Source organism: Xiphophorus couchianus, chromosome 17 (genome assembly GCF_001444195.1).
Source record: "Xiphophorus couchianus chromosome 17, X_couchianus-1.0, whole genome shotgun sequence".
Classification (NCBI taxonomy): Eukaryota; Metazoa; Chordata; class Actinopteri; order Cyprinodontiformes; family Poeciliidae; genus Xiphophorus; species Xiphophorus couchianus.
Window position 1 is genome coordinate 18,277,783 of NC_040244.1, and position 119,921 is coordinate 18,397,703.

The 119,921-nt window shown below is 40.2% G+C and overlaps 4 protein-coding genes and 1 long non-coding RNA gene across 9 annotated transcripts in view; 4 read left to right on the forward strand and 1 right to left on the reverse strand.

Moving 5' to 3' along the window:
• Nucleotides 1-17,858: 17,858 nt before the first annotated feature.
• mrps33 (mitochondrial ribosomal protein S33) lies at nucleotides 17,859-32,181 on the forward strand. Of its 2 annotated transcripts, none has more exons than XM_028044026.1 (3): nucleotides 17,859-18,000; nucleotides 19,195-19,411; nucleotides 31,687-32,181. In XM_028044026.1, exons 2-3 carry the CDS (start codon nucleotides 19,197-19,199, stop codon nucleotides 31,799-31,801), a joined length of 330 nt encoding a protein of 109 aa, XP_027899827.1. In that variant the 5' UTR covers nucleotides 17,859-18,000; nucleotides 19,195-19,196; the 3' UTR covers nucleotides 31,802-32,181. The 2 variants fall into 2 exon arrangements, with proteins under 2 accessions (XP_027899827.1, XP_027899826.1); XM_028044025.1 differs by having other exon boundaries at nucleotides 17,904-18,066.
• Nucleotides 20,697-25,397, forward strand: LOC114161015 (uncharacterized). Its single transcript, XM_028044024.1, has 2 exons — nucleotides 20,697-21,335; nucleotides 21,625-25,397. Exons 1-2 carry the CDS (start codon nucleotides 20,927-20,929, stop codon nucleotides 22,248-22,250), a joined length of 1,035 nt encoding a protein of 344 aa, XP_027899825.1. The 5' UTR covers nucleotides 20,697-20,926; the 3' UTR covers nucleotides 22,251-25,397.
• Nucleotides 31,894-34,538, reverse strand: LOC114161017 (uncharacterized). Of its 2 annotated transcripts, XR_003598923.1 has the most exons (4): nucleotides 33,835-34,538; nucleotides 33,573-33,710; nucleotides 33,372-33,441; nucleotides 31,894-33,282 (listed from the first exon to the last, which is right to left on the reverse strand). It is a non-coding gene; the product is annotated as an uncharacterized LOC114161017 (long non-coding RNA). The 2 variants fall into 2 exon arrangements; XR_003598922.1 differs by lacking the exon at nucleotides 33,835-34,538 and having other exon boundaries at nucleotides 33,573-33,805.
• Nucleotides 34,539-34,967: 429 nt separating this feature from the next.
• Nucleotides 34,968-91,561, forward strand: braf (B-Raf proto-oncogene, serine/threonine kinase). 2 transcript variants are annotated; one of them, XM_028044023.1, is made up of 19 exons: nucleotides 34,968-35,254; nucleotides 53,095-53,196; nucleotides 53,387-53,674; nucleotides 57,924-58,027; nucleotides 63,876-63,978; nucleotides 67,328-67,476; nucleotides 69,676-69,795; nucleotides 70,171-70,330; nucleotides 73,210-73,249; nucleotides 73,711-73,847; nucleotides 73,927-74,044; nucleotides 77,399-77,483; nucleotides 80,590-80,766; nucleotides 80,871-80,887; nucleotides 81,003-81,121; nucleotides 81,208-81,339; nucleotides 83,941-84,075; nucleotides 84,441-84,594; nucleotides 86,194-91,561. In XM_028044023.1, the coding sequence occupies exons 1-19, from the start codon at nucleotides 35,099-35,101 to the stop codon at nucleotides 86,214-86,216; spliced, it is 2,319 nt and encodes a 772-aa protein (XP_027899824.1). In that variant the 5' UTR covers nucleotides 34,968-35,098; the 3' UTR covers nucleotides 86,217-91,561. The 2 variants fall into 2 exon arrangements, with proteins under 2 accessions (XP_027899824.1, XP_027899823.1); XM_028044022.1 differs by having other exon boundaries at nucleotides 34,970-35,254; nucleotides 80,841-80,887.
• Nucleotides 91,562-95,893: 4,332 nt separating this feature from the next.
• large1 (LARGE xylosyl- and glucuronyltransferase 1) overlaps nucleotides 95,894-119,921 on the forward strand; it is an 80,648-nt gene continuing 56,620 nt past the window's right edge. The window contains exons 1-7 of one of the 2 annotated variants that reach the window (XM_028043935.1): nucleotides 95,894-97,150; nucleotides 98,534-98,739; nucleotides 99,709-100,007; nucleotides 108,395-108,477; nucleotides 108,995-109,118; nucleotides 109,294-109,465; nucleotides 119,526-119,630. In XM_028043935.1, coding sequence (XP_027899736.1) covers nucleotides 98,634-98,739; nucleotides 99,709-100,007; nucleotides 108,395-108,477; nucleotides 108,995-109,118; nucleotides 109,294-109,465; nucleotides 119,526-119,630 — 889 coding nt within the window. In that variant the 5' untranslated portion in view covers nucleotides 95,894-97,150; nucleotides 98,534-98,633. The remainder of the gene's footprint in view (nucleotides 97,151-98,533; nucleotides 98,740-99,708; nucleotides 100,008-108,394; nucleotides 108,478-108,994; nucleotides 109,119-109,293; nucleotides 109,466-119,525; nucleotides 119,631-119,921) is intronic. The other variant, XM_028043934.1, reaches the window with a different exon arrangement.

Here is a 119,921-nt window from a genome sequence, read left to right on the forward strand (position 1 = left end):
TCGTTAAGTAACTTCTTTTTATAAGTATAAAAATAACAGAAATATTCTCCGAGTTGACTTACAAAATTTTTTAATATATACGTTAATTGGTGGTAGAAAAACTGTTTCACTCCTCGCTCCATCACCAAACAATCAGATCAACCTCAGCAGCTACTTCTGCTTGTTAATCACAGCAGGAGGCTACTTACAAGGAGGGTCTAAGTAAAACAAATAAATGAATAAACAACAATAGATCTATTATTCACATAACCTTAGATCTGTAACAATAATAATTTAGCAAAAAATAAATTCATGTAATTCTTAATAAGCTCCAATAAACAGTAATTAATGTTATGCTCGGTCAATTAACCTCAGCCCCCTCTCTCAGACTTAAATCTAATTTTAAACAGTTAGTGATGCTGATGTTCTTAGTGAGAATGGGGAGGCAGCTAAATCACATTCTGAATCTGCAGAATTTTTCTTTAGCAGTTGAAGTTCTGCAGTAACTTATTCAGAGCAGCTCACTTCCAGCCCAGATCCCGTCAGCAGCAGTGCGAACCCGCCTGGTAGTAACGTTAGGTTAAGGTGAAGCAGAGAGCAAACAGTGAGCAGGCCATACCAGGGTGTTGAGGTGCGTCACAGTGAAGTGATGCCGTTTCTTTGTCAGCATGTCTGATTCTGACCAACAACAGCATTTCCTAAATACCTTGTGAAAAAGCCTTTCTTATAAGTACTTCAAAATATTCTGTATTTAGAGTTAGTCACTTGGATTGCTCAGGCATGAGTTTGAACAATTCTATCTTAAAATCTGTCTTCAATTTTTGAAGGCTCTGGGGGTTCATACATTCTGATTTTTGTTTTTTTCATAGACTTACAATTCAAGCCGGGTGACCAAGTGGGCAATTTTTGCACTTTACTTTCTTACCAGTTAGGAATTCCTTAGCCTTTGTTTTCAGCATATTGTCCTGCTTGGAAATCCACACTTATTTCAACTTCTGATTCTTGCCAAGAATGTCCTGCTAGATTTCTCCACTCATCCTTTTAACAAGTACATCTCAGAAAATTGAAATATTTGGAAAGAGTTCTGTTTTTCACTCATGTCAGAAAGTCAAACTCAAATACTTTTACACACAGAGTGAAATACTTCAAGCTTACATTGTAATTTTGAATATTATTATTAAAAATGAGACTTCAGAATTTAATGTCTGACACCCTGTCCTTTACAGGCAGTTGATTCAATTTTAAAAATTTTGAATTAGGACAAAAATCTATTAGCAAGAAATTACTATCGATTTGGGTGGCATGTTAATAACCACACCATCCAAATCTGCCTTTAATTATTGTCTTAAACAGCATGCATTTTCAAAGGAAGTGTGACATAACTCCTGTTCTGATTGCTGAGTATACTAGTAGACTAAGTTTGTTTCTATTTTTCAATTGAGCCTAAAAAAGTTTGAAAAATCTTCCTTTTGATCAGACAAACACCTACATTCATTTTCTACAAATCATCTGACTACTTTCATAGGCCAAGTAGTTTTTTTTTTAATTGGTCCCAGAACAAGTACGAAAAAAAAACATAGCTATTACAGCATAAAAAAAGCTTCAAAAAGGTGATATGAAGATACCTCCATAGATCATTCAGTTTCTCAAATAAAAGTAACAATCGTGAGTGGACAAATATAGAGGATGCATAATGAGAAGCTCCATTATCACATCTTTCTAAATGATGGGGAAACACCAGACAGTGATGTGTGTTGGAGGAGTCAGACATATGACAGAGTAGATCAAGATGAGACGGTTTTCTATTATTTCTATTGAGCCTACAGCGATTAAATAGAAAATTGCGATATAGGACGAGGGAAACCTCCTGTCCACTAGATGGCGGTAATTGCATTCAAAATTTGATGTACTAAGCAACATCAGAGGAGATCTTGAAGAGATTGTCAAAAACAATAAATGGAGGAAAAGTAGGAAGTTTGTCAATCCTCAATGAATTTGAAGAAAAAGAGTTGCCACAAATCAAAATAGGTTATCTCAGTTTCAGGTCAGACCTTATATCTGACCTGGGAAGCAGCAGAGAAATACTAGCTAGCATGGATTTGGTGAGGTTCAGTGTTCGACTTTTTTTTTTTTTCACCCTCAAAAAGAAGAGACCAATTTGAGTGGATGGAGATTGCTATTCTATTAAATCCCCACGGTCAGGTTTTACTAGCGAACAACTTTCTTTATCTTCACTTTATTGGTGAAGATAAACAACTTCACCACTTAGTTGTTTCAAATGTCAAAGGTATGGACACATAGTTTGTAAAGGGAAGCAGAGATATCCAAAATGTGGTGAAGATCACAAGTTAGAAGAATGTAAAGAATAAGTACAAGAAAAATGTTGTAGCTTGCAACAGAGCAAAATTAGCCGGAACCCAAAACGCAGCCAAAAACAAGTGTACGGTTCACCAAACGTTTTATTACAAAAATGATGTTGTAGAAGGGGCTTTACAGGGTGTGGTCACACTGGTAGGGTCAGGAATGAGGGATCCACAGGAGTCAGGAATCCAGCCTGGGGAGGGTAGGGTGAATGGACAGTGGGAGGCCTTGGGGGACAAACAGACGGCAGGGACAAAATCCACCAACCAGAGGCTGAGTCGTTGAATCCATCCAGGGTCATGCACGGGAGGGTCTCAGGCAATAAAAATCCAGTGTAGCCCAATTATACCGCTCTAACGTGGGTAAGGGCCCCTGAGTTCCTTAAACTCATTAAGTTACAAATAATAACTATTACACTCTCGTGTTTAAACCTATGTTGAGTTTCACTCACCTTAGAGTAATGATATAATAGTATTGTTCTTCCCTTCTCACCAAATAATATAGATTTGAATAGGAATAATACACTCCAAATACAGTTCTGAATAAATCAAACACACACCTGTATGAGAGTTGAACATATATTAAACACAATAACAAATGCACAAAATGCAAAATGTTTCACTCTTTTGATTTTAGAACCTATATTAATCAATGTGGGCCCACACTTTAATGTTCAGCTAAGCCGGCAATAACTAACTAAAATATAGTCCCAAAAAAAAAAAAACCCTTGCAGGCCTGATGTGTCGATGAAACGTGGAACTGGGCGCCCCACTCCAAGTGAAGACCCGAACCCTCTCGGCACCTCACCCGTCCTCAGTCCCAGCCAGCAAGATGTCCTCAGGTCCCCAACCAGTCCGGTCGTCCTGAGGATCCAGGAACACCAGAGAAGTCCAACGCAGATCCAGTTCTCCAGCCCCGCCACAAACTCTCTGCATAAGCACAGCTCGCTGGTCCAAGCTCAACTGTAAAGCTTCCACGACGGAAACCTTAGCTGAATTGTCTGTTAGCTGAGTTAGCTACAGTACTCAAAGTCGTTCATTGTGTTAATGAACGTCGATGCGTCAGCGAGCGGTACACCTACGGTACAGTCGGCTCCGGTCTGGAACCGTCACAGCAGTGGCAAAACAGTAAGCAGTGTTAACACACATCAACAAAACTGTCGAGTTGAAAGTCAAATTATGTGCAAAACACTTGTTCTCTAAAACTCCGCCACGTTTCTATTCTTTTGGCGCGGTTCATCCCTCTCTTTTCTGTCTCTTTTTTTCCTCTCCTTCCTGACCCTCAGCCAACCACGGACCAGTCAAGTTCCTTTGCTCTACCCCACTTCCTCTTACAAACATGAGCCCTTTCAAAATAAAATATGGTTAACACTTAATAACAATTTTAACATATTTAAGCAAACATGCTTGATACATTCTAAATTATCACTCCTTCTATGAACTGAACTCATTACAAACACCTTTAGTTTGGACTGGGTTACACCCTCCCCCCTCTAAATGTCTGGTGTCCTCAACAGACTTGGTTAACACCTGACTAACTGAACAATGGGAAGGGCAGTTTAAACTACATTTTAGCTCTGTATTTTAATGACAACACCCCTGTGAACAATAGTGAGGGGTTGATCACTAGATTTGCCAGGTTCATCATAAGTAAGTCTCACTACTGGTTTAATGGTACGTTTTGGTCTGGAATGTGCATGACTCATCCATCTGTTAGAACTACTTGGACATGGCCTGTCATCTTCACTAGAGACGGGTTCAGGTTCCGACTCAGATGCTGTGTCATCACAGGTTAACCTCTCCACAATATGGTCGGCTTCTTGTGAGGGTTCCTCGTCCATTGCAATATGAACCTTAGGCCCTTTTGGTTCACATCTATTGTTGTGTTTTTGGAGTATTCCCTCCAGATAAGTCCGGTGTGGTCGGTGTGGTAACTCCCACTCAAAGTCAGATGACTCAGTTGACTCCCCAGATGCCACCTGTACTGAATGATCATTGTTGTATCTCTTAGACTTAGTTCCTCTTTGTGCTCTTGTTGGTAACTTTGGGTGAACTTCTGGAAGATTATCCACTATGGGCATACGCACATAGTCTCCTATAGGCAAAAGGTTGTCTCTGTGCATAGTTTTGATCTTCCCTTTTCCATTCTGTGGCTTCACCTTATACACAGGCAGATTTGGCATCTTCTCCACAACAACATAGGGAATATCACACCAGCGGTTCTCAAGCTTATGTTTCCCCTTTAATCCAAGATTCTTCATCAGAACTTTGTCACCAGGTTCCAGATGATGATACCCAAGTCTCCTGTCATAGGCTTTTTTGTTACGCAGATGTAGTTTGTTGGCTGCTTCAGTTGCCATCTCATAAGCCCTTTGCAGGTTATCTTTTAACTTTGCAACATAAGAGGAATGCTGATAGTCCCCATCTCCATCCAGAGATGTCCCAAAGCACACATCCACTGGGAGTTTTGCTTCTCGCCCGAACATTAGAAAATATGGAGAAAATCCAGTAGCATCACATTTGGTGCTATTATAAGCGTGCACCAAGTGAACAACATGCTGGCTCCATTGTCTTTTCTTTTCTTGATTCAACGTTCCCAGCATGGATAGCAAAGTCCTATTAAATCTCTCTGGCTGCGGATCACCTTGTGGGTGATACGGGGTTGTCCGAGATTTTTTAATGCCCAACAGCATCAACAGTTCCTTGATGAGTCGAGACTCAAAGTCCCTCCCCTGATCGGAGTGAATACGTGTTGGAAGTCCATAATGCACAAAATACTTCTCCACTAAAATCTTAGCAACTGTGAGAGCCTTTTGATTTTTAGCAGGAAAAGCTTGAGCATATCTGGTGAAATGGTCTGTGATGACTAACACATTGCTGATGCCTTTGGAATCTGGCTCCATGGAAAGGAAATCGATACAAACCAGATCCAATGGACCAGTACTAATCATTTGGTTTAAAGGTGCAACTTTTGAACATGGAGTTTTCCTCAAAATGCACTCTCCACAGTTTTTAATGTACTGCTCCACATCAGTGGACATCTTAGGCCAGAAGAATCTACTTCGGAGCATATCAGTAGTTCTTTCAACTCCTAGATGACCTAAATCATCATGAAGAAATTTCAGCACAGTTGCTCTGAACTGGGCAGGCAAAACCAGTTGGTGAGTTTCGTGTGATGACTGAGTTTTACTCACACGATGCAACAGTCCATTTTTCATGTGTAACTTTCCAATCTCTCTCTTCATAGCCACCATCTCTGGATTAGCTTTGAGGTCATCAGGCCATTTTCCATCGCTCAGCATTTTGATGGTTGGTCCTATGACAGAGTCGTCACTTTGAGCTGTAATAAGTTCTTGTCTTGACATTTGTTCTAGTGAGTTTAGTTGCAATCGTGTAGGATAAGCATACACATCAGGGATGCACTCGGGAGAGATTCCAAGCTGTTCTGCATAATTAGGAGAATCTGTAGGAGAATCATTGGTGCCAACTCTCTGACATATCGACTTTACTCCCGCTTGTGATATACTTTGCCACTCAGAATCTTTCCCTCCAGGTTCCCTCCGTCACAATAAATCTGCATCAATGTTGTTCTTTCCCCGTCTGTAGATTATGTCAAAATCGTAGACTGATAAGTCTGACAGCCAACGATGCCCAGTAGCATTAAGCTTTGCTGAGGTGAGAACATAAGTCAGGGGATTGTTGTCCGTTCGTACAGTGAAGCGTGCTCCATAGAGATAATCGTGGAATTTCTCCACAACCGCCCACTTAAGAGACAGAAACTCCAACTGATGAATGGCATAATTCCTTTCTGACGAGCTTAGTTTGCGGCTGGCAAAGGCCACTGGTCGCAGTCCCTCCGGATACTCTTGATAAAGGACAGCGCCTAGTCCGTTCAGACTGGTGTCTACATGCAAGACGTAAGCTTTGCTGGGGTCAGCGAAAGCCAGGACAGGGGCATTGGTAAGGTAGTGTTTCACTTCCTCAAATGCATCAGTACATGACTGATCCCACCTCTCTCGGAATGGCTCCCACTCATCCAAATAAACTTTAGCTTCATCCTTTTTGAGCTTTCTCCCACGCTGCGTGGGTCCATATCCTTTAGTTAGGTCAGTCAATGGGCAAACTATGGAGGAATAATTCTGAATGAACCTCCGGTAGTACCCACAAAATCCTAAGAATGACCGCAGTGTCTTCAGATTAGTAGGCATTGGCCATGTGGTAACAGCTTCAATTTTTGTTGGATCAGCTGAGACCCCTTCTGCAGACACTATGTGACCTACATATTTCACCTTTGTCTGACAGAACTGACATTTATCCAGGAAAATCTTGAGCCCTACTTCTTGGAGTCTGTCAAGAACCTTTAGGAGTCTCTCCTCATGTTCTTCCAGAGTCTTTCCAAAAATAATAAGGTCATCAAGGTACACAAGTACTTGGAGGAGGTTCATGTCACCTACTGCTTTTTCCATCAAACGTTGGAAAGTTGCAGGGGCTCCTGTGATACCCTGTGGCATCCTCTCAAACTGATAAAATCCTAGAGGGCAAATAAAAGCTGTTTTTTCTTTGTCCTCCTCTTTCATAGCTATCTGATAATAGCCACTCCTCAAGTCTAAGACTGAAAACCACTGACTACCAGAGAGGCAGTCAAGAGCTTCATCAATACGGGGCGTGGTGTATTGGTCGGGCACAGTTCGACTGTTAAGTGTCCGATAATCAACACACATCCGTACATCTCCATTCTTTTTTCTCACAATTACAATGGGAGACGCATATGGGCTTTTAGACTCTTTAATGGTGCCTGCAGCTAGCAGTTTCTGTATATGACCGCGTACATCATTAATATCTGCAGGAGCGATGCGTCTTGAGCGCTCTCGAAATGGGCGGGGATCTGATAGCCTAATTGTGTGCTCCACCTCTTTAGCGAGTCCCACATCCAGCTCATCCAGAGAAAAGACAGATGCTTGTTCAGATAGCTTCTGACAAAGTCTTTGCTTCCATTGTTCTGGAACGGGTGACTCTCCAAAATTTATCAGACCTGCATCGAATCCTGAATTTATAGTGTTTTGTTTGGAAACTGTGGTGACAACATCAGTGACACACAGACATCCCACAACAGTGCCAGCTGGTACTGTTATGTCTCTCATGGATTCATTCTGGAACAATAAGTTCAGCTGGTTCACATCCACAGCATTACTTGGAATAACCATGGCTTGTAGCAGCACACCAGCAGGAAGGGGATTTACGGTTGAAGACTCCACTACCAAGATGTCATCAGGGAGAGGCTTCCCCACATCCACTCTGCAAGATGCTTTACATTCACTCCCAGCAGGAAATGTCAGGTCTCCAGGACCCTCCCATTTTATACATCCAACCTCTTCATTCTCTTCTTTTGAATCCAAATTTCTTCCTGCATCTCCAAGCAGAAGACTGTGTATTCCTAATGTCTGAACATGTGCCTCAGATGTTTCCTCACACAGCTGAGCCAAGCGTTTTGGAAGATTGGCCTTTGCATTGGTGCCAATGATGACAGGGGTTTGGTCTGGACCAGGTGGATCCGGACAAATCAGAGCTAGGACTGACAAAGTAGCTGGAGCTCCAGTCACTTTCTTAGGAAACTCCATATCTACTATCACATAGCCGAGATATGGGTAGCTTGACTCACTCAAACCCCATATGTCCAGTTTACTGACAGGGTGAATGGGTGTGCCAGACAGGTACCTCCTGTACCAGGATTCAAAGATGATGCTAACCCGGGAACCACTGTCTAATAGGGCATCACATAACTGTCCATTAATTTTTAAAGGTTCCAAGGACGGTGGTCCTATTAGTCCTTCTGGCAGCCCGACCGGTTGTAGGTTAGCTACTGCACCCTTTCTCACTGTAGCACTTTGCTCAACACTTTCATCAGTATGAGGCTGAGTATTTGAGGTTTTAGCTTTTTTGAGTGCTTGGATAAGCCTCTGAATGACTTTATTTTGATTTTCAGGACTTCTGCATTTACTTGCTATGTGTCCACTTTCACCACAGCGATAGCAAAAACGTTCATCCATGTCAGGATGTCTATTTGGAGTGTGCACTGCCATGACAGCTGGTGTTGTTTCAACCTGATGTGACACTCTCGACTTGACTTTTTGCTGCAGCTGTTTAACTTGTTTCTTTAAAGCAACAACATCAGCATCCAGACTTGGTTCTTTAAGTCTCTCTCTGTCAGTTGAACATTTGTCTTGCTTGTCTGCTGTATCTTGAAGGGATTTTGAAGACAACGCAGCGAACATTGACTTCACCTCTTTTATCTCAGCTCTTAGACTCTGAATTTCACACTGATTGTGGTCCAACTGAGGTTTTGGGTGGACTGCACGTACTGATGGAGACAATTTAGCTCTAGATGCTTCATACTCCTCTTCAGCACGAATTTCATGCAATAGTTCAAGAAAGGTCGGAGGGTTCCCTCTTCTCTCCCTCAACCTGAGCTGAATTAGCATTAAGTCTGAACCCACTGCGCCCTTAAGCAGCTGTTCAATCCGAGCTTTGTTCATGCTTGAGGCAGGAAGGCCATCTCTTTGAACTACTTTCGACAAACTGCGCTCTAGTCTTCGTAGGAAATCTGACAGCTTTTCCCCAGACTGTTGCTGCATCAGTCTGAAAGCAAAGTATAAATCATCTCCTGACTCTGCCATCCCAAATGCACTATCAAGAGCTTCTAGACACTCTTCAGGACTGACATCTAGATCAGAAAGGCGAACTGCTTTGATGACTTCTAATGCAGGACCCTTTAGGCTCTCCATTATTCTCCTTCGTTTTTCTTTGGGTGAACATTCACTCACTTCCACCATCATGTAAGCTTGCTCCAACCAATGATCAAATTGTTCCTCACCTGCAGGAGTAGGTAGTATGCCAGAGAAAGTGCGCAGGCGGCGAAAACTTCCAGTTTCCATTGCAGGTTTAGCTGCTTTGTCCAGTAGATCACTCACAGCACGAATGAGGGACTCTGTGGGTGAGGGTACAGGTTCTGACCCAGTTAGAAGAGCATGCGCATCCTCTGCAGTCTTCCCTTCTGCTTGTAACAGAGTATTTAGTTTGACACTAAAATCTTCATCTGCACTTGAAGATTCTGCAACAATGAATATAGGCCATACTGTAGATTCATCTAAAGTCAACACCTCATTTGGTATGTCTGCATTTATAAGTTTCTCCCTGCACTCACAAAGCACTAATATTTGATCTGTTGATTCATCCAACATTCTCCCCTCACCTACCCAAGACACTTTATAGTCTGCAATGTCTCTTCTACTTGTGCAACTTCTGTATTTTGAGGAACTATTGTCAACAATGCATGGCTCTCATTTATGCCCTCCCCTAAACACCAGTTCTTCAGTTTAGTCACCATAACCTCAGTTTGCTCCATTTTCTCTTAACTTTCTCCTTAACAATAACGATCAGAAAAGTACTTTGAACTAATATATCAATAAACTCAAACAAAGGATCCCAGCGGTGCCTCCATTTATGTAGCCCAATTATACCGCTCTAACGTGGGTAAGGGTCCCTGAGTTCCTTAAACTCATTAAGTTACAAATAATAACTATTACACTCTCGTGTTTAAACCTATGTTGAGTTTCACTCACCTTAGAGTAATGATATATTAGTATTGTTCTTCCCTTCTCACCAAATAATATAGATTTGAATAGGAATAATACACTCCAAATACAGTTCTGAATAAATCAAACACACACCTGTATGAGAGTTGAACATATATTAAACACAATAACAAATGCACAAAATGCAAAATGTTTCACTCTTTTGATTTTAGAACCTATATTAATCAATGTGGGCCCACACTTTAATGTTCAGCTAAGCCGGCAATAACTAACTAAAATATAGTCCCAAAAAAAAAAACCCCTTGCAGGCCTGATGTGTCGATGAAACGTGGAACTGGGCGCCCCACTCCAAGTGAAGACCCGAACCCTCTCGGCACCTCACCCGTCCTCAGTCCCAGCCAGCAAGATGTCCTCAGGTCCCCAACCAGTCCGGTCGTCCTGAGGATCCAGGAACACCAGAGAAGTCCAACGCAGATCCAGTTCTCCAGCCCCGCCACAAACTCTCTGCATAAGCACAGCTCGCTGGTCCAAGCTCAACTGTAAAGCTTCCACGACGGAAACCTTAGCTGAATTGTCTGTTAGCTGAGTTAGCTACAGTACTCAAAGTCGTTCATTGTGTTAATGAACGTCGATGCGTCAGCGAGCGGTACACCTACGGTACAGTCGGCTCCGGTCTGGAACCGTCACAGCAGTGGCAAAACAGTAAGCAGTGTTAACACACATCAACAAAACTGTCGAGTTGAAAGTCAAATTATGTGCAAAACACTTGTTCTCTAAAACTCCGCCACGTTTCTATTCTTTTGGCGCGGTTCATCCCTCTCTTTTCTGTCTCTCTTTTTTTCCTCTCCTTCCTGACCCTCAGCCAACCACGGACCAGTCAAGTTCCTTTGCTCTACCCCACTTCCTCTTACAAACATGAGCCCTTTCAAAATAAAATATGGTTAACACTTAATAACAATTTTAACATATTTAAGCAAACATGCTTGATACATTCTAAATTATCACTCCTTCTATGAACTGAACTCATTACAAACACCTTTAGTTTGGACTGGGTTACATCCAGTAATCAGAAGACTGGAGGCAGGGTCAGAGACAGGCAGGGTTCAGCAACAAGAGGTCAGAACTCTTCCTACAGCAGAAGGACTAGGCAAAAATCTGTGGTCAAAAAAACAGGAAGGATCAGAAAACTCTTAAGAACATGAAACAAGGCTTGAAAGCCGTGACAGTGGCAACAGACAATATCGCACTGAGCTGGTGAGGAGCAGCTGTTTAAATAGGGAGCAGCACAGTGCAGGTGAGGGTAATGAGTAATTAGCACAGTCAAGGTAGAGCTGAAGGCCTGAACTCATGACATAGCTGTGGAGGCAACATAGAGTTACTGTAGAGGGGTGAAAAACAAGTTAGCAAACAAAACCAAGAAGCAAGAAAATAGGCAAAAAGTGAATAATTTATTAAGATGTCTCTCAGGACAGGAATGGGGAGCTTCAAGAAGTGCACTGTTGGGAGTTTATCAGGCGCTCATGAAATCTATTATGGATTATGGGGGTATAGCATATATGGCAGCTGCTGACAGTCATTTGAGAAAACTTGATAGTGAGCAAACACAAGCATTGAGGATTTGTTGTGGAGCTTTCAGAACATCGTCTTTAGCTGCTTTACAAGTGGAAACTGGTGAGCTTCCTTTAAGATTAAGAAGGTTGAAATTAATGTACATGTACTGGGTGAACTTACAAGGACATAAGTGTGATCATCCAACTAAGATGGTGCTGAAGGAATGTTGGGAACATCATAAATTAAATTGTAATAGTTTTGGATGGATTGGGGAAATAAAGGCAAAACAGCTTGGTTTAAATATGCTCCAGTATAGTGATACAGTTCCTCAATCTGAAATTCCTCCATGGTTATTTCTAACTCCAGAAGTTGATCTTCAATTAAATGAAATTCTTAAAAAGGGAAAGACTCCAGAATGGGTTGTAGTTAATAGATATTTTGAAAGATATAAAGACAACATAATTATATATACAGATGGATCTAAAGATCCAAATAGTGGTAGAACTGGGGCAGCAGTGAATATCCCACACCATAAAGTCTTGATTAAGAGGAGAACAGCTGACCATTTAGCTGTTTTTACAGTTGAATTATCAGCCATCATATTGGCCTTAGAATGGTTGCTTGGTAATGATACTAGGGAAGTAAGTACATTTATCATAGCATCAGATAGTCAAGCAGCATTATTAAGTATTAAATCTGGTAAATCTAGCAGATTAGATTTGATATTAAGAATATATAAATTATTAGTTCATCTTTATAACAATAAATGCTTGGTTCAATTTGTCTGGATTCCTGCTCATGTAGGTATAGAAGGAAATGAGGAAGTAGATATTCTAGCTAAGCAGGCCTTGAAATCAGATATTGTTCATCTGAATATTCCTTTGAGTAAAAATGAGGGTAAATCTATTATTCAAAAAGAAATTATTAAGATTTGGCAGGAGCTATGGGATAACCATGATAATGGAAGACAACTATATACAATTCAAAAGAGTGTGGGAGATAGTAATTATATGAGTGGAAGGCGGAAAGAGGAAGTAGTTATGTCTCGACTTAGAATTGGACAGTCTGGACTTAATAGTTTGCTCTTTAAAATAGGAAAGCATGAGAATGGGGCTTGTAATTATTGCAATCAGGTGGAAACAGTGGAGCATGTCTTGTTAGAATGTGATAAATACTCAGAGGAACGCCAGATTTTAAAGTCGTTACTAAGTAGAAAGAATATAGGACTGTCTATGATTAGTCTATTAGATAATAAATCAAGTTATGTTAGAAATCTCTTATTTAGGTTCTTAAATAACACTGGGTTAATGAGTCGTATTTAGGATATGAACAAGTATTTGTGTGTATGCCAGTGCATGCTCATGCATTAATTCAGGTATTAATGAGTGTGTTAGGATGTGAATTTGCACATCCTACACATCATTGAGGTGGATTTAATTCCCTCTGAGATCTCTGATGACCACACTCCAGTCTGGTAGGTGGCGGTAAATGCACCTTAAGTTGGATGCCAGCCGCCAATAAAAAACGAAAGAAGAAGAAGAAATCTTCCTATTGAAGTTAAAAAGAGCTCAACGTGTGTGTCTCGTCTTTCTCATACTACAGGTCAGTAGAAATATGGTTTTATGTACATATATCAGTACTCTTGAAGAGTCGAAAAGGTTCTTACATCGAATGTCAACTAATGTGTCACGTAGTTCGTTTTGTGATTGTTATTGTGTACGAAAACGGGACTTGTTCTGAATGCTAATTGAAACTAATGCTAGTGGACTTCTACATGTGAGCTACCGGAGGAGCTAGCTGAAGAACTGTGGAGTTCTTTTGAACTTGTGTTTTGCACTTTTTGAGACAGTTCTCACTCAAAGGACATTATTTTCGTTTCTTTATTTTATTTTATTTGATGCTTCTTTATGGGTTTGTTGCAAAAAACAGATAAGCCATATATTTAGGGTATTGGATTTAAAGCACTAACTACAAAGTTAATATGGTTTAGAGAAGTAAAAGCCATTTGTGAATTAATTTGGTCATTTTATGGAATTCATAATGCTAAATGGAGCATGTTAAAAATAATGATTGTTTGGTTTAAAGGAATATTACATCCATTTCTGATGTAATGAAGCTAATGATTCTCTGCTGAAGTATGTGATACCTGAAATATGTTGTCTATGAAGTGTGTTTATAACACAGAAGAAGAATAAATCTTCCTATTGAAGTTTAAAAGAGCTCAACGTGTGTCTGTCTTTCTCATACTACAGCATCACACGTTGAGGGAAGATCACCTACTACATTACCCTCAGCCATCCGAGGTTGCAGGGTAACATTACCTATGGATAGGCCTATCGCGATAAACGATAAATCAATTAATACCATAATACCATAAATTAAAACTATCGACGTCATTTTAATTATCGGCATTATCGTCTCTTCCGACCTCTTTCTCTTTCAGCTAATGAGACGGAATGAAAAAGGGCTCAACTCCGGTGCTCTCCACTGACCCTCCCTTCCTGATTTCCTTAGTGTAAAGCCCAGCGCGCACTACACGATCTTAGAGCTGCCAGCCGATTGTCGGCCCATTTTCAAAACCTGACAGGTCACACATTAGCCGACAGAAATCCTAGATATAAGGGTTCGATCCGGTTCGTTCCTGCCGTGAGGTGTCCAACAATGGGCACAAAATAATGGCTACAAGTCCAGTTAACTAATTTTAAAACCAGGCATTAATCAATGCTTTACTACAATCTACCTGCAATGCATGTGGCTAGTGTCAGCGTAAAGTCCTGACTGAATGAAAATCATTAGAACCTGTTTATGTCACGTTAACGAAGAACAGCTGAAAAGTTACCGGGTTTATCAACTGCGGTAGCAATTTCGCTCCAAGTCCTCCTCTTGTCATTTCTATATTCTTTGCATGTTAAATGAACATTAATGTTGTTTCCACGTATCATCTCCAATGTCCGCTGGACTTCGGGTTGCGCTGTGTCAGCTGTTTGGGATTCCCCGACGTAATTTCCCCTCAGAAAACTCGGAGGAGAATCCAGGCTTTCTGATTGGCTGCCTGTCACATTCAACAGGCTGCGTTAAGCTCCCAGTGGGGAAAACCCCTGATTTAGATCGGAGCGGCAATGACGATCTACCGTAACACACCACACAATCTTAGAAAGACCAACGTTTTAAGATTGTTGTAAGGGGAAAAATAGGAGCAAAAAATCTGTAGTGTGAACTATTGCATCATGTAGTTGGATAGGGTTCTCTATTTAAATCTAATTATTACTGAAGGGCAACATAATATACAGACTTCATAATCTGCACTCTTTTGGTTGAATGCAGTATTTATTTCCACTTTGGCTTTATGTTATTTGTTGTTTTTTTCCAGTACGTTTTTTGTTAATGGAGACTGAGAATCCATTTTATTTTTGTTTTTGGTTGTTTTGTTTATTTTGTTTATCAGCTCAAGTGTTAAGTGTTCTTTTGAAAATAAAGTGTATCTATCTTTGGCAAGAAATTGCATGCATTATTACATCATTTCTATTAAATCAGTGTAAAAAGATCTTCAAACAATATTATCGTTTATCACAATAATTTTTGAGACAATTAATCGCTCAGCAAAATTTGCTATCGTGACAGGCCTACGTATGGAGGATGTGAAGTAAGAAAGTAGGCAAAAGAAATCATACAGATTAAAATGACTAAAAACATAAGCTATGCAGAAGCATTAAAAAATGTGAAGGAACAGAAAACAAGAAAGAGTGAACAAACAGCAAGTCAAATTCCACAGTAAGGCAAAGTACAGTCAGGAGAAAATATCACAATATCAGTAGAAAAACTAATATTATTCGTAGCATATGTTATCAAGTGCACTGACCAAGCCAAGCATAAAACTGAGAAGATTAAAATAATAGTGAGAGGAGCTGAAAAAGTTTGGGGGTTTAAAAAGGGATCATGGGAGAACATAAACAAAAAGTTGGAGGTAGATGAGAGACCAGGACCATCAGGTGAAAGTAGTTCATGTTAATATTACAATGGAATGCAAGAAGTTTAATTGCTAACAGACAGGAGCTTAAAGGTTATATTGATAGTCTTGAAGAACAACCAGAAATTATTTGTGTTCAGGAATCATGGTTAAAAACAACATTAGATTCTGTGATCAAAGGATATGATGGTGTAAGAAGAGATCGACAGGAAGGAGGTGGAGGAGGATGTGGAATATGTATAAAGCAAGGGATACAATATCAGGTATTAGGGAAAGAGAAAGAACTTGAATATATAGTAATTGAGATATGGGAACAAGAAGGTACATTTAAAATAATTTTTATAATCAATGTAAAACATTATCAATTGAAATAATGGAAGAGTTAACTGAATATTTTAAAGGGAAAGTAATTTGGTTTGGGGATTTTAATGCAAATAGTACATAGTGATAAAAATGGACAAGTTATAGAAGAAGTAATGGAAATGAAAAATCTTGTATGTATTAATGATGAACAAGAATCAATATAAGAACAAGGATGGAATCAGTTATTGATTTAACAATTGTCTCAAATGTTTTAGCTGGTATTTGTGAGTGGTTCATTGATAAAAATTCAACAATAGGTAGTGATCATTATCCCATAATAAGAATAGTAGGATTATATTTAAATAATAAGAATATAAAGGTCAATAAAAAACTGAATAGGGTAAGGCAGACTGGATTAAATTTAGATATTTGAGTCAAATACACTTTGACTCGGAAAAGTAGATATGAGAATGGATATAAGTGATGTAAATTTAAAGATTTGTAAGGTAATCATGGAAGCAGCAGACAATTCTATAAAGAAAGCAGGGTGTAAAAATGATTTTTTAAAAATGGTTCCATGGTGGACAAATGAATGTAAAGAAGCAATAAAGTTAAGAAATAAAGCATTTAAAGTACTAAAACGTAATCCAATTTCTAAGAATTTAATTCATTATAAAAGAAAGCAAGCAGTAAAGAGAACTATTAAGAATGCAAAAAGAGAATATTGGAGAAATTTTGGTAGCACAATAGGGAAAGAAACAAAAATAGAAAATAATTTTGAAAATAATTAAAAGAATGAATGGCATAAAGAGAGAGTTTGAATATCCTATATTAAAAATAGATAATAAATAGAATAAAAGATGTAGATAAAGTTGAAATATTGGCAAGAACATTTAGTAAATTTCACAGTTCAAATAATATTAGTGAAGAGGGAAGACAAGGAAGAGAAAATACAAAATATAAAAATTTATTAGAGAGTGCTGAAGAAACAAATAATTTGTTGAATGTTGAGTTTACAAAAGCTGAATTGAATTATGCACTTAAGACAAAAAATACAACACCAGATAAAGATCAAATTTGGTATAGAATGATAAGACAACTCAGTGAAAAATCGAAAGATATAATATTGCAATTATATAATCAAATTCGGGAGGAGGGAAAATTACCGTTGAACTGGAAGGAATCAATTATAGTACCAACAGCTAAACCAGGAAAAGACAACTCAAACCCAGAAAACTACAGACCAATAGCTTTAACATCAAATCTATGTAAAATAATGGAAAAAATTATTAATAATAGACTAGTATATTATTTAAATAATAAAGGATATATGTCAAAATATCAAAGTGGTTTTTGAAAAGGGAGTAGTCCTAATGATCCAACGCTATGTCTAGAGCATGAAATTAGAAGACCGACCACAAGTAAATAAAGGAAGTGTAGTGGCATTTTCTTTTGATATAGAAAAAGCGTATGATATGATGTTGGTTGAGGGATTATTAATTAAATTATACACGGGCAGTATAGGGAAAATATTTAAATGGATTAAAGACTTTTTAACAAATAGGAAAATACAAGTTAGAATTGGTGAGGTGATCTCAGGAAAATATATAGTAGAAAATGGAACTCCGCAAGGGAGTATTATAAGTCCTTTAATGTTCTCAATTATGATAAATGATGTATTTAAAGATATTGGAAAAGAAATGGGTTGTTCACTTTTTGCAGATGATGGAGCTGTTTGGAAAAGAGGAAAAAATGTAGATTTCATTGTAAAGAAATTACAAGAGGGTATTATTGAAATAGAGAAATGGGCGTTGCAATGGGGATTTAAGTTTTCAGTTGAAAAAACAAAAGTAATGATATTTAATCAGAATAAAATAAACAAGGAAATAAAATTAAAATTATTTAACCATGAATTAGAGCAAGTAAAGTGTCTAAAAGTTTTATAATTTATAATCTATCTATCTATCTATCTATCTATCTATCTATCTATCTATCTATCTATCTATCTATCTATCTATCTATCTATCTATCTATCTATCTATCTATCTATCTATCTATCTATCTATCTATCGAGAGAGAGAGAGAGAGAGAGAGACCATCACGAACCACACTCCATACCAGTAAGTGGCGGTAATGCTACTAAAAGTTTGTTGCCAACCGCCAGTAAATCCAACAAGAAGACGAAGAAGAACATCAAAGGAGGAAGTATGATGCGGTGGAGCTTGTTGTGAAGGTTGAAACAGTCAAAGTAAGCTAACAGAGTTAAGATAATGAGACCGTAGGGTTTTACCAGCCTCACCCGCCACAGGTTCAGGTAGGTAAGGTTTAACAGCTGATTAAAAACTGTAGAAGTTGTTACAGTCTTTAAACAAAGAGCGTAACGGAAACATGACTGCGTATCAATAAGCTAGCACATGTGACACATGAGAGACACGTAAACTGTGTCGTAGTGCAGCTCAGTCAGCTATAAATTATCCGGGGAGTCGGATGGTATTTATCAGGCGGTGTTTGAGATCCACTGTTGTCAGATCAGCTAACAGCGGGGACTTATCGGGACCCCTTTTCAATATCAGCAAAACAAACGAAAACTAAAACAAAATAAATTTCCATTTGCTAAATCCCAAAATAATGACAAAAAGAATATGGCACACATTTATTTATTAATACAGAGCGATATTATCACATGAAAGAATGTTTGACCCAAGTAATATAGTTTAAAGGCGATTCTACCAAATACATAGGAAATGTATATAAACTTATGATTCTGAAGACATTAACAAATCTTTGACATATTCTCTCATTGTTGCTTTCAGCAAATGCAAATATGTGATTCTAACAACAATCACGAACCACACCCCATACCAGTAAGTGGCGGTAATGCTTCTAAAAGTTTGTTGCCAACCGCCAGTAAATCCAACAAGAAGATTTACTATAAAACAGTTTTGTTGTTTTGTCTGGCTTAACTTCAGACAGTGAGAAAAATGTGGATGTGTCTTTCTGTAAATGTCTGGTTTCAACTGTATTGTACAGCTCTAATATGCTATTTATTTGTACAACAAATTTTATCTTCCTCACAGCATAAATTCCTGTAGATTTAGCAGGATAGCTCATCACCTCAGTTTTCATTGTAAAGTCAGCCTTTTGTTATTTTCTTCTGTAATGTTGAGGTTTTTGATAAACCCTAAGCCATGGGAATCAGTATCAATGTTTTCAAGTGTTAGCATCTGTTAAGTTAGTGAATAGAGATGGCAGATTCGGTTTTATTTCTCACTGCTGACTGACATGTAGTTTTTGGGGGTTCTGCTTTTATACAGACTGCTGACTTGTGAAAAGTCAGAACATTTGTTTTTATTTTCTGCTCAGTGTTAAATTTAATTTTAACCTAAAACCATGGATGTACAGTTAACATATTTGGTAAATTTGTCCTACTTTGTTCTCCTAGTTATGGCCGGTTTCTCCAGCTACGCGGTGCGCATGGCAAGACTGAGCTCCAGAATCTTTGGAGAGGTTGTCCGCCCCACAGACTCTAAATCAATGAAGGTGGTCCAGCTGTTCCAAGAACCTCCACTGGCCAAGAGGAAGGAGGTGTATGAATGGTATCCTCATCACAAGGTTTACTACGCCATGACCCAGAAGCTCCGGTTCATGGGACTGTTCAGGTAGTCAATTCAATTCAAAAATACTTTATTGATCCCAAATGAAAAATGATGTTGTTTTAACTCATATTAATTCTAATTTTTCAAAGAGTTATTGTAGATGGTGATGGCTGTTGGCAGGAAAGATCTGAAATACGGTAGATCTAGAATGTGAACAATTTGGTGCTCGATATTATCTGTGTTTTTTGTTGGGTTTGAATCATCTGTTGCTCTTGGTAGTGATGAGTTAAATCACAGATCAGACCTGCCTTTGAGTGTGACAGCATACCATACTTAACAGGAAATGTGAAAAAAGTGGTTTGTTCGAAAAATGTGGATAAAAACAGTGGTGTGTTCTAACAATACAGGCACTGAATCCTTGCAGTGAGACTCGGACTTCGTTCACACAGCAAGTCTTGATGCTCAATTCTGATTTTTATTCACTTTTTTATTTTTTGCATTCTACTGAATGATTCAACCGCAACAATTGTGCGAAGATAAAGATTGTAACTCTCTTAGTCAACGTTGTTGACAATAAGCTTCTAGTAAAGTGCAAAAAAGAATTAATGTTGCAAAATAATAAATCAAAAAAATTTACAAAGGAAAAGACGAGAGAAGTTACCGCAACAGGCTGCATACACATTGGCGCATGCGCACTCTATCGCTTATTAATGATCACAAAATAAACATCAAGCCTAAAAACATAATGTTGCAACTGACCGAATGTTCTGTTCTTTCTGTGGGAAATGTGTGAGTGTTTTTAGTGTTGAATCCTGAAACGTATAGTGGCATTGTTTTTTTCATATAGTGGCATTGTTGTCACTTGCTATGGCAACAAGTCTGTTGCTATGACAACAGACTCATAGCCGACTCAGAAAGTGAGAATGATAATGAATTTTCTCTGTTATTTTTCGTTTTGATGTGGTGAATAGCACTAAATAATACCTACATCTCCAAGTTTCATTTAGTTAACAGAATTGTTTTACCTCAGCAGCACAGCTATCCATGGCATGTAAAAGATTAATCTTTTTCCTTCCAGCATTGTGTGCATAGAGGGAAAATGAATAACCGCAGCCTCTCTGGTGGGGAGAGGCCACGGTTCAATGATCAACTTTGTTGTCATCTCATTGGATCTCCAGCCACATGTCTTGGACACTTGGGTGAATAAAGGTGCAGAGCTGTCAACTGACCACTACTTGGTGGTGAGTTGGCTCCGGCCCAAGGCAAAGCAAACTAAGCAGCCGCTTAGGGCCCCAGGGCCACTTTTACTTTGAAAAAGTAACTTTATTCAGATTACTGATTACTCCTTGGAAAAGTAACTTAGTTAGATTACTGATTACTTGATTTGGAAAGTAACTAAGTTACTTAAAAATTAAAAGTAACTTTTTAGTTACTTTCGGCAGCTGCTAACAACAACGCTCCACCACCTGTTAAATTACGTTTTACCAATAGACCTTTTTCACGCTTCCGGGTTTTAAAGCGAATGTGGGGTTCGACAACTTCCGGTGGCTATAGCGTTAGCATTAAAAGGCTAGGAAAATGGCTCAGTCTCAGCGCAGTTGTTTTTGTTCAGTCCCTGGTTGTTCATGTGGGGCAAGAAAACAGCCGTATCTGTCCTATCATGCGTTCCTGACGGACCCAGACCAACGGAGGCAGTGGATCCACGCGATCCGAAGAGATGAAGGTCCCGACTTTTGCATAAAGACAGGGAGCACTTTCGTATGTAGCCGCCACTTCACACTGGAGGATTTTGTTAGCGGATCGACAACCAGCCGCCTTAGAAGTGGAGCTGTTCCTTCCCTTTTTGCCTGGAATAACTTCACTGTACCAACAACCAAAGAGTCTGCTTTCGAGAGGGCTAAGAAACGGCAGTTTTTCCTCTCTCAGAAAGCTAGCCAAGCTGAAGATGCTACTGCGGACCATGATTATGGGGCACATCCACCCGCAGGTAAACGTCAACTTAAGATAGTACATTGTATACATTTGCCATGTAAGATCATTTCAGTCAAATATAACTATTACTTTAATAATTTGTTTATTATTATGTTCACATAATAATGAAATCATTTTTATGAGATTATGTGGTAGTTATGTATCACAATTTTGTGGAGAGATTATGTATATACATACAGTACATGCTCCAACTCACAACATCTTCACAGAAGTAATGTTACATTTATATAATTAAAACTTCTTGCTAACTGTATGTTATGCTATTTTATTTTGTGGTTTTACAGGTGCACTTGATGAAGCTCTAGGTTATATCAAGGAGTTGGAGGCTAGACTTCAAAAAGTGGATTTGTCTGCCACACTTTTTAGCCGCTACTGTGCCTCTGATGACCAGATTCAATTCTTCACCAAATTTCCATCTGAGAGTGTGTTCCGGATCTTCTGGGAGTCCTTTGCACCCTCTGCATCACGCCTTGTGTACTGGACCAGAGCACAGAAATGCTTGCTCTCTCTCCACATGCTTCCTCTCCCAGGAGAGGAAGCATGTGCTGAAGCCAGCCCTGCCCGCTGCGTACCTCTGATTGATGAGTTCCTTATGTACTCATTCAGGGTAGCAGTGGGCATGAAGGAGCAGCTCATTGCTGACATGTTTCAAGTCAGCATAGCTACTGTCAGCCGAGTGACCAGCACTTGGGCCCACTACCTCTTCATTGTGTTCTCTTCCATCAACCTGTGGATTAGTCGTGAGAAGGTAAAAGCCAGTATGCCTCAGAGATTTCTGAAGTTCTCTCCAAATGTCCGTGTCTTCTTGGACTGCACAGAAGTTGCTCTGGAAACGCCATCATCCCTCACCTTACAGTCTGAAACATTCTCTGCCTACAAGAACCGCACCACTCTGAAAGGGCTGAAATAAGAAATAACAAAGGTCAGTGGAATCCTTCCTCTGCTTGAGCTGGGAGATGAAGTCATTTCAGATAATGGCAAGACCTCCTTCATGAAGTTGGAGCCAAACTCATCATTCCTCCATTTAGGCATACTGGCCAGTTCAGCAAGAAAGAGACAGAGGAGACCCAGACCATTGCTCGACTGCGGATCATTGTAGAGCGAGCAATTGCTAGAGTAAAGTGCTACCACATCTGGGATTTGCCGGTGCCTCTCACTTTAATAGGAACTGTCAATCAAATCTAGCACAACTGTTGTGTTTTGGCAAATTATCAAGGCCCATTTTGTGTTGCAGACTAAATTATTTCTGTATGTTAATTGTTGTAGTGCTATGTAAAAAGTTATTTAAATGTCTAGACTTTAAAAAAAAAAATTCAATTAAAACACACTTGAGCAGCATACTATACTATTCATTTTGTATTTTCTTGTTTGAGTTGAATTGCAAGGAAAACAAATCAAGTACAATTTACAATATCTAATAAAAACAAAAAACCCTTAACTATTTCATATCTTATAATTGTACACTATACACTGATTTAAATCATGCTGCAAATTACTATATATCAAATCTAAACAACAATAGTTGCAAATACTTAAGAAGAAGCATTTTTTAAACACAGGTTACAAGACAACTGCAGTGAAGAAAACAAATTTTCGTAAATTATGCAACTTCCTTTTAAAGAAATTTGCACATCTGTATACGTTTCATGAGTAACAACTATTTACACACAGCTTGAGATTGGATATTTGAAATACAAAGAAACAAAAGGGTAAGTTATAATTAGGTTTATAATTCTTATTACATTGACATGAACACATCAATGAAGGTGTTGAAATAAAATAAGTCCAGTTTAGATTTCATTTGATCAATGAAAGACTCATCATGCCACACCCGCTCAACAGTTATTGTTGTTAGCATGTCCGTGACAAAGTGGCACCATTCCAATCCGCTGATTGCCAGCTGACCCTGCCTCAAAACAGCATGGCCATCCTGAACCTTGAGGTAAGCACCCTGAGACACATCATTCTTCATTCTGCTTTTTACCTCAACCAGTCCAAACGGGGGGGATTCTGATGGGTCATGCACCTTGCCATCTGGAGTTGCACCAAGATATGATGTGTCAGGACGAACAATGAATCCCACAGGGAGCACGTTGACCCTCAACATCTCAGCATAGTTTTCGAGCACCTCAGACTCCATCTGCAGACCACACTTTATGGTGGCAGTTTGACCCCCTGATCATCTGAGATGCCAGTGCCGTGGCAGCAGACTTCTTCTGCAATCATCATGGAAACGGCTAGTAGTGAGTCTTGGTTTTCGAAGTTGTACCCATGCAGGACATCTGGACTGCTCTCTTGTTCTGGCCTCTATTTCATAAGACATTTCCAGTGAAACTTGCAGAGGCTGAAGATGCATAAGTTGACTGAGTGTGGGCACAAAACACATATTCGGAAGACTATGCAGCATCAAAAGAAGAGAAGGGAAGTCTGGAGCCATGTGGTGCAAAATGATGCTGCCAGAGGACTAACCCAAACTAAAGAACAAATAAAGGGATGGGTGAGCAATTTGTTAGGACATAATGGGACTGATTTGGCACAGTTTAGATTTTTACCCAACTTGCAAATAAAACTAATTGACAGCAGTTGAGCCTGTATTTTTTTTACTGCCTACAAAAAAGACATTTTCCAAACAAATTATGAGAAAAATTATATTTGACACAAGTAATATTGAGATTACAACATATTTTATACGGCAATTATAAAATACAAGTGGGAAAGGAACCTAAATGGCTGCGCGACACAATCAAAGGAGGAATAAATTGTGTACATAGCTATAGTACTGTTATTTTAAGATCATGTATATGACAGTATATGTAATTTAGTATATGTAGTATATTTAGTATATGGTAGGATATCACATACCATAGGACAAAGTGTTCCACTCTTTTTTCTTACCTGTGTTCTTGGTCTGTGCCATCTTTATAAATCACTTGTGCAGGAGGAACAGTTGGCAGCTGGAGTTGGGAGGAGTGTGCAGTCTGGTAAAGAAGTGCAACTACATGATTGCAAAAACCTTTACCAGCTGCACAGCTACAGGAATAATTCAGCCTTTTCTTTTCCAACACCCAGTGATATTTAAAATAGACAAGTGTTTTAGCAACACATATATACATCAATACGTATAGCATGTTTAGCTTTAAACAAGTAGTAGATTCTAGTTTGAAGGTAAGTTTCAACAACAGTAGAAAAAAAATACAGACAGTTTCAACCGCAACAGAAACAGAAAACAAATAGTAACCTCTGAATAAGAAGATATTAGAATAAGCTCTGAGTTATCCAGAAGTCGTACGTGAAAGTTCTTCAGCTGTCAAATACGAACAGGAACTCGAACTAAAGAACAAGAGCCAACCGGCTTTCTGACTGTTTCAAACCTGCAGCTTGTGCGGTTCCTCATTTTTCTTCATGGATCTGAAGCATCGAGCTCTGACAACTACCTGTCCCTCGACAATATTTGACACTACGGGCATGCAGAAGTAAAGCATAGTTTCAGCATCAAGCTTCATCTAGTATCTCATAGCTAAGTTCTAGCATGCTGTTTTTCACAAACTGGCAAATACATTTCAGAATGTCAAAATACACTTGAAAAGTTTAAACTATGTCTGTCTCCAATATTCCACGGAATTTAGCAAAATAAGTTAGGCTTCATTACGATGTTTGTGTAGTTCATATCTTGTAGCTAGCGGTTAGCTCGCTAAGCTACGTCTTCTCTTACCTTGATAGCTGTGGATATATTCTTCGTGGAAGAACTTGTTTCCTTCCACACGTTTGTTGGTGGGCGAATTCGCCGCTGCGATTTCCTCCGCATCAGTGAAAGAAAGTGCTGGCAAATTAAGTAATGATGATGAAAAGGACCAGAGGAGGAGAGACATTTTTCAGGGTACTCGAATTACAGTCACCAAAACGGAAGTGCCGCAGCCCTTTAAGATGCGCCTTCCAGTTGCCGTGAAAAAGGTCTATACTTAATTACAAGTTATTTTACAATGGTAACATCAACTGTGTCTCCACTTATACGGTTGAACTCAAGGGGAGGTTGTTTAATGGTTACAACAGTACGAAAAATACTTGAGTTATTTTTGCATGTTTTTGTGTGGTCCACTATTGTCTGGAATACTTTAAGTACTATATTAGACCCCAACCCCCACCCCAGCCTCCAGGTTCTGCGTTGCGGCCCTGCATTTGGCATCAGTGCAGCACACAGCGCTCCTCCTGCGGCTCCACAACTCAGATGTCCCGCTGCACAGATTTGACACTTATCTTAATATTAATAATTATAATGCAGTTTAGTTGCACAACTTTACAGACTCGTTCATTCGTGGCTGTTTTATTGCACTGTTCATATTAGTCTCGATGTTTGCAGTTTTTCAGGAGCCCAACGCGAAGCTTGACTTAATTCACAGCAAGTATATTACCTTGACATTAACAAAACACAGCGGGACGGATCATCCGGGAAAAGATGGACCTGGAAGGCCTGACTAAAACTAACTGTATATCAGACACATTCCCAGGCATGTGTCTGCTTATTTATAAGCCCAAATAAGTAATTTCATGTTCAAAAACAAGCCCAAAAGCGCAACCCGCAACTCGTTAAATTTGCTAGCAACTTTAGAAAAAAAATCAAGCCCAAAGCCGCTTATAATAATCTGACTTGGCGACCGAAACTCAAAATAGTTTCTGTTTTTCCAGCAACAAAATGCGCATCTCCTTCCATTGTTTACATTTCTGTCGCTGTTGATACCGTCACATAGAAACGGTGGTCACTCCCCAAGACGCGTAGAGAAAATAAAATTCAAAAGAAAATAGTAACACACAGCAACGCAAAGTGGTTTTGATAAATAACTGTAATCTGAGTACTGGATTTGAAATAGCAACGCATTAGATTACTTGTTACTGAAAAAAGTGGTCCGACGTCAGAAATGAGTTACTGCAAAACAATGTCGCAGAAAATGACTTATTCTTCAAGTAGAGAGAAAAGAAAGAGGAGGAATAGAAAAAAGCCAAGATAAAGGTATATTTTCATGCATCTTGGCAATGTAATGTTTGTCAAAAAAATTGTGCTTGATAGCAACCTTGAACGGTCCGAACATTTATGTTAGTGTCTTTGAGTTTGTGTGAAACTGAGTTTTGACTTTCAATGAGTTGATTGATAGTTGACTCTGTATATTTCTGAAGGGGTTTTTTTTTTTTTTACTTCAAAACAGCATATTTGATAAAGTTAGATAACAATAATTAAAACTTCTCAATGTTTGACATTGTCCAGCAAAACGTTTCTACATCAGGCTACATGATTACTATATTAATAAATCAATGAGCTTGTTGAAGTGAACAAGAACATCAATAATAAGATTCCACAGAGCTACTCTAAGCTGTAGTTGGCGATATGTTGTTTGTACCAAGTTTTATTTGTCTGAAATATATAAATATAGCAAGAAAGTCACTGAGTTTGCCACAGTGGGGTGAATATTGTTAAATGTGCAGACATGACCTGGTGGGCCGGTCTGTTAGTCAAACCTCTCACTGCAGAGCAGAAGAGGACAGAAGCTGTTATTTAAACCTTTGCTGAGGAAGATAAGATCAGGGGATAAGATGGGCTTCACATGTAAGTATCGACCGATAACTGATCTCCCAAAATTAAGGAAATCAATGCCCATAAATCGACTGGCCAACAAATCGGCTGGCCTATAAATGTATATTATACATACATATACTGTAAGATATAATGTAAACAATACTGTCAGAGATGCAATAAGTTTATAGTAGGTGTGGGAATGATCTAATCGTTTGATTGCAGCAATCCACATTGTTAGCAGAGATAGAGGGCCCCAAAACCAGATTTTGCTGAGGGCCTTATGGAGGCTTGTCCTGGCCCTGCCTAATGGGTACCGGCAGTACAAGCAGCATGCAGCTCTCGTGGCTGCTAAGGCAAAAACTCAGGCATGGGAGGAGTTCGGAGAGGTTATAGAGAAGACTTCCACATAGCTTTGAGGCAATTCTGGTCCATCATCCGGCGTCTCAGGAGGGGGGAACAGTATAGTATCAGCACTGTCTGTAGTAGGCAGTGAGGACATAGTTACTTTGAAAAAATTTTGAAAACTTTATTTGAATTAGTGATTACTCCTTTAAAAAATAACTTGCCATATTTTCCGGACTATAGAGCGCACCCTCAAAGTTTTTAAAAAAACTGGAAACGTACATATATAGAGGTCATTAAACATCTCCCAGACTTTGCACAGGATGTTTTATGACTCTGTGGTTGCCAGTCCCATCCTGTATGCTGTGGTGTGCTGGGGCAGCAAGCTGAAGGTGGAGGACACCAACATACTGAAGAAACTGATCCGGAAGGCCAGTAACGGCGTTGGAGTGGAGCTGGATTTTCTGACAGTGGTGTCAGAAAGAAGGATCCTGTCCAAGATGCAGGCCATCTTGGACAACGGGTCTCATCCACTCCATGACGTGCTGGCTGGATACAGGAGCACCTTCAGCCAGAGACTCATTTTGCCAAAGTGAACCACAGAGCGCCACAGAAAGTAATTTCTGCCTGTTGCCATCAGGCTTTACAATGCCCAAGTCTGTGCTAATTGATTAAAATTTTTCTGCGCTCATTTAAAGGTTATTTATTGATTAATATATTGCATGTGATTGCTTGTTATTTATTTATTTGTTTATATCTAATCATTTTGAACTTATTATTCTTAGGTATATATATATATATATATTACAAACTTTGTATTTATTACCTAAGCTGGAGTAGCTTTCAACAAATAAGCAATTTCCCCTTGGGGATCAATAAGGTATATTCTATTCTATATAAGCCGCACCGGGCTATAAGGCGCTGGTACATTTAAAGTAACTTTCTTAGTTACTTTATCATCAGCTGTTGACAATAATGTTCCGCCACCTCTGAAAATTACATTGAGCTTTGCCAATACTTTATTGCAAGTTATTATATAATGGTAACATCAACTGTGTCTCCACTTATAAGGTTGAACTGAAGGGGAGATTGTTTAATGGTTACAACAGTGCAAAAAAAAAAAATATTAGTAATTTTTGCATGTTTTTTTGTGTTCCATTGTTATCTGGAAAACTCTTAGAAGGATTTTAGAGTCCCCCCTCCCTGCCCCAGCCTCCAGGTTCTGCGTTACGGCCCTGCGTTTGCTGTCGCAGCACAGCTCATAGCAGCCCTCCGGCGGCTCCACAACTCAGATGTCTCGCTACACAGATTAGTGACACTTATCTTAATATGAATGATTACGGACTCGTTCATTTGTGGTTGTTTTCACGTTTATTGCACTGTTCATATTAGTCTCGATGTTTGCAGTTTTCTGGAGTGCAACATGAAGCTCAATGTCGTTCACAGCAAATTTATTAACTTGACATTAACAAAGACAGCAGAACGGATCATCCGGGAAATGATGGACAGGGAGAGTCTGACTAAAACTAACTGGCTGTCAGACAAATTCTGGGGCTTGTTATGTGATGTGTCTCTGCCTATTTCAAAACCCAAATTAGCAACTTCACGTTCAAAAACGCGCATGCCGCGACTCATAAAATTTGCAAGCACCTATAGAAAAAACAAACCCAAAACTGCTTATAATAATCAGACTTGGTGACAGAAACTTAAAATAGCTCCCATTTTTCCAGAAACAAAATGTGCATCTCTTTCCTCCCACCATTGTTTACATTTCTGTCACGGCAATCAGCTGCTGCTGTCGCATAGAAACGGCGGTCACTTGACGTGTAGAGGAAATAAAATTAAGTTCCTTAAGGCTCGGGATGTTGTAGGGTTGTGTTGGTTGATGCAACCGCAATATTGCTTGGACATCGGGGGCAGTTTTCCTAAATTGGCAGACTGGGGTGGTGGTCCTCTTATTCAAAAAGGGGCACTGCAGAGTGTGCTCCAACTACAGAGGGGTCACACTCATAAGCCGCAAGGTCTAGTCTGGGGTCTATTTGGGGAGGACTTGTCGGACAGTCGAACCGTTGATTCAGAAAGAGCAATTTGGTTTTCATCCTATTATTGGAACAATGGACAGGATGTCTCCAGCAGGGTGCGTGGGAGTTTGCCCAACCAGTCTACATGTGCTTTGTGGACTATGGTTTGACATGTCAAACTCCTCCTCGGGGGGCTTTGTGAGGGGTGCTCCAGGAATATGGGATATTAGGCACTTTGATATGGCCTGTTGGGCCATATCACATGTCAGAGTCTGGTCTGTATTGCCGGCAGTAAGTCGGACTCATTCCAGTGAGAGTTGGACCCTGCCAAGGCTGCCCTTTGTCACTGAATCTGCTCATTACTTTTATGTACAGAATTTCTAGGTGCCCCTGTTCAAAAAGGGGGACCGGAGGGTGTGCTCCAATTATAGAGGGGTCACACTCTTAAGCCTCCCTGGCAAGGTCTATTCCGGGGTACTGGAGAGGAGGGTCCGTCGGATAGTCGAACCTCGGATTCAGGAAGAGCAGTGTGGTTGTCGTCCTGGTCGTGGAACACTGGACCAGCTCTACACCCTCGGCAGGGTCCTGGAGGGTGCATGGGAGTTCGCCCAACCAGTCTACATGTGTTTTGTGGACTTGGAGAAGGCGTTCGACCGTGTCCCTCGGGGAGCCCTGTGGGGGGTTCTCCGGAAGTATGGGGTACCGGGCCCTTTGATACGGGCTGTCAGGTCCCTGTATGACCGGTGTCAGAGTCTGGTCCGCATTGCCGGCAGTAAGTCGGGCTCGTTTCCGGTGAGAGTTGGACTCCGCCAGGGCTGCCCTTTGTCACCGATTCTGTTCATCACTTTCATGGACAGAATTTCTAGGCGCAGCCAAGGTGTTGAGGGGATCCGATTTGGTGGCCTTAGGATCTCGTCTCTGCTTTTTGCAGACGATGTGGTCCTTTTGGCTTCATCAGATTGTGATCTGCAGCTCTCGCTGGAGCGGTTCGCAGCCGAGTGTGAAGCGGCCGGGATGAGGATCAGTGCCTCCAAATCCGAGGCCATGGTCTTGAGCCGGAAAAGGGTAGAGTGCCTTCTCCGGGTCAGGGGGGGTGTCCTGCCCCAAGTGGAGGAGTTTAAGTATCTCGGGATCTTGTTCACGAATGGGGGAAGAAGGGAGCGGGAGGTCGACAGGCGGATTGGTGCAGCGTCTGCCGTTAAGCGGGCGTTGTACCGGTCCGTTGTGGTGAAGAAAGAGCTGAGCCAAAAAGCAAAGCTCTCGATTTACCGGTCGATCTACGTTCCCACCCTCATCTATGGTCATGAGCTTTGGGTCATGACCGAAAGAACGAGATCGCGGATACAAGCGGCCGAAATGGGTTTCCTCCGTAGGGTGGCTGGGCTCTCCCTTAGAGATAGGGTGAGAAGCTCAGTCATCCGGGAGGGACTCAGAGTAGAGCCGCTGCTCCTTCACATCGAGAGGAGCCAGTTGAGGTGGCTCGGGCATCTGGTCAGGATGCCTCCTGGACGCCTCCCTGGTGAGGTGTTCCGGGCACGTCCCACCGGGAGGAGGCCCCGGGGAAGACCCAGGACACGCTGGAGGGACTATGTCTCTCGGCTGGCCTGGGAACGCCTCGGGATTCCCCCGGAAGAGCTAGAAGAAGTGGCCGGGGAGAGGGAAGTCTGGGCCTCCCTTCTGAAGCTGCTACCCCCGCGACCCGACCTCGGATAAGCGGAAGAAGATGGATGGATGGATGGAATTTCTAGGTGCAGCCAACGTGTTGAGAGTATCTGTTTTGGTGGCCTTAGGATCACATCTCTGCTTTTTGGGGATGATGTAGTTCTACTGACTTTATCATGTCATGATCTAGAGCTTTGACTGGAGCGGTTCACAGTCAAGTTTGAAATGCCTGGAATAAGGATCAGTGCCTCAAAATCCGAGGCCATGGTCTTGATATGGAAGTTGGCTAGTGCTTTTGGAATTTTTCAAATCATTGGGGCAGCAAATGATTGTCTGGAGTGGAGGCCCAAAAAGGAGAACATTTTGGAGAACAGTGGACTTCTGTGCCTAAATAAAAAAAATAGATTGATACTTTTGATTAGGTTTACAATGACCTTAAGAGTACTGTAGTAAACCTTCAAAGATTTCGTTTTTGTGGTGACAGAGGAGGACCACAAAAACTCTTCTGTCACCACATAGGAGGTTTTAAAAGTACTTTTTATGTACTTTTAATATATGTTAAAAGTACATTAAAATTACTTTTAATGTACTGAAATTTGTTAAACTGAGGGAATAAACTGATTTTTTAACAGAACAATATTTTAACATTTTGATCTCATACTGTTGGGATGTGACTGAGCATTAAGATATTTTGACAGTAGTAAAGTGAGCTGTGGATGCAATAACTTCATTTAGAAGGCTTGTTTTCTTTTCAGAGATGAGCATGAGGACTTCAAAGAGGAGATGCGCCGCCTGAGGAAACTTCGAGGAAAAGGAACCCCTAAGAAAGGAGAAGGAAAGAGGGCGAGCAAAAAAAATAAAGTGAAATAAAGTAAAATCTTTTTTACTCCTGCAGGAAGGAGACTTTTGTTCTTCATGTAATGTTGATCAACATTGATCATTTTTTCAAAATAAACATTTTAAATTGCTCACTCATTTTATTACAGACTTTGTTCTGTTAAACAGCTTCTATGATAAATCCAATGACATATTACATGAAAATTGCAAAGCCATGTTTTATGCGGACTGTTTTGACGAGATGTAAAGATTTCCACTTTTTGGGGGGAAAAAATATGCTTTTCTTCCATGTGAATTAAATCAGAATTATTGTGCAAATAATTAAGCCTTTTTACTTTTTTTATTATGGCTTGTAACAAAACCCCATAATTCAATGTTTCAGAAAATTATTTAATAAAATTACTAAAAAAAGATTCATAAATTCTGTGCCCTTGCTTACTGGATTGTCAAGAGTGCTGACTTGCCAGATGTCTAAGAGACAGTAATTGGCACATTCCACAGGAAGAGTGAACCACAAAAGGTCATTTTAAAGCAAACCTACCCTAGTCAAAAAGAAAAAATACTTTAGTATATACTGTACTTACGTTTGTGTAAGTATATTTTAAGTATACTAAGTATTAAGTGTTCTACCTATAAATATACAAGTATAATGCTTGTACCAATTGACATAACTTTAAACATACTTAAATATAATTGTACCAAAATACACTTTTTAAGAAATCTATTAAATAAAAGTATACTTTAAGTGAACAAAATATGTATTTGCCCAAGTGTAAATATACACTTGCGCAAGTGTATATTTAAAAGATTTTAAATATATTTAAAATATCTTAGATATTTTGTGTATATTTTAATATATATGCTCAAAATAGAATTTTTTAAAATTCACTAACTCTTACTTTAAAATATTATTTTCAGTATGTTTTAAATTACATATCAGTGTATATTTTGGGCTAATAAAGTATGCCTTTTTAGGTGCCCTAATAATCTTTTACTGTTTTTGTTAAAATGGCAAAGAATAAAAAATAATAAAATTTATACTTGATGTAATGTTGTTTAACAAAGTAAATACTGTGTTCATACCTCAAAATATCAAACACGTATACTTTAGTGACAGGTTCTACAACAAAACTTGTCCTTAACACTAAATGTAGCAGGTATCTTTAGTTCTACATCTTTCCGAATATGATCTGTTGTTTTCAGTTTTTTAACTAAAACACGGAAGCTGTTTTTACCCAATCCATTTTCAGATGTATAATGTAAGATCTATTAGTGAAAGGCATTAGCGCCAGTTCACACTCCAGACCAGATGGTGGTGGTATGGCACACTTTCAGGTTTTTTTTAAACGCACCATAAAACGAAGAACAACCAAGAAGGTGAAGATAGCAGACGCTGTTCAAATTAGCCATTTTTACTCGCATAATGTTGAATTAAAAGTAGAGAGAGCCTTGATAACAGTGAGGATCAACGACAGAACATTCCCATTCACTGGACCACTGCACTTCACAGAAACCTACAAAAAAAGAATAAAACAATTAAACAGAGAAAGTTTTTGTATTTAAAAGAGTACAGAAAAACAGCAAAGAAAAAAGTACGACTTACAATTTTAAGAGGTTGTGGACTCACTATGTATGTGGCATCATTAGAACTGATAATGATTGGGACCGGATGCCTGGAGTGAAAAAACATTTCTGGGTGACTTCTTTGAAGTGGAAAAAATAGTCAGCAATATCATAAAATCAGATGATGTTGGCATTGACTATGAAGCTGTTTTAAGTGTGGACTTAAAGGGAGACAATCTACCTTAAAATCTTTCCATCCATGATCTGAACATGCTGATCCTTGCAGGGTGGTGATTGGGGCTGGTGGTGCCCATCTCCAGCAGTCATCAGATGAGAGGCGGGGTTCACCGTGGACAGGTCACCAGTCCATCACAGAGCCCTGAAAGCTAACAATGAATATAATGTATGAAAGAGAAATGGTAGATTAACAAGAGGAATAAATACTGTCCAATTATTTTTTTAATCAAATCATGTTTATTAAGCGCTTAGTGTTGGAAACACACCAGTTTTTGCTGTTAAAAATGTGGCCAGCTGCTCAGTTAAAAAAAAAAGAAAAAGCCTTCCACTATGAAGACATGTGGAGGTCACAAGTCGGCATGCATAAAAATGTACTTTGTGCCAAAGTTTTAGTAAACACTTCTTCGCTGGCATGAAAATGTGCAGCAGCCAAGCAAACTTTTTCTGTGGACAATATCAAATTTCAAAGCGTCAAAACTCACTTAAATACACTGAAATCTAACTACATTCGATGTTATTTAAACCAAGAAGTTTCAAACCTGATGTCTTTTCATGATTTTAATATTTTATTGTTTTAACGTAAATGATTAAACTGAACCGCATTTATCCTCAGACAATAAGCTAACATGCACACAAAATAAAGAAAATAAAAGTAAAAGGATGTGAAAACCTCACTCGAATGTAAATAGTATTTTTCCTCAGTTTTGTCTCATAAAGATGTAATGCATCGGTCTGTGCACCGGAGCCATGCATATTCGGTCATTTCATTCTGACTGAAAAAGAAAACGGGGTTGGATCAGCAGATTAACTCCAAACAAGTTTGATTGTTTTAAGGTGACCAAGATGTGTATACAATCACATCTACATAAGTAGCTGCGCAAAGGGGCACACGTTTGTGCAGTGCCACAATTACGTGGCACAACGTAATCAAGTCCTACTACCATGCAGATAGGATATTTTTAGACTGCGATCCACAATATTCTATTTTATATAATAAAGTATATTATTTAAAATATATATTCATTTCTTTAACATATATAGAATATTATTTAAACATATATTTTCTAAGTAATCTATTTCAGTGTAAAACACAGATAGTTCTATGCAGACTGATGTTTCCAAACCTTTATTTCTGACAATTATGATTTTATTTCGACAGTTAATGCAATTATGACATTTAGGACTATAATATTAAATCAATAATAAAACATATAATACAGAAGTGTGGGTTGATTGTAGATTTTTAATCTGTTGAACTTGAAAAGTTTGAAAAGATTTGGTGATTTTTAATCATTTGAGCTGTCGCCATTAATGCAACTTTTTAGATTACTTTATTTTGAATGTATCATATCATTTGAATAAGTTGTCATGAAATGAACCGTATGAGATCAGTTGAACTGACGGTCTGATGGTCAGGTGGACCGGAGAGAACCCCGTCGTCTCGTCCTGAGTCTCTGTCTCCCCCTCCTGTCCTCAGCACCAGCCTGCCTTTTCCTCTATTATTTTCCACTCAGCTTCTCGCAGTTTAAAATGGCGGCGTTGAGCAGCGCCGAGTCTCCACCGCCCGTCTTCAACGGAGACGCCACGGAGCGGGAGCCGGGAAGGGAGAGCGGCCTGGAGGAGCTGGGCCCAGGTTTGGACTCTTCGTGCTCCTCGGGGATTCCCGGAGGTCCGCAGGAGGAAGAGGTAAGCGCTGCATCGGCGGCGGGGGCAGCGAGACTTAGCTTGCTCCGAACGGAGCTAATTGGATGGAAGCGTTCAGGAAACACCGGCTGGAACGCACACCGGGGGAGGGTGTGGGAGACGGCGGAAGGGGATGCAACGCTGGTTGCGGGACCATGAACCCAACTTCGACGGTCCATTTTAGTCCAGTTCAGGCTTTTTTTGAGCAGGAAGATGCAGCAGGAGAGGAGGTTTTATTTGAAAGAGCCTGTGTTTATTTGGGGCCTATTTTCTTCCAATCGCTGCTTGCTTGCTTTCCCAAGCTCACTGCAGCACCTCCAGTCTGGTGCCAAGAAAACGAGCACCTACCACCGTTGTTGCAACATATATACGCAATTAGTGCGCTTTGTACATTGTGCGAGTAAAGTTTGATTTTATACATATGAACTCTGGCTTTGCACCCCGGAGGACCGATGATGGGGATGATGATGTTCATAATGATGAGGGAGATGAAGCTGAAATCGTGCTTCTGGTATTTGTGGTTGGCAGCATTTGCTGCGTTCCAAAAACAATTGTTTTCCCCTACTCTAGCCTTCCTATCCCAGCTGACACAGAAATACACTGTTTACCAGGCCTGCGCTCATCACTTACACTACAAATACCGTGATACATGGAAGTACACCATGGATGCACCCTATTTCATAATGAAATCTATGAAGTGTAGCATTCTATTTCATTATCCTAATTTCCCTGTCCCAACTCTGTCCTAGTTTGTTTTTTTTTTTGAGAAACTCTCAAAAGTTGTCTGAGTGCTCTGAAGCTCAGTCCATTCCAAAATCACTGGTCCTGCATGAACAAAAAAAATTTTAAGTAACAAAATCACTGGAACTCAAAATTCTCACAACCATAAAATCAGGTCCTTATTAAAAAAAATGAGAACTCTCCAGCTGTCCCTCACCATATTATGTTTTCAAACTAGAGGTGAGGAGACCTCAGGTAGGGGTTAGTGACTACTACTGCCCACTTAAAGCTGAATACCTGAAACCCTGATAAGTGCCTATTTAATAGTTCAAACAGCAAATATATCTTGAAATGCATTAATACATTTCAATACATTTAATGCATTATGCACTGTGGAAACTGTCTTGGCACAATTTCAGAAGCTAATGTCTATATTCTTCCTCATTTCCACACTTTGGGGTGTGGAAATGTCAGTGCCAAGGGACATGAATGATGCTTCTGAATTGACTGCTTTATAAAACCCTAGCCAATAACATATCAAATAGTGTTGTTTCTTGGTATTTCAACTTTCTAAGTCACATTTTCTTTGGAGTATCTTTGGAATACCTTCTATGTGTATAGCTGGGTCTTCATAAAACTTAATATCTCTGTCCGTCCACCAGGAAGTTAATTTATGTGAACATATAGGTTGAATTACTTTTAAGTAGCATATGAATATGACGTTTGTGCAAGATGTGGACATATTGTTGAATTATTTGTTGCAGAGTACAGGTGTAAAAATTTTCTCAAATCTTCACTTCACTTCACACAGTTTCTACAATTATTTTTTGCTGATATAAAATAGAATATTTATATAAATAAAAGGCAAACCCCCCCAAAAAACATGAAAATGTGTTAATTTTTCCAGATATCCGTCTACGTGTGGACTAGGCCTTAGATATGATGTACAAAAGAATTTGGGTGAATTTTTTTTCACAAATTATTTGGAGATTCAATCCACAGAAAAGTCAGTGAATTAGGACTGTAATGATTCTTCAAATGATTCGAGTACCTCCATTATTAAAATTCCCCAAGGCAAATGATCTGCCGCGAAGCTTTGTTAAATGCTTTTTTACTATTTGGTGCCATGTATTCCGGTAAGATAATTATTTGTGTTGCACAATGCCCTGACTTCCACCAAGGAGTTGTTGATTAACACAAAGTGTTATTCCCTGAACATGTCCAAATTTTTATCGTTTTCCGGGCATCCTTACATTGACTGGCATTGTGCATGGTGTACTATAGCCTTTCTCCCTTTGCTGCTGCCTGGTGGTCGCTGTGTGTGGTGGATACAGGTGGAGTGGAGATAGACTGATCACGCAGGCTGCACTCCAGCTCTGTAGCTGATGTTTAGCCTAAGTGTTTGTTTACAGGTGAAGCAGAAACTAGATTTTCTACCATCCTGGTCACAACAAATGTGTGACAGAGCGCACCGTGGTGTGCAGATAGCTGGCAAATGTTTTTCTGTGTGTGATAAAGACATCAAAGTTCGGTTGCTCACACGGACACAAAAAATCTAAAAGTTTGTGCAAAGTGAGAGTTTATCTGTTAAATTGACTGAAAATTAATGTTATTAGGGATGTACAGATAAATTTGGGCTGCTTTTATATGAGGGGATTTTCCTGCCATAATCCAAGAGCACACATTTTCAGTCTGAAAATAGGTCTTCGTGTCTTTTGTTCTCAAAACCTTTAATACTTTTGCTTACATTTTCATTTTGAAAGCAGAACTTCATGTCTTTCTTCCCAAAACTTCTAAGAATTATACTCAAAACTTTTCGCACTCACACTTAGTCTCTTCTTGGACTCTGATTGCTTACAAAACATGGAACTGCCTCTTGGCACAATCGCCTGGCAACCTCTCAACCAATCGAATGAAAGTATTGTACTGGGTGCATTTGTTTCCTTCTAGCGGGTGTGCCTGTGTGTCTACTATCGATTGTAGCAACCTGCACCACCCACTGGATGTAGGGGGAAACAACGACGTCAGCTTTCTGCTCTGTAGTACACTAAACAGCCGCCAGCAGTGTGCTACTGATTACTAACAGCCTTTTGATCTTAGGCACGATTTTGTTCACCCAACAAAAGGCAGGATCTTGGGCCTGATTGTAGGGTAAGAACATGGTATATTTATGACAAAAATACCATGAGGCACAAAAACTATTAGCTTACAACTTAAAAGAAAAAACAACAATTAAAATATACAATTTATAAAATAAAAGACCCTAAAACCAAATAAATTCTGTTTATTTAGAGCAGTGTTTCCCAAAATTTTTCAGGCTGAAAACCCATTTAGTCATGGATCCCCTAACCTGAAATTGCCCCAGCAATAGCACATCTTTAATATGTGATGCAAGCTGAAATGAAAATATTAGTCTCTTTACTCACTTATTGTTGTCTTTGTTTATTAGAAGAGTGGTGCTGTTTGGTAAATGTGAATGGCCACAAAAAAACCATTAACAGCTCTGCTTTGGCATTTTGAGTTATTTACATATTGTGAAAGTGTCTGAGCTTTCTGATTATATCAAACACATGGAAATAAAAAAGAAGTTGTTCTTTACTACCAAGTGTTGTGTGCATTAATAACATTTAGGGTTATTTGTGATTTAGAAGCACAATTAAAGGAAAATAGGCTTGAGTTGCTTTAACAGAAACAAAAAAAATAATAATTTTTTGCACCATTAAGTATAAAAATAATTATTAATAAAATAAATAATTCGAAGGAGAGAAGGTGGGGGGTCAGACTGGAGAGGCTAGGGGGGTCAAGCGTATCACTGGAAGGGGGCAAAAAGGAGTCCATACATATTTCCCAGTCCATACATTCAACATTCAATGTGTATTTACAAGAAATAAAAATGAAAAATCTGGGTGAGGCAACATTTTTCAATTTCTTTTGTGTTACAAACGTAATAGCTACAAACTACTTATAGTTAAAGTATTTTTGACTGCAAAAATAGAACATTTTGCTTGTCATCTTCATAAAGAGATCAAGCTTTTGCATGTACTCCAAATTGTTCAAGAATAGCAGCTGATTTAATTTGGGTATACCTTTTCAGGCGTTTTTGGTGATTTCGGGGGCGAGGGTTAAGGGGTTAAATAAAAATAACAATAGCTGTTGACCTTGTAAGCAGAGCATCATTCATTTCCAAACAAAGTCACAAAAAACAAAGAACAGTTCTGACTAACTGGAGCAATTCCTACCGCTAACCATTCAAAGCAATCCAATCCCTAGTGAACGACACATCAACACTCTCAGCAGCTATGATTTAGCATCCTCTGATCATATAAGTAGTCCTGGAGTTGTTTTCTTTCCTATGGTATCTGCAGCTTTTCTTTTGAGTAATCTGGATTTAAGCCAGTTTTCCATCATTATTTTTAACACAATCCTTTGGTAAGCTTGCTGTAGCGTTGCACTTTGAGCTCACATCACGGCAAACAAACGGTCGTTTATATGCAGTACCTTGCGGATCAATAGGGGGCGTCTGTGGACCACCAGTGGTCCGGGAACCACAGTTTGAGATTTAGAGGAAATTCAACATGCTTTTTTAAAGTTTTATGAAGACCCATATTGGAATCAGAATTCCTTTTAATGTCATTGTGCATGAATAAAGCACAATGAAATTAGTAGATTAAAGATTAAAAACAGTAGAAACTGTTTTTAATTTGTTTGTCCTTGACTTTATTGCCCTGAAACACCTCCCTGAGGGCAGGAGTTTGTAGAGGTGGTGGCTAGGGTGTGAGGGGTCATTGATGATGCTGCGGGCTCTCTGGAGGCAGCAGGTCCTGTGCATCTCCTCCAGAGATGAAAGAGGGCAGCCAATCAGTCTCTGGGCAGTGTGTATGACCCTCTGGAGCTACGTGTCAATATAGTGTCAATTTACCAAATGTGAGTGACAATCAAACTTGAGCCTGTCAACTGAAATATCTGAATTTGCAATTTAAATAGCTATTTCTAATTCATAACCGAATAAAACACCTGGCCAAACAAATTCCCCTCAGAATGGCATGGACCCCTTGCAGTGTGATGCCCCATTTCCCTGCTGGAGGGCAAAAAGCTGTTGGCTGACGATAACTACTATTGGTTTATATTGATTCAAGTTATCAATATAATGCGCAAAGTCCTAAATGTAAGCCTGATTTTATATTAAAGAAAAATGAATGCGGTGCTTTGCTACCAATTGTCAACACTATTGTTTTGGCAACAGATCCAATATCTGTGTCATTCCTTAGACACTGGAAGTAAAGGACGCGTGCAAACCGTGAATTTAACGAAAATTCTTTATCAGTAAAAAATAGCGAAAAATGCAAATACAAAATGACGATACATCAGTTTAACACTTCCTCCTTTTCCTGGTTCCAAAAATATACACAGCTTACACGGTCAAAAACTGTATTGCTCCGTGTCTTGGTAATCCGTCAAGCTTTTTCTAATACAATATATGGACCGACAGGAAGCAAGCCTTTCAAAATAAATCTAAATTTCACAATAAAAATGGCCTGAACAAATATTAAGTCTTCTTACTAAATATAATAAAATAAAAAACAAACCATCATACAAATAACTTAAATATTTCCTATTTATGGCTCTAACATTCCGGCCCCTAATTGTACAGGCAGGATGCATAACAATTACACGTCAAAAAGAGCCATACAACTATTAATTTAACAAAATCTATTAAGGGTTTGCCCTTGAACCTACCAGCAGTCTTAACTCACTCTGCTTCTTGTAAGAAACAGAGTTTACTTATAGGTCTATCTAACAAACTAAACTTGGTTTGAACTTGAACCCGTCGCACAATTCCTCTGGAGTCCGGAAAGGTCTTTTGGATTCTTCCAGTCAACCAAGCGTTTCTTGGGGCTGAATTGTCAACAATGAGTACAAGATCTCCAGGGACAAAATTTCTCCTTTTAGTCTGCCATCTCTGCCGCTCTTGTAGCAATGGAAGATATTCCTTTGTCCATCTCGACCAAAATAAGTCAGCCATGTATTGTGTCTGTCTCCATCTTCGACGTATCATCACTGTCAAACAAGCCTGGTGGAAGGATTGGCTGTTTCTTCAACAACAGAAGATGATTTGGGGTCAAAACCTCCAGGTCATTTGGATCATCTGATGCAGCAGTCAAAGGTCTATCATTTACGATTGCTTCTACTTCACATAATGGTGTGTGAAGACCATCATCATCTAATGTTTGTTGACTCAAAACAGAGTTCAACACATTCCTGACAGTACGAATCTGTCTTTCCCATATTCCACCTTGATGAGAGGCAGTTGGTGTGTTAAAGGTCCATGCGATACCTTTTGGCATCAGCTCTTCTCTTATTTTAGATTGATCAAGCTCAGCTATGGCTTCTCTAAGTTCCTTTTCAGCACCAATGAAATTAGTGCCATTATCTGAGTGCAGAGTAGAAACTTGACCTCTTCTACATATAAATCGTCTGATGGCATTTATGCATGATGAGGTATCCAAAGAGTGAGCAACCTCTATGTGGACTGCTCTCAGTGCAAAGCATGTAAACAGTACACCATAGCGCTTCACTATGCTGCGTCCCCTTTTTACACCAAAATAGTCCACTCCCACATGTGTGAACGGAGGCTTGTCTGGGAGTACACGCTCCTCCAATAAGTCTGCCATTTTCTGGACTCCAGGCTTTGCATGTATTTTCCTGCATGTGATGCATTTTGATATTATCGTCCGAGCTGCTCTGTTCAGCCCTGGTATCCAGTACTGCTGTCTGACCTTTGCAATTAGCTGGTTCCTTCCGCAGTGACCATTTTGTTGATGAACCTGTTGCAGAATTAGCCTAGCAATGCGATGTTCTTTGTGCAACACAGTTGGGCATCTTGCTTCCTCTGGCATGGCTGATTTGTTCAATCGACCTCCAACTTTGATGATGCCATCGTGCAGAAAAGGATCTAATTTGGAAAGTTGATTTGACCTCTTTACATGGGACTCCTTACCTAAAAGTGAAGACAACTCTTCTGGACACATCTCTCTTTGACTGTGACGTATTAGCACCACTTTTGCGTCTTCCAAGTCCTGCACAGACAAAGGTTTTCCTTTCACTGACTTTCTCAGGCCCATCATTTTCTCATGCACTTTCTGGGACTGCTTTAATGATTCGGTCTCTTTCAGGACAGCAACCTCTTTACATTCTTTTCTCTTCTCAACGAGGTAGTGAAGCAAGTCTTTCATGCGTAGCATCCATGCAACAGCTTTTTTCAGTTTGTGCCAGTCAGAGTAGTATTCCACTAGTTTTTTCATGGGTGTAACTTCAGTCATGGTCAAGAGACTGACTAGCGCTATCTTTTTGATCTCACTGTCCTCGTCCATGGTGCTTGGTATGTCAGGTCTTGTAGGCCACTCAGTCTCCTCTTCATGAAGGAAATGTGGACCACAAATCCAGCTGTGGTTCTGAATGAGAGTGGTAAATTTTGTACCACGTGAAGCCGTATCTGCTGGATTGAGTGAGCTATTCACGTATCTCCACTGAGATGGTGAAGTAGCTTCCCTAATGAATGCAACCCGGTTGGCCACAAAGGTCTTGAAACGTGAAGCGTCATTCTCTATGTACCTAAGCACAGTCATGCTGTCTGTCCAAAAAACAGACTCTCCAAGGGGTGTTTCCAGCTCCTGTTTTAACAGTCTGTCGACTTTCACTGCTGTGACTGCAGCAGCCAGTTCCATTCTAGGAACTGTTATTTTCTTCAGAGGGGCAACTCTGGATTTAGCCATGAGCAATCCACAGTTCCTTCTTCCATCTTCATTGATCAGCAATAGGTATGAAGCAGTGCCATAACCAACATCACTTGCATCTGAGAAATGGTGTATCTCTGCTTTGGCTGTGGGGCAGAAATCATCTGGCTTGATACATCTCTTTATGCAGAAGCTGGAAAGTTCCTCGAGCTCTGAAACCCACTGCATCCATTTTTGCAAATCTCCTTCTCCAACATCCTGGTCCCAGCTCAATTTTCTTTGACAGAGTTCTCTCAAAATCAGCTTGGCAGGAAGAATACATGGGGAAATTAAGCCCAAAGGATCATAAACTGAGTTAACAACTGAAAGAATTCCTCTCCTTGTGGGAGGTTTTCTTGGTACGTTCACCTTAAACATGAAAGTGTCCGACTCCGTACACCAGTGTATTCCTAGAGCTCTTTCGGTAGGCAGATTGTCTTTGTTCAAATCTAAATCTTTCATCTCTGCAGCTCTTTCATTTTCAGGAATACATGACAGAACCTTTCTGCTGTTGCTGGCCCATTTTGTCAGGTTGAATCCACCCCGCAAGCATAAAGCCTTCCGAGATTGTGAAAGTGCTATTGCTTGGTCCTCGGAAGCCACAGCTGCCAAACAGTCATCCATGCAAAACTTTCTTTTGATTGTTTTAGCTGCTTCAGCATTTGTCTCACCTTCTTTGTCTTCAACTGTCTTTCTTAAGGCAAAACAAGCGCAACTTGGAGATGATGTGGCTCCAAAAATGTGTACAGTCATTCTGTACTCCTCCAGTTTTCCATTCAAATCTCCATCAGGCCACCAGACAAAACGCAGGAAATCAGAGTCCTTTGATGGTACTCTGACTTGGTAAAACATTGCCTCTATATCGGCCATCAGTGCAATCTTCTCCTCTCTAAACCTTGTCAACACTCCAATCAAAGTATTTGTGAGGTCTGGGCCTTGGAGTAACTGGTTGTTCAGTGAAACTCCCTGATATGTCGCAGTGCAGTCAAAAACAACTCTTGATTTTCTTCTTTTTTGGATGATACACCCCATGATGTGGGATGTACCACACCTCTCCATTGTTGCACTGACTGTATGCAGGCACCTTTTCAGCATAACCCTTTGCTATGATGTCATACATGAAAGCTTTATAGTCAGCATGAAACTCAGGGTTCTTTATGAGCTTTTTCTTGAGATTGATGGCTCTCTGCTCAGCGAGACTGTGATTATTGGGCATCTTCAGAGACTTGTTCTTAAATGGGAGACTTATACAGTAATGTCCATCAATGAACTGACAAGACTGTTCCACATCTTTCATGAACTGCTGATCATCTTGTGACATCTCTGTTTTGTCTTCACAGCTACGCTCTGTGAAATCTGAATTATATTGCTGTGTCAGCAATTCCTCAATGCTTGCCACTGTTATCCTGTTCACAGTTAACCTTGGCAACTCGTTCTCACAGTGTTGAACGTCCTCTTCCCCCTTCACAGGACCATTGACAATCCATCCAATTGATGTTTTCACTGCGTATGGACCGTCTCCCTGGCTATTGATGACTTTCCACGGCTCTATTGCTTTGTGAGCATTAGCACCGATCAACAGACCAATTTCTGCATTGATACTTGGAAGGTGCACCTCATCCAAATATGTCCACTTCCGGAGGTCTTTCTGATCTGGAATGTTAGCCCTTTTGACAGGAATTTCATGTTGTGTGAACACTGATGGTAAGTCAATGTATTTTTCTTCCTCCAATCCACTGACTTCCAGTTCTGACAGAATGTGACTATGGACAAGCTTCTCCTGTCCCATAGTTCGGAGCAAAATGTCCGTCTTTCTGCCTCTTAAGTTCAGTGCTCTCCTGATATTCTCTGTGCAAAACGTCGTTGAACTGCCAGGATCTATGAAGGCGCATGTCTCAATTATCTGTGTGCCTTTTTTGGACTTGAGCTTTACCGGAACAATGGCCAAAACTTCTTCTTTGCTTCCGGCCCCAGTGTATCCACATATCTCCTGGCTTACAGCTCTAGTGGTCTGAGTTTCAGATGTGGTGTTTCTTTCTTTTTTAGGTGATGTCTTTTCTTCTCTTTGTACATGTAGGACGCTTGGGTGTTTTCGCAAACACAACTGACATGTCAGTCTCCTTGAACAATCTTTACTCAAATGACCTTGAACAAGACATCCAAAACACAAACCTTTGGATTTCAAATATTCAATCTTTTCCTTGTGTACTTGCTTCTGAAATTTTTCACAATTGTCAAGACTGTGATTCTTGTCACAATACAAACAGTTATTCTGAAATGCTTGACCATTATCAGTCTTTGTGATTTGATTTGACTGTGAAAATTTCAGCTTTTCTGTGTCAACGCTTATAGCAAAACTGCTACTTCTTTGTGTATTTTCCTTTGCTTTCCTCACAAAACAGCTTTTTTCTTTTTGTTTTGCAGATATACTGACTTCCTGGAGATCACCAAACAATGGATCTGAGATGATCTCTCTTTGTCTGTCAATGTAATCTACCAGATCTGTGAACCTCACTCTTCTTCCTCTGGCCTCCTGCATTTCAAATGCCACATTACGCCATCGCTCCCTCATCTTATATGGCAATTTGGACAGAATGACTCTCATGTTTGTTGGGTTGTCCATTTCTTCCATGTAGTCAACATCTTGCATCGTATTTCGGCAACCAATCAGGAAGAGAGAATAAGCGTTTAAGCCCTTAACATCATCGGTCTTTATTTGTGGCCATTTTAAAACCTTTTCGATGTAAGCCATGGCTATTTTTAAATTATCGCCGTATTGTTTATGAAGCAGTTGTCTGGCGTCTCTGTAGCCTTTCTCTGGGGTCATGTGTTCACAGCTTCTCACCATATCTTGTGGCTCTCCACGGGTATACTGCTCCAGAAAGAAGAGTTTATCTTTCTCATTTTGTGTCTTATTGTCAATAGCATTGTCAAATGCTCTGAGAAAAGATTGATATGTGAGTGGATCACCTGAGAACACAGGAATGTCTCTCTTGGGCAGCAGTGACAGGCTTTGCTGCTTGACCAACATTTCAGTGATCAAGTTCTGATGATGCATCACTTCATAAATCTTGTCACCTGTAGATGTGGGATCCTGAGGACCTGTAGGTGGGGCTCCACCCGAGTGATCTTGATGACACAATAATGCCTGAGATGAATGTTTCGTGATACTAGCAGACACATCAAAAATCAGATGATCTTCCTTCTCTTCATCATTTGCTGTCATTGGAGCATGGATTTCATGTACAAGTTGGGATCTTGGAAGACTTGATAGAGGTCCTTCCAGCCTGTGTTTCACATATTCATTCATGGCATCTCGGGGATCTTCATGGTTCTGGAAAACCTTGAGCTTAGCGGTAGAGGCTGCTATTGCAGTTTCAATCTCTAGCTCCTCCAGCTCAGCCTTTAGCTTTGCTTCCTGTAGTTGTATTGCCTTTTTCCTCTTTAGCGATTCAGCTTGTGCTAGAAGAGCTGCTCTTTTAGCCTCCTCTTTCATGCGAGCCACTGAACTAGTGTTTGACACAACTGAAGAACCTTCAGTGCTGGAACTCGATCTGCTCTTACTTCTTTGACGACGAAGATCAGCTATCACAGAAACACTGTCATGTGGAGTAACCTCCTCTTCATTTTGAACATATCTTTTACGTTCTTGAATCCAACCTTCTGTCTCATGCAAAAACTGCTTAATAGTAGCTGCCTTTGACTCGTACCAGTCACACTGATCTGTGTTAGCTTCATCTTCAGGTAACATCTGTGCAACATTGTTGTTTAGCAATATGAACTCTTCATGCAGCTTGTAAAAACCTTGAAGTGTTTCTGATTCCACTTTATCAACATGCTGGTCATTACGTTTCATGCTGTCTATTTCCTTCATTTTAGCCGTAATCTGAGCCATTTTTGCCCTTCTTTGTCCGATAAGCCTGTGGAGTTTCTCTTCGAGTGCCTTTTGTGTGTATTTTGGCTCCCTCTTGTGGTCACCCGCCTGCATTGCGTCCGATGCGGCAGCAACCGATCGTTTCTCCTCCATGTCTTAGTCTCAACAATGTCCAATAATTTTTATTTTTTATTTTAGACAAACAGTCCAATGTTCACAAAAGGCTTTTATAGTCCATAAACGTAAAAAATATTCTCCAGCTTTAATGTCTTCTTGCAAACGACTTGTGTAGTGTAAATGTGAGCTCCCTCAGTTAGCATAGTTAGCTTCGCCTTTAGCATGTTAGCTGGTCAGCAACTCACGGCAATCCAAGTCTTGAGAATGGCTCTTATCCTCTCTTCTTCTCAAAGCTTCCTCCGCTTTGTCTCTTTCTTTCTTGAATGTCCTTTTATCCTCTTGGAGCGAGTTTTTGACTAATGTTTTGGCAACAGATCCAATATCTGTGTCATTCCTTAGACACTGGAAGTAAAGGACGCGTGCAAACCGTGAATTTAACGAAAATTCTTTATCAGTAAAAAATAGCGAAAAATGCAAATACAAAAATGACGATACATCAGTTTAACACTTCCTCCTTTTCCTGGCTCCAAAAATATACACAGCTTACACGGTCAAAAACTGTATTGCTCCGTGTCTTGGTAATCCGTCAAGCTTTTTCTAATACAATATATGGACCGACAGGAAGCAAGCCTTTCAAAATAAATCTAAATTTCACAATAAAAATGGCCTGAACAAATATTAGTCTTCTTACTAAATATAATAAAATAAAAAACAAACCATCATACAAATAACTTAAATATTTCCTATTTATGGCTCTAACAACTATAATTAGATAATAAGCTCAGGAAAAAGTTTTGATTCAGAAAAAAATAGGGAGGGAGGGAAGTAGTTCAGTTATTAATGTTTGACTTTGACAACCATAACAAGTAGATGTCATGTTTCATTTGTGATTTGGTTCAATTAAAAATACATTAAAGTAGGTGATTAAATTAGCTAATCAACCACCACAGTGTTAGATTAGATAATAGCAGTGGCAGCAAAATAAACATTAAGCCTAAAAACAAAAAAACTGCAATGGACTGAATGTTCTGTTCTTAGTTGAGTGTTTTTTGATGTTGAATCCTGAAAGACATAGTGACTTCGTTGTCAGTTGCTATAGCAATGAGTCTGTGTGTGGCATGGCTGACAGAGCGTGAGAAAAAGGTGGCTGTGAGTTGTTCTTCAGTGGTTTTTATGCATTGTTTTCCCCTTTGCTGTGGGGCATAGCACTAAATTAATATCTACATCTCTAGGTTTCATTTAGTTAGTGGAATTTTAAAGTCTGGTATAATTCTCCCATCATATGGCATGAGCCCTCTATTTTCCTAATGGCCAAAGAGAGAAAGGATAGGTTCGATTGTGGGAACTCTCGTCCTATCAGTGTCCTCAACCAAAATTAGAAAACATTTACACACATCCTTTTCAAAAGAATTTAAAATATTCTTACAGATATAATTGATTTAGATCAGACTAGATTAATCAAACAGAGACAAACGCAAGATAACATTTGTAGAACTTTACATAAAAGATCATATAAATAAAAGTAAAATTTAGATCGTGCTTATGAATCTTGATGCCGGAACTACTTTCGACCGCGTTAACTGGGAATTTTTAGATAAAGTTCTGGGTCAATTTGGGTTTCATCAATCATTTATCACAGTCATTCAAGAATTCTTTAAAAGCCCAAGAGCGATAATCAAATTTAATGGAGCCCTTTCTACATCTTTTGATCTAAGGAAAGGAGCATGTTGGGGATGTCAAATGAGCCTGCATTTTTGAAATATTTTAACTCAGTCAACATTGCTTAAAAATACTAATTCATCAAAGCTATATTGAGTATCCCATTGCTAAATATTGTTGTTAAAGTATACCAATCAGATTCGGGATTTGCAAACATCTCAAGATTGCATAAGGGTATCCAAGAGGTTAAAAGTCTAAACACAACTTATATTAAACAAAATTGGGGAGAGAAGTAAATCTTGTAACTGCTAATGGTATATAGTAGGGGTGTCAAACTCCAGTCCTCAAGGGCCGCTGTGCTGCAGTTTGTAGATGTGCCACAGTTACAAAACACTGGAATGAAATGGCTTAATTACCTCTTTCTTGTGCAGATAAGTTCTCCAGAGCCTTGCTAATTATTATTATTATTCTATTCAGGTGTGGTGCAGCAGAGGCACATCTAAAAGTTGCAGGGCAGGGGTCCTCCAGGACTGGAGTTTGACACCTGTGGTATATAGTTTCAGCAATGTGCAAACCAGTGGAAAATCAGTTGTTCAAATACATGGAGACTTTTTGAATGGAAAACCTTTAATTTATAATTTATGACTGTTGCTCAAACTTAACATTATTCAGGCTAGTCCTGTTGTTGGAGGAACTGTAGAGTCTAGGGAGTAAAGCATTTTCATTTCTTTTGGTCATTGATTGATTCAACATTTTTGGACAAACATTCACATAGAGATGGAAGCAATGTTAGGCATGCAAATTTATTTTAAGTGGAATGAGTTTTTGCTGGGATTTTTGCATTCAGTGGACTTGGACTCATGGTCTCAATGCTTGTGCTTATTTCATATCTGAAGTTTAGCAGCCTGAAAAGCTATCACAAGTAAATGGTTAAGCACCAAAGTTCCATCCCTGGATCAGATTTCAAAATACTTCATAAATCTGGGTCGTCTACACAAGACAGAGTAATTATTCAAGGTATCAGTAATATCATTCTGTCTTGTCAGAATGTTAAATCAAGATATGTGAAATAGAAAAGCCATCTAGTTTGAAAAAATGTTCAAGACATCTCTAATTCTTTTCTTAAAATCATTTTTTTAACTTATCAAAGATCCAGTTATAGCTATCTCTAAGTTAGTTTTACTTAGACATTTCATTTTCTCTAGTTGAAGTGTGTATGTCTTATATCTAAAAGTACATTTAAGATATTTTTAATGTGGTGAAGCCGATTTTATGTGTATTTTATGCTATACAACCCGGGCGTGGTGTCAAGAAGGGAATTAGTACTTAGTAGAACAAGATGACGCAATTTTTGTGTTGCAACTATCCCACTGAGAGCCAATTTCACTTTGGATCAAGTATGGTAAAATGGGGCCTAAAATTGAACCTTGAGGTACTCACATTTTAAACAGTTGTACTCTTCATTGTGGTTTAATCCATCCATCTGTATTGGAAGGAAAACTGTTTACTGGGAACAATGGCTTGTGAAGGGAATACGCACTGTGGATGATTTGTATACAGACGGGGTTTTTATGTCTTTTTCAGATCTCATGCTGAAATATAACTTAAAAAAAGAAAGTTTCTGGAGATATCTACAAATTAGAGACTGTATTATTAAAGACAATTTCACACATAAGGATAATCCAATACAGGAATTTATGGGCTCAAGTAAAATCAAATATAAGGCATCCACATTTTATAAATTATTTAACGGCATGCAAAAGGATATATGTAAAAGTCTGGGGATTATCTGGCAGAGGGACCTTGGCTGCATTTTTGGTGATGAAGAGTGGTTGAAAGTACTTTCAAATAATGGGAAATATATTCAAGAATCGAGAGGGAAATTTACGCACTATAAGATAGTACATAGATTTTATTTCACCCCATCCAGGCTCCATAGAATGGGGGGGGTTGGGAGAGGTTGTATACATGTGTGTTCTAAAATAATTAAAACTTTAATAACAAAAAAACCGCAAAGTCCCCTGAATCAACCGATAGGAGATCATTAAATACTCAAAGCAAGGCAGTTTTTATACTGTGTCCACATTTAAAACCGGATTGGAATTTCTCAGATATATCATGATCTGTTAGAAAAGACTGGAGCTGAGTAAAACTCTCTAAAACTTTTGATAAAAACGGTAGTTTAGAAATAGGTGTAAAATTAGCAAGAATACTGTGGTCTAAGTTCGGTTTTTTAATGAGTGGATGTTCCACAGCATGTTTAGAAGCAGTCAGGACACGTCCAGTCGAAAGAGAGATATTTATCAAGGTGAGGATATATGGCCCAATGACAGGAAAAATATCTTTAAATAAGCAAGCAGGGAGACAGTCCAATTTATTGGCCGCAGATGTTTAACTACAGTGGACAAATGGGACAAAGAAACTGGCTCAAACTGTTCAAAGCTAGCATCACCTAGAGGTGTTTCCTGGGGATTCAACACAGGCAGAATAGTAAAGCCCCTAAGCCAGGGGTGTCGAACTCCAGTCCTCAAGGGCCCGTGTCCTGCAACTTTTAGATGTGCCTCTGCTGCACCACACCTGAATAGAATAATTAGGTCATTAAGGCTCTGGAGAATTGATCTACACAAGGAGGAGGTAATTAAGCCATTTCATTCCAGTGTTTTGTACCTGTGGCACATCTAAAAACTGCAGGACAGCGGCCCTTGAGGACTGGAATTTGACACCTGGGCCCTAAGTGCTGAAATTTTGTCAGTGAAAAATGTTAAGAATTTATTACAAACATCAACAGAAGCTGTAAAAGCAGTTTCATTTTGAGGGTTAATAACTTTATCTAAGACTTTAAAAAGAACTTGAGGTCTATGTTTGTTTGAGGAAACCAGAACAACCAAGTATTTTGATTTTTCATATTTTACAGTATTCTTATAATTAAGTAAACAATTTTTCAGAATGTCAAAAGAAACCTGCAATGTATCCTTTTTCCACTATCTCTCAGCTCGCCTGCAGTCTCGCTTGAGAGCGCAGGTAGTTCAATTGAACCACAGCTCAGAAAATCTATTTTTCTTCATGGTTGTAAGAGGAGCTATAGAGTTCAAAGTGTTTGTGCACAAGTTATTAAATTGGGTAATGAGGTCATCGACATCAAAATTGCTGCTGATGTGTGACACAGGTGGTAACATATCACCAGTTCCTGCTGAGAGCTGAGAGGTGGTTGACGAGGTAATCCTACGAGAAGTAATAGATCTTGTACATTTTTTACCACAGTGGTTGAAATGGCGATAGGGTAACAGGTAAATGATCTGAAATACAAGTTTGACAGATTTCATTGATATTTAAACAAAAGCCATGAGATAACACATGGAATAGAGTTGGGCACTAGCCGCTTGTCCATCACAGGACAAACAGATGGAAGATAAAAAAACATTCTCAGACATTAGAGCCTAAGTAACCATATATTTGGTTTGGAAGCAGGAGAAATCAAGCATGCATAGAAAATAAATGCTTAATGCACTCCCCTCCCACCCCCCTTCCAAAAAACATATAAAAATTAATTCTCTGTGACAAAACTTAGGTTTGGCCACAAACGGAACCATAGCATTACATCGTGTAGCAGCTCCCCAGCAGTTGAATTAATCAGCCAGTCTCGACGGGTGAATTTGGCGTTTTTCTTTTTCTTTTACGGGTGATTCAGAATCACCACGGTCACCTCAATCACCACAGTCACCGTGAAAACTAAAACATATACAAATATTAGAATACAAACATAAACTTACAATACAAACAACAAAACAAAACGTACCTCGCTGCTTTCACTGGGGAACACTAAGTGTTGATTTCTTCATGTCAAACAGCTTGACAGTTAAAGTCATTGATTGACACAACGATTCTACCAGCCTTTATAGGGCCTGCCCTCATTAGTTACGGCAGCCCGTGAGGTACATGCACAACCCCAAAACATTACAAAGTGTAAATACCATTAAACAAAACAAACTAAAAAAAAACAACAAAAATGCCAATCAAAACAGACAAACATCCATAGACAATCTGTGGCATTCTTAATTAAAAAAATTCACTTTGAATAATTTACAATAAATAGTCTACAAATATAAATTATTTGGGCAATTTATTTTAAATAGTTCACTATCCATTACACATAGATCAACAGGTAATGTACTCCGTTAGAATACAGCATCCTTGTCTGAACTAATCCACAGATATTTTACAGCATTTGAAGGTCTTTCTAAATAGGATGCCTTTCTGCATTTTCAAAACTGTGGTTGAAACATCAACATTTGCCAGAAAATAAAAGTCTGAGAACCCAGGTTTTAATGTAATAAGTTCCATAGAGTTTGTTTGTTGTGCTATTGTTTTTATTTTGTGCACCATAACTGTCTTCTCTATCTTCACCACCTAACCCTGATGCTCCCCTTAGAACTGGTTCACCTTCCAATATTCTGCCATAAAATGGCGTAGGAAGATGAGAGTAGAGTGGTTGGACGGCTTTAGCACTTGCTAATCTTAGACCTACAGTGCTTGGTTGTGACCAGTGAACATCTGTGATGGCTGTGGATAAGTGAATAAGTTAGCATGATATGCATGATCCAAAAGCCAGTAACATTTGTTATTTAGAAATGTTTTTTTTATTATTATGTTGATAAAATTATTTTTCACTTAATTCTGCAGCTCTTGTATTTTCTCCTCAGATCTGGAACATCAAGCAGATGATAAAGCTGACACAGGAACACTTAGAGGCTCTGCTGGAGAAATTTGGAGGCGAACACAATCCTCCCTCCATATATTTGGAGGTAAGAATGCCATGCTATGGAAGATGTCTGAGCCTTCTTACACATGTCTGGAGGCTCAGAAGTTGTTCAGTCAGTAGTTTGTGTGTATCATTTAATTTATTTGGTAGGGACAATGTACATTAATTGAAGTTTCTGTAAATGTGCCAGAATTAGCCACAAGGCTATTTTTTAATCTGTTGTCCCTGGACAGGCATATGAAGAGTACACCAGTAAACTGGACGCCCTGCAGCAGAGGGAGCAGCAGCTACTGGAAGCCATGGGGAATGCCACAGACCTCTCCTGCACCACTTCCCCTATGTCAAGTCTGTTGGAGGTCAAGATGGGAGGTGATGGAGTTGGAGGTGGAGCTCAGGCTCTTCCCTCAGCCCCCAACTCATTAGCAGTCCTGCAGACCCCCACCGATACTGGACGGTCCAATCCACGCTCCCCCCAGAAGCCTATTGTTCGTGTGTTCTTGCCAAACAAACAGAGAACAGTGGTATGTCTGATGACCTGCTTGTGGAAGTTGAGATGGAGATGAAGAGTTTTAAGTGGATGCATCATGCTTTTAAATCCTTCCTTTTTGCATGTAAATCATTTACTTATGGTCTATATAGGGTAGAACTGCAATACTTTGGTCTGAATTCCTTGTTACTGCAGCTCCACAGATGCCTCGTTCACCTCTGTTCTGAGGCACGTTTTAGAGCAACTCATTTTGCTGCAGACTTTTTAAATGTGAATGAGACATTTTATCCACCACCCTCTCCAGGGTGTAGAGCATTCCACTCCATCCCGTTCTGCTATTTTTGTAGTTTAATAGCAGCAATATAATTATCTACTGGCAGATACACTTTTATTCCAAAGTTGATTAAAGATGTGAACAACAGAAGACTTGTTCATCCAACCTTCCATGTTGGAGTCAGAGTATAATTCAGAGTAGGAGAATGAAGATGGCCAACCTGCAGGACCATATATTCAAATGAATGTATCACAATGGAGTTATTACTGTATTTACACCCTCTCCATCCATACAAACTACCTAGTGTAGTTTAACTGTAGTGTCCATGCATATCAGATGGCTATTAAAATATTAATTCTACCACAATATGAATGAAGTAAACAAGGCCTCAACATAATTAAGGAGTTAGATAATGTGAGCGTCAAGAACGTCACAGAATGCATTTGCATATGTTTCCCCAAGACAAAAATAGCAAACACAAAGCCAAATAGTTATATCTAAAACATGCAGTACAGCTTTATCCTCAAGGAGGCAGCTAAAAACTAGCACACAGCACTAACAGAAGCAGAGAGCTATCAACTCTGATGCCAGGTGATGATTTAAGGAATTTTGTGTGTTAATACATGCTAGAACTGAATATTTTGACTTGCCTACATGCAACGAAACTTGCTTAGCAGTTCCACAGCAAATGTCATAAACAAGAAAAACGTTATAGCAAATGAACTGACTGGAAAATCTAACCTAGAAAGAACATAAAGATATCTACATAGCACTGGGACAAAATAAAGTTTTATTTTTTGTACTCCTACAAACTCAAAGTACACAAAAAATGGATTTAAGGGCTAAAAATAGGGATTTTGCATAATACATTGCCTTCACAAAGCTGAATTTACCAAGATTGTGAAATACCAAAAACTTTTTTTCACTTTTGCAACAAAACCAATACTTGATTGGAGGAATAAATTAGAATTGGAGGACTTTTAGTACCGTACTTCCGTTTTAGTTTCTTGAAGGCCAAGTATTGTAAAAGTAATTGTTAATCTGGTTGTTCTTGTCATTTTTCAGAATGATTATTTTATCAATAATAATACACAATTGCCACAAATACATTGGGTTTAGAGAAATGCTAATTTCCATTTGATTAATATTGAAATATTAGGACCAGCACTTTAACTTCTGTTAATTACGTAGATTTTAACAGTTTAAAATTTTTAACACTATTATTCGCTTATTTTTTTACATGCACCTTTGTATTGTGGTTCTCGTACACTGGTAAATCTGACACACAACAGTGAAGTTATGGATAAAATGATTCTTCGTTTTTCCTCTATTTCTTGTATCTGCTCATATGCACATTGCTGCATTTTTACATAGCCATATCACATAAGACTGACGACAGTCACACATAAACAAATTGGAACTGATTAACACTACCTTTCAGGAAGGGTACAGAATGAGGAGAAGATAAAAGCAGAATCTTAGCTTCACCTGGTGTTATCCCTAAGGTGAGCTAAGTGGAGCCCAGCACTGGACGGTGAATGTCGGTGAATTATCTGTTCCATTTGTGTGACTTGCATGGCTTGTAACATTTGATCTTTTTCGGCATTAAAACCTGTTTTATACTTAACCAAATCATTATTTCTCAAGGTAATGATATTTGGGGGTTTTGGTCGGGTCCTGAAACTGGTAAATGGACCTAGGTGGCACACAGAAGGGAAAATGGGGAAAACTACAACAGTGATGCACGACAGTATTAAAAAAATCTGTTATGTACTATTTTAACCTGTCAAATTATAATCATATTAACATAGGCTATTCAGACACATTTTTTATGCGGTTTAGTTACTATTCATCTTGTTACACCGTTAATCCAGATCCCATCACACATAAAGCAGATGAAAAAATATAACCTTTTCTTCATAGTGACAAAAACCACTAACTGTGCCCCCAATAACTTATAATAAAGTAAATTAAACGACTCCACTTAAATTACAAGCACTTCACCTGCTGGGATCTGAAAGCACAGTGCCTCACAAATTCCTGCACCTGCAGAGGAATCTCAGCTAGTTCATCATGGGCTTATCTGATAAAAACCGATCAATTGAACTCTGCAGGCCCTCTACCCTGTTCGCGGTCCGGGAATGCGCTTTTACGAGGATATTTTTGTGTGGTTTCGCTTCTTCAAAACGGACAGATCTTGGGTCTGCTGCGCTCCTGAGCGCCGCTCTCCTTCTGGGCGCGGGAGGGTAATGTCTTCCAGCTCCATTTGTTAAAACTGCAGGGTGAGATAATTCTAATTCTTCGCAGCGGCAGAGCCACATCCGCATTAGTTGTGCAGCACAGTGTGCATGTTACAGTCTAAGTAACTTCTGCACCTTTATTTATTTCCTTAAGATAAACTGCTTGCTCCTCTGTTTAGACTATAAATAGATTAGCAAAACATTTAATTCTCTTTAGTTTTCTCTGTTATGTATGTCCTGGAGACTGGAATTAAATATGCCATTTCAATCAAAGGTTTGGAATGCACTTCTGAACCAGATGCTCCAGAGCATCCTGTCCATAACTCTTCAACATGCTGTCAGTTCCCAGTCAGCAAGACACATCTATTTCAGAGTTCATGAGATGATATTCAGAAAGGATTTTTTTTTATGAATTAATTTTAGTTATCTCTGCGATGTACTCTTAGCGTAAAGTCTATAATGTATGCCCTTGTGCACTAGTAATTAACCTGTCATTTGACAGGTTAATTATAACCGTCAAATGATGGATGGGCTTAAAAATTTTTTCATTAAAAACAAAAAAAAACAAAAAACGGTCAAATACGGAAAATACTCCATTAACGCGACCCCTGAATGACATTGTTTTTCATTGCCCACAGGGTTCATTTTTGCTTCAAAAAACAATCTAACAAGTTGCTGGAAAGACTATTGTTGTGTTTGAGTTGTGCTAAAAGGAGTTGGCTTATTAACAAAGCTATTTAGTGCTAAAACGGTATCTCAATTCTAAACATGTTGCAGCAGCACAGGTGTCCCCAACGCTAATGTCAACGTCCACAGTCCACATTTCTAAAGAGGTTCCATCAATGATCAGGGGTTCCTGAAACACCGGAAAGCTGAATGGTTAGAATAGCACTTTTCTGATGGTTAAATAACTTAAGATTAAAAACGACAAATATTTTATTTTGTCGGAATGTGTTTTTTGATTAAAATGCAATTAAATTAACTTCAGACCCTGCAATTATTGCAAATAAAGTCAAGTCCGATCAATAATTAAAGGTCCACTATTGTGCAACATTCATTTTTTGCATGTTTCTGTACTTCCATATGAGTATTTACTGATTCTAGAAACAGTGCAAGAGCAAAAAAACCCCCACCCAGCCATGTTTTTGGGAAATTTATTCAAATTTGTGTCAGATCTGAAGTGTTTAATCCTTGAGTGGTTGTGGCTGATGGTTGTTCAGTAGACTCTGAACAACTGCTAGGTCTTCTTCAGGGACAAAGAAGACCAGTGGTACTGCAGTTGTACCACTGTGCATCTGGTTGTAGCCATTTTCACATATCTGAGGAGCCAATGTAAACACTGAGTTTTGGGGGTGTGACCAGCAGCAGCTTATTTGCATAATCGTGAAGTAGCACTAAAACAGCGCATGCCTAAATGAACTCAAAACAGGCAGAACTGATCGCGTGATACCTAAATATCTGAGAATAATTTTGTGTATTAAATGTAATGAACATGTTTTGTTTAACTCAGACATTTCCTAGCTTATTCAAGTAATAGTACTAGTGGACCTTTAATACATGTGCAAATAACAGCTCTGTATTATATTTCGTATTGACCAAATGTGCAGTGCATTTTCCTGAGATGAGTCAAAGTTTTAGACATGAAAGCAGCTGATAAAGTCAAACCTGAAAATGTCAACAATAAATTATTTCTAATTTGTTTAGCTCATCTCTCATGATGATTACCGTACCTAGAGACAGTTCAGTGAGTGCTGCTGTTTTGTGTTCAGGTCCCAGCCCGCTGTGGGATGACTGTGAGGGACTCACTGAAGAAAGCTCTGATGATGCGGGGACTCATCCCAGAGTGCTGTGCAGTCTATAGAATACAGGATGGGTAAGTTTTCTTTTAAAATGCTTAGCTGAATTACAGCAGTAGATAGAAAAAAAATTTCACTGTATGATCTTTAAGACCATATCTAAGAATAAATTTCAAGTGATCTTGATTTATCACATGCATGTTTCTAGAAGGAAAAAAAGTCTAGATTCATTGATTAAAACCTGAGAAAACCTGAACCTTCCACAGGTTTAAAAAAACCTTTTGAAAATATCGTTTTTTACAATTTTACTGAATATTCAGTTTGCAATCTTAATACTAACAAAAGCAAGCTAGTGTACATACTGGGCTCCAGACTAAGCACTGTTAAGTTGTAAGTAGCTTACTGTGCATACTGTGCATGTGTTGTAATGGGAGGCGAGGCTAGAACTATAGTTTTTCATTCTGTAGTGAGAGGAGGGCTGGAGTGCATGCTAACTACGTTAATGGCGACCATTAAAGTGTGAATGCTAACATCAGTAATGTGATTATTGAGTCAACAATGGTAGCAGAGGATGACCATTGCTGGAAATTACAAAGTTCCCCCACTGTTCGATGAGAAGATGTCTTACGAAAGTTGGAAAAATGAGATTCAAATCTGTTGACTTGTTACTGACTTAGACAAAAAGAAGAAAGCCCTAGCGGTTACCCTGTCGCTATCAGGAAGAGCAAGAGAAAGCTCGCCGGAAATCACTGTGGAACATCTCAACGACGATACAGGAATGACCGTTCTTTCAAACAAGCTGGATTCAGTATTTTTAAAAGAAGAAAAGGATCGACAGTACGAAGCTTTCACGGAGTTTGATTGGATCAACAGACAGGGCGACACGTCCATGTTGGATTACATTATCGAATTTGATGGTACAACAAGCTACTCAAGTTCAAAATGGAACTACCATGCAGTGTTAGCATTCAAGCTCTTAGACACCGCGGGGCTAAACGTTAGAGAAAACAGCTAGCTCTTACCGCCTGTCCCACCGTGTCTTTTGACAACAGAAATCGGCTTTGAAAAGAATCTTTGGCGATGATATCTATCCTCCACAAGAGGGCGACTCAGCCTTTTTCACCAAATACACAGGCAAGCGTGAACGGAGTTCAAACTCAGAGCAAAGCCCAAGAACACCTGCAGGGACTATTCCACTCGACAAATACGGGAAAACAATGAAATGTGCAATATGCCAGAGCTGAGCAAAAGACTGCCCCAATAAAAGAGAATATGTGAAGTTATCAAATGTTAAAGGCTCAAAAGAGGATGTTGAATATTATAATAATATATATAATAATATATGTAATTGACAATAAATAATATATTATATTATTATAATATAATGTAATGTAATATTACTCTGTTTTCAAACGAATCCCCATCTGACACGCAGATCTTCATGGTGGAAGCTTTGGGATCTGTTGTGATTGACACTGCTTGTACTGTACAAGATTAAAAAACCTGTGGTAAAAAATGGCTTGCAGATTATGTAAGTGGGCTGCCTCAAAGAGAATTAATAAAGAATAAAGATGAAAAGAGTGCAAGACCTTTCCAGTTTGGGGATGGAAAACTTATGCAATCCACAAGAAAGGTGACTATTCCTGCAACAATAGGAGAAACTAGATGCAAAATTGAGACAGAAGTAGTTCCAGCAGATATACCAATGCTTTGAGCAAAACATCACTGAAGAGAGCTGTTTTGGACATTGCTCAAGACAAAGCAATAATGTTTGACCAACTTATAAAACTGGAACTGACATCTTCTGGACATTATTGTGTAAACTTAAGAAAGGAAAGGATCAATATTGAAAGCCAGTTTGAAAAAAGTGAGACACCAAATGATGAAGATGAAATTCTCATTGTGACAGAAAACATGACAGCAAAAGAAAAAAAACTGTACTGCTAAAGCTGCATAACCAATTTGGGCATGACTCTGTTAGACAGACTACAAAATATCTTGTCTTGCTCAGGCAACACTGATGATGAAAGCATTACAATCCTGAAGAAAATTGTAAAAAACTGAAATATGCATCCCGTACAGTAGAGCGAAACCTAAATCTGCAGTGGGTTTACCCATGGCTTCAATGTATAATGAGATTGTAGTTGTGGACCTACATGAGCTTGAGCCAGGTCTGTGGTGTCTACATGCTATCGACCATTTTACAAGATTCAGTGGAGAGAGTATTATCACCACAAAAACACCCAAAGAGATAGTGAAGCATTTTATTTGCTGCTGGATAAGCGTTCATACCTCACAGATTATTCACTGACAATGGAGGTGAATTTAACAATGCGGAAATGAGACATGGCTGAATATTTTAACATTGAGGTTAAAACCACTGCTGGATACAGACCATGGAGCAACGGCCTGCTGGAAAGACACAATCAAATTCTTACTGAAATGCTTCTCAAGGTAAAGAGAGACAACAAATGTGACTGGAAAATGGCCCTGGACTGGGCTTTAATGACAAAAAAACAACATGCACATGGCTACAGTGCCTATCAACTTGTTTTTGGTCAAAACCCAAACCTGCCTTTAGTTCTGATTGATAGACCTCCAGCATTGGAAACTGATGTCAATATATGGATGGGTCATCACACTGCAACACTGCATGACATGAGAAAAGCCTTTGCTGAGGCTGAATGTTCAAAGAGGATCCAAAGAGCCCTCTGAAAACAGCTGCGACCCACATATGACAAATATGAAACAGGAGACAAAGTCTATTATAAATGTACAGACTGTCAGGAGTAGAAAGGGCCAGCTGTGGTTATTGGCCAAAATGGTGTAGTAATATTCATCAGGCATGGTGGAACGTATGTCAGAGTACATCACAGGAGGATTCGCTGTTTTCAAGTTGTTGGCAGAAAATCTGCCTGTGATCCGGTACAACCTGAAGAGGATGGTCTCCTACTGGCACACACAACAACTGTAAGTGAAGGAATAAAACTGGAAGCTGGAAAAGGAGTTAAATACACAGACAAAGAAACAGGTCAAAAATATGCTGGAAAAATAACAAGCCGGGCAGGAAAAGCCAGTGGGAAACACAAAAACTGGTACAACTTAGAATACACTGAGAGAGAGGAAATTGCTGGATCCACAGAGTCAGTTGATGTGGGACAAGTAAGCAACCTTGAAGTGGTTGAAAATGTCAAGACCAATACTGACAACAGAGATGAAATATTAGTGGTGAACGAGGACATTTTCTCACACGCTAAACAAACTGAACTTGAAAACTGGAAAAATAACAATGTATTTGTGGAGGAAAAAGATGAAGGTCAGAAATGCATATCAATGAGGTGGGTGTGTACACTCAAGAAAACACAAGCAGGCATGGTACCCAAAGCTAGACTGGTTGCAAGAGGCTTTGAAGAAATTAACATTCAAGAACTTCCTAAGGATTCACCCACTTGTTCCTCTGAATCTCTAAAGATGGTCATAGCCGTTATATGTCAAAATAAATGGAAGCTGAACTCTATGGACATCAAAGCAGCTTTTTTGCAAGGTAAAGATTTAACACGGGATGTGTATCTGTCCACCTCAAGAGGCAGAGAGCGAAGGAATCGTATGGAAGTTAAATAAATGTGTGTATGGCTTGGCAGATGCTTCCTTGTTCTGGCACAACACGGTGAAAGAAACCATGCAGAAGCTGGGAGGAACTGTGTCAAAAGTTGATCCAGCTGTCTTCCACTGGCAAGATTATTTTTGTAAGGTGACAAGAGTTCTTGCATGCCATGTAGATGACTTTGTATGGGGTGGCTCAGACATGTTTTCTTCAGCTATTATCCCCAAACTGAAAGCTGCTTTTCAAGTTGGACGAGAAGAACATCACACCTTCAACTACATTGGAATGGAGGTTCATTCTCTGCAGAATGAAATCAGAGTACAACAGCGTGCATAAATTAAAAACCTACAGTCCATTCCTGTGGATCCCATCAGAGCACCACAGCGAGAATCTCTATCAACAGACACAGAAATGGACATGTTAAAATCCAAGATTGGACAGATTCTGTGGGTAGCAAGACGGAGCAGACCAAATCATGTGTGACATATCTATTTTGGCGTCAACACAAAACATGCTACAATTCAAACATTACACTGTGCAAGCAAACTGATCAGAAAACTTAAATCTATACCATCAGGTTCCAATGCTTAGGAACCAATGCCAAATACCACAAGCTGGTGGTGTTCAGTGATTCTTCAATAGGAAACCTCTCAGATGGAGGGACACAAGGAGGACATTTTGTCATGCTGATGGGAGAAGATGGAAAATTTTCACCCATATGCTGGCAATCAAGATGGATTAGGAGAGTGGTACGAAGCACATTAGCCTGAGAGACTTTGGCACTAGCAGATGGGATTGATAGTGTTGTCTTTCTTACTACACTCTATTCAGAGCTCATAGTTGGTGATGGCCACCGCAACATCCTACCCATTACCTGTGTAACAGACAACCATTCCCTCCTTGATGCTGTCAAATCTACAAAATGTGTAACTGAAAAGAGGCTTCGGCTTGATATCAGCAGCATCAAAAAACTTATGGGTTCTGGGACAATTCAGGAAATCATATGGACATCTAAAAAAGACCAACTTGCTAACTGCTTAACAAAAGTGGGGGCATCTGCCCTTGGACTGCTGAGAGCCCTAAGTGAAGAGAAATGGCAATTTAAAGATTAAAATAACAATTAAAAACACTACTGTTCCTTACATAAGTTAAGTTCAAATAAATGGAGCTAAAATAAATAAAGTTAAAATGCTACTACTGAATATTGTTTTAACCCGTTATGTGTTCTTTAAATAAAGAGGGGAGATTGTTATGTTGTAAGTAGCTTACTGCGCATGTGTTGGATGTGAGGTAATGGGAGGCGGGGCTAGAACTGTAGTTTTTTATTCTGTTGTGAGAGGGGCGCATGTTGTTAACTGTGTTAATGGCAACCATTAAAGTGTGGATGCTAACATCAGTAGTGTGATTATTGAGTCAAAAAGTACAAAATTATAGCATGATCTCATTCACTGTAGTTTTTAAGAGGCATTTTTCAAACAGATTATCCTTGAAATGTTCAATTTTAGATAAAAAATGTAAAAGAAAACCAGACAGCCATGAGACCCGGAACTGTTTTCAGGGTTTCTCCAAGAAAACTAGCTAAGCCACCAGCTGTCCTCATTTACACATAATTAACTGGTGAGTTTCTATTTATTAATTTTTTTCCACATTTTCTATTCAATAGGAAGACATTATTTACAGTATTTAAGCACCAACTATAGTCTCACAATTAAAATAAACACTTTTTTTCACACTTAAGTAGAGATCTAATGACTCAGCCAGTGGATCTTGAATGAATATACTTTATCAGTTGAGGGGGGACTTTCACACATTTGTTTCTGCTCTTTATTAGAAGTAAACCTGTGCAGTCGAAAAAGAATGTTACAGTATTAAACATGATCTCAAGTATAATTTCTTCCAATCTTTGGTGATGAGTTTAAAATTTTAGCATTGTAACAACCACACTGCAGAGGGTCTAAAGCCAGCGTGAAGTGAACTCTGATCTCAACTGTAGCGAAGCTATGCCTTTCTGAAGACCTGAAGGCAGAAGGTTGCAGTTGTCAGTTCTGTCGGTGTTGCATTCTAATGGAAAATGTGTACATTTGAAATCAGATACAGATTTGTGTATGGAGCTAGTGTTACAGGTTAGAGTAAATCACAACTCTAACCTGATTCCACTAATGCAAGCAACATTTGGTTTGCTTGCATCAGTTGTGTTTTACAGTACATGATTGCTTGAGGTGAAAGTAACCAGTAATACTGAAGCAGTAGGATACTTAGTTTCTTCCTGTTAATCTGTCATTGTTTTTCAGCAGCTGTTGTACTCTCAACTTCTGTTTTAGAGAAAAGAAGCCTATTGGCTGGGACACAGACATCTCCTGGCTGACTGGAGAGGAGCTCCACGTGGAAGTGTTGGAGAATGTGCCACTTACCACACATAACTTTGTAAGTCTCCAATTATGCATGTATTATAATGTAAATGCTAAACATTAGGGGTGTCATGGTACAAGTATTCCTGTCTAAATAATACTAAATACAGCCTTGTTCTATATCTGAACACATCAGAATCTTTATGTCAAGAACTAACTGCACAATACAATGTTTTGTTGTGCAGCTTTAAAAACAGAGAGAACTCTCATCTATTACTAAACTCTGCTACTTGGGAACATTAAGGTTTCTCATTCAGCGATAGTGGAGAAAGAATGGTGGACCAAACTAGAACTTTGTGTTTATCGACAGCCGGCAATGCGGCTGATGGATACAAGCAGAATGCGGCTCGGGTGGCTTCGAGACAATTCTGGTCCACCATTATAGGGGAATTTTTCTGCCATAATTCGAGAGCACTCATTTTCAGTCTAAAAGCAGGATTACATGACTTTTGTTCTCAAAATTTTTGCTTACATTTTCATTTTGAAAGCAGGACTTAATGTCTTTCTTCTCAAAACTTGTAAGGTTTGTACTCAAACCTTTTTTCTCACGCTCTTGCAAAACTCTGCTCACTTATGAAACATTTTCTGCTTGCTTTAGGAACAAAAATGCACCATTGCCTGGCAACCTCTCAGCCAATAGAATGAAAGTGTTGTACTGGGTACGTTTTTTTTTCCTTCTAGCAAATTATGGCAGAAAAATTCCCCCATACACCATCCGGCATCTCAAGAAGGGGAAGCAGGCTGTGAATCACTTTCAGAATCACTGTGAATCGCGGCCACTTCAAACCAGGCTGTTTTAAGTGACCGCTTTGGTCAAAAAGCTCCTCAGTGGAAAGGCTCCGGGGGTGGATGAGATTTCCCGGAGTGCCTCTGGATGTTGTAAGGTTGTGTTGGTTGATGCGACTCTGCAATATTGCGTGGACAACGGGGGCAGTTCCCCTGGATTGGCAGTCCGGAGTGGTGGTCCCCATATTCAAAAAGGGAAGACTATAGAGTGTTCTCCAACTACAGAGGGGTAACACTGTTAAGCCTTCCTGGCAGGTTTTATTCAGGGGTCCTGGAGAGAAGGGTCTGTCGGATAGTCGAACCTCTGTTTCAAGAAGAGCAGTGTGGTTTTCATCTTGGTCGTGGAACACTGGACCAGCTCTACATCCTCAGCAGGGTCCTGGAGGTCCATGGGAGTTCGCCCAACCAGTCTACATGTCCTTTGTGGACTTGGAGAAGGAGTTTGACCATGTCCCTCAGGGAGCTCTGTGAGGGATACTCCAGGAGTATGGTGTACTGGGACCTGTGACATTTGTGTTAGGTGTTAGGTACCTGTATGACCGGTGTCAGACTGTCATACAGGGACTCTCATACTGTCATTGCTGGCAGTAAGTTGGGCTTGTTTCTGGTAAGAGTTAGATCCTGCCGAGGCTGCCGTTGGTCACCAATTCTGATCATTACTTTTATGGACAGAAGCTAGGCGCAGCCAAGGTGTTGAGGTGGCCGTTTTGGTGTCGCAACTCTGCTTTTTGCGGATGATGAGGTTCTACTGGCTTCATCAGGTCATGATCTACAGCTTTCACTGAGTGGTTCACAGCTGAGTTTGAAGTGGCCGCGATGAGGATCAGCACGTCCAAATCCACTGCCATGGTCATGAACAGAAAAAGGGTTGCGTTCCTTTTCCGGGTTCGGGGAAGATGTCCTGCCCCAAGTGGAAGAGTTTAAGTATCTCGGGATCTTGTTCATGAATGAGGGAAAAATGGAATGGGAGATCTACAGACAGTTTGGTGCAGCATCTGCAGTGAAGGGGAGCTGTACCGGTGAAGAGAGAGGTGAGTCAAAAAGCAAAGCTCTCAATTTATTGGTCGTTCTACGTTCCTAACCTCATTTATTATGGTCATGAGTTTTGGGTCATGACCGAAAGAACAAGGTCACGGATACAAGCAGCTGAAATTAGCTTTCTACGTAGGGTGTCCGAGCTGATCCTTAAAGAGCTCAGTTATCCTGGAGGGTCTTAGAGTAGAACTGCTGCTCCTTCACGTCAAGAGGAGTCAGTTGAGATGGCTCAGGCATCTAGTTAGGATGCCTCCCTGGTGAGGTATTCTGGACATGTCCCTCCAGGCCGAGAGCCAGGGGAAGACCAAGGACATGCTGAAGGGACTGTGTTTCTCAGCTGGCCCAAGTAGCTGAAGAGAGAGAAGTCTGGGCCTCCCTACTTAGGCTGCTGCCCCCTTGACACGACCACAGATAAGCAGCAGAAGAAGATGGAAGGAACATTATATAAGTAGTTTTATCGTCCATATGTACCAAACTGTGACTTTAAGGGAAGTGTGTACTGAACTCTGAATTTTGTGTTACATTAAAACTTGACTATTAAAGCCATCAAACATAGAATAACAAATGTTAAACAAGTTTCAGTTTACTACAACTAGCGATTATTTTAGTAATCGATTATTGGATTGATTACTCTGATGATTGATCAGATAAAAAACATTGTACTTTCTGCATATTTTTTCCATTTAACCTCTTATGCCTATATATACAATGTTAGAAATACATTAATAGAAGCAAATAAACAATTTCTTTTTTGAATTAGACAATGGACATTGTATTGCCTAAAATGCATTAACAGCATTCCTTTCGTGAATTCTTAATCATTTGCAGCAAAGGATGCATCTGCAGGTAAAACATTCTTTATATGAATATGTGAAAAGCTCAGTTCTTTCTGGTAGGCTTAACATCAATGCAGTGTACTAACCGGATAGCAAAAAGATGCTTAATAGAAGGATTTGAAGCAGGTGAAGCTAAAACTGCAACGAGAAGAGTTGTAGGTAAAAGAAATTAACAAACAAAGGTGTGTTTTTTATCTTGAATGCCAAATGTATATATTTTTAAACAGTTTGGGATAATTACTGTTCTGATTGTTGTGTTATTTCAGCACATAACATGTTTGAGTCTGTATACTCCAGTTAACGATTAAATGATTACTGAATTTGTTGATTATTTAAATAAACGAGTAATCACATTTATCCAAGTTATTGTTTCAGCCCTATTTTCACAGGTAAACTTTCTTTTTTTGTTTTTTTGCTATTTTTTTAATTTGGTTTGCACACTCACACACACGTTGAAGCTGGTTAAGCTTTTAACTGATCCAACAAAAGTTGTAATGACTAACCCTCAGAGATGGGGTCATAACCAGTCCATCAAGTGTCCCTAACGGAGTCTGTGTACTGCTATTTGAAAACTGGTACTGTCGCTGCTGAGCTGCAACCTGGTTGAAAAGACACACTGCAGTGCTAGCCCCTGTGGAGACAAGAACCTATCTTCTTTGTTGCTCAGGCCCACATGCTCCTGATTGTGTATTTATGTGTGTTTGGCAGGTGAGGAAGACCTTCTTCACATTGGCCTTCTGTGATTTCTGTAGAAAACTGCTGTTCCAGGGTTTTCGCTGTCAGACCTGTGGCTACAAGTTCCATCAGCGCTGCAGCACAGAGGTTCCTCTCATGTGTGTCAACTATGACCAGCTAGAGTAAGTTCTGGACATTGAGGGCTTCATCCAGCTGTCCAGCTTGGAACTTTTTCTCTCTACTTAATCAGATCATGACACTTGTGTTTTAATCATTCCCGACGCACTTCACACTAGGAATGTGCAATATATACACTATATGGTACAAATGATAGAAATTTGGCCTATGAAAGAGATCTGCACTCTACCGGCTAACCACGGTAATGCTCGTTGATTACATAATCGACTGGCATCAAAACTGGGCAAACGGGAAGCAGTGTGGCAGAGAGCACGAGGGAAGAGCTTGTTAAAAAGGCTGGTGCCAAAACGCCAGTAGTCTTTCTTAGCGCAACGCTCAAGAAGAGCATGGCAGATGTCATGGTTAGACAGTGGGGAAAGGAGAGGTTAAAGAGCATGTGGGGTCAGTATGACCCCCGCTGGAACTCACAGCGGGGGTAAATCTCGCAGAGTCCAATGGACTAATTGTCTTAACCCTCCCGTGGTCTTGGCACGATGCTCAGGAGGAGCATGGCAAACGCCACGCTCAGAAAGTGGGGAGTATCGGTCTGACTTTCCGAAACCACAGCTCCTGCAAAGGGAGGAAATACAAGCAATTTGTTTTACCACCTTAAACGAAGCATGTACTTGAATTCAATTGACTAGAAGTTCCAGTCACAACATTCGGAAGAAAAAGTAGGATTCGACACAGACATCCAATACATTAAAGTTAGTGATTCTATATAGATATATTTTTCATTCATGAATGAAAAATGTTAATGTTAAGTCTCCCTTAACATTAGATTTTTTAAGGAAGACCTGGCAATGACAGGCAACACCATAAAAACAATAAAACTATTACAAACATTAAATGCAAATAACATCCATGAAAACTAGCACTGACACATTCATATACACATTTCACTCAATTAGTATGTGATTTTTTTTTAAATTTCTACTGTTAAGTTTTATACTAGAAACATATAATATATATTGTTACCGCCACCCATCAAAATAGATATCATGATATAAATTTCATGCCTTTTCGCACATTTCTACTTCTCACTAATAATAGTTGGCTCTGGTAGACTTATTGTTCTCGCTCAGTGCAAAAACATTTTCTAACCAATAGAGGAACGCCACGTTGCATCAGCAGCCACTGTAATGCGCATGTTGATTTCAGAACACAGGCAAGAATATATTATTCTAACTATTTAAACTATTTATAATTAGGCTAATATAATAATTTACAACTCGCAGACAGCACAGATCACCTCTTTTTGCCCGGTGCAACTCCCACACAAAGATTTGCAGCGTCTACAGTTGTCAGAGGTTTTATTTTTAGCACAGCATCTCTGTATCTCACACTGCCTCCTGTTCCACCCGCAGTTTTAATTTTTGAAGGTTTAGTTTATCACCTGCCTTGATAAATGCAGCTACATCTCCGTTTTTCTCTTTAATTGTGATCAAAGTAGGAAGAAATTATTTTATTTGTTCTTCACATGAATTTTTTTTTTTTCAGTAAAAGCTTGCATTTTAGGAAAACCCTATTCTGCTGCCTTTATTCCATCCGTCTCGACATATCTCATGAAGAGCTGATGATGATCTTACCGTAAATAAATTACTTTAATATTGCTAGTGTCCGGTGTCTGGGTTTTGAATCTTTTTTTTTCCAAAACGTTCATTTAAAACTGCAATATGTGTTTATTTGTGTTGTCTGACTAATATGTGAATTAGTTTGATGTTCTGAAACACTGAAGTGTGATAAACATGTAGAAGTTTAGGAAATCAGAAAGGGGCAAAACCTTTTTCATGCCACTGTACATGTAATTTTAGAGCATGGTAAAAACCGTATTAATTTTATGTCTTAATGCACAAAACCTAAAGAAAGTGTACTTTCTTTTTACAATGTCTGTAAATGGATTTAATAATAAATATATTTTTCTCATGGTTATCTTTTTACACATAAACATCTGTGTTTCATGACACAATATTAACCCCAGTGTTTGAATTAATATTGTAAAACTTCCATCATGTTGACCACATTGTGGTGCTGTGGTCTTATCTTTATAAACCGCATGATGCTCTCCGTTTCCTGCTAGTTCTCCTAAGTAAATGGTAAATGTCAATCTGAACGACATTATGGCTCCGCTTTTGAGCTCACTAACCTTGAGATCTTCTAAATAAACTTTAGAAATGATTTTGTCTCTTTTTTGTGTTGTGCAGCTTGCTGCTTGTATCAAAGTTCTTCGAGCATCATCCGTTCAGCCAGGAAGAGGTCTCCTCAGAGGGAACCACACCTGTGTCTGAGCTCTGTCCATCTCTCCCCCCATCGGACTCCACCGGGTATGCACTTCTTCAGCTCACACTGGTATTTAGAAGTGCTCCCAAAATCAATCCAATCATAACTGAGACACTGAATGTTTGTTCCAGCCAGCTGCCTGTAGATCCCATACAGTCCGTAACTTACAGTGTAAATATGGGAATTTTACAGTTTCATGATATTCTATTGCAATCTGCTAAATATAATTGTGAAATTTCCTCCAAACAGCTTTGTTGGGTATAGGAAGGCAGCAACGACCTGTATTTAATCCACATGTGCTGTTTCAATGATCATATCCTGCCTGATGAGAGCGCCCTCTACTTTTGAGCAATGTCAGAATTTCAGATGTAGTCCTAATGTCAGTCTGCTGACCTTTTACTTCATCATCATTTCTTCAGCTCTATATACCACACTACAGTGTCCCCATCCAAGTCCATTCCCATTCCAAATAGTTTTCGGACCAGTGAGGAAGACCACCGCAACCAGTTTGGCCAGCGAGATCGTTCGTCCTCCGCCCCCAATGTCCATATTAACACCATTGAGCCTGTCAACATTGATGTGAGTCTGCTGGACAAGCTGAATATGATAAACTATGTTCAATTTTCACAAGGTAATGAGTACTGTTTAGCAGGCACGTGCAGGGGACAGGGGAGCAGAGGAAGCTTGAGCCTCTGCCCCTATTATCCTTGATGTCCCAAGTGCCCTTTTTTGAGTTGTTTTTCATTTTTAAATTATTTATTTGTTATTGTATGTATTTATCTGGAGGGGCACAAACAGGCCTCAACAATAGTATTTAGCTAACAAAGCAATTTAGTAATAATAAATTAGCCTGGCTGCCCTTGGTCTAATAATGACTGAACAGATTCTCAGTGCCTCTGCCGCCATGTTGTTAAGACACCAAGTCCAGGAAGGCTTCATTAATAAAATCTCCCTGTTGGTCTCTCGCACCCAGCAGAGATGTGCACTCTGGCTGTTCATGCAGGGCCGGTCCAAGGCAATATGTGACCTTATTTAGAATCTGATTTAGCCACCCCTTCTCACGAAAAACATCAGTACAACTAGCAGTGTACTGCTAGTTGTGCTGATGTTTCACTTAATATAGATTAAGTGAAGCCTGTGAGAGGGGGCCCAGATCAATTGACCAAGTTTAAAATCCATCTCTCATTATCGGCTATTACTTACTGTGATGTATTTGTGAACAAACCTAGCTCAAACACAAAAGATGACTTCATCAGATTGTAGCCATGCTAATGCAACAATCAAACTATCAAGATAATTTTTTTGCACTTTTACAAAGTAAACTTCCAAATTAAATCCTAAATGTACAATTTAATCTCTTAATTTATCTTTGCTGAAACCATTAAATGAAATTTTATAGCATTGCCATTCTCACTAAACAAATGGTAAAGATTTACATCTATTATATGTATTACAATTCAAGCATATTTAGAGCCCTAGACTTTCAGTAGACCTCTGCCAGAATTTCTTTATGGAGATGCAGTATATACAGTAATTGGCTAAACTTATATGCATGGATGTTTCTCAAGATCCTGTTGAATATCAAAATCTAATGACGAATAATTTATTTCTCAACCTTACAAATCTAGATCTTTCTGAAGTGATAACATAAAAAAAATTAAGCTTACAGGGGTTAACTGAACTTTTTTCATTTTTAAAGTAGTCTGCAGCCAGGTTGCTATCGAAGTTAAATAGTCAGATATTATTAAGGTTTATAACATACTTCATAACCTGCGACCTTCTCTCCTATGATCTCTTTAACAACTATAGTCTCAGATCAACACAGCCCTCCAGTGCTTTAAGATTTTGTTCAATGTGCCCCTTTTTAACTTTAAGCCCCTTAACCTTTAGTAAATATTTGTAAAGCCTCCAAGAAACATCACTGACAGATTACAAAATAAACCATATTTTAGTTACTGGCAGATTGGAGCTTTGGATTTTTTTGTTGTTGTTTATGGACAATATTCGCTTTCATTTTTGGACGTTTTTGACCCCACATTTTTCCCCTTTTTTTTGTTTTTTTGCCAATGATAAGTATGTACTGCAATATTGAGCAACACATGATTTAAACATAAACAACAAGCCTTTAGACTAGAGCATTGCATGTTCTTTAGGACAGCAAAGGACTTTGAATAAATTCAGAAAACTTCCTACTATAAAGTACAGAAGAGTTTAACTGCCAGAGCTTGGAAATAAAATCAGAAGCAGTATATTTTGTTATAATATCTCATTATAACAAGGTGTTATATTGAAAAACTTTTATGTTTCAACAAGATGCAAAACTAATGAAAACAAGAAAGTTTATTGTTGTAACAATAGAACACTCACGTTTTAACAACATAAAAACACGTTAAAACAAGAACCTTTATTGTTACGAGAGACAAAACATGTTAAACACGTTATAATGATAAACTTCCATATTTTAATGAAAAAAAACTGGTTAAAAAGAGAAACTTTATGGTTATAACAAGATATAACTCGTGAAAACAAGTTTCTTATTTTAACATGAGAGTTGTTTTTATTTAACGAGATAAAACTATGCTCCTTTGAAAGATTGTAACTTGTTAAAGATGCATAAAGTCATAAAGATATGAGTCTCCTCATCCTGCTTCTTCTAGACAACGTCAAAAAAAAGTTTTACTGTTATGGCCTTTCTTATTTAAAAGATATTAAGATATGTTGGTTTTAGAGAAACAGTTTCTATTATATATATGTATGTATCATTATTATGCATATTATATATATATATACACACTATATATTTTACATCTCGTTAAACTAGAAATGTTCTTGTTTAAACAAGATACCGCTCCCGAATTTATTTTCAAGCACTGGCACTTAAACGCTTCTGTAATATAAAATCAGATTTGGTAAAAGTATTTTTCATTTTGGGTTAAAGACTGGATTCTGATTTTTTGCAGTTTGTACAGATGAAGCGTAACATATGGAATCTACGTTGTATTTTGAGTCTATAGGCCTCTAATAAGTTACATGATTGGCTCTTAGGGAAATGGAATGTCTCATGGGTGAGTCATTTCATTGGTTTCCTCTGACTCACTGCTGGTTGGATACAAATAAGTTACTCTTATATTAACATTGTGTTTTCAGTCTTCAACACATCCAACACTTGCACCCTGTGCTTCACATCTCTACTGTATTATACTCAACAAACCTGTGACCCTAAAAGATATTTCATCAAATTTTACTATCATTTTTTGTGCAAACGGAAGGCTGTTTAGGTGGGCAAACTGGTTTGTTCTTGACATTAACCCATCAAACCTGTTATGCATACACTTAGTGGGATGTGACATAAAAAAGTGCTCCGATAATTGACCATTGTTTGACGGTCACTTTGTCCCCTGTCAGTAGCAGATATTCTGCTCCTTTTCACATTTTTACAGTTCTCATTCTTTTCTCAGGATCTTATCTGTGATCAGGGCTTGCAGAGGTCAGATGCAGGTAAGAATCACAAATCTGTGAGGGTGTGTAATCAGAAGCAATTTCTTCACACTATTAGCTGTGATTAAATTATTCACTTTACTCTGTTATTATCCACATTTACAGTGGTGGATAAAATTTTTTCTTTAGTGCTTCTACTAACTTTGAAAATGTTTAGCACAGTTAGCTTCCAGTAAATAAATTTTTCTGGATAAATTCTAAAGCACTTATTTACTTGGTTGCTGTGTATTCAATTGAACTTTATTCAATTGAATAAAGTTCTACATCTGTGTTGGTTTTGGTTATCAACAAATAAAAGGATTATAACAATGAATTAAGAAAAAGCTTTTAAGCATAATTTAAAAAGTCTGACTGAAAATCTCAAGCTTTGAACGCAGAGCTCTGCCCAGTCCTTCATCCATAATGAGGAAGATTTGATTCTTTTTTCCAACCCTTTTTCCATTTTCCTTGTTCTCCTCCAGGTTCTACCACTGGGCTGTCTGCCACACCGCCAGCATCTCTTCCTGGCTCACTGACCAATGTCAAAGCACCACAGAAGTCACCATGCCAACAAAGGGAACGCAAGTCTTCGTCATCGTCTGAAGATCGCAATAAAATGGTGAGAGCCCATCAGAGATCTAAGTGTTGCACAACAGGGTACTGTGTGCTGCTTGTCAACCTTATGTCCTGTGGAACAGAAAACACTGGGCAGAAGAGACTCCAGTGATGACTGGGAGATTCCAGAAGGTCAGATCACCCTGGGTCAGAGGATAGGCTCTGGATCCTTTGGAACTGTCTTTAAAGGAAAATGGCATGGTAAGATTCTGACTGTAGTTTGCTTCTTAAACCTCACTTAACAAGCTAGAACAAACCTGTAGCCATTAGTTAATATCAGAGTAGACAACATTTTGCTCTGCCAAATAGAAAGGTTGGGTTATGGTCTGTATGGTACTGTTCTCTACTCTAGCATACACACTTTAGTTTTTGTAGCAAGGAAACGTCAAACAAAACACCACCCAGCCCCACCAGCAGGAGAAACGTTCTGAACATCTGTCTAATCTTTGTATTCATGAAAATAATTAAAAACCATCTTGTTTACTTATTCTGCTAGAGCAGGAGTGGCCAACCAGACAAAGACCAAGAGCCACATTTTTTACCAAGTTACCGCAAAGAGCCACATCATATGCATGGGCACACATGAATATCAACCCATCCCTTCCTCATACTCATACTTTTGCTCAGCCAGATTTATTGTAAATTTCACACACTATTTTAACACTACAAAGAACACAGGCCAGACATTTTCAACAATGAACACTGTGCACTTTCTCATGCAAACAAACTCTGTTTAACCAAATAAACAAACAATAATAGAACAATTTACAATACATTTTTCCTTTTATTATGTGCATTACATGTGTTATTTAATGGGACTTATGGCATTCCTTGTCTTGAACAATCATGTTCAGATCTGGCTTGTACTCCGTTGTTGTCACTCGAAGCAATTCTTTGACATGGATGTCGGTCAGAACAGACCGATGCTTTGATTTCACATGTTTCAGGGTAGAAAACACAGACTCGCAGACATATGTTGACCCAAACATTGACAGTATCTTAAGTGCAGCTCGTTTGACATTGGGATATTTTTCCATTGGCACATGTTTCCAGAACTCAATGGTCCCTTCCTTTAAAGCAGGTTTCAGTTGGTCCTCCTCACGAAGATCAATCATCTCCAACTCAGCCGCACACTCATCTATGACTAGCGGGGCTTTCAAACAGTCTGTCTTAGCATTAAATGGGTCGACAAGGAATGTAATCTGTGGCCTTTTCAGTTGTAGATCACGGAACCGGGCCACAAAGCTTTCGTGCAGGTTTTCAACCAGTGTTGCATATCTGGCTCTTTGCTTGTTCAGGGTGGCGCTGGTGACCTGCCCGCTGGCTTTTAGTAGAGTGGGAAAATGTGTTAAATTTCCCTTTTGAATGTGCGCCTTGAACAAATTCAGTTTGTTGACAAATGCAAACACACTTTGCACCAGGTCAGGCAGCATTTTTAATTTATCCTGCAAGGTCAGGTTCAGTTTGTCCAAGTGACACAGCATGCCAACCAAAAAGGCCAGACCCATAACCCACTTGAGGTCTGAGAGCTCAGCACAGACCTTGTTCTTCTCTTCCATGAACACTTTCACAGCATCCAAAAGCTGGAAGAAGCGAGAGAATACCTGGCCTTTTGACAGCCACCTTACAGTGCAGTGTAGCGGCAGGTCACCTGGAAGCCCTTGTTCCAGCTCAGCGATGAGATTCTTGAATTGTCGGTAGTGAAGCGCATGTGTGCGGATGTAGTTGACGATTTCCATCACAGGCTTCATGACACTGTCTAAATTCAATGATTTAGACACAAGTTGCTCCCTGTGTATGATGCAGTGAAAATTCCAAAACTCTGGAAATGTTTGGTCAGCTTTGCACAGCCCCACAAGCCCATTCACAGATCTGATCATGGCTGGCGCCCCATCTGTGGCTATTGCAGTTAGTTTCGCTATGGGCAGATTTGCTTTCACAAATGCGTCCATCATTGAATCTTTCACATCTATGCCACGGGTTCTGTCTTTTAATGGCATGATATCAAGGAGTTCCTCTTTGATCAAACAATCGTTTGACACAGACTGTACAAATATTGTCAACTGAGCCTTGTCTTGTATGTCACAACTCTCATCCAATGCAACACTAAAATACTCACAAGCTTGAAGATCAGAGTGCAACTGTGACTGAATAGCCATGTTAATGTCTGATATTCTGTGCTCAACAGTGTGACGGGACAGTTGGACGTCTGATACCATTCGTTTTAGTTTATCGTTTTCAGGAGACAAGATTTCAACGTCACAGAGGCATTTTTTAATGAACTCCCCTTCATTGTATGGCTTTTTGGCGCGTGCAATGTTCCAAGCCAGTTGATATGATGCAAGCGTTACAGTCTCTGAGTGCTTTGTAAATTTTTGGAAAAACTTTGCCTGCTTTTCTGTCTGACTTTTCAAGGTAACCAACTTGTGCTTGCGAAGTTCAGTCCCTTTTGGAAATTCCTGGTCGATGTTAGCATGGAGTGAGCTGAAGTGGCGCTGAAGGTTTGAAGCCTTAAAATGTGACAAGGACACCTGACATATAAGGCAGAATGGCTTTCCACTACGTTCAACAAAAAAATATAAATTCTCCCACTCTGTCAAAAACGTCCTGTGTTCATCTTCATATTTTCGTTTTCCTGTGCATTTTTTCCCTGCCATTTTGAGCGCAAAAGGTTTACTCAAATGATTTTACTCTTACTGAAAAACTGCGCACATGCGCATTTGACGAAAATACCGTATTGCACTCAAGCGAAGCGAAACTTGGATATTATAGCGACCCTACAGTATGTGCTAAATGTTACTGGATGTTACGCTGTTTAGAGATTAAAATTAGAGTGTATGATTTCCCATTGTCCGCGAATGCATCAGGATGGATGAGAGAGCGAGGGGGCGGGGGAGTGAGAGTGAGGGGTGAGCGGAGGTTTGTGTGAGAGCAGATGGCGAACAACTGGAAAGAGTAAGGCTGCAAGAGAAACAAAGACTGTTTTTTGTTTGTGTTGTTTTTGCGTGGTTACGGCCAACAGTAATGGCGTGCTGCTGCTGTCAATAATTGACAGTTCATTTGACTACTTTTCGTCATTATTGCACGTCTGGCAGAATGCGACTATATGAACGTAAGAGACGCATGGAATCGGTCAAGGAGCCGCATGCGGCTCGCAAGCCGCGGGTTGGCCATCCCTGTGCTAGAGTGCAAGCACGAATCTGGTAGAGAATCTTTGGATGGAGCAAAAGATTAGGGTGATGGCAAGGAGTCTTTCCAAACTCAAAGACTTGGCACACATTACCAAAGATAAATCAACAAATTATCTGAGGAAACATTGAAAAAGCTGATGAGGAATTAGAAAAGGTATTTTTCCATGAATTTATAGTGTGTATAAATAATTGTCAATATGTGAAATATAAATAATAAAAAAAACCTAGGTAAGGTTTTACACTCATTTCATATTCCTTTTACATAATTGTATTATGATCCAACTGCATTGACCTATATTTCTGATTTATTAAATAGCAACTAGTGTCTTTAGTTTTGATGAATGTCTTTTCCCTTTACTCCCAGGTGATGTGGCTGTGAAAATGCTGAATGTCACTGCTCCCACTCCACAGCAGCTTCAGGCCTTCAAGAATGAAGTGGGCGTCCTCAGGTGACTTCTGCTTCTCATCAAATAATAATCAAATATTAATCAAATGTTATTTGATTAATATTTGGTGACAGGTTGTCTTCACCTGTGATCACATTCAGATGCAAAATCAACAAAAATCAACAGTTAATCTTAAATAGAAAATGGTCTGCACTATTTTCTGTATAACCACACCAGTTAATCTGTTCATTGTCTTTAATGTGGAAAATCCCACTAAATCACTCTGACTTTCCTATTTTTGGAGGTTCCACTGATAAATCCACCCTGATTTCCTTAATTTTGGATGATATGTGATCGGCTGATGTTTACACGAGAAGCCGATCTTATCCACAGAGCTTATCTACTGCTACAAAAGTCTGAAAATCCGTTTTTTGCTCCTCCATGAGAGATGGCTGACTAACAGACCCACCCACCAGGTCATGTCTTATAAAAGTTGATAAAAGTCAGCTCATTTTTGCCAGCTTTAGCAACTTTTTAGCCAATAAACAACCAGTATCAACCAAATTTGGAATTGGCAAGTCAGATTTTTTAAAGATTGTGATCTTGATCTGCTCTTAGTAGGGATGCTCCGATCCGTTTTTTTTGCTGCCAATTCCGATACAGATCAATCACGAGGCCGATCTCTGCCGATCACCGATCTTTGCTGATCGCCTCAATTGACTGTTTATTTTTCGCGTTACTTATAAATGATACTGTATGATCTGGCAAAATTAAAAACATGCAACATACTTGCAGGCACACACAGCAGCTACTCAGTCAAAAGAACAACTGAAAAACCTGCAACCAGTTAAACAACATTTAACAGTAAGGTTCTCTTGTACCCTGAATTATACGTGAGTCAAGTAAATCTCACGACACTGCCTATATCAAATAATGTCTAGTAAAAGAGGGAAACATTCATTGAAAGTCAAATGCAGGTTGCATCAAAATAAACAATCCTAAGTTACTGAATCAAAACTTTCTAAGAGCATGGCTAGCTGATTAATGCTGGTTTTGATTGGTTGTTTCTGACTGAGTGGAGTAATTCTGCAGAACACAGAAGGAGGGAGAGGAGATCGATTATTTATTTATTTTTTCATAAATTATCTCTCATGTTTGGACATAGCCAAAGTTTTAATATTTGAAATCTTTGTTGTTGTTTACGTTACATGCTGCGGCTTTAAGCAGAGCAGAAACGGCGCTCCGTATGTCAGATATTACTACCAGTAAGCGCGTAGCGGCAGTTCATCAGCGAGAGAAGAACCAGTGTCTTTGACCGTCAGCTCAAAGACTTGAATTATTTTTCGGGTTATTTGTTTAGCTTTCTGACCATCATGCTAATCCGTGTGAGTGTTTGTAGTAGTGCACTGCCTTACCTGCTATCTGGCCGCTCGGGATGTAATTTTTTCCCTTGCGTTGAGCCTCGATGTAGCCAAACATTAAACATTTAACAAAAGTGCTTGCTTTTTAAATGTGATATTAGATTCGTTGTGTTGATGCATTTTGACATGCTTCACCCCCGAGGTAATTTTCCCCTGCAACGTGCAAACTTCCCCATTCACTCTCAGAGCATTGTAGTTCCACGCGGCAGGATTTGTTGCTGCGCGCTTGCGCAGTGTGAAGGAAAGAGGAGATCAGCTGCACATGCAGACTGAGAAGTGAGATACAGGTTATCGTTTTGGTTATCGGCGATCACCGATCGTACACTTTTTCACGGAAATCGGCCCATTATGATCGGTGGCCGATCGGCACACCTCTAGCTCTTAGAAAAGCAGAGCCCTCGAGATGCCGAGAGGTTTTCCAATTTAAGAAGACATTTGAATAAATTAATTTTACCTGATAAAAGCAGATATCCACAAAGAAAGCTTGAGAGAGATTTGGGTGTTTAGAGTTTCTGGGATGCCTGTATGACATCCAGTCCTAGTGGTACAAGCAGTACATCTAGAAAGTATTCACAACCCTTAACTTTATTTATTTATTTATTTTTTACATTTTGTTAGCTTAGAGACTTCTTCTAAAACTACATTTAGTACAACTAAATGTACTAAATATGTAACAGGGCTCCAGACTAACTTTTGCACTACTAAGCCTAACTTTTTTCTCTCAGGTGAACCAGCACAAGTGTGCACAATTTTTGAGTGCATCAAATTGAACATTGAACATTGCTTTTAAATCACTGTCCAGTAAGGCAATATTTACTTGTAAATGATTCATTAATAATCTAGAAAGAATAAAGTTCTTTATTTGAGCACAATAATACAAGACGGGTAATTTACTGAAATGCTTCCATGAGATGAAGGTTAAACTTAAAAATGCCCCTAGATAAAATCCCTAAATCCATCCATTATCTTACATGCTTGTCCCTAATGTTATCATGAGGGATGCTGGTGCCTATCTCCAGCGGTTAACGGGTGAGGATTGGTGTCACGCTGTACAGGTTGCCAGTCCATCACAGGACAACACAGAGACAAACAGGACAAACAATTATGCACGCACAATGAAATAAGAGAAAATCTAAAGTTTAAGTATATATGTTTTAAAGGCTAAATAAATACTTTATTAATCCCTTGAGGAATTAGAATTTGAATTACAATTTTGAATTATTGGTTAACTTAGATATATGCGCTCACATCTGTCTCATTGCACTGGCACAAATATAATGGCTCCATTATCAACAGAGAGGTCATACTGGAAGTACAGTTTTGGAAGAAAAGTGAGGGTGTTTAGCTTTGTGTCAGAGTAATGGTAATAATTTTCAGATGGTTAGGCCTTAACTTTTCTATATATTATTACAAAAAAAGTCAATTCTAATCTACGGACAGATTCCACGCCATTTACATCCATTCAGATTTGATCCTTGTTGTTAGACACTCCAGTCAAACTTCTTTTTTTTACCTCAGATGGGTAAAAAAGTCTATCTAAGGAAACCAAGCAGGGTCAATTACTTCACCTGTGATAAGGTCATTTATGGCAGAGTCACTAGAGGAAAGTAGAAGTAAACAATTACCGTATTTAAAAAGCTAGCTAATTATTTTGTAATTGACAGAAGCAACATTTTTATTAAAGTCTTTAGTTCTGTATACAGCTGCAATTGATTTGTAGTTTAACTACAGTGTGTGGTTTCCATCAGAAAAACGCGTCATGTGAATATCTTGCTGTTCATGGGTTACACAACCAAACCCCAGCTGGCCATTGTGACCCAGTGGTGTGAAGGCTCCAGTCTGTACCATCATCTGCACATCATTGAAACCAAATTTGAGATGATCAAGCTGATCGACATCGCCCGTCAGACTGCTCAGGGCATGGAGTAAGTAATGTCCAAACATAGACAAAAACTGTCACATTTTTTTAGCAGTATTATTACTTTTTTTCTATTCTCAGTTACCTACATGCCAAGTCCATTATTCACAGAGACCTGAAGAGCAACAGTATCCTTGTTTCCATCCGCTTTAACATGGCTGTGTTCAGACAGAAAGACAGTGAAAGAATGTAAGCTTTAAAGCATTGCAGTAACAGGGATTCCTTGACTTAATGTCCTTCAAGATATTTTCCTGCATGAGGATCTGACCGTGAAGATTGGTGACTTTGGTCTAGCCACAGTCAAATCTCGTTGGAGCGGCTCCCACCAGTTCGAGCAACTGTCTGGTTCAATACTTTGGATGGTCAGTGTCTTATAATTATCATTCAATTCAATCCTGGTCTCTAATAAAGTGAATGAAATGCTGTGTGCGTTTGTGGGTGTTATCAGGCTCCAGAGGTGATCAGGTTGCAGGACAAGAATCCCTACAGCTTCCAGTCAGATGTGTATGCTTTCGGCATTGTGCTCTATGAGCTCATGTCAGGAGCTCTGCCCTATTCCAACATTAACAACAGAGACCAGGTAAAGCTTCCAGAGTACATGCATCATCATCTAGGGGCGTCATGATACCAGTTTTTTGCTGACCAAGTAAGAGTACTTCAGTTTATGTACTCGCCGATACTAATACCAAGTAGTTAACAAGTTACTTATATTTGACACAATACCTTTCGGACACAAATTAATTATATTTAGAACAGGATGGCTCTTCTTTTTAAGCCTCCAGTCCCTCTGTTTTAGCAAATTACAAATGGAGCAAATACACATTGCTTAGTTTTCAAATGCTTTATCAAATTACTCATTAAAAGACATATTTTATGTTAAAATTTAGATGCAAATTTTGGGTCTGTAGCCTGACCCAAAATTTGGTCTGGGTCAGGCCAAAACTATTTGATTGTTGGTTGCTCAGGATTCTGTGGTCCATTTCATAAGACACAAACATACACAGAGAAAGCCTTAATGCTGCACAGAGGACTGTGGAGAGCAGCCTTCCCTCTACACATCATCCTCTACACATCATGATGCAGGATAAGGGCGCTCCACATCATGAAGGACTCCATCCATCCTGTACACAGTCTATTTCAACCCCTTTCCTCAGGCAGGAGGCTGAGGAGCATCCAGAGCAAGACCATGTTGTAGATTCTATCTTTTCCTCCATCTCTTTTAGCCTCGTTTAACTGTTTACACCAGTGGTCCTCAACCACCAGGGGGGACCAATTGGCACCGGGCCGCGCAAGAAATAATTAAATATTTCCGTTTTATGTATTATATGAGTCTGGAGGATCTTTTATTTTGAAAATCCTTTAACCGGATTCTCTCCGTTACATCTTGCGCGGCAACATTGAGCCCGCAAGCAGCAAAATGAGTAAGAAACAGATCAGATGTCTTTGGGAAGTTTCTTTGTGAAGGAAAAAGGCCCAGCGAAGAGACAGGAGAATGGATTTATCTCGGTAGGTGATTCCCACATTCCAAGCTCTGCATGATATGGTATGATATGATATGATATGATATGATATGATATGGTGACCGGCTCGTTAATGAAGCATTGAAGCCTTCAAACTGTTTCGCCACGTAGAGACCAAGCACCCTGTGCATAAGCAACACTTCGGGTGTCATTGTCTCTCATCACTCCCAGATGGGACCTTCTGGCTGCAGAGAAACAAGCTCAGGGTTCCCATTAGTCGTTATCAGTTAAAATTTTCACGAAAGTAAAATGCTGGTTTTTGTGGCGTAGCTGTATTTTGTATCTTATTTTGAAGGGATATGTAAACGTTACCATAGCGACCAGAGTCAGAGAGTGTTAACTATGGACGAGATGAAAGGAGTAGAGCTTGTGAGTTTTAGGTCTGGTTCACACGGCACGATTTAAGGATTGTCGGCCGATTTTCCAAACCTCTGTGACCACACACGACACGAGCCGGTAAAAGTCCAACAGGTTCGATCGGTTCGTGTGTCCAGCCACACGGCAGGAGCAACACACCACAGAACCGATTCCAGAAGAAAATCCAGTAAAACCCCACAACATACTATACATGAATTTAGAATAATCAAACACGCATGATGATGTAGAAACAGTAGTGACAGTTTGTGGACTCATTTTAAGCGATAAAAAAAGAAAAGGCGTTTGATAAAAGACGGCGGGAGCAGCCGCTCTATTTGCTGCACTATGATTTGGAGGCGAGTTATGTTTGTTTGTAGTTAACATTTTTAACTGAATAAACATAACCACATATAATAAACATGTATAAAAATGACCTTTACATATAGCAATAAACATTTCCACATATCACCTCCGATGTCCACCGGACTCTCAGTTGCGCCATGTCAATTGTTTAGGATTCCCCTCCGTTCTTACGTCACCGCACTTTCTGATTGGCTACCTGTCACATTCAACAGGCTGCGTTCTCGCTCCCAATCAGAGAAAACCCCACGGGCTGGGGGGTTTTCCACCACGTTGAATACGTGGTGGTGCGCATTCAACACACCACTACGTAACACACCACACACTGCAGGACGTTGTAAGATTTTCGTAAAGGGAAAATCGAAGCCCCCCCCCCCCCCCCCCCCCCCCCCCCCCCCCCCCCCCCCCAAAAAAAGGCTTTAGCGGGAACACCAACATGCAGAAGCATTATCTGTTCCATATGTATGGCTTGTAACATTTGATAATTTTTCGGCATTAAAGCCAAATCAAATCACGTTATTTCTCAAGATAATTTACACTGAGGGGTTCTGCTCAGGTCCTGACACTAGTTAATGGACCTGGTGGAGCATAGAGACAAAAATGAATGAACTCCAACAACCACCAGGCTGAGAAACAGTTTCTTCCCTGCAGCTGTCAGACTGCTGAACTCAAGCTGCACTTAATTCAGCTAGATGTTACTTTTTTTACACACACATATAGCATAGAGTACTCCATCAATTATTTATTAGACTTCCTGATCTGAGACCTGAGTTTGAAATTTGTACCGCTAACAAGCAATTGAGAAATGGTATAACAGTAAAAGTCCTTATCGTCTAAAATTGGAATCAGCAAGTTAGGTTTTTAAACATTTGGTGATTGATTAGAATCACTGCAGTCAGTGCACCCCTACTTGTTAACATTATTCTAACCTTTTTTTCCCGGAGATTATCTTCATGGTGGGTCGAGGTTACCTTTCTCCAGACCTGAGCAAGGTCCGCAGCAACTGTCCTAAGGCCATGAAAAGACTGATGGCAGATTGCTTGAAGAAAAAGAGAGAAGAGCGACCCCTCTTCCCCCAGGTGGGTGCTACGTTCATCGATTATTAGTATCTATTCTTTAATTTTTTTTTTACATGTTTTACATTTTGCACAGTATGTAGCACTGTTGCCTTGCAGAAACAAAGATTGTGGTTGAAATCCTGGAGCTTAGCATGTTTTCCCTGTGCATGTATGGGTTCTCTCCAGGTACTCCAGCTCCCTCCCACTGTCCAAAAATGTGATTATTGGGCTAATTGGTCTCTCTAAATTGCCCTTAGGTGTGTGTCTCTGTGTGTGTATGTTTGTTTGTCCTGCATGTCTCTGTGTTGCCATGCGATCGACTGAATATTAAGTATGATGAATAGTCGATGGTGATTCTGACAGCTGTTCCTCCATCCATCTCTCAGATTTTGGCATCCATTGAACTGCTGGCTCGTTCATTACCCAAAATCCACCGCAGCGCCTCTGAACCTTCCTTAAATCGAGCAGGCTTTCAGACGGAAGACTTCAGCTTGTACTCCTGCGCCTCACCTAAAACTCCCATTCAAGCTGGAGGTTATGGTAACTTCACACACATTTTTCTTTAAACTCTGACACTAAGCTGAAAATGTTAATGCTGTAAATCTAACTATTGAACTACTTCAAGCAAACATGGGAATCATGATGTGGTTAAAAAAAAATTTGTCCAAGTAATATTTTGATATTTTCATGTTATAATGAATACATATTTTTTCCTTTAAAAACCGAAAGGCTTTTTAAAGGCAAAATTATCTGCTCATTTCACATCATCACATTCTAATTCTAGAACTCAACTTTGTCTCACTGGAGGTGCATCTATATGTTCACCACCTTTGTAGTTTGTATTAAACATGAACAACAACATGAACCCTTCTTCAGACGGCAGAACACCCAGCAGGCTTGTTGTTGACTGATCTCCTAAAAGTTATAAAGTAGCATTTTTCATGTGTTAAGTTGCACAAAATTCGAGACCAAACTTCAGCTTTAAAAGAGAACAAACGCAGCTTTAATTAACATTTGCAAATGGAGAAAACATACAAAGCTCACATCTCAGTGAGAGTCGGATGAGTTCTGACTTGGGGCTGAACGTCCTCTCATTTACATAGGATACATCACACATTACTTAGTCACACCCCCTGGCTCAAGTGTCAGGTAAAAATCTATACGTTACTTATCTGTAAGTTTCAGTGGAGCAGAGTTGCATACACATTCACAGCTCAATGTAAGGCGTTTCTCCAAGAAGGCCTCTCTGCTGATGGCTAAACAGATACTAGAAACTGAATTTCTACAATCTACGCTTATCACCTTAGCCATGTCTTCACATTTCTAACTGCTGAACACCCTGGTCTTCACTTATTTGAGGAGGGTCAGAAGAGCATACATTCTGTTGAGCTGCAACTAAGTGCAAACCTTTAATAAAAACATCATAAAGTGTACATTCAAATTTATTTAAACTTTTCTACTAAATTTTTCCTTCACACATGTTACTGCAATATTCAGCCAGCTGGACAGTCTTAAGGCAGCATATGATCTAACTTAGCTTGCAAATACAAAGGAAAGTAGCAGAACTTAAATAAAAACTTTACCTATTTATGAGAGTTAAGAAGTTTAACTGGTGTGAACCCTACGAAGAATAGGATCCACTTTGATGGAGACTAATGGGGATCCTTAAATAAACAAATAAATAACACAAATTGTATTTAAACAGTATCTCACTACACAAATACATATTAAATAATATGCTTCAATCCATTGAGCATTCAAGTTTATGCAGCTTGGAGTTGGAAAATAAGTAGGAAAATTATGATACAGTGAAAATACTTAATTGTGTATAGCTACGCATGAATGAATTCAGCAAGGCAGCGTCCTTTATTATCAAAAAAAGACTGTGCTGGAGTCATTCATTCACAGTTGAAAAATATTTATCAGCTTATAAATATTTGACCTCTTTTCATCACCTTCATCCCCAGATTGTCTGTCGATCCATAAAAATTGAAGAAAGCTGAAAGACATTGATATTAAAGCTAGCTGGTGCAATACAACATTGTTTATTCTACACCGTTTATCCTACCTTGTGCCTTATTTCGTCAGAGGATGTGATGGGTTATACATGTAATAACATTGCTATTGTTGTCTTTCTAGGGGAGTTTTCTGCATTCAAGTAATTACAGCCAGCACAATAGTCCTTCTCTCATCACCTCTCAAATGTCTTGTGTTCTTGCAATGGATTCATCTGTTCCTGGAAAATAATAATAATTTTAAAAAAACGGTCTTGAAGAATGTGCAATTTTCTTCCTTGGCCTGCCATGAAGGAGATGCATTCACTAAAGGTTCTTTCACAACAAAACCAAAAGACAGATAAGGGATTGAAGAAAGTTATTGAAGAAAAACAAGATGCAAGATTTTTGGACAAAATTGGTTTTAGATGAAAAGCCGTGAACTCCATAGATCGGTTTGTATCTTTGAAGCAAAGCTGGAATTGTCGTTCTGGCAGCTTTTTGATGGACAGCAGAGCCGTGCCAGATGAAGAGGCCTCTTGTCTGCCATTAGTCCCCTAAATTAAGCCGGTGTTTTTCTTGAAGGATGTTAACATGAACATTGTTTTTCACTTCTCACCCTTTCATAGTACCACTACCTTTTGCTTAGAGCACCGTCCATCTGAAAAGCCATTTTAGAGGAAAGGTTCCTTGGAATTGTGCCGCAGGCTGTCTTGTGTTTCTTTGACTCTTTGTGATCTTAATTCTGCAACAGAAAAAACTGTTTTGCCCTCATGTTTGGATTATTTCAGTGATAAGGAACAGAAACTCAAATCTACAGTTTTTGTTATTTTGAAGGAATTTCCTTCCTTCCTTTAAACTTGCTGGTCAGATCTGTTTTTCTTACAGCAGATTCTATTGGTTAAAGTTCTTATATAGATAATTTCCTTCTACCTTTTATCTGACTTTGGGATTATCTATCCGCATTTCCCAAAGCAATCTGGAGCCCTCCAACTAACTGAACCATTCATCGGTTCTGGATGAGACATCTTTGAAGTATCTAAACTGCAGAAACTCCTCCACACTGTCCCTATATTCAAACTGTCCACTCGTTCATTCTAGATGACTCCTGCTTACTCTGAATCAGAAGGTTTGTAAGATTGATAGAGGGAAAAAATGCAGAAAAATTAAAATGTTTTGTTAAGTCTTAACACTACACCATGTAATAGTATCCCAAAATAAAAGCGGGAGGGTTGATGTAGAGAGTGAATGAATGAACACTCTGAATGCAAGACCAGTGTACAACGCTGATGGTCTCTTTGGGCTTCCAGATTGTTTCCCCAGGTAGTCACCATCTCTCGTTGCACTCTCTTTAAATTTCGGACCCAGCTTTTAGTTGCTTATGAATGATGGCCAAGAGTGTTACCTACATAATAATCCAGATCTCTAACTGGCTTTTTTATTTTCTCTAAACAATGTTCCATCATTCATTTCATTTTGTATTGAAGGACTGAAGGTGTTAATATTGGCTCCTTGAATTTTATTTTTATTGTTTGCCTTCTACTATACAGGCAGGCCTGCAGATTTTGACATATTTATAATAGTTCATTTTTTGTTTTTCGATAGCTTTATGCTCAGAATAGTTCAGTCTTTCTTTTAATGCTTGTTTTAGTCATTGTGACCTGTGTACTTGCACTTTGTAGAGAGCGACTAAGCAATTGGCCTTTTTTTTTTCTCTCACCTGAAGAATGAGTTGCAATCTGAAAAGCAGATGAATCTTGATTTAAGTGCCACTGAGTCATCCACAGAAGCTGGACTGTGAATATTGAGTTGCACACACTCAGAAATGGTGTTTCAAAAAGTGAAGTCCAACATAGCACAAAAAGCTTTCAACCTTGATCTTAAACCATCTCACCCTGACCCGTTATTTGCACTTCTTTTCTTTTTTTGTTACTTGCCTCTGAGCTTTGGTTCTTGTTCCCTCAGCAAATGTTTATAGTTTTTCTGTCTGAATTGGAATAAACTCCATTAAGCCACCACAGGACTATAAAACATCTAGGATTAATATTATATGCTATTGTCTACGCAGTGCTGCTATCTTTTGTTGCAAACTACCTAGCAGAGTGCAGAACTGTGACTGGTGTAGATACTAAATGGAACAGCTAGCAGTCTGAGCCACAGAATTGAGGGGCAAATGGGGCAATAGAGCTAAAAAAGCAACATGTTTTATAAAAAGGATCGTGTGATACTATCTGACTAGAAATCTATAACTAGAAACTAGAACTTTTTTTTTCCCATATTATTCCCATTTCAAAAATCACATAGCATCAGTGTTTAAATCACCCTAACATGAACGGCATCCCCAGTTTGGACAGAGAACACTGATTGACGGGTCTAACCAATGCAAAGAGTATCCAAAGCTGCTTATATATTTTTTAAAAAAGCTTTTCAATTTGTCAGTCATCGTCCAGCTGTGGGATATGACTGAGAGTGTTTCAGGTGTAGACGGCCTCCATGAAATAACATTATGAAAGGTTGATGGTGGAAGCTAAATATATTTTAAGCTAGGAAATCTTGAAAGAATAGAAGCGGTGGAAGTAAATTATGCATATTCAAAGCAGATGTAGAACTGAAAATCGACTTCTGACACAGCAAGGGCCTTTGGAACTGATATGCAGGTCTACACCTTGGTAATGTCATGTGGGCCTGCAGGGGCACTGTTGTCTGACAGAAAACACTATACGCTCTCTTACTGAATATATTGATTGGCTATGTGGCTGAAGGAAAATGACTTACTGAGCTCTCTCACTAAGATCAAAGATCCTCTGTATCAGAAACATGAGTGATCTTCATGAAAGTGAGTGAAGAGGAAAAACCTGTTCTCTTCAAGCTTCTTTTCGTTGTTGAAGCTGCAGTATGTAACTTGTAAAATTTGGTGAAACAGTCACCATGTTGTGACAGTATAATATGTGACAGATAATCTGTGAAAAGATCAAACTCCTACCAGTACTCTTACTACCATCTGCAGAAATGCACTGCTCCAAGTCAAAAACCATCAATCAAAGCCAGGAGGAAAGTCTTAGCACTGTCAGTCAACCTCAGGTATACACTGCTCAATGTGCTGCTGGTGGAGAAACAATTTACCATTCAAGGAAAGTTGTTTATTCGCTGTCATTGGCAATGCTAACTATCCTGAGCATTCATGGCAGGTGAACTAGCTGTAGCGTAGAACTAGCTGTAAAAAAATAATTTTTTCAGATCATCTGTCCGTACAACAAATATGTAAAGAACTGTCTCAATATTTCACTTGTTGACTCCTGATAATTAGCTGCACCAGCATCTAGTCCTACCCAAAGTATTTGATCAAAATGAACGAGGGACTGATTATCTGTGGCTGTCATCTAATGTCCATCACCGTTTTCAGTTCCCTACCACCTGCCATCTGTGGCATTAGCTTGAAGTGGCATTCAGGACCAAATGATGTTCTGTTGAAAGACAAAATTGTAGACAGTTAGGGCAGGGTGTCAGTATCCTTAGACTGTTTACATATTTGTTAGTGTTGCTGAGTTAAACCATCATAAGTAAAACATACTTATGATGGTCTGTTGAATCAAGAATGAATCTTGAATCAGAATGAAAGAGGGAAAGTCTTCCCTTTCAGAAACTATTGTTACTTCCTAATATGAAGCAGGATGTTTCAGGTAACTGTTATTGAATGAATGTGTTTGCGACATCCATGCACATCAGAATAACATTACTGGTCAAAACCAGTAATGTTTTTGCCATTCACTAGAAATTACAACATTTCTAGTGAATGTTGCCATTATTTGATTATTTTCAATAATAGTTTTTTGTCACATAGTCATTTGATGCTACAGGAAATACAGGCAGACTTGGTTTACAGTAGAGCATATTTAACTTAGTGGGTAGGGTGTCAGTCTGTTAGCTCTCCAAGCTACTGAATCTCATTCAAGTTTAGATTTCTTCCTACAATATAGAGACTATGTTACTACTGTCATATTGGTTGGTTATTGTCCGCGTGCAGTTTTATTTTGTTACTCCTCAGATAATTCAGTCAGCATTCGTGCCTCATTTTTCCGACCAAGCTATTCTACAAGTTCAAGTGTTCTAAGACTGAAGGTATGGTCTTTAAATAACTGCAACTACAATTTGAGTAAGTTGAACTCAAAACATCTGCTTTTTTTTTTAATCACTTTTCATTATTATCCCCCTTTTGCAGTCAAAATGAAGTCAAATGAGTGAAAATAGCTTTGTACCACTGAGCAGCTAATCTATGTGAAGCACAACTGTGTTGAGCTGAATCGAAATATATACAAACATCCAATCAGAACAGTCTAAACAAAAAGATGTGTCACATCTTCTACACACTTCACAAACAGAAGTGTGGATGTGTTTTGCTCTATACCTCGTAAAGTGTTTGACCCAATTTAAGATCATGACTGAGGTAAAACTGTGAGCTCCTAGTTGACCTTTGTCCGAGTATAGCCTTTGTTCTTGTCCCGAGGTTTTGGATTCATCCTTCAGTGTTTGTATTTTCTACAGATGCTTGCACACTATGAGACTTGAGGAAGCAAATGGTGATGACTTTACAAGATCTGTTCTAATTTCTGTCATATTATTGCAAATATAATGAATATTGGCAAAGCTTTCAAATTACTGGTCAATCTACATTCCTACCCTCATCTATGGCTATAAGCTTTGGGTAATGACTAAAAGAACAAGATCACAGATACAAGCACCCAAAATGAGCTTTCTCCTAATCCTGTCTCTAAGGGAGAGCCCAGAAACCTTATCTGGGCTCTCCCTTAGAGATGGGGTGAGAAGCTCGGTCATCTGGGAGGGACTCAGAGTAGAGCCGCTGCTCCTTCACGTCAAGGCAGTTGAGGTGGCTCGGGCATCTAGTTAGGATGTCTCCTGGACGCCTCCCTGGTGAGGTGTTCCGGGCACGTCCCGCCGGGACGAGGCCCAGAGGAAGTTCCAGGACACAATGGAGGGACTATGTTTCTTAGCTGGTCTGAGTAGATCTTAGGATTTCCCTGGAGGAGATGGCCCAAGTGAAACCTGAGGCCTCCCTACTTAGGCTGGTACCCTTGCGACCCGACTCTGGATAAGTGGAAGAAAATGACTGTATGGATACATCATTAGTTATCTGGGAGCAAAGATTGACTCTGACCCACTCATGATTTTCAGTTCGGTCTTTTCCATATTTTGTGTTCTTTTTCTTAAAGAACTCCTGACTGTCCACCTAGCTTGCACCTTTAATTAATTTCAAGTGTGACCTCTACAGCATTTTCTTCACCTGTAAATAGTTGTAAAAAGAATATACCGTCAGTTTGCTAGAAGGCATGGAGAATTTAAATGTAACAAATTCATTGATGCTCAAAACTAAGTCATTTTGATGAGATATTAGTGTACAAATATTTAAAGCTGTAAATATAGGGAGGAGGCTTTATGTATTGGTTGTGAATATGAAAAACTGATATATTAAAGACATGCATGAAAGTAAAACTTGATTTGTGTCCTTTTTTGTCTTGAATGAAGTTCTATCATGTTCCACCTTATTACTGCATTTTCTATAATATTTTTGTCACTCATTTCAGAAAGTCCAACTCAAACACTACAAAGATTTATTAGAGACTGTGAAATATTTCAGGTTGTTTTTTTAGCACTAATTGGAATATCAAATAACACCAAGAAAACAGAATATTTTAAACAAAAATGTCAAATTTCTTAAAAGTATGCTCCTTTTGCATTATTTACTGAATCAATGCGGCATTGCACGGAGGAGATCAGACTGTGTTTCTGCTGAGGTGTAATGGAAGCCCATGTTTCCCCCATGTTCCTGTGGGATCTTGAAAAGTTTTTTAAAAAGACTACAATTTAATTTAATTTTTGCACTGAGCAGTGGAAAAAAAATCTAAATGAGTGACAAATCAATTGATACACATGGGGATGATGTGGCATCGCAGATGGATGGCATGGATGAGGATTACCGTATGTGAGGACAATAGAAACCGGAGACTGACTATAACATGAGACCATACCATACCATACCAACTTTATTTATAAAGCACTTTAAAACAACCACGGCTGATACAAAGTGCTGTACATCAACACACAACATAAAAATAAAAAGCATAAAATAAAAACTTACAATTTAAAAACAAAAACATCCAATTTAAAACTAGATCCCGCTAGAGTTGAAAGCCAAATAAAATAGATGGGTTTTAAGACGAGCTTTAAAAGTGGACAGTGAAGGGGCCTCCCTGACCTGCAAAGGCAAGTTGTTCCATAATTTGGGGCCCATGACAGAGAAAGCTCTGTCCCCTCTGAGCTTCCTTCTTGATCTCGGTACCTCCAAAAGCAGCTGATCTGCAGACCTAAGAGACCGATAAGGTATGTATGGGTGAAGAAGCTCAGAGAGGTAAGCCGGGGCAAGATTATTTAATGATTTAAAAACAAACATAAGAATTTTAAAATGAATCCTAAAATATACAGGCAGCCAGTGAAGTGAGGCCAGGACAGGGGTCACGTGTTCCCTCTTTCGAGTTCCTGTCAGCAGTCGTGCAGCAGCATTCTGTACTAGCTGCAGACGTGAGAGCAGCGACTGACTAACTCCCAGATAAAGTGCGTTACAGTAATCCAATCGAGTTGAAATAAAAGCATGGATCACTGTTTCAAAATGCTGCCTGGAAAGAAAAGATTTCACTGACGCCAATCGCCTTAAATGATAAAAGCTGGACTTAACCACGGCTCTGATTTGGCTGTCCAATTTAAAATCACTGTCCACCTTAAAACCAAGATCTGTAATAACAGGTTTAAAATAAACCTCCAAGGGTCCCAGGTCAACAGAGGAGGACTCACAGGAGCCACTGGGTCCAAACACCATCACCTCTGTTTTGTTTTCATTAAAATTTAAAAAGTTCAAGGCCAACCAAGCTTTAATATCACCTAGACATGCCAGGAGATGTTTGATAGAATGTACATCCTTTTGCTTCAGGGGCAGATAAATCTGACAATCATCAGCGTAACAATGAAACGAAATCCCATGTTTCCTGAGGACAGAACCCAGAGGCAGTAAATAACAAACTATAGAGGACACAATAAACCAAGAAAAGCTAACATGTATCTAAGGAAACTACAAATGTACAAAGAACAAAATAAAAGAAAAAAACTTAAGTGGCAAGAGCTTTTCAAGCAATAATTAAAATGGGGGAGACTTAGCAGAATATGGCAAGAGCATAACAAAAAAGTATGAATTAATTTATTGTCACCATTCTTTTGTGCAGTCAGATTAATGTTAAAAATAACTAGTTCCAAAAACAGTGCAGTGTAAGAAATGCAATGTAAATATAATACAAACATAAATATGGTAATATTTACAACATACATACACAACCACCATACAATTATTGCTTATTAGAGTTGAGGGTGATTTTGCTTCTGGTTTTGAGTCTACAGATAGGAGATCATAAGAAAAAAATGAATATTGAGGAAAGGGAATACAAGAATAAACTAGAAAAATAGAGCTCAAAGAAATAACTACGGTAATATGGCAGAAACTATGAAGTCTAAATTGTCCACAAGAAACAATAAAACCAAAATGCCAAACACCCAAAATTTGTGGCACAACAGTGAAAGCTCAGACATTTTGGTGAAATCTACTCAATGGAATGTTTTTTTATCAGATCACCTGATGACAGAACAACTTAGATGGATGGAATAGTATGAATTAAATTTATGGAGGTAGGTCAACAGTCCAGAACAGGGATGTCAAAGTCAAATACACAGAGGGCCAAAAAACCAAATTTGCTACAAGCCGAGGGCCGGACTGGTTCAATGTTTTTTAAAACATATGGAAATGATTGCACATAACCTATTGAACCAAGACCTAACACAGTGTGTATTTAATAATTAAATGAATAAACCAATATTTTCTTATGGATCTGTCAGTAATTTCAAGTGAAAACATTTTTTAAAAGGCAAACAGACAAAAACAAACTTCCTTCAAAGAAAAATTGCATGTTCTGTACATTAAAAGAATAAAGCAATATTTTGTTATGGCTCTGTCAGTAACCTCAAGTGAAAACATTTATATATTTACTATTAATCTATGTTTATGATTTGTTCTTTTAAATTGCCATTTATATTATTTTTCGGTCTCAGGAAATGATTGAGGGATGAAGAGACTGATGTCTGGTTCTTTAGGTTCTGCGGTTCCTCTCCTGACCAATTCTGTCTGATATCACACAGATATCACTAAGATTTCACTGGGCGCCACTGAACATCACTGACACATTTTTTAAATGTCCCTATTAAACATTACTATAATTGTTTAGCCTGGAATATGCGTCTTCCCAGTACCGTCTGTATTTTTGCCAGAGGTTTTACTTCTACGGACGGAGCAGTATCGGTGGACATTTTAAAGACACCGGTTGATAGCAGCTCACTGCGGCTGCGCAGTGTCCGTCTCTAAGCCACCGTGACAACAGCGTCAGTTCGTGGGGAGGGGATCCCGCAACGACAATTTAGCATACCGTAACACTTATTGTTGAGATGTGTGTTATAGGTGTGTCTATCAGACATTTATAGCAATACGGAATAAATCGCGTCCCGTATTGGTTCAATATGAGCATCCATATTGAACCAATTAAAACATATTAAAACATCCGCCTGTCATTGTAGCCTAGCTTAAGCTAACCTGAATATTTGCAACTCTCTTGTTGTTACTGTTACGGCTCCGATGGCCGCAACAAAAAATAGGGAGGACACGGCAAACCCAACGGTTTTTAACCCCTTCAGAGGCATTTATTAAAAACACAAGATGTCAGCTGTGCCAGCGCCGCCTCCGAGTCCGGATCTTGTCTGCTTCTGGTTCTGTTGTCAGCCAGCCACACATCCCGATTAATGGAACGGCGCTCCTTATATACCATCCCGGTGTGGGAGGCACCTCCCACAATCAAGGACCTAATGGAAAAACAGCCTGCACTATACAGCACACACAGGACAGCACCGCAGGGCCGTCACATTACACTGACATTACTTACCTACTGCCTTTCAGTAGGTAGCTTTCAGTAGTTTTGAAAAGCTTTTCTTCGTCTCTCCAACATCTTTATCCTCCCCGTCTTCCGTTTTGTGCCCCAGAGTTTTTTTTCTGCGCCTCAGCGCGTTCTCAAGGGCCGCTGCCCAAGCTACCTGTATGGGAGGGGGGAGCGGCTGGCAGGAGGGAAGGGGCGCCTAATCAGTGCTGTTCCTCTGTTATTGATCATTTCATGCACAAGCAGCGGTTAAATACATAAAATGCTGACTAGAAAAAAAAAATCCCACATCGTTTTTTGAGTTGCATACAGTGCATAGCCACCTTTTGCGCCACTGGTTCTCAGCGTCCACCTTACGTTTAGCCATTTTTGACCTGAAAGCTGATCTCTGCTCTGATTGCTGATGAAAAATGAAGCCGTTTGTGCGCACTGCCGTGACTTTGCGGGCTATCGTTGCATTGTGGAGAATATAGTGTTGGTGTGTGCTAGGGTGACCAGACGTCCTCTTTTTCCCGGACATGTCTTACTTTTCAGACCTAAAAAGATGCCCGGGGGGAATTTAAAAATCGTCCGGGATTTTGGTCAACTGCCTCAAAACACATTACATAGCTTACAGTGCACTGTAGAGCACGGCGCTGCGTGTCACGTAATCCCTGAGCCGCGTCAGTGCGGGCACCCCCCCCCGCTGCAGATTGACCTGGTTTTCCCTACAGTAACATATATGCACCCTAGTGTGTGCAAAGGCTGTGGCCTGCGGGCCGTTCTAATGGTAATTAAATATCATCCAGGAGGCCATAGATAATTAATTCAGCCCGCGGGCCTTGACTGTGACATATGTGGTCCAGAACAATGGCGAGTGTGGAAAAGAAGTGAAGAAACGTGTCTAAGTAGGGTGGACCAGGTGGAGAAAAGTGTCAGGTGTGATAAAAGAGTATCAGCAAGAATGCAGGGGAAGGTGTACAAGACGGTAGTGAGACCATCGATGCTGTTTGGTTTAGAGACAGTGGCAATGACGAAGAGGCAGGAGGCAGAGCAGGAGGTAGCAGAGATGAAGATGTTGAGGTTCTCTTTGGGAGTGACAAGGATGGATAAAATCAGAAATGAATACATCAGAGGAACAGTTCATGTCAGAGGAGAGACACTGAATACATCGGTAGAAGGATGATGAGGATGGACCTGCCAGGAAAGAGACCTAGAGGAGGACCAAAGAGGAGATTTATGGATGAAGTGAAAGATGACATGAAGGCAGTTGGTGTCAGAGAAGAAGATGCGGAGGAAAGGGTTACATGGAGACGGATGACTCGCTGTGGCGACCCCTATGGGAAAAAGCTGAAAGGAAAAGGAAAAGAAGAATGCTACTTAAAGATTTTTTTGTTGTTGTTTGTTTGTTGTTGTTTTTTTTGCCAACCACCAAACAAAGAAGGAGGAAAAAGAAGCTTCCGATGACTGGGGGGCCTAAAGACGCTTCCCTTACGTAGATTTGCGTTAGACTCGGACAAGGCCCTCTGTCTTCCGGCCCGACCACACTCCGCTCCACAATGATCCAGTCCTTTTTATCCCTTATCCCTTCGCGGTTCCAACGCTGTGATTGGATGCTGACTGCTTGTCAGGAAGAAAGGAGTGTTGTGTTGAGGCCGAAAACAGGACCACAAGCAATAATTATACAATATTGGGTGATTTGTTAATAAATGGTGGAAGGGCAGGATCCCTGCGGTCAGACCAGACAGACTGCTGTTTCTCTCACCACTCTGCGTCGCTCTCTACGGGTCACAGTGTTCCAAACCTGACGCTGCCTTAACCACACATGATCGGGGTGCCGTGCGGCGACACAGACAGAAGCTTATCTTAGCCCTTTATCCTTCCTATAGCACACAACACGATCCGGCTTTTGGTTCCGGTAACCTGAGGCTGTCGAACCTAGGAAACACTGACACATGGAGCAGCACAGAGTGGAGCCACCATGTCGCCTGCTTGAAAATAGATCCGGTGCTGAAACTGCATAACGGCGTTTAGAAGCTGGTTTCCGTTTTCTCTAAAATCAACCTGTTCAACCCTCCGCATCAGGTGAGCTTGTAATTCTCAAATCGAGGAGCTCTTAAACTACAAATAGGAGTTTTAAAATGTGAGCATCGCGCAAATGTGTCACATAGAAGTGAGTTTGGTGCTGAGGCGGCCATAGATGGTGCAGATCAACACCGAGTATATGATCAACATTTTCACAGAAGTTAGTCTGTCATAATAAACTATCTGGTATAAAATAACAATAGCATATTTTTTAAATATAAAAGGATCATGGACTTAATTGCAATTGTAGCAGAAGCAAGATGCGGTTTCAAAACAAAACTTAACAGGTTTTCTTTGTCCAATAATCTAATATATTCTATTAGAATATATTGGAACAGTTTAATTTTTCTACATTAACAGTTTGCCTTAAAATATCATTTAAATGTATCCCTTTTGCTTTCATGTTTTTTAAACCCTCAAATTTCTTTGTTACTGTTAATTTTCTTAGCTTTAATGAGATTCCAGTTTTGTAATGTTGTTGGGGTTAATGTATTACTTCTTATTCTGTTTCAGAATCCATCTTTATAACATAAGTCCAGTTTTTGGAATTCAAGTCAAGTTTATTTGTAAAGCACATTTCAGCGACAAAGCAGTTCAAAGTTCTTCATATGATAAAAACACAAAACAGAGTAATCAGTTATGAAATATGCATAAATATTGCGTTTTGTCAATGCCGTCATCTAAATACTCTAGAATAGTCATAATCAAATATATACATTTTCCAGGATTAATCAATGGTAGCTCTAAACAGGTGGGTGTTTAGCCTTGATTTAAAGGAACTCAGTGTTTCAGCAGTTTCGCAGTTTTCTGGAAGTTTGTTTCAGATTAGAGGAGCATAAAAACTGAATGCTGCTTCTCCATGTTTGGTTCTGTTCTGGGGATGCAGATTATATCAGAAAAAGAAAATCTCAGTGGTCTGGAAGGTTAATGATAAGTATTATCTGAGAGCCGGTGTAAGGACTTTAGAAGTGGGATGATGTGCTCTGTCTTCCTTGTTTTAGTGAGAATGCAATCATAAGCGTTCTGGATCAGCTGGAGCTGTCTGATTGATTTTCTTAGGAGACACTGTTCCAGTAATCAATACAACTAAACGCCTGGCTAAGTTTTTCTAGAGCTTGCTGGGACATTACTCCCAGCAAGCTCTAGAAATGTTCTCCAGGTGACAGAAGGCTGACTATGTAACTGTCTTTATGTGGCTCTGAAGCTTCAGGTCTGACTCTATCACTTCGCCCAGATTGCAGGCTGGTATCTAGCTGTAATAACTGAAGCTGTGAACAGACTTTAGATCGTTCCTCTTTGGAGTCAAAGATAATTACTTCAGTTTTGTTTCTGTTCAGCTGGAAAAAGTTATGGCACCTCAACGCATTGACTTGTTTTTTTCAGTAAAAATGTTACAATGGGAGAAAAATTGTGAGAAATCAAGTGGACAAAAAATGCTCCACAGAGGTCAAATTACCTCTCAACACTGACTTCAATTCAGAAGATGCTGGGAATATTTCGTGGACGAAGGAAGTTCCTGGCAGCCTCTCTTGTCTTGCTTTTCATCCCCACACTCACCTGGCTTTACCTGTCAATTGGAAATTTTCAAGGTAAGAGTGAATATTTATACCCTTCCTCTTCCATACCCCTTTCAACCTTGCAAGGATAAGCACCTGTAGAGAATGGATGGATGATAAGAGTGTCGATTGAACAAAAGTTTTACAAATAAGATGTGTGGTGATGCAACTTTATTATATTTTTAAGCTATTGTACAAAGCAGCCTAAAGTTGTTGCCTTGGTATTTACCAGTTAAGTTTTTATCTACTTTGCTTGTTATGTCAACTAAAGAAAAAAAAACAATAAACAAATCTCAGGCTGGAAAGGTTTCCTTCTTGTTTCCTCTATTTTTAGCAATAATTGCTCTTGCTGTTTTCAAAGCTCTCTCTAGCTTCTCTCTTCTCTGGCCTCTTTGTTCAGTTCTGCTGTCTGTATTCTTTCTTGTTTATTTGGAGTTTATTCTGAAAATGTTATGTTTATCTGAAAGCCTCTCTTTTTCAGCACTAAACAAAATGTTTTTTTGTTGTTTTTATTTAAGGAAGCATCTACAATTGACATTTTAAAATACTTTTTTTCTGAACAGCTTGGTGCGCACCTCCACATGCTACCAGTTACCCTTTTACATTAAATACTAATGTTTATATTTTTTCTTTCTATATTTTCCAAATAATCCATTGAACAATCTGTATGTCATTATTATTGCTGGAGGAAAGAAAGCTTCACCAAGCCCTATTGAGCAAGAAATGATTGAAACATTGCAAATACTCTTCTAAATGATCTAACAAAGAAATCTTCCATTAATGTGAGTTTTAGATCTATGCAATAACAACTGTTTTAAGTGGTCATCAAAAACAGTTTTATTGTCTGTAGTGTGTTTTGGTATATCAGTAAAACAATGGTCAAGATTTTGGTCTACAAAAGCTTTACTGTTTCCCTTACCTAAGACTATTTTTGCTGAAAGTCATTCCTGTTTAGTTTCTGGCCTCCTGTAAAATAAATTGATCCATCCTTTAATCCAACAGTGAAGCCCCTACGCCTATCTTCATTGGAAGCACAGTCACCTCCACCACTGGGTGATGCTAATGCACGGCTGGCCTTGGAGCTGAGGATCCGAGCAGTGGAAGAGGAAAACAGGGCCCTGCGCCAGGAGCTCAGTCGTCCTCTCAGGAACTCGTCTGCTTCCTATACAAACATCACAAGCAAAGGAAACCAAAGCCGAACTCATTTAGAAGAAGGCACCAGTAACAATGATGGACAAAAGAATGCTGCTGTGGGGAACAACTCCAACTGTTTACAACATCAGTTAGTGGATAAGTGTGAGGTGAGAAAAGTCTTTGGTTTGCCTCAGGCCCATCACTCTAAACATGCCTACATTAAATCATTAGTGGTTATTGAAGCAGGAATAAAATTATGGCATTAAGAACTATATTCAGTTTCAGATTCAAATGATCTTTATTGACATTCAACATAACATTAGAAATGCACTGCACAATGAAATTACAATGTACAGTATATTAAGACACAAACAGAAACTAGCTGGATAATCTGTAAAATAATATAAAAAGAAGAAGAATATAGAATAAATCCCAAGTAAAAAAAGGGGGAGGCTGTGCAAGTGCAAATGTTTGCAATTTGTGCAAGAAATGTATCAGGAATAATATATGCAAAACAATCAAAAACAGTTAAATATTATTATGGTCCTGGATTATTTGGAGTAATTCAAAAGTCTGATGGCAGTTGGGTAGAAGGTGTTGCAGAACCTTACTGTTCTGCATGTCTGGCTGCAGGATCTTCTGCCAGAGGGTAGGAGAGAGAACAGTCTATGACAGGGGTGAGAGGGATTCTTGTCCTCATGAGGTAGCGTTGCTACCCACAGTGGGTGGCAGTGTGACCCCAATCACTTTTTCACCTGGCCTCACCACTCTCCCCAGTGCCTTCCTGTGTGAGCTGCTGCTCTCATGCCTCGGAAAGATGCTGCTGGTAAGCACACTCTCAATGGTGCCTCTGTAAAAAGCGATAAAGATTTATGGGCTGAAGTGTGCTCTCTTAAGCACCTGCAAAGGAAGTGCCAGCAATGGTGGGCCCTTTTGACACTGAAGTTGGTGTGCAGCGACCAGGTGAGAGTGTCTGCTATGTAGACCCTGAGGAACATTAGGTGTGTGACAATCTCCACAGCAGTGTTCTGGATGTTGAACAGGGTGTGGACATGGCGTTTCCTCTTGAAGTCGATCACCAGTTCTTTGGTTTTTCCCACATTCAGAAACAGGTTATTGTTGCTGTACCGTTCTACAAAGTTTTACCTCCTCTCTGTAGTATTTCTCACCATCCTGGATGAGACCCACCACTGTTGTATTATCTGCATACTTAATTATATAATTTATATTGTACTTGGCACAACAATCATTGGTCATCAAGGTATTAAGTGGGTGGTTAACCCTTCTATTCATACCAGTTGAACCTTTTCAGGTTTGCATAAATGTCTGTGTATTTTAACATTTTTTGTGACCGACCAGGACAAACTACAAGTGGAACAAAAATCCCACATTCATTTTATATTTTTTATAAAAATGTGAAAACTGTGTGAGGGTTATCTATTCAGGCTGTTTTCCCCTAAATAAAATCACTGCCTTCATGATTGTTTCAGTTAAGAAACACCTGTGTATATGAGGGTTTTTTTTGGGGGGGGTTTTTAACGTGGCCTGTCTGGCACTTTTTGGTAAAATTATTGGCTGAGTGTTAAGATAAGGCCCAAAAGATTTGCTTTTAGAAGCGAGCAATACGGTTTTCACCATGATGCTCCGCTTCATATACTGTATATACTGAATGGCCATAAAAAAATTTTAAAAACTTGCCGAACTCTAATATTTTGTTGGACCGCCTTTAGCTTTCATTATGGCATGCATTTGCTGTGTCATTGTTTAGATAAGCTTCTGCAGTATCACAAGAGTTATTTCCATCCAGTGCTGCATTAATGTTTTACCAAGATCTTGGATTGACTATGGTACAGTCTGACCACTGCACAAAGCCTTCTCCAGCACATCCCAAAAATTATTTGACCACATACTGTTGCTGAACCTAGACCTGACCAACTGCAGAAAGCCCAAATCATAGCACTGAATGCACAGACTTGTACAATGGATACTTAGCATGATGGGTTTATCACTCCACCTGCCTCTCTTCTTATCCTAATGCACCCATCACTCTGGAACAGGGTCAATCTGGATTCATCAGATCACATGATCTTCTTCCTATTCTCCAAAGTTAAACCTTTATGTTCCCTAGCAAATTGAAGCTTTTTTTCTGGTTAGCCTCACTGATTGATGGTTTTCTTAAGGCTACACAGCTGTTCAGTCCCAATCCCTTGAGTTCCCTTCACATAATGTGTGTGAAAATGCCCTTACTTTCATTATTAAACATAGCCCAGAGTTCTACTGTTGTTTTTTTGTTTTTTTTTATTTTAAATTTGATTTTCCCAAACGTTTAAGTGACTGCCTATCACGATCATTGAGGATTTTCTTCAAGCCACGTTTCTTCCTCAAAGACGATGAGTCCCCATTATGAGTTCAGCAGTCTGATGGCAAGTGGGAAAAAGCTGTTTCGGAACCTGGTGGACCTGCACCGGATGCTGCGGAACCTCTTTCCAGAGGGCAGCAGGGAGAACAGTCCATGGTGGGGGTGTGAGGGGTCACTGATGATGTTTCGGCCTCGGGACACGCATCCTGCATCGATGGTTGACCTGACACTTCGCCCTTTTGCCTGAGCTGGGTGTGGAAGGTTGTTGCCGAAGCAGTTTCTCCTTGTGTGCCTTCTTCTCACTCACATGAGAGTTACCGAACTCTTTTGCAAGCTCAACCAGGAAGTCCACCCGTCTCTCCTGCACCCCAATGCATGCCTGATAAAGCACATGTGCATTCAGTGCTGCCATGTCAATCATGTTTGCCAGGTTTGCTGACCAGCTGTCACATAGTGATGGAACCTTGGTCACCCCCCGCAAGATTATGACTGAAATAAATGCCATTAGTTCTTGTGAACTAAATAGGTGAAGCAGTCACCTATTTATCCTCCACAGCACAAAAGGCTGCATGCAAATTTGCATGTGCAAAGTCTCCCAGATCTCTTTTGCTTACACTTTTTTCATGATTTTTTTGAGGTGGATCAACACAATTAATTTGGTTAGTTTATTTCTAAACTGTCATTTTAAACCCACTTAGCTTTATTTAAAAGAAAAACATTACTAATTTCTTTTAGAAAAACCTTTGCATATTTCTTGAAACAGATTGTATGTTTTGCAAACTCTATGTACATTTGGCAAAATGACCTGGATAATGCAGCACAACATCATGGATCAGCTGCAAAAGGTCACATCTCTCCAAAAACACTTCATGTATGCTTCAAAACTAAACTGAAGAGCATTACCTACAGGAGAGTCTACTGTAGAGCTGTCTCCATCATAGATCGCACCCACCCCCAACATGGACTATTCACACTCCTACCTTCTGGCCTGACGGTCAATGGCCACATTTACAATTGAAGAAGGGATGCTAATTTGAGCCATCAGAGTCGTCAGTTTGGACTCGGGGTCTTTTGACCCTCTTTCGGGACGTCAGGGGAGAGGTCGAAAACCCTGGTAATGCCAGTGCTAATCTAGTTTATAATAATGTGTTGGACAGTTCTTAACCCAATTTTAATAGTTTCTGCATTCTCCTTTGATATTTTCTTCGCTTAATCCATGTCAATTATTTGGACCCTTCTCAAACAGACTGACATCTTTTCACAACCATGGGATTTGTCTTTCAACATGTTTAAGAAATGAGAGAACTCATTGCACCAGTTGGCTTTAAATAACTTGTTGCCAGCTGAAACATAATCGCCTATGCAGCAAGTATGAATAGAAGGCTGGTACCTATTTGCTTAGTTAAATTCAGGTGGTGACATTTTTTTTTTTGGCCAGGCAGTATCCTGGTCAAAAAAACCCCCCGAAATTGCTTTGGGTTTATTTCAAATATAATAGACACAGTGTTCTGCTCCCACTGTGTTTCCAAGTAACAGTTGTGCAATAGATAAACTCTTAGACGATTGACAGGCAAATGTTTGGGAATTTCTGCAGCTATGTCCCGGGAATTCCCAGAGGTGGGAATGGTGTTGAGCAGCTTCAGGCATTGGAATTTCATTCCGATTGTCTGGAAGCATATCACACTCATATCACACCACGTCTCTATCAACAGATGTGACTGGCAATCTACTGATTCCACAATGAAGTTGTGACCTCTTCTCCCCATTACTCCTTCCGTTCCTGCACAAGTCTTTAGCATGTAAGGATAAGATCTCCTTGTAATACTGAAGTCATCGAAGACTGAAGATCTAGCAAGGGACCTGTTACTTTGGTCATCCAAGATTGCATATGTTTTCAGCTTCTTCTCAGGAGACTCCTTTGGATAGATCAACACTGGATAGATTTTGGCACAAGAATGACTTTCAATGTCACTTCCACACACTTGTGGACAGGTAGAGGTAGCAGTAGGTGATGCTTGATCTTGCTCCCCGCCGTGAACGTCCACTGGCTGCCTTACAGCTGGTGGTGGTGTTGTTGCCCAAACTACTGGACCAGGATGAAGGGCTGAAACATGACTGTTGATGCCGCGTTCTGCACAGCTTATCTCTGTACTACAATTTTTTGCCTGGTGATTGGTAGAGGCGCAACATCTGAAGCATATTGAGTTTTTTTTAAGGTAGATCTTTCGTTCCTCAAAGGGCATTTCTCTGAATGCTCTACATCTTTTCAGTGCATGGGGTTTTCTGTGGATGGGACATTCTTTATCTACATCCACAATCTTTGTCTCAACTATAGGTTTTAGTTGTGAGTTTTCAACTTCTGTCCGACTTACTGAGATGGGTTCTTTCCTTCTGTGTCTTTCCTGATATTTAAACATCTTGATAGGTGATGGTGGTTGCTGGACTGAATGTCTAAAACTGGGATCATTGTGCATTTTTGCTTCATTAGAAACAAAGTTGGCAAATACAGAAAATGCTGGAAATGACACAGAATATTTTTCTTTGTATTTATTCCCATGGTTCATCCACTTTTCTTGTATTCCAAAAGGCAATTTATCGACTACAGGGTGGATTCCCCTTGCTGTGTCGAGGTAGAGTAGATCTGGTATGTAACCTTCACTCTTTGCTGAGTCGATCTCCTGTAGAAGGTCTGCAAGTTCTCTCAGGAGATGTGGATCTTTGTTTGAGATCTTAGGGAACTGTAGCATCCAATCTAACAGTGCCCTTTCTAAGGCTTGAGGAGAACCATAAAATTCTTGTAGTCTGTCCCAAACTTTAAGCAACCCTTGTTCAGGATTATTGACATGCACTGCTCTTAGACGCTGTGCGTACTTCACGGACTCTGGGCCAAGCCATTTGATCAATAAGTTCAGTTCTTCACTGGCAGACAAATGTAAGTTACGGATTGCATTGTCAAAAGAGGATTTCCAAGACCAGTAGTCTCCTGGTTTGTCACTAAACTTCCTTAGTCCTCCAGTGAGTAGCTCACTTCTAGCCAGGAACCTCGTTAGTTCAGACATGTTAATTTGGTCTTTTGATTGGACAGCATGTTTGAAGGTTGGTGATGTTTTAAGTACAGGATTACACTGGGATAATTGAGGAACAGTTTCACGATTAGTTGAAATGTTTGATGGAAGAACATAGTCTTTCAGAGTGTCTATGGAACGGTCAGCTTCTTGTTTGGGTTGACAGAATGTCATGGCGGCAGGTACTTCATTGTACAGTCATGGCCAAAAGTATTGAGAATGACACAAATATTATATTTTCACATGATCTGCTGCCCTCTGGTTTTCATGTGTGTATGTCAGATGTTGTCATCACATACAGAAATACAATTGCAATCATATTATGAGTAACAAAAGCTTTTAATGACAGTTAGAATGAGTTAATGCAGCAAGTCAATATTTGCAGTGTTGACCCCTCTTCTTCAGGACTTCTGCAATTCTCCCTGGCATGCTCTCAATCAATTTCTGGACCAAATCCTGACTGATAGCAGTCCATTCTTGCACAATCAATGCTTGCATTTTGTCAGAATTCCTAGGTTTTCGTTTGTCCACCCGTCTCTTGATGATTGACCACAAGTTTTCAATGGGATTAAGATCAGGGGAGTTTCCAGGCCATGGACCTAAAATCTCTATGTTTTGTTCCCTGAGCCAGTTAGATATCACCTTTGCTTTATGGCAAGGTGCTCCATCATGCTGGACAAGGCATTGTTCATCACCAAACTGTTCTTGGACGGTTGGGAGAAGTTGCTCTCGGAGGACATTCTGGTACCATTCTTTATTCATGGCTGTGTTTTTAGGTAAGACTGTGAGAGAGCCGACTCCCTTGGCTGAGAAGCAACCCCACACATGAATGGTTTCAGGATGCTTTACAGTTGGCATGAGACAAGACTGGTGGTAGCGCTCACCTCGTCTTCTCCGAACAAGCTGTTTTCCAGATGTCCCAAACAATCGGAAAGGGGATTCATCAGAGAAAATGACTTTACCCCAGTCCTCGGCAGTCCACTCCCTGTACCTTTTGCAGAATATCAGTCTGTCCCTGATGTTTTTCCTGGAGATAAGTGGCTTCTTTGCTGCCCTCCTTGAGACCAGGCTTTGCTCCAAGAGTCTCCGCCTCACAGTGCGTGCAGATGCACTCACACCTGCCTGCTGCCATTCCTGAGCAAGCTCTGCACTGCTGGTAGCAGCTGGTGGTCTTTCTTGGGCGCCCTGGAGCCTTTTGGCAACAATGGAACCTCTCTCCTTGAAGTTCTTGATGATGCGATAGATTGTTGACTGAGGTGCAATCTTTCTAGCTGCGATTCTCTTTCCTGTTAGGCCATTTTTGTGCAGTGCAATGATGACTGCACGTGTTTCTTTCGAGATAACCATGGTTCACAGAAGAGAAACAATGATGCCAAGCACCAGCCTCTTTTTAAAGTGTCCAGTGGTGTCATTCTTACTTAATCATGACAGATTGATCTCCAGCCCTGTCCTCATCACCACCCACACCTGTGTTAATGAAGCAATCACTGAAACGATGTTAGCCGGTCCTTTTAAGGCAGGGCTGCAATGAAGTTGAAATGTGTTTTGGGGGATAAAGTTCATTTTCTAGGCAAATATTGACTTTGCAATTAATTGCTGTTACGCTGATCACTCTTTATAACATTCTGGAGTATATGCAAATTGCCGTTATGAAAACTGAAGCAGTAGACTTTGTAAATATTAACATTTCAATCATTCTCAAAACATTTGGCCATGACTGTACTCTAGGATATCAAATGGAGTAAGAATACCTTTTAAGACAAGTTGTTCTTTCACATAATTGCCAGTGCGTTCTAAAGAATCATCATTTTGCTGCTCTGGTCGAGACATGTTCTTCTTCATTAGCAGCTGCCTCATAAACGTTTGCCTCAGCATGAGCTGCCTCTGCTTCACACTGGTGTTGAAGGACCAGTAATGTGGCTTCCAGTTCTGCTTTCTTAACTTTCATTGCAATTTCCTTTTTATCAAATTCTGATCTAGTGCAAGCTGCTTCAGCTTTTGCCCTTGCATTTACAGCAGCCACGCTTGCAGACGACTTACTTGAATTTGACAGGTGTGTCTTGCAAGTTGACGGAGCCTTTCCAGCTTCTTGAGACATCTTTAGTTTATATAGTAGATTTTCAACGTAAACATTCACTGCTTGTTGTGTAGATCTGTGCTTTTTCACTGTTCTGCTCCCACTGTGTTTCCAAGTAACAGTTGTGCAGATAGATAAACAATTAGACGATTGACTGGCAAATGTCACTTTAATTGACGTTGATTTCAATGCCAAAAGAGTGAAACTACAAATAAAGATGAAAAACATGATTTTATAATACAACAGCAGTCAAATCATACAACTAGTAAGGGCACAAATACACTGCCTGGCCAAAAAAAAAGTCGCCACCAAAAAATGGTCACACTCTCTAATATTTTGTTGGACCGCCTTTAGCTTTGATTACAGCCCGCATTCGCTGTGGCATTGTTTCATTAAGCTTCTGCAGTGTCACAAGATTTATTTCCATCCAGTGTTGCGTTAATCTTTCACCAAGATCTTGTATTGATGATGGGAGAGTCTGACCACTGCGCAAAGCCTTCTCCAGCACATCCCAAATATTCTCAATGGGGTTAAGGTCTGGACTCTGTGGTGGCCAATCCATGTGTGAAAAAGATGTCTCATGCTCCCTGAACCACTCTTTCACAATGTGAGCCCGATGAATCCTGGCATTGTCATCTTGGAATATGCCCGTTCTATTTGGGAAGACAAAATCCATTGATGGAATAACCTGGTCATTCAGTATATTCAGGTAGTCAGCTGACCTCATTCTTTGGGCACACAATGTTGCTGAACCTAGACCTGACCAACTGCAGCAACCCCAGATCATCAAAAGGATGAAGAATGATTAAATGAAGACCTTATAAACTGCTTGTGTCAGGTATTATGCATGTGTATAATGGCATTCTACTGTTCAATAACAAACTTAATATGAAAACACCACCACCTGCTGGCTGGGAAGAATTACTGCCAGTACACACAGAGATGAAAAGACAGGGAAGAACTTGAGGCAAAAGGTTTAAAGGGAAAGAACGAGATATAGGAGTAAATAAATCCAATCAGTTTTTTTCACGCTTTACTCTATCCTTTCCCCAGACTATCCATGTGGCCATCGTATGTGCAGGTTACAACGCAAGTCGAGATGTTGTAACATTGGTGAAATCTGTCCTTTTCCACAGGTATGTCAACATTCATTTACTTTAAGTCCTTATGAATTCCCCTTTTTTAATCTAAAAAAAGATTAAGATTTATGCTGCTCAAGATAGTTACATAAAGAGCATTCTTTATGTAAATATGGGGACACGTTACTGTCATAAATCAATACTCAAGACCATGAAAATATGAAAAAAGTATTACTTGTTTTCAGGACAGTCTGATAGATCTTTGATGATATTAGATCACAGTGTTAGGAGAACCTCTGTCAGAGCAGAGAGCCAGGACACCCTTCTGGGCTAGGGTGAGGGATGGAGGGGTGGCTGGGTTTACTGATTGGCCTGATTCCAAGCCTTTATAGGCCAAGTTACTACTTTAAAAAGACGCAACTCAAATCCCTCTGTGATGAGGTGTGAAGATGTGGGATTCGGATATTAGTAAGACTTTAAAATCAAAGACTTTTGACTCTTTTCTGTCTGGTTTGTTTTTTAGTCTTCTGCAGAAAATGATTATTAGCATTTTGTTGTATTTTTGTGTCTTCAGACGGAACGCTCTTCATTTCCATTTCATCACAGACTCTATTGCAAAGCAGATTCTCTCCTATTTGTTTCATTCTTGGATGGTCCCTGCTGTCAGGGTAAACTTCTATGATGCAGATGAGCTTAAGGTGAGAAAAAAATCATCCTCTTACTTAAGCAATTCCTAACTTTCTTCAGAAATTCTCAGTGGAGCACCATCACTTTTACCAGTCTGTACTGTATCTGTGTTTTTCTTCTGACAAAGTCTGCGCTCTGTATTCTTTGGTCCTTATGGAAGTGATGATCTTTGCTCTGTTGTTTCAGTCTGTAGTGTCATGGATACCTAATAAACACTACTCTGGTATCTACGGACTAATGAAACTGGTGCTCACCAAGACGCTGCCCATGAATCTGCGCAGGGTCATTGTTCTTGACACGGATATCACTTTTGCCACTGACATTGCTGAGCTCTGGGCTGTCTTTCACAAGTTTAAAGGTAAGTTGATGGAAAAATTATTCATATAACACTTTTTCACAGATGTCACAAAGTGACCCTTCACAAGAAGAGCAGCCCAACTAAATACACAGCAATGTGCAGTACAGAAAACATCCATCCATTATCTTACACGCTTATCCCCTGTGGGGTTGTGAGGGGTGCTAGTAGTATCTATCTCCAGCGGTCAATGGGTTAGAGGCGCTGTACATTGTAGACAGGTTTCCAGTCCATCGTAGATACAGAAAACAAAACATATAAAAGCTGAAGTCTAACAAAAGGCTATGGGGACTTTTTCCGTTGTTGTAACAGGTTTAAGTTAGTTTCCCATCAATACGTTAGCGCCTGCTCCGCACCGTAGGGGGTTAAAAAAAAAAAAAAAACGCACATTGAGCCTGCAGGACATTATTGGAGTGTATGTGCGCACAAAACTATCACTGCACCTTCAAAAACACAACCATACCTCCAACGCGCATCATGTGTTTTGAGATTAAACATTTGATGTGGTTGACATTTGCTGGTTGTGTTCTAGAAGTGTCCCTCTGTCACCCACAAGTAAGAGAAGTCACTAGAAACAGAGTTTTTCAGCAATAAGCATGGCAACTTAGGGGGGAAAAATGAAAATGTCTTATTTTAATAGGCTATTATTTTGAAATTAAACATCAGATGTGGATGACATTTGCTGGTTGTGTTCTAGAGGTGTCCCTCTCTCACCGAGAAGTGAGAGAAGTCACTGGAACCTCAGTTTTTCAACAATCTGTATGTGGACGACCGGACCAAACTAGCAAGCTTCGAGGTGGCTAATGCTAACACGAGCCCCACGTGCTCTTCAGGTCCATCCGCCACCAATGAGGACGTCCTAGCAGCCATAAGTAAGCTTAGCAGCACGGTTGACATAAGGTGTGTGGCTCAATGGATCAATTTCCAGTCTCAAAGCAGCACTTTCCGATATATGTGACCGTGTGACATCAACCGAGGCCGCAGTCGTGTCACAGGATAGACAGATTTCGGAGCTGGAGAAAAGACACGACAGCCTAGCTGCTCAATGCTATCTACAGCAAGCAAAGCTGGATGATTTTGGAGGCGAGCTCACGCCGGCAGAATATACTGTACGTATTGTAAGCATACTGAGAAAGCCGAGAATGATAGACCCACGGACTTTGTCTGTAAACTGCTGCCCGAATTACTGGGAAAAGACCATTTTGATCGGCCAATTGAAGTGGATCGGGCACACCGGAGCCTAACGCAGGCCAAAGGCTGGAAGGCGAAAGCCATCATTGTCGGGCTGCTTTATTTTCAAGAGAAGGAATGGGTGCTGCGGTTAGCAAGGGAGAAGAGTCCTCTGCAATACGACGGTCGCTCGGTGTTCATCTTTCCCGACCTCACCTCAGCTGTAATAAAGAAATGTCAGGCATTCCAAGCTATCAGGGCGCAATGCAAGTCCAAGAGGATTCGTTATGGATTTTGATACCCTGCGCAGTTCATGGTTACTGTGAATAATAACGCTGCTACGTTCGACACTCCAATGGAAGCCAACAAATTCCTGAGCCGGGAGATCGAGGACTGGCAGTCTGGTACGGAGCCCCCTAGGGGATGTCAAGAGAAGTGGAGTTTTGATGACTACACCGAGCCCTCTGTGAAAACTGAGGATGAAGAATCTGCATCTTCACATCCCAGACGAACCTCTTCTCTTTCTAGTGGATGAGGACGGCGAACTGCAGGAGGGTGATGGACTCCCAGCATGTGAAAGGTCTGACCTCGTGGAGGGGGTGTCAAGAAAATCCGAGCTCATCCCACTTCCCCATGCTGGAGATTTTAGTTTAACAGTAATAATAAATAAAGTTATCTTTAAAATGAATCACTCAAGTGATATCAAGGCCCAACAGTAGACTTAAGTGTCAATAAAATAAATCTAGTTGTGTGTGTTGTTTTTGTCTCATGCAAACTTTGCTTTAATTCTACTTTTTTCTATCTAATCATAAAAAATCATAGTCAGTCAGAGAGAGTCATTAAACAGGAAAAGCAGGTTTCCTGGAAAAAGAGGAAGTTTCCAGCCTGCAGATTTATAAAAATAGCTGAGACTATTTTAAAGCATGAAAGTTTTAAAAAATTAAATCTAAACATTTTGAGTAATTTGATAAGATTCAAAGTAAAATACTTATATTAATATTGATTTACTTGTAATAATACTTACACTTATATTTGTGGGAACTACAAGAAAAACAAGTAACTGTAACTTTAGTAGTAAATAATTAGAATCATGTATTATTCTTGGTTTCTTTTCAGAAAAACATCTGTAATAACTCACATTAAGATCATAATAAGAGTAACTAATAAGTTATGGTTATAAAATCATAAATGAATGATAGATCAGAGAAGCTGAAGAAAATAAATGTGATATAAGTTATGGTTATAAAATTATAAATGAATGCTAAATCAGAGAAGCTAAAGAAAATAAATGTGATATAAATGTGATTTTGACATTGAACTTGAAATGGTGTAAAAGGTTGTAAAACTGCAATTAAACATCACTGATATGTTGGAGGTAGATGGTAGGTGAAAGGTGACAGGAAGGGAAAAAGGGGAACTAACAGGAGAGCCGAGATGATCAGCACCTTATATGGAAACAGGAGGTTGAGCAGCCCTGAGACATTGGCACAGACATCATGACATGATGTCTCTTAAGACAGTGACGGATATGAGATCATCTGTCTAAGCAGACAGATGAACCCTATATAAGGTGGGTGCAAAAGAGGAACCTTTCGTTGGATCCTCCGGGCAGCTTCGAGCCAAGATCGAGATGGACAAAGAACTCTGCAGCTGAAGAAGAGCCGGGGCCACGGAGCCGGAGACTGTCCTGCACATGGAGACCAACCCGTCAGGCCCACAATCTGTGGCTTCGAATCGCACTTCTCTCATCGGCTGGGTTCTGACCCCAAAGACAAAGATGAAGACAAAGACAAGGAAGAAGAACTGGTGCCTTTTTTCCTGCCAGCACCAAGTCCTGTGTGACCTCAGCATCCATGCGGAGAGGAGGCTCATCAGACCTGCGGAGATCCTGGCCTTCATCGATCAACATCTTCCTCCTGTTGCAACACCTTCTTCATCATCAAGCCAGGTCTGGGGTTCGAAACGCCAGGCTCCGTCCGTCTCTCTCAAAGGTTCCCTTTTTTAGTTCTCAATATCAGCAGTAGGGAAAGATAGACTAGATGATTGATTTTACTTATTTGATTATTTCTGCTACTGAATTAAGCTGTACTGACCCTTGCAAAAATGCCTTACTAATAAAATATTTAGCATAAAGAAAATCTAAAAGATGTTGTGGACATTCAGTTAATGAGTCACCTTAAAGTTCTTTGATGGTTGTAAAATAGCTGTGATGTTTGATTCTGGAGAGGAAGAGGTGGAAAATGTTTTTAGGTTGCTGGTAGCCCATATTTAAAACCTCATCCTTGGGACTCGACCGAGTCACTAAAACCTACCTGGTTCAATAACAAATGCAAGTTGCAAAATAGAGAACGAGCGACCGTTAACAGGTGTGCTCTGTGAAACTAGTTGGCTGTAGGCTGCTCAGTCTGGCTAATTCACAGGGGGAAGAAGGGTGGGACACCTGGATGTAGGCCGTCAGATAACCAGGCGAATCGTTTCTCGAAACCAGCTTAAACAGAGTTTACTTCAGTTCTGGACAGGGTAAATCCCAGCAGATTTAGGAAACTCAACGGACCCGTTAGACGGAGAGCTGGTAGCACATCTCCCCTCTCAGAAGAGGAAGTACGAGAGTGAGAGAGTAGAGACAGAAAGGAGGGGCGGGGGTGTTGCGCAACAACAGGGACATGGGGAATTTTTTTTCTTTTGCGTTACCTCGCAAAACTTTTGCGTTCCGTCGCAAAACCTTTTGCGTTACCTCGCAAAACCTTTGCGTTCCCTCGCAATACTGTACTGGTCAGTTATGCAGCATAATTGAACACTGTAAGCCTTTCTTACGGTGGGTGCCGTACTTTCTGCTTTAATATAAGGTTATGTGAGGTTTTTCCATGAATGTTAATATCTTTTTGTGAAATATCTGAAGTTTTATATCTTTCGGTACTGCAATTTGTGCATGTTTTTATCATACTGCCTCTTTGCTCGCTCAGAAGACCTACCCCGCCACTCCCTGGCCAGTTGATGGGAGAGTTGTAACCTCTCTTTCTGTTGCATGACACACTGTGGAATGTTGGCACAACCATCGTCAGGGAGGGGAACAGCAACAAGATCGATTGGCTCGGTTATCTCTCGACCAAACAGCATCATATTAGGCGTGAATCCAGTAGAGCTGTGCTTGGTGGCCTGGTAAGCCATAAATGCATATGGAAGCATCAGATCCCACTCCCAGTGGCATCGCTCTGCAGTGGTGGCCAGAATTTTCTGCAAAGTGGCATTAAACCGTTCCACTTGGCCGTCGGATTGGGGGCGAAATGGGGTAGTTTGTGTTTTTTCGATGCCCAGCAGCTCACACATGCTCTGGAAAACAGCAGATTCAAAATTGGTGCCCTGGTCACTATGGAGTGAGTGTGGGGCTCCATATCTGCAGACCCATTCAGACACAATCTTCTCCGCCACAGTGGGAGCTTGCTCGTCAGATAGGGGATAAGCTTCCACCCACTTAGTGAAATAGTCCTGCACCACCAATATATAGCGGTTGTGTCTCTCAGTTTCATTTAAGGGTCCCATCAGGTCAACTGCTACCCTTTCCATGGGTGCACCAACCCGCACAGTTACCATGGCTGCCTGGGGTGTTTTCCTTGGCTGGGCCTTGGCTGAACAGCTGATGCAGGTACGGCACCACAGAGTAACATCATCTCTCATATTATACCAATAATATCTGCTTTTCAGGCGTGACAGAGTCCTCTCGGCCCCAAAATGACCACCCACGGGCCCATCGTGCAGTTGTTCCAATACGGAGCTGTGGTAAGAGTGTGGGTAGAAACTTTTGCCCTCATTGCAATAAAACTTCCTCAACATGATTCCATCTTTCCTGTAGAGTCTCTTCCACTGTGACCATAGAGCTTTGGTGGCCGGTCTACACGCTGCTATGCTGGCCCAGGCAGGACGACTTTCCCCTCTATCCATCCATTCCCAAACTGGTCCTATGTCGGGGTCGTTCTTTTGGGCAGCAGCAAGCTGCTCATTAGTCCAACCACGGAACAGGTTAGGCTGAGGTGCTTCGCTCACCAAGTGGATATTGGGATGAATAGAATTCTGCCTGTCACCATTTATGTAGTTGCCCACTACCCCCACTAGAGGCTGCCCTGGGGAATTTGAAAGGTCATTTTGGACTGATGAGCTATCCGTTAGGTCACACTGCACAGCCTTGTGTTGAAATTGCTTCCTGCTCAGTTCTGGATATGGTATGTTACATGCACAGTTCTCATGGCAGGGCTTCCTGGAGAGAGCATCCGCATTTAGGTGTTTAATTCCTGGGTGGTGAACCACTTGGAAATCATACTCAGCCAGTTTCTCTAACCAGCGAGCGAGTTGACCCTCAGGTTCTCTCAGTCTGGTGAGCCACCGAAGGCTGCTGTGATCAGTTCAAATGGTAAAGTGTCGCCCCAGCAGGTACTGTCTGAAGTGTGAGGTGAACTCCACCACAGCTAAGAGTTCCCGTCTGGTAGTGCAGTAGTTCCTCTCGGTAGCCGACAGACGTCTGCTGCCATATGCCAGGACTCTCTCCTCCCCCTCCTGTATCTGAGAGAGAACAGCACCAATACCACAGTCACTGGCATCAGTATCAAGGAGCAACTCACCGCTATCCAGAGGGTAGCCGAGGACAGGCACTGATGTTAGGCGTCGTTTTAGTTCTTCAAAAGCCTCCTGGCATTGATTTGTCCAGTTAAAACGTGCGTACTTTTTGGTGAGCTCGTGGAGTGGCTTGGCAATGGTGGCAAAATTTTCCACATAACGGCGATAATATGAAGCCAGTCCCACAAACTGCCACACCTCCCGCACGTTTTGAGGTGTGGGCCACTCCTGTACCCGCTGAATCTTCTGGGGGTCTATGGCAACACCTTCAGCCGAAACCTTGTGGCCTAAGAAAATTACCTGCTCCCGAAACAAGCAGCACTTGGAGGGTTTGAGCTTGAAGTTAGCTGCACGCAGCCTGGCAAACACATGCTCCAGTCGCTCCAACATCTGACCAGTGTCTCATCCTAGAACTATAATGTCATCGAGATAGACCAAACAGGTCTCCCATTGCAGCCCTGCCAGGACATGGTCCATGAGCCTTTGGAAAGTGGCCGGAGCATTGCATAGTCCAAAAGGCATCACATTCCATTCGAAAAGCCCTTTACGTGTGCAGAATGCAGCGGTTCTTCTCGCCCGAGGTGTCATCTCCACTTGCCAGTATCCCGATGTTAGGTCGAGTGTGCTGAAGAACTTTGCAGTGGAGAGGGTGTCCAGGGTTTCTTGAATCCGAGGCAGTGGGTACGCATCCTTAATTGTTTGCTCATTCAGGGCCCTGTAATCTACACAGAGCCTAGAGCTCTGATCCTTCTTTCTTACCATCACAATTGGTGCTGCCCAGCTGCTATTACTGGGTTGGGCAAGACCAGCCTCCAAGCTCTGAAGCACCTGCTGGTCAGCTGCTTCTTGTTTCTGCCGAGCCATTTTCCAGGGGGGCTGTTTCACCGGAGGCCCTACAGAGGTCAGGATGTCGTGTTTCACGATGCTGGTGCGACCCAAATCATTTGGGCCAGTGGAGAGCACATCGGCGTATCGTTGCAATAACTGGCCCAGTTGACGGCGGTCCTCCTCCAACAATCCACCACAGCTTTCAGCATACAGTTCCTGGAGATGGTTTGGTATAGAAAAAGAGACGGGGTTAACAGGTTCATGCACATTATTGGCTCTGTCAGCTCCAGCTGCCTGAAGCTCCTTTCCTGCAACAACCTGTACTGGCTGAAGCACTTCAGCCACCGCTCCCTTCTTTACCTTAACAGGGATAGTGCTGGGGTTGAAGATCCTGATGGGTAGGCTGGCTGACTGTTGCTGCTGGACAACAACATGGGCTACCAGAACATTGTGCTTTTCAATGAAGGCTTTAGTGGGGCTTAACATGAGAACCTCGCTGGCTGTATGGCCGGGTCAGGAGAGGCCGGGCACCACATACTCGCGCCCAGGCTCCAGGACTGTGGTACGGGCCACCCTCACAACATGTACTCTAGCCTGGAGGTCAAAACCCAACTGAGGAACCTTCTCTCCAAACAGAGTTATTTCCTTACGCCCATAGTCCAAGCAGGCACTTGACTGCTGCAGGAAGGGTTGACCCAAGATGACCTCTGTGCTTTCGGCCGTGTCAGCAATGATGAAGTTCACATCCACTATCTTGCTTCCAACATGGACTGGGAGAACAACCTCTCCTAGCACAGGCAGCCCCTCTGGCCCGATTCCCTGCAATGTTTGTGCAGCTGATGGTTGGATTGTGGGTCTACACTCTAAAATAAACGAGTTAAAGTCACGCAGGGACAGCACATTCCTCCGGGCACCAGAGTCTAAGGGGGCACATATTTTTATTCCATGGATCAGAATTTGAATGCACATTTCCTTCTTCCCATTTTTAGTGCAAATAATCACAGTGTCTGGTGCAGATGGCTTTTTGGGATGGGTGTGCTTGACTTTCAGTTGATGTGGTGAAGGGCAGCTTCTGCGTAGATGACCCACACCAGAGCAGTTATGACATATGACATTGCTTAAATGTTTGTTCTTACTTGAGATGGATTGCTGTCGATGTTTCTCGGATGGCTCCACTGGGACAGGTTGCGGTCCTCATGCACCATTGCTAGCCTGGCCCCCTGAGATGTCAGGTTAAGTGTGGTGGGCCGCATCAATTGTGTGACCGCACGGGCAGCCATCCTTGTAGCTTCATATCTTTGGGCGATTCCATAAGCCAATGAAAGGGTGCGCGGTCGCTCCTCTAACAATTTTTGGATCAGATCAGGGTCTGCTAGAGCATTAGTGAATATCTCCACACTAATGCGATCTTGCTCCCTCTCTGTACAGTTGGCATAAACGACGGACACCTTTTCATAGATGTCATCTCTTAGTACATGTAGCGCTTCTCCAGTTTTCCTAACTCTTTGCCAATAGCTGCAGCATGTTCCGAACAAGGCCCGTAAGCAGCTTCGACCTCCTCAACAATCCGCCGATAGCTCCAATCAGCTGATCTGGGATTCTTATGGACAATGGCTTCAGCCGGACCAGTGAGGCAGAACTTGAACTGGACAGATTTTTTTCAGTCCAGTGATTAGCCTTAGGTGAAATACAAAAATCTGTGGTTGTTTTCTACTCGGCCAAATGGTGCTAAGACAGAGCCTCCGCGCATGTGAGGGAAATCCAGTCGTGCAGGTGGACAAATTTGTAGTGTGTGGCCAAATCCATCCGACTGATGAACAGGCGGTACCGTGTGTGTCAGCGATGAAGCTACACAGCGTTCCCAGTTCGGTGCAGTCAGCGGGGAAAGAGGAAATCCGTCAACAGCAGCTACACCTCGGCTATCAGTCTTATCATCCATATAACATGTCGTCACATGAGGCGTGGATGCTACGTTTCCAGCACCACCATGACTTGGATAGAAATGGGCTAAAGCCTCACCGCAGTTTGTCATTCGCTGGTCCGGTGTTGTAAAGGGGTTGTAGTGTTCTGATGGCAGCGGGGTAAGCGGCCATGGTGGAGCGTATTCGGCAGCTTCGTTCGCGGCTGGAGTTAATTCCATACTCGTCACCCGCCGATCGTCACCACGCCACTCCATTTCATCACACAAACCCGCATTGTCCTGTCGGGTCTCTTCTACGTCCATCACGAAGGGGTTTGAGCTTACTCTTCGGCTCTTTCCCTCTAAGTGCGTCGATACTTCGGCAGCAGTGTTGGCGCCAGTCACAGCCATCTTGGGAATTCCCACAAAGTTCTTTTGGCTTGCTTCATCCATTTCTTGCCTTTCCCCACCCGTTTTTTTTTTTTTTTTTTTTTTTAGCAGAGCGATCCCAGAGCAAGGCCCCAGTGTTACCTTGGTAAGTCCAGAACAGGCTGGCGTCTATTTTGGCTCGTTTGCTGGTAACAAGCTCATAGGCTCTGCTCTGCTGGCGGCAAAACAAGGAGGAGGCAGATGAAGAACTTGTCGAACTTTATTTCCCTTCTTGGCAAAAACGAGACAACACAACCACTCCACCGCTCGAGCCTCTAACAGCTAACACACTACTCTTCTTCTTCTCCGTGCTACTCCTGATTGCTCTCTACCGCCCCCCCCTAGGGAGAGGCTGGGCCTGTAACACTGACGTCCTGTCAGTCACTGGGTCTGCTTGGTTGGCCTCCGGATCAGACCGGGACAAGCAGCATTGGTCCACGCCTCTCTCGGAATGGCTGAGCAGTTCTCCCAGCGCATATGTTGGATGAAATAAATCATTGTATCTATGGATCCGCTCGTCTGTCTCCCATTTTTGTCATCGCCTATGAATGGGGCGTGGCAGCCTTAAATGCTCAAAACACTCCAAACAGTTCAAGTCTCACCACGCTAGACATTCGAAACAAGCCACGACAGTCCTCGACGTTCCTCAACATAGACTTTGAATGTAAACCAGACACACCTGACTCTCAAAACGCTTTTGGTGTGAACACACCATAAGACTACAGGAAGAGGGATTTATTTAAGTTGTATCAGAAATATAGGAAGGAGTTTACCGAGTAAAGCTCTGAAAGTTGGGAATAAATTTTTTTTAATGAAATCTGGATCTAGAAACTGCATGACCATTTTCTCAAAGCATTTTATTACTACAGGAATGAGAACATCTGGCCAGTTGTCAATGAGGCAACTGGCAGGGGGAAAAGTAGTGGAGGACTTCAGACAGGGTAAGACAGTGGGCTGAGCCGGAGACTCCTTGAAACTTAAACACAAAACTGGGAAAATTGGGTGGTGGTTTCAGACCATTTCAGCCAAAATTAGACATATTAATATTAAATGCCAACATTAAATACCTAACAAATTAATTGACCTTGACTGTCTCTAGAGAAAAACTGCTGTTTGTGCTTTGTTCAGGTCAGCAGGTTCTGGGTCTAGTAGAGAACCAGAGTGACTGGTATCTGGGGAATCTCTGGAAGAACCATCGACCCTGGCCAGCACTAGGTAGAGGTTTCAACACTGGTGAGTACTATCAGTTAACTGATTTTATTTCAAAGCCTATGTTTCCAGGTGACTGTGGCATAAAATAGACTAAATCCTTCATTCAAGATAACATTTAGGATTTTAACCTCTTAACTGTCCTGAGGACACTAGTGTCTTCTTGGAACCATTGTCTGATATGTAAGTGTTTTGAGGGTGATGGAGGTTTTAAGTCACTCATATTCTGATGCTTCAAACAACACATTTAAGAGAACATCTGATTTTCTTCTGGACAGATTTTATGATTCTCTGGAGAGTCTTTCTATGTGCTGC

Excerpts from the sequence above, each read along its gene's own strand:
- mrps33 (XM_028044026.1), top strand. The coding sequence starts at position 19,197 with ATGGCCGGTTTCTCCAGCTACGCGGTGCGCATGGCAAGACTGAGCTCC. Across the intron at positions 19,412-31,686 it reads CGGTTCATGGGACTGTTCAG|AGATGAGCATGAGGACTTCA; the intron begins GTAGTCAATTCA and ends TTTTCTTTTCAG.
- LOC114161015 (XM_028044024.1), top strand. The coding sequence starts at position 20,927 with ATGGCTCAGTCTCAGCGCAGTTGTTTTTGTTCAGTCCCTGGTTGTTCA. Across the intron at positions 21,336-21,624 it reads TGGGGCACATCCACCCGCAG|GTGCACTTGATGAAGCTCTA; the intron begins GTAAACGTCAAC and ends GTGGTTTTACAG.
- braf (XM_028044022.1), top strand. The coding sequence starts at position 35,099 with ATGGCGGCGTTGAGCAGCGCCGAGTCTCCACCGCCCGTCTTCAACGGA. Across the intron at positions 58,028-63,875 it reads GTCTATAGAATACAGGATGG|AGAAAAGAAGCCTATTGGCT; the intron begins GTAAGTTTTCTT and ends CTTCTGTTTTAG. Across the intron at positions 77,484-80,589 it reads AATGAAGTGGGCGTCCTCAG|AAAAACGCGTCATGTGAATA; the intron begins GTGACTTCTGCT and ends GGTTTCCATCAG.